This window comes from Oncorhynchus keta, chromosome 10 (assembly GCF_023373465.1).
Source record: "Oncorhynchus keta strain PuntledgeMale-10-30-2019 chromosome 10, Oket_V2, whole genome shotgun sequence".
NCBI lineage: Eukaryota > Metazoa > Chordata > Actinopteri > Salmoniformes > Salmonidae > Oncorhynchus > Oncorhynchus keta.
Window position 1 is genome coordinate 30,857,909 of NC_068430.1, and position 102,500 is coordinate 30,960,408.

Genomic DNA, 102,500 nt, shown 5'->3' on the forward strand with positions numbered 1-102,500 from the left:
CATTATGTTGTGAATTCAAAATAGATTAAATACATTTTTTTCTCACCCATCTTCACACAATTCCCCATAATGATAAACTGAAAACATGTTTTTAGAAATGTTTGCAAATGTATATTAAAAAATAAATAAACATAACATAACAATACTTATTTACATAAGTATTCACACCCCTAAGTCAATACTTTGTAGAAGCACCTTTTGTGGTGATTACAGCTGTGAGCCTTTCTGGGTAAGTCTCTAAGAGCTTTCCACACCTGGATTGTACAATATTTGCCCATTATTCTTTTAGAAATTATTCAAGCTCTGTCAAGTTGATTGTTGATCATTGTTAGACACCCATTTTCAGGCTGATTTAAGTCAAAACTGTAACTCGGCCACTCAGGAATATTCAATGTCGTATTAGTAAGCAACTTCAGTGTAGATTTGTGTTTTAGATGATTTAATTGTATTTTATTTTTTATGTTATAAGTCAGATAAGAATAAATTCTTATTTACAATGACAGCCTAGCCTGGCTAAACCCGGACGACGCTGGGCCAATTGTGCACCGCCCTATGGGACTCCCAATCACGGCCGGTTGTGATACAGCTTGGAATCAAACCAGGGTCTGTAGTGATGCCTCTAGCACTGAGATGCAGTGCCTTAGACCGCTGTACCATTGAACTGCTGAAAGGGGAATTCGTCTCCCAGTGTGTGTTGGAAAGCTGACTGAACCAGGCCTTCCTCATCTTCCACATTTTGCCTGTGATTATAGCTGTATTTCCTTTATCTTTATCCTAAAGAATTCCCTAGTCCTTGCCAATGACAAGCATACCCATAACATGATGCAGCCACCACCATGCTTGAAAATATGAAGAGTGGTACAGTGATACTCAGTAATGTGTTGTGTTGGATTTGCACCAAAGATAAGGCTTTTTATTCAGGACAAAAAGTTCATTTTTTTGTAGGATTACTTAAGTGCCTTATTTCAAACAGGATGTATCCTCAGTCTTTCTCATATCACAGCCATTACATTCTATAACTGTTTAAAATCATCATTGGCCTCATGGTGAAATCCCTGAGCAGTTTCCTTCCTAGGAAGGACGCCTGTATCTTTGTAGTGACTGGGTGTATTGATACACCACCCAAAGCCTATTTAATAACTTCACCATGCTCAAAGGCATATTCATCATCTATTGTTTTTCTACCAATCTGTGGCCTTCTATGCGAGGCATTGAAAACCTCCCTGGTAAATGTGGTTAAATCTGTGCTTGAAAATTCAATTCTCTATTGAGGGACCTTACAAATAATTGTATTGTTTATTTAATTTAACCTTTATTTGACTGTTTGGGGTAAAGAGATGGGATAGTTATTCAAAAATCATATTATTATTTAACAAGAAATGAGTCCATGCAACTTATTATGCGATTTGTTAAGCACATTTTTTCTCCTGAACTTATTTAGGCCATAACAAAGTCCTTGCATACTTTTTGACTCAAGACATTTCAACTTTACTTGTTTAATTAATTTCAAAAATCGAAAAAATAACACTCTACTTTGACATTATGGGGTTTTGTGTATAGATCAGTGACACAAAATCTCAATATAATCAATTTTAAATTCAGGCTGTAACACAACAAAATGTGAAGATGTAAAGGGGTGTGAATACTTTCTGAAGGCACTGTACAGTGTGTGTGTGTGTGTGTGTGTGTGTGTGTGTGTGTGTGTGTGTGTGTGTGTGTGTGTGTGTGTGTGTGTGTGTGTGTGTGTGTGTGTGTGTGTGTGTTTCCCATTTGTCGGCACCATTACTGTGTGTATTCACACAGACACGGAGGACAGAGGCTTGTTAGAGTGTGTAAACAGCTTTCCTTCCAACTTCCAGAGAAATCAGGACAAATTACACAATCGTACACACACACTTGTACACACACACACACACTTGTACACACACACACATACACACCTGCACAACAGATATCAGAGACTTGGAACCAATGTGTGTGTGTGTGTGTGTGTGTGTGTGTGTGTGTGTGTGTGTGTGTGTGTGTGTGTGTGTGTGTGTGTGTGTGTGTGTGTGTGTGTGTGTGTGTGTGTGTGTGTGTGTGTGTGTGTGTGTGTGTGTGTGTGTGTGTGTGTGTGTGTGTAAAGCATCTGTTTACAGTATGTGTGTATGTGTCTGTGTGTAGCAGGTGTGTTTGTTGCACTTGTTAGTTGTTTTTGGCTGGACCAACTCTTCTGCACACATGTTGTCAATATGTGTTTATTTCCATTCCCCCCATATATTTCTCTCTCTCTTTCTCTTCTACCTCTCTCTTTACCCCCTCTCTCTTTCTCTCTCTCTTTCTCTTCTACCTCTCTCTTTACCCCCTCTCTCTTTCTCTCTCTCTCTTTCTCTTCTACCTCTCTTTACCCCCTCTCTCTTTCTCTCTCTCTTTCTCTTCTACCTCTCTCTTTACCCCCTCTCTTTCTCTTCTACCTCTCTTTACCCCCTCTCTCTTTCTCTCTCTCTTTCTCTTCTACCTCTCTTTACCCCCTGTCTCTTTCTCTCTCTCTTTCTCTTCTACCTCTCTTTACCCCCTCTCTCTTTCTCTCTCTCTTTCTCTTCTACCTCTCTCTTTACCCCCTCTCTCTTTCTCTCTCTCTTTCTCTTCTACCTCTCTTTACCCCCTCTCTCTTTCTCTTTCTCTTTCTCTTTCTCTTCTACCTCTCTCTTTACCCCCTCTCTCTTTCTCTCTCTCTTTCTCTTCTACCTCTCTTTACCCCCTCTCTCTTTCTCTCTCTCTTTCTCTTCTACCTCTCTCTTTACCCCCTCTCTCTTTCTCTCTCTAGGAGTCCTACTCTGGTGAAGAATATGATTTCAGGCCTGGGTTTCGGTTCTCTAAACGCCAGCTACCAGGTTAGTGTATATACACACACACACACACACACACATGCACACACACACACGCGTACACTAGTTCGCAGGTGAGGGTTGTCACAGTGACACGTGTGCGATAGCCAGTCACGATCAAGGGCACTAATATCAATTTCCTCCTATAATTAGTGCATTCCCTAACGACACACACCTGCCCTTAACACTCTCACACGTACAGACACACACCTCCCCACACCTCCCCACACGTATACACACACACACATTCTACTCCAGCCGACTTTGACTCAGATGATTTATAGCATCAAGTATTTGTCAATTAAGGTCACTGAATAAAATTAGTGCCTGTCCTAGAAAATCAATTTCAGTGCCACTCCTATCACACACACACACACACACACACACACACACACACACACACACACACACACACACACACACACACACACACACACACACACACACACACACACACACACACACACACACACTCTCTCTCTCTCTCTCTCTCTGGGAGAACCAACCAGCAGACCTCTCTCTACCCCCATACCACCACCCCGACTCAAACCAACCAGCACATCTCTCTCTACCCCCCTAACCCACCCGGACTCCACATACACACACATACCAACAAGCCTGCACATACTGTACCATTAAACCCTTGAGCAGTGAAGTGTAGAGTTCAGGAGCCCCCTAGTGGTTGTAAGGGGTTAACCTGAAAGTGTCACCCTGCCTTGTTCTATTCTTCAGCATTACTCAGTATCAGCAAGACCTCAACAGGACTCACCAGTCTAAGCATCTCTATTGCCTCATAAATCTATGAGTCCTTCATACTAACAAAGTGTATTTGTGGATCCATAAGTACTTGAAGTCTATTAGGATGTGTGTGAGTGTCTTTTAAATGATGTACCATTGTAAACAATGGTTATTGTAATGTAAACCTGTGTGTTTCTGTGTGTTAGGCGGCCCTTGCAGAGAGCAGTCTGACTCTGTTGAACAGCCAGGGCCTGGTTAACCCCTCCTCTGCCGCCAGCCTCAGCATGCTACACGGGATGGGTCACAATGATGTCAGCTCCACTGTGGAACAGGTCAACAGCAACGGTAGCTGCAGCCCTACACTCAGCCCACAGCAGTATGGGTAAGACACACACTCTCCTCACACACACTCACAAACTCTCTTTCTCTCCCTCTCTAATACGTCTCTCTCTCTCTCTCTCTCTCTCTCTCTCTCTCTCTCGCTGTCTTTCTCTCTCTCTCGCTGTCTCTCTCTCTCTCACACTGTCTCTCACCCTCTCTAACCCATCCCTCTGTCTCTCAGACACCAGGTCCATGTGAAGGAGGAGCCCACTGAGGTTGAGGAGGACAGACGCTCCGTGTCGCTCATGGCAACTATCACTCATGGCAACATGGCATTGCCTAGCGATCGGGATGACCGAGATTTGGAGGATGAGCTTCCAACCGACGAGCTGGAGTAGGATTGGAAGAGCTGAACCAGTGGGCGGGACTTTGAGGTTTAATCCCGCCCCCTCCATTGGAGGGAAGAGAAATTATGACACATAAAAAAGAAGATATAGAGAGTTTAAAAAAGTATGATTTCTTTTAAAGCAAGAAACCAACAATGAGAAACTTCAAACAGGGTTAGACCTCCGTTATGTATCGATGCAAAAATAACACTCTGGAGCATTGCTTTATCCCCACACGTTTTCACCCACCTCACCACCCCCCCTCCTCCCCCACCCTATGAGCAGCGTATTGCCAGAGAGATAGCTCTCAGTGGTGATATGGAGGTTCCCCCTTCTCCTCTGTCCTCCTCTCCCTGCTGATTGTGACAGATGTTCTGCCCGCCCTACAGTCCTTTAGTGCTGGTAGTTTGATGTTCACACCACTTAAATATACATACAGGTGTGTGTGAGGGAGAGTGTAGACACACACACACACCAGATCATGTATATATATTTTGGAACAGTCACCAGGATGTGTATACTTCTCCTACGATCCTGTCAGTCGCTTTTTATTTTCTTCTGTTAACTGAGAGAGAAGGAAAGACAGTTGTAATTTTCTCAAAGATTAACCCACATCTGCTCACACATCAGAAACCAAGCGTACAAGCCAGTCAGTGATCCATAGGTGAGACTGAGACTGGATGGCAGGACTCTGCCCTAAGCCCACTCTCTACCCATTCTCTGCCCAAGCCAGACAAGACTCTCTCTCCTCCTTAAGCCAAACACAGAAAGAAGAAATCCCCCATCCCCACAAAACAGATTTCAGGAAGAGGACCCTTTGTTGCATTACTCCTTCTTCATGCGTGATAGAGTGATGGGCCCAGGCCACCGAGAGAGAGAGAGAAAGAGAGGTAGGAGAGAGGGAGGGAGGGAGGGAGCATCCACACAGCGATACCTGAATAAAATGGTTGAGGATTATGGAATACGAAAAATGTTACCCAAAAAGTGGTATCGTTTTCACATCTTTTTTTATTTGATGGTTTCCTTGTTTCCTTTTTAGGGTCAATATTTCCATGGTGATATAATTCTGTTTCAAAGTGTATTTTGTCGTTTTTTGTTTTTATTGACTCTGCTGGTTCACACCATTCTATACTAGTATTGTCAGGAAAGAAAGTGTTGTTCCAAAAATACCCATACCCAACCCACCCTACGCTGAATACCTTTCTGTGTGTCTGGGTGTGCCCGTTTAGATGGCAGGAGATTGAGAATAGCACTTAGGATCTGGGGCCTCAGCTCCTGAGAACACTCACTCATTATCCCCACAATTTGTCATACATTTTTATTATTCCTTTTCAACTCATTCCTTTTTATTTTATCTTCTCGTAGTTAGTTGAGAAACATCAGCTGTGATACAAAGCAATGCTTTAAAAAATATATTATTACGGTCAGAGAATACCTCATCCCACCAAGGTTCCATCTGGAACTGTGTCCAAAATGTTAAAGAAATAAGGGGAATTCTTTCTGCGGGACACCAAAATGTGGCAACTCAGTTTCAGTTCAAAGTTCTATTGTTACCATAGTTACTGTATAGAAGCTATCTGCAATTCACTGTGTGAGTTGGACTAAAAGAATAGCACGTGCGATTACAGATCTTTTGTTTTCAGTGAGCATAAAAGCATTACCTTCTCTGCAGTGCCATACCAAATTTAAACATGTTATTTTCATGTATTTTCTGCTTTCTTCCCATTTTATTTTTGTTACAGGTAACCAAAGAAATGTGTAGAAAACCAAAAACCCTGTAGTTTATTTTTCCCCTTTTTGAGTTTTACCTCTAAAGAACTGGCCAAAAGACAACCAACACCTGAAATCTAAGTTATCATCGTATTATCGTAACTCCTGCGTTGAATTTGTTCATGACAGTACTGACCATTCCAAAAACCAAAGTATAAAATGCAAAATAGAATTTGGTGATGTTAAAAGCTTTTTACATACGTGTTAACTGGTGCGAATGACGACTCACGTTAGGTATGCTATGGTAGAAGGCCAAAAACAGTATTAACAAACAGCCTCTTGCAGTTCCTTCGATAAAGAAAGAAAGCGCTTAGGATTTAAATGTGTATCTCTCCATGCTCAGGCTACCTGTGTTTCAAACACAACCCTAAGAGAGGCTCTGCTGTGGGCAGGCCTAAGATGGGCTTTACAGTTAAAGATGGCAAATCATTATCTTACCCTCATAAGGCACTTGAACACAACATTTATATCCCTTTATGTGACACTAGAAGCCAGCAAAAAACTAACTGTGGGCTGTTGTCAGTTGTCCATTAACCGGGATACCGGGCCCAAAAAATACATTGTTATTGCACTGCAATAATGCATGTTTGGATTAATTTCCTCAACCAAAACAATGCTTTCATTGTGAAACTCAACACTATAAATTCAAACAACCCTTCGTGCTATGCAGCAGAATGTTATCTTCTTGACCCGGGTACCAGTTAGACTGAATAACGGACGGTTTAGCGGTGAACGGTTTAGCGGTGAACGGTTTAGCGGTGAACGGTTTAGCGGGGAACGGTTTAGCGGGGAACGGTTTAGCGGTGAACGGTTTAGCGGGGAACGGTTTAGCGGTGAACGGTTTAGCGGTGAACGGTTTAGCGGTGAACGGTTTAGCGGTGAACGGTTTAGCGGTGAACGGTTTAGCGGGGAACGGTTTAGCGGTGAACGGTTTAGCGGTGAACGGTTTAGCGGTGAACGGTTTAGCGGTGAACGGTTTAGCGGTGAACGGTTTAGCGGTGAACGGTTTAGCGGTGAACGGTTTAGCGGTGAACGGTTTAGCGGTGAACGGTTTAGCGGTGAACGGTTTAGCGGTGAACGGTTTAGAGGTGAACGGTTTAGAGGTGAACGGTTTAGCGGTGAACGGTTTAGCGGTGAACGGTTTAGCGGTGAACGGTTTAGCGGTGAACGGTTTAGCGGTGAACGGTTTAGAGGTGAACGGTTTAGCGGTGAACGGTTTAGAGGTGAACGGTTTAGCGGTGAACGGTTTAGCGGTGAACGGTTTAGAGGTGAACGGTTTAGAGGTGAACGGTTTAGCGGGGAACGGTTTAGCGGGGAACGGTTTAGCGGGGAACGGTTTAGCGGGGAACGGTTTAGCGGGAACGGTTTAGCGGGGAACGGTTTAGAGGTGAACGGTTTAGCGGGGAACGGTTTAGAGGTGAACGGTTTAGCGGGGAACGGTTTAGCGGGAACGGTTTAGCGGGAACGGTTTAGCGGGGAACGGTTTAGCGGGGAACGGTTTAGCGGGGAATGGTTTAGAGGTGAACGGTTTAGAGGTGAACGGTTTAGAGGTGAACGGTTTAGCGGGGAATGGTTTAGCGGGGAACGGTTTAGCGGGGAATGGTTTAGCCGTGAACTGTTTACTAACTGTACCTTCTGTGCTGCTCACCTACAGTATACTCTAGCAGACACAACAGTTTAACAAATACCAAAAAGGACAAGTGTTATTATAATACATAGGAACAATGATAATTGTTCACTCCTATATTGTCTTCATGCTCTCACATTGCTATAGAAACACATTCATATCCCCAGTCTCAGATGTGCTGTGAGTAGTTGTGATAAAGACAGTTTGAAGCTGGCTGTCATCCCAAACATCACATCAATGGACAGGGAGGGAGGGCTATTCAGAACAGACATACCATTATGACTACTTGTGATATTTACAGCAAAGAGGGAACAACTAACAAACGACAAAAGCATGCATATGTAAAAGGAACACGCCAAGGGACATGCAACTTATGTATTTTTTTCTAAAACAACATTCGGGGAAGAGTTTTGTCAAATCAACTCTTCACTTCAGACCATTTGCTTTCTTTTTTAAATAGAGGAGTCTTTGTATTAACTTCCTGTGTAAAACAGCACTGTCTCCTGTCTAAGTAGGGTTATGATGCTTCACGTCATCAGACTGATTTATAACAAACAAAGTGGGAGAGGGACACCTTGAAACGAGAGTAAAAACCAAAAATAACACTACCTCCTTTTCAAAATGGTTCACACAATAAAAGCAAATGGTAGACTGGAGACCCTAAATATTTCAGTTTTTTTCCCATTCTTCCTCAATAATAATAGTGAAATATACCAAAACACAGCTTACTGTTACGACACATTTTGTGGGTCTGAAAAAGCTTGTCTGGCTATCTGGACTCCAAATTCACGAGCGTGAGCGCAAAAACAAAGAGACGTTTCAACAACGTTGCATCCCGTTAAAGATGACTACCTCTCCTAAAACCACAGAGAACCGGTGCGTTCTCCTAAGAGTTAAGAGTGAAGTGGTTTAAAAGGTCTACTCTCAGCTGGGTATTATTGGCTGTCTCTGTGCTTTCATTAGCATATGGCTCCGTGAACAGCCTCTTAATTGGGTGCTCTAATTGTATGCACGCATATTGATGAGCAGGCTTTGCCAGCAGCCAATGATAGTCCGGTCGTTAGTGGCGATTCAATGGGGCAGGAAGCTGATTGTCAGGAGGGAGGGGGGGGCAGAATATATCAGTGCCCGGCACCCGCCAGCGGGCCACACACACACTAGTGCCCGCCACACGCCAGCGGCCTGCACTTCACATTAATGCAGAAAACGGCTGTAAGATGGCAGCGATAAAAGACACACTCTCTTACAGTCTGTAGTCAGTGTTCAGTCCAAAGGGCCCTGAGTACCAGTCAGAGCTGGGAATATAATCCCTGTGACATGGAGCTGTCCCCTCATGGTGAATAGTGGCCGCTGACACTAGGAGCCGGGCCCCTGGTGGCCCCTGTGTTTCAGACAGCTGAGGAGAGGCTCTGAGTAACTAAAGATACTATCCAAAGACAAACACAGAGCTTACTGTACACTGTACACCCTCAATCGCCACTCGCTGGGAGAAGGGCAATAATAACACACGCTTACAAAGGAATTTATCATTACTACTATTATTATTGTTATGATCCAAACTCTCATGAATGAGGAACTGCTGCATTCAGTAAATATAAATGATCTTTGAATTATTGTGCTTTAAGGTACACCTGTAAACCACGCTGTTTTATAAAGATGTAGATTGACATTCTTTGATGGTGTTGACAGATCGCCATAGACGGTTCTGTTCCTTCTCCAGCTTTGCTGTTATGATGTATTATTGTATATTAACGCTTGGCTTAGCTCTCGAGGGCATTCTTTCCCATTATGTCTTTTTGATTTTCTGTTGTGTTCATTTTCTGCACCTGTTTAGCTATTGTAAAGCTTCCAGCTCTGATTCCTATACTGTATTGCTAATGCTGAAGTGTATGTATTTTATCATATTAAGTGCTGCAGGTATCTGGGTTTAATAGTTTTTGTTTTGTCCTTTTTTTCAGTTTTCTTCATAAAAACGTCTGGGACGATGATTTTTTAAGTGTATTATCTCTAAAAAATTAAATAACTAAAGTTAGATAAGTGGTTTAGGTAACACCTGTTTGTATATTTATCTTAGCTAGGTCTATTTTGATACTTTTGTCTCTGTACTGCATTTATGCATTTTTAAGGAAAGAAAAAGAAAAACTTACTGAAAACAATGTAAAAAGTTGACTTCATTATGTATTGATGATACCTCAGAAGGACTTTTCTCTAAGACAGGACCAAAACCTCAGAAAAAAAAGAGAAAAATAATTGAAGAAAATATGTTGCTTTTGAAGATGAAGCAGTGTTGAGGTGACGCTTTTGGTCCTTAAGGTGCCAATATGTGTCCTCTGATCCCTGACCCCAGTCATTCCTGATGACCTTTAAGCCTCACAGCTGTCAATCACTCCACAGGGCAATTGGGCGTGGCCCTGAGTCACACACCTGGTGACGTTTGTCCAATCAGAATTTTTGTTTTCTTGCATTCCCAAACACAACGACACAAACACAAACACACCCACATTCTAATGGCTTTCAGAAATCCAGTTCATCTTCAGTCATGCATCGAAGGTTTTGTGAGTGGCCGTGGCACATCAGCTAACAGACTACGACAACCGTACGACAACCGTAACCAAACCAACCCTAGGCAATGCTCTAGAGCAATACCAAGGTGAATGTCCTGTATTAGCAACGTAATATACCACAAGCTACTTCCCATACCTCGAACCATTCTACGCTATCACCATCACTATCATCTCTCAGACAAGCACTCTTCCTATTGGATCATTAGTGACTCCGGGGACCTACATGGGCCCGCCCCCGCTCTATGATTGGACAGCTCTGAGGTGTCATGTCGAGGAGAAGAGGTCTTAAAGGGGTGTTGCCCGATGGTATTATTAACTTCACGGCGCAGAAAAATGGAACTACCACTTCAGCTGTCCTCTGGTTGTATCTTAGGAATGTGTGTACATTTTCAGCAGTGACTCTCTGTAACGTTACTTAGTTTCACTTTACCTGTTTACCTCTTATCTTTTTATTTCATTCTGTTTGTTTACTTTGTAAGTGTGACCCAGGCGAAGGGGTATAGTAGGAGCAGGCGGTGGTTTTTCAGACGGTCTAAAAGAGGTTTTAAAAAAGGCAACTGCCACCGAGACCTTTGCCCTTTCCCCTTTGCCCTTTCCCCCTTCCCTGGGTGGCCATGTAATGCCAGTCACTGCCCTTTTCCTCATGCTGTATAAAACACACACATATATCTGTGTATTTGTAACCTGAATCTTATTGTGTCTGTCCATGCAGACAATAAAACAGCTGTACAGTAGGTCTAGTTGCATGTAATCTGTACTAATTATTGACAATGGCATTATAAAATGCAATAAAATACTTATTACACTGTCTGACTGTGTCAGCGTGATGTTCTTTATCTGGCTAGGTGGAAGGAGACTGCCCTTATGCGCACGCACGCACACACACACACACACACACACACACACACACACACACACACACACACACACACACACACACACACACACACACACACACACACACACACACACACACACACACACACACACACACACACACACACACACACACACACACACACACATACAGATTCATCCTAGAGCTAAAGGGATGGTGCCATAGTTCAAGCAAGTGCCTACCTCATACTGTACAGCTGCCTATACCATAGCTGCCTACCTCATACTGTACAGCTGCCTACACCATAGCTGCCTACCTCATACTGTACAGCTGCCTACACCATAGCTGCCTACCTCATACTGTACAGCTGCCTACACCATAGCTGCCTACCTCATACTGTACAGCTGCCTACACCATAGCTACATACACCATAGCTGCCTACACCATAGCTGCCTACACCATAGCTGCCTACACCATAGCTGCCTACACCATAGCTACATACACCATAGCTGCCTACCTCATACTGTACAGCTGCCTACACCATGGCTGCCTACACCATAGCTGCCTACCTCATACTGTACAGCTGCCGACACCATAGCTACATACACAATAGCTGCCTACACCATAGCTGCATACACCATAGCTGCCTACACCATAGCTGCCTACACCATAGCTGCCTACACCATAGCTGCCTACACCATAGCTGCCTACACCATAGCTGCCTACACCATAGCTGCCTACACCATAGCTGCCTACACCATAGCTGCCTACACCATAGCTGCCTACACCATAGCTGCCTACACCATAGCTGCCTACACCATAGCTGCCTACACCATAGCTGCCTACACCATAGCTGCCTACACCATAGCTGCATACACCATAGCTGCCTACATCATAGCTGCCTACACCATAGCTGCCTACACCATAGCTGCATACACCATAGCTGCATACACCATAGCTGCCTACACCATAGCTACCTACACCATAGCTGCCTACACCATAGCTGCCTACATCATAGCTGCATACACCATAGCTGCCTACACCATAGCTGCCTACACCATAGCTGCCTACACCATAGCTGCCTACACCATAGCTGCCTACACCATAGCTGCCTACACCATAGCTACATACACCATAGCTGCCTACACCATAGCTGTATCCACTACTCTCTCTACTCCTGCACTTCTCTTTCTCCCCAGCTCATCAACGTTTCACACTGACAGAGTTTTAGAAAGAGTCCCATTGTGTGTATAAGAGAGAGAGAGAGAAGAAGAGAGGGAGAGGAGGGAAATGTGCTCTGAATTAGAGTGGCAAGCAGGGCGAGGCCTCAGAACAAACACTGGCTCTGGCAAGGAGCACACACACACAATACACACACACACAATACACACACACCAACACAGCACATACTGTAGGTGGACTCACTCATCACCCCATCGTTATTGAGGCAAAAGGACAGAGTGTGAGCGCAGGGCTCAGTTAGTGTGTGTTGTTTGTGTCATGGGAACCATCTGGACCAGTAGAGGTATGGAGTCTGTCTGCTGAGAGACATTCCATCCTCTACCAGTCTCGCATTTAGCTGATGACATTTAACAAATCATATTCACCACTTTGACTGCATGACGTAGTGCTCACCTTGTTTCCCCTCAGTTGTAGTGCTCATTTATCAGTTGTTTGTGTCTACATGCTCTAATATCACAGTGGTAACAGTGAGGAAGTCCTCAGCCTTCTCTCACCTGACCCTTATCCAGTTTTGTGTTTCTGCCCTAATGGTCAAGGTTAGGGTTTGGGAAGGGTAAGCTGATACTAGTTCTCCCTTGAGTGAGTCGGTCAGCAGCTACTGCTGTGATACAATGTGTGGCCACCAGGAGGGGTAAACAAACCAGACAACAGAAGCAACTTCTTCTAAACATGCAGCCTGAAGGACACTGGGCCTGTTCACATACTATTGACATGATTCCTTCCTTTCTTCCTTCCTAGTAGACACACAGCCTGAAGAACACTGGGCCTGTTCACATACTGTTGACATGATTCCTTCCTTTCTTCCTTCCTAGTAGACACACAGCCTGAAGGACACTGGGCCTGTTCACGTACTGTTGACATGATTCCTTCCTATCTTCCTTCCTAGTAGACACACAGCCTGAAGGACACTGGGCCTGTTCACGTACTGTTGACATGATTCCTTCCTATCTTCCTTCCTAGTAGACACACAGCCTGAAGGACACTGGGCCTGTTCACATACTACATTCTTCCTTCACTCTTCCCTTCCTTCCTTCCTTGACCGCTGATCAATTAATCACTGATCTGGTCATCACTGATCTGACCAGGTTGGATTGGTGAAAGCCATTGGGTGTAGGTCTTTTATTCTCCTATCAATGGATCCTTTAACCGTACACAGTCAAGATATGATTGAGAGATAATATAAAATCAACTTTATTGTTCCTGGGGGAAAATTGAGATGGACACGTAAGACTATGATCTTTAACACATACAGTAGAACATTTAGATCAAAATCAAATCAAATGTATTTATATAGCCCTTCGTACATCAGCTGATATCTCAAAGTGCTGTACAGAAACCCAGCCTAAAACCCCAAACAGCAAGCAATGCAGGTGTAGAAGCACGGTGGCTAGGAAAAACTCCCTAGAAAGGCCAAAACCTAGGAAGAAACCTAGAGAGGAACCAGGCTATGTGGGGTGGCCAGTACTCTTCTGGCTGTGCCGGGTGGAGATTATAATAGAACATGGCCAAGATGTTCAAATGTCAGCACCTCAGTACATGTTTTAAAGTATGATCTTTAAAACATACATAGTAACAGGTACCTTTTAATCACAATGTTTCATTGTGGATCCAAATATGCTGTGATAGTCAGAAGCAACTCACACCACAGATACATTCAGACCCAATTTCTGTGCGCGTGTGCGTGTGTGTGTGCGTATGCGTGTGTATGTGTGTTAGTCAGAACTCCCTCACCCCTGACAGACTCAGACAGCCACTGGGTGGAGGTGTGTTATTCCAGCCCAGCTAAGAGAGATCAGGTTCCTTTCGTTTCCCTACCTCTCCCCCCTTCTCTTAACCCTCTCTCCTTCCCTACCTCTCTCCCCCTTCTCTTAACCCTCTCTCCCCCTTCTCTTAACACTCCCTTCTCTTAACCCTCTCTCCTTCCCTACCTCTCTCCCCCTTCTCTTAACCCTCTCTCCCCTTTCTCTTAACCCTCTCTTCTCTTAACCCTCTCTCCCCCTTCTCTTAACCCTCTCTCCCCCTTCTCTTAACCCTCTCTTCTCTTAACCCTCTCTCCATCCTTCATTCTCCACCTCTTTCATCCACTACGTTTCCCCATCGACCCCATCTCCCTCTCCTCAGGGTTTGAAACATGCCCTTAAGCTTATCTGTAAACCTCGGCGGGCCACTGTGGATCTGTTGCCACAGGGATGTTTTTTATACTGTTCTATGTTTTTGGAAAGTTTAAACTTGATTTAATCTGGTGCTTTTTGTGAACTGTTCTGTTAGTCACAAGGGAGGAAATATGTTCTTGGCGCTTAAATCCCAGTAACGTTTGGTTTGGGAGAAACCCTGTCGTATGCATACTAAAGACGCACAAACATACCCTGTAGTATGCATACTAAAGACGCACAAACATACCCTGTCGTATGCATACTAAAGACGCACAAACATACCCTGTCGTATGCATACTAAAGACGCACAAACATACCCTGTCGTATGCATACTAAAGACGCACAAACATACCCTGTCGTATGCATACTAAAGACGCACAAACATACCCTGTCGTATGCATACTAAAGACGCACAAACATACCCTGTCGTATGCATACTAAAGACGCACAAACATACCCTGTCGTATGCATACTAAAGACGCACAAACATACCCTGTCGTATGCATACTAAAGACGCACAAACATACCCTGTCGTATGCATACTAAAGACGCACAAACATACCCTGTCGTATGCATACTAAAGACGCACAAACATACCCTGTCGTATGCATACTAAATAGAAACTCTGTACGGTACACAAGGTTAGCCAAGGCGCAGGGCAACACACAGACATCTCATTCTTGGTTCACTATTGTTTGGCGCAGACGTGTAACTAATTTATATTAAAGTATTTCTTATTATTATCTGGAGAGAAGTACTGTACAAGCCAAACCTCTTTAGGGGTGGAGTTTATGTGTCTGTGTGCATTCTATTGGCTTGTGAATTTATGTGCTTATGTAACAGGTGTGTATGTGAACACATATTTATGCATTCATGCTGGTTCGCATGTGTGTGTGCGTGGTACGTGCGTATGAGTGTGTGTGAAGGTGTGTGTGTTAGAGGAAGAGGATAAAGCCTCTCCGGCAGGGCCTTGGCTAGCTATTAGCTGTAGCTCTGAGAGGAACACTGAAACACTGAGTGCAGCTCATACTGTACAGAGACCTCTCGCTGCCTGTGTGTGTGTGTGTGTGTGTGTGTGTGTGTGTGTGTGTGTGTGTGTGTGTGTGTGTGTGTGTGTGTGTGTGTGTGTGTGTGTGTGTGTGTGTGTGTGTGTGTGTGTGTGTGTGTGTGTGTGTGTGTGTGTGCGTGCGTGCGTGCGTGTGTGTGTGTGTGCGTGAGTGCGTGTGAGTGCGTGCGTGAGTGCGTGTGAGTGCGTGTGTGTGTGTGAGTGCGTGTGAGTGCGTGCGTGAGTGCGTGTGAGTGCGTGCGTGAGTGCGTGTGAGTGCGTGCGTGCGTGCGTGCATGCGAGCGTGCGCGCGTGGAGGCTGTTTTTGCCCTCCTGTACGTTGACTCACTCTAAACAAAACATGACAGCTATTTTGGTTACTTTCAGTTTGGTTGGGTTAAATTAAGAGAAGAGGCCTACTGTGCTCTCACTCTGTGGTCAGGACAAAATGTGTGACATACACACAAACATACCAATAAAGTATGCTAATGGAATAATGGCTTTAAATATACTCATGTTGAATACAATTGGTATTAAGATAATCTAAAAAGCATTTTTGTGCTATCAAAATGTCACCCTATGTCACTTAAATGTCACCTTATGTCACCTAAATGTCACCCTGTCACCTAAATGTCACCCTATATCACCTGTCACCTTATGTCACCTAAATGTCACCCTATATCACCTGTCACCTTATGTCACCTAAATGTCACCCTATATCACCTGTCACCCATGTCACTTAAATGTCACCCTATATCACTTTAATGTCACCCATGTCACTTAAATGTCACCCTATATCACTTTAATGTCCCCTATATCACCTGTCCCCTTATGTCACATAAATGTCACCCTATATCACCCTATGTCACCTAAATGTCACCCTATGTCACCTAAATGTCACCCATGTCACTTAAATGTCACCCTATATCAATTTAATGTCACCCTATGTCACCCTGTGTCACCTAAATGTCACCCTATGTCACCTAAATGTCACCCTATATCACCTGTCACCTTATGTCACCTAAATGTCACCCTATATCACCTGTCACCTTATGTCACCTAAATGTCACCCTATATCACCTGTCACCTTATGTCACCTAAATGTCACCCATGTCACTTAAATGTCACCCTATATCACTTTAATGTCACCCTATATCACCTGTCCCCTTATGTCACCTAAATGTCACCCTATATCACCCTATGTCACCTAAATGTCACCCTGTGTCAGCTAAATGTCACCCCATGTCACCTAAATGTCACCTAAATGTCACCCCATGTCACCTAAATGTCACCCCATGTCACTTAAATGTCACCTAAATGTCACCTAAATGTCACCTAAATGTCACCTAAATGTCACCCTGTGTCAGCTAAATGTCACCCTATATCAACTAAATGTCACCCTGTGTCAGCTAAATGTCACCCTATATCACCTAAATGTCACATAAATGTCACCCTATGTCACCTAAATGTCACCCTATGTCACCCTGTGTCACCTAAATGTCACCCTATATCACCTGTCACCTTATGTCACCTAAATGTCACCCTATATCACCTGTCACCTTATGTCACCTAAATGTCACCCTATATCACCTGTCACCTTATGTCACCTAAATGTCACCCTATATCACCTGTCACCTTATGTCACCTAAATGTCACCCATGTCACTTAAATGTCACCCTATATCACTTTAATGTCACCCTATATCACCTGTCCCCTTATGTCACCTAAATGTCACCCCATGTCACCTAAATGTCACCTAAATGTCACCCCATGTCACCTAAATGTCACCTAAATGTCACCCTGTGTCAGCTAAATGTCACCCCATGTCACCTAAATGTCACCTAAATGTCACCCCATGTCACCTAAATGTCACCCCATGTCACTTAAATGTCACCTAAATGTCACCTAAATGTCACCCTATGTCACCTAAATGTCACCTAAATGTCACCCCATGTCACCTAAATGTCACCCCATGTCACCTAAATGTCACCTAAATGTCACCTAAATGTCACCCTGTGTCAGCTAAATGTCACCCTATATCAACTAAATGTCACCCTGTGTCAGCTAAATGTCACCTAAATGTCACCCCATGTCACCTAAATGTCACCCCATGTCACCTAAATGTCACCTAAATGTCACCCTGTGTCAGCTAAATGTCACCCTATATCACCTAAATGTCACCCTGTGTCAGCTAAATGTCTCCCTATATCACCTAAATGTCACATAAATGTCACCCTATGTCACCTAAATGTCACCCTATGTCACCCTGTGTCACCTAAATGTCACCCTATATCACCTGTCACCTTATGTCACCTAAATGTCACCCTATATCACCTGTCACCTTATGTCACCTAAATGTCACCCTATATCACCTGTCACCTTATGTCACCTAAATGTCACCCTATATCACCTGTCACCTTATGTCACCTAAATGTCACCCATGTCACTTAAATGTCACCCTATATCACTTTAATGTCACCCTATATCACCTGTCCCCTTATGTCACCTAAATGTCACCCCATGTCACCTAAATGTCACCTAAATGTCACCCCATGTCACCTAAATGTCACCCCATGTCACTTAAATGTCACCTAAATGTCACCTAAATGTCACCTAAATGTCACCCCATGTCACCTAAATGTCACCCCATGTCACCTAAATGTCACCTAAATGTCACCCTGTGTCAGCTAAATGTCCCCCTATATCACCTAAATGTCACCTAAATGTCACCCTATGTCACCCTGTGTCAGCTAAATGTCACCCTATGTCACCTAAATGTCACCCTATGTCACCTAAATGTCACCCTATGTCACCTAAATGTCACCCTATGTCACCTAAATGTCACCCTATATCACCTGTCCCCTTATGTCACCTAAATGTCACCCTATATCACCTTATGTCACCTAAATGTCACCCCATGTCACCTAAATGTCACCTAAATGTCACCCCATGTCACCTAAATGTCACCTAAATGTCACCTAAATGTCACCCTGTGTCAGCTAAATGTCACCCCATGTCACCTAAATGTCACCTAAATGTCACCCCATGTCATCTAAATGTCACCCCATGTCACCTAAATGTCACCTAAATGTCACCCTGTGTCACCTAAATGTCACCCTGTGTCAGCTAAATGTCACCCTATATCACCTAAATGTCACCCTGTGTCAGTTAAATGTCACCCTATATCACCTAAATGTCACATAAATGTCACCCTATGTCACCTAAATGTCACCCTATGTCACCCTGTGTCACCTAAATTTCACCCTATGTCACCTAAATGTCACCCTATGTCACCTAAATGTCACCCTATGTCACCTAAATGTCACCCTGTGTCACCTAAATGTCACCCTATGTCACCTAAATGTCACCTAAATGTCACCCTATGTCACATAAATGTCACCCTATGTCACCTAAATGTCACCCTATGTCACCTAAATGTCACCCTGTGTCAGCTAAATGTCACACTATGTCAGCTAAATGTCACACTATGTCACCTCGTTCGCAGCTAGTTGTAATAAATGCCCCTCCCAGGTCCATGCTGTAGCAACCACCCAAACTGTAACTGGAAGTGCAGTCATCTTCAGTATAATAAGGCCTGTGATGAGAGGAGAGCTCCAGTTTGCAGGCTCCTAAGGGCTCACTAAGAGAGTGAGGGCCTCAGCCGCAGAACAAAAGCATCTTTGTGAGTGATTGGAACCACATTTTCACCCTCTCTCCTCTCCTCTCTTTCTCCCACTCTCCTCTCCCCAGTGACGCCAGACTATTCAAACCCATTGAAAACAATCAGCGTCAAAAGTTTTAAATAATACTCCCCAAAACTTCCCTGCAGATATCTGTAGCGGCGGTCAAAGTCTCGCATACACACACAATATATCCCGAACTCGTTTAGCTCTACCGAATTCTCACTTTTAACCTGACCTCCTCTTTCTAATTCTTGCACAGTCACTCTCTTTCTTTCTCCCTCTCTTGTCCCTTTCCCTTCCTTCCCTCCCTGTCCTCTCCTTCCATAATACACCCTTCCCTCGACTCCATCTGTATCTTGCCCTCTCCCTGCCTGCTGGAGGTCAATGTGTTGTATTGTGTACGTTGTGTTGCATCTTCCTGTGTTATCTGTAGTGCTGAAAAATAAATCTGCAGGCTTCCATCCCAAATATATGGGAAAGTGTTCCACAGGGTAGTACAGTACAGTATATAAGCTGCATGGACATGCGGCTAGTCCAACATTTGAGCATACTGCCAAGAGTCCAGACCCTATCTAGGCTAACCTGGTATAATATATTAACAAGTAGTCTGATGCTATATCTGTTTAGCTGCACGCCCAGTAGCAGCTCCCTGTGCTGTGTTTTATGTTTCATCCACTGGAAAGTGATTTGATCAGAGAAGGCAGAGGTGGGGAATTTTTCGGGCCAGTGACATCTTTCGCTGGATGCCAGATGATGAGCTGGCGTATTGAGCTGCAAATTGCAACACATCATGTCTCAGGAGTAAGGCAGGAAAATGTCCCATGCGATCTGACCAGGAAAAGGTCTGGGACCAGGAGTTTGACCTGGTCAGAGTCATGGTGTCAGGAAAAACTCCTGGCCCCAATCATGTGGTGCAGACCAGAGAGGAGTGTGATAATAGAGTTCAACACACCCTATTGTGGGCCAGTAACCAGACAGTGTGGACCCAACTGATGTTTGGCAGCTCTCAAACATTGTCTTGTTACTATAGTAAAGGCTTGTGTTGGAACAGTTGAGTATGCACTGAGTATCTCTCTTGTTACTATGCTAATGTAGTTCTTTAACCCAAAACTAAAGTATTGCGTAATTGGTCAGCTGCTCAATTATGTTTATGTATTCTGTCCACGAGAGATACACAGTGCTTACTCAACTGTTCCAACACAAGCCTTTACTACAGTAACAGGAGAGATACTCAGTGCATACTCAACTGTTCCAACACAAGCCTTTACTATAGTAACAAGAGAGATACACAGTGCTTACTCAACTGTTCCAACACAAGCCTTTACTATAGTAACAAGAGAGATACTCAGTGCATACTCAACTGTTCCAACACAAGCCTTTACTATAGTAACAAGAGAGATACACAGTGCTTACTCAACTGTTCCAACACAAGCCTTTACTATAGTAACAAGAGAGATACTCAGTGCATACTCAACTGTTCCAACACAAGCCTTTACTATAGTAACAAGAGAGATACTCAGTGCTTACTCAACTGTTCCAACACAAGCCTTTACTATAGTAACAAGAGAGATACTCAGTGCTTACTCAACTGTTCCAACACAAGCCTTTACTATAGTAACAAGAGAGATACTCAGTGCATACTCAACTGTTCCAACACAAGCCTTTACTATAGTAACAAGAGAGATACTCAGTGCTTACTCAACTGTTCCAACACAAGCCTTTACTATAGTAACAAGAGAGATACTCAGTGCATACTCAACTGTTCCAACACAAGCCTTTACTATAGTAACAAGAGAGATACTCAGTGCTTACTCAACTGTTCCAACACAAGCCTTTACTATAGTAACAAGAGAGATACACAGTGCTTACTCAACTGTTCCAACACAAGCCTTTACTATAGTAACAAGAGAGATACACAGTGCTTACTCAACTGTTCCAACACAAGCCTTTACTATAGTAACAAGAGAGATACTCAGTGCTTACTCAACTGTTCCAACACAAGCCTTTACTATAGTAACAAGAGAGATACTCAGTGCATACTCAACTGTTCCAACACAAGCCTTGTAGTAGGTGCCAGGCGAACCAGTTTGAGTGTGTCAAGAACTGCAACGCTGCTGGGTTTTTCACAATCAACAGTTTCCCGTGTGTATCTAGAATTGTGCACCACCCAAAGGACAGCCACCCAACTTGACACAACTGTGGACAACATTGGAGTCAACATTGGCCAGCATCCCTGTGGAACACTTTCAACACCTTGTAGAGTCCATGTCCTGACGAATTGAGGCTGTTCTCAGGGCAAAAGGGGTGCAACTCAACATTAGGAAAGTGTTCTTAATGTTTTGTACAATCAGTGTATATTGATCTGTAGTATAGTAATGTTTTGTGCATGGAAAAGCACAGTGCATAAGGGAATTACCAAAACACCTTAATATAGGGGAGGCACATGCAAACAGATGAGGAAATGTAGCTAGGATGGAGAAAATACGGAGTAAAAGCTGCAAAAGGACAAATGTAGTCCAGGGGAAACTGCCCTGTGCCCCCCCAAAAACCACGCTTCACCCCACCAACAATCATTTCCAACTGTCCCTTATCAAAAGTCCCATCAGGTAGCCTGATATCAGATGTGTCTATGTAAACAGGATTATTAGGGAAATCATTCCTCTTGCAAAGCATGTACATTTCTTAAACGAATTGAGTGTATGTAATCAGCCCTCAGTATGCACATTCAGGGATCTCTCTGTTTTCTTCCTGCTAAGGCTGCTTTGTATTCAGCTGCTTCAAATGGGTGAATTGTGTCAACGAATATAATTTGACTGCTTTACTGATGAAATTACAATTGTTCTTAACAGCTGTGCGGTAGCCACAACCTCTTCATAAGAGATATGATAGGCTACAGTTGGCCCAGGCCTAGTGTCAGGATTCAGTGTCAGGAGTGATTTATTTGTGAGACAAATTGAATATGATTGGGCATGTGTGTGTTGTTGAACCTCAGGCACCTCTCTCTGAAAAATGCAGTCTGTTTTGTTTGAATGCATCATTTGATTAACCGCACCGATTTACCTCGTGGCCTCGCCAGTCCTCCACACGTCAATCACACCAAGGACTCTCATCAGTCTCGCTACCAGGCCAGGTGCCTCATTTATCAAAGGTGCGTGAGCACAAAAAAGACTTGCATGGGGCAGTTTTCCCCCGTATTTATCCATTTTGAACTTGACGGAAAAGTGAGCGTATCTTCATGCAAATGTCAAACCATGCTTGTAAACAACTTTTAGAAGGTTGATCAACTGTTTGTTTGGGATAAATGGGAGATGCACGGTTATTAGCCTATAATAATGGTAGGCTAATAAAAACATTCAAACATAGGCCTAATAATAAAACAGACGCATTTGCCGTTGGTAAGGAGATAGAAGCATGTTACCTGATATGCTTATTTGACTTTGATTCATCAGAATCATATTGCAGGACATGTCTCTCCTTCTCTGACATAACAGGTTTAAGTTATTACCACTAAACAACAAAGAGTAGAAATAGTAGGATATCTCCCTCTATTCAATTTTATGGTAACAAAAACTAATTTGCTGTATGGCAAATTCGTTCACATTTCTGAAGAGGTGTGGGCAGAATGTGATCATCCTTTGCAGTGACTTTCAAACCAAAAAATGCATGATGCCTATAGCGAGAGTCAAACACTGGCCTTGCATTCTGCTAGACTAATAATCTATTCGAACCATTTAAAAGGATAAATGCATCAGCCCACACTTCTTTGCAAACTACGAATTGTTGTTCAATATTTTAGTACATGGCTGTGTTTATTTCTCCTCTTCGGTATAGGCTCTAAGATTAAATATTTCCTGCTCCCGCTGCAACCTGGTCTCAGAGCATTTTGTATTATTCTGTAAGTAAATCTGCATACCACATTGAGTATGATATGTATTAATGAGTGGATGTCAATCATTCATTTCTTATGATATGTTTAGTATAGTATCTTACAAATGGCAATTTGTGCAATGTGCTACAAATGACAATTTGTGCAATAGCTTATGTTACACATTTGTAAAATGTACAATAGGCTGTTTTATGCATTTGCTAAATGTATGTTATGATACGAATTTGTGACGAACACTATCATTAGCTAGCTGCTTAACGCGAGCAAGGCTAGAGGTTAGGGTTAGAGTTACACTGGGCAAAAAGGGGATATATTAGGGGATATCTTTACATTACACTTTTTTATATTCTAGAGAATACAGACCATGTCCAATACATATTTTGAGTCTTGTGGATCTGCACCATATCCTGACAAATTCTGATCCCAGATCCAGTGTGTTCCAGACATGTATTATACTGGGATTAGACTACTCCGAATATCACACATTGTCACGCCCTGACCTTAGTTATCTTTGTTTTCTTTATTATTTTGGTTAGGTCAGGGTGGGACAAGGGTGGTTGGTTTAGTTTTTGTATTGTCTAGGTGTTTTGTCCTGTCTAGGGTTTTTTGTATATCTATGGGGATTTTAGTATGTCTAGGTATATGTACAGTGCCTTGCGAAAGTATTCGGCCCCCTTGAACTGCGACCTTTTGCCACATTTCAGGCTTCAAACATAAAGATATAAAACTGTATTTTTTGTGAAGAATTAACAACAAGTGGGACACAATCATGAAGTGGAACGACATTTATTGGATATTTAAAACTTTTTTAACAAATCAAAAACTGAAAAAATGGGCGTGCAGTCCAGTGCAGTCCAATGTCGCAGTCCAGAGCGTCCGGCGACAGTACTCAGTCCAGAGCGTCCGGCGACAGTAACCAGTCCGGAGGGTCCGGCGACAGTAACCAGTCCAGAGCGTCCGGCGACAGTACCCAGTCCAGAGGGTCTGGCGACAGTAACCAGTCCAGAGCGTCCGGCGACAGTACGCAGTCCAGAGGGTCCGGCGACAGTAACCAGTCCAGAGCGTCCGGCGACAGTACCCAGTCCGGAGGGTCCGGCGACAGTACCCAGTCCGGAACCTCCAACGAAGGGCCACAGTCCGGAACCTCCAGCGACGGTCCTGGGTCTCCAGCGACGGTCCTGGGTCTCCAGCGATGGTCCTGGGTCTCCAGCGACGGTCCTGGGTCTCCAGCGATGGTTCTGGGTATCCAGCGACGGTCCTGGGTCTCCAGCGACGGTCCTGGGTCTCCAGCGACGGTCCTGGGTCTCCAGCGACGGTCCTGGGTCTCCAGCGATGGTCCTGGGTCTCCAGCGACGGTCCTGGGTCTCCAGCGATGGTTCTGGGTATCCAGCGACGGTCCTGGGTCTCCAGCGACGGTCCTGGGTCTCCAGCGACGGTCCTGGGTCTCCAGCGACGGTCCTGGGTCTCCAGCGACGGTCCTGGGTCTCCAGCGACGGTCCTGGGTCTCCAGCGACGGTCCTGGGTCTCCAGCGACGGTCCTGGGTCTCCAGCGACGGTCCTGGGTCTCCAGCGACGGTCCTGGGTCTCCAGCGACGGTCCTGGGTCTCCAGCGACGGTCCTGGGTCTCCAGCGACGGTCCTGGGTCTCCAGCGATTTTCCTTTTGTGTTTTGTGGGTTATTGTCTATGTGTAGTTGCATGTCAGCACTCGTGTTACAGCTTCACGTTCGTTTTGTTATTTTGTTAGTTTGTTTAGTGTTCTAAAGAATGAAGAATGTATTCATATCACGCTGCGCCTTGGTCTCCTCGTTATGATGAACGTGACACACATGGACATTTCCTATGGCCAGACATGGACTCATTCAATACAATGAGATATGTGACATCCTATTCTGTCTCTTCATGTTGACAAATATCAGTGCACCGTCGCTGAAATGTGTATTTGTCACATGCGCCGAATACAACAGGTGTAGTAGACCTTACAGTGAAATGCTTACTTACAAGCTCTTAACCAACAATGCAGTTAAATAAATAAAAGTAACAAATAGTTAAAGAGCAGCAGTAAAATAACAGTAGCGAGGCTATTTACAGGAGGTACCGGTACAATGTGCGGGGGAAGCGGTTAGTCGAGGTAATTGAGGTAATATGCACATGTAGGTAAAATTATTAAAGTGACTATGCATAGATAATAACAGAGAGTAGCAGCAGCGTAAAAGAGGGGTGGCAACGAAAATATTATGAGTAGCCATTTGATTCGATGTTCAGGAGTCTTATGGCTTGGGGGTAGAAGCTGTTTAAAAGCCTCTTGGACCTAGACTTGGCGATCCGGTACCGCTTGATCAATTACCGCTTGACAATTTTTGAGCCTTCCTCTGACACTGCCTGGTATAGAGGTCCTGAATGGCAGGAAGCTTGGCCACCGTGATAGTTTGTTGGTGATGTGGACACCAAGGAACTTGAAACTCTCAACCTGCTCCACTACAGCCCAGTCGATGAGAATGGGGGAGTGCTTGGTCCTCATTTTACTGTAGTCCACAATAATCTCCTTTGTCTTGATCACATTGAGGGAGAGGTTGTTTTCCTGGCACCACACAGCCAGGTCTCTGACCTCCTCCCTGTAGGCTGTCTCGTCCTTACCACCTGGGGGTGGCCCATTAGGAAGTGGGTGGGGGGCACAAATGAGTATGTAAAAGGTGTGTGGTCGAACTGACAACTGGAGAAGCAAAGCAGTGAGAAGCTGTTCCAGAAAATACTTTAAAGAAGTTAATGCAAAGGTAAGGAGCTAATTTAAGATGTTTTATTTATTGTAGTAACTCGCTTGTCTTTTCAGTTCGCTGCAGCTAGCGACAGTACTCTTACTGACAGTTGTGGCTACTTTGTGTGATGTATTGCTGTCTCTACCTTCTTGCCCTTTGTGCTGTTGTCTGTGCCCAATAATGTTTGTACCATGTTTTGTGCTGCCACCATGCTGTGTTGTCATGTGTTGCAGCCTTGCTATGTTGTTGTCTTAGGTCTCTCTTTATGTAGTGTTGTCTCTCCTGTTGTGATGTGTGTTTTGTCATATACACTGCTCAAAAAAATAAAGGGAACACTTAAACAACACAATGTAACTCCAAGTCAATCACACTTCTGTGAAATCAAACTGTCCACTTAGGAAGCAACACTGATTGACAATAAATTTCACATGCTGTTGTGCAAATGGAATAGACAACAGGTGGAAATTATAGGCAATTAGCAAGACACCCCCAATAAAGGAGTGGTTCTGCAGGTGATAACCACAGACCACTTCTCAGTTCCTATGCTTCCTGGCTGATGTTTTGGTCACTTTTGAATGCTGGCGGTGCTTTCACTCTAGTGGTAGCATGAGACGGAGTCTACTACCCACACAAGTGGCTCAGGTAGTGCAGCTCATCCAGGATGGCACATCAATGCGAGCTGTGGCAAGAAGGTTTGCTGTGTCTGTCAGCGTAGTGTCCAGAGCATGGAGGCACTACCAGGAGACAGGCCAGTACATCAGGAGACGTGGAGGAGGCCGTAGGAGGGCAACAACCCAGCAGCAGGACCGCTACCTCCGCCTTTGTGCTAGGAGGAGCAGGAGGAGCACTGCCATAGCCCTGCAAAATGACCTCCAGTAGGCCGCAAATGTGCATATGTCTGCTCAAACAGTCAGAACCACCCTCCAAGAGGGTGGTATGAGGGCCCGACGTCCACAGGTGGGGGTTGTGCTTACAGCCCAACACCGTGCAGGATGTTTTTCATTTGCCGGAGAACACCAAGATTGGCAAATTCGCCACTGGTGCCCTGTGCTCTTCACAGATGAAAGCAGGTTCACACTGAGCACATGTGACAGACGTGACAGTCTAGAGACGCCGTGGAGAACGTTCTGCTGCCTGCAACATCCTCCAGCATGACCGGTTTGGTGGTGGGTCAGTCATGGTGTGGGGTGGCATTTCTTTGGGGGGCCGCACAGCCCTCCATGTGCTCGCCAGAGGTAGCCTGACTGCCATTAGGTACCGTGATGAGATCCTCAGACCCCTTGTGAGACCATATGTTGGTGTGGTTGGCCCTGGGTTCCTCCTAATGCAAGACAATGCTAGACCTCATGTGGCTGGAGTGTGTCAGCAGTTCCTGCAAGAGTAAGGCATTGATGCTTTGGACTGGCCCGCCCGTTCCCCAGACCTGAATCCAATTGAGCACATCTGGGACATCATGTCTCGCTCCATCCACCAACGCCACGTTGCACCACAGACTGTCCAGGAGTTGGCGGATGCTTTAGTCCAGGTCTGGGAGGAGATCCCTCAGGAGACCATCCGCCACCTCATCAGGAGCATGCCCAGGCATTGTAGGGAGGTCATACAGGCACGTGGAGGCCACACACACTACTGAGCACTAATGACTCATTAATGTAAGCTAGCTAGCTAGCTAACAATCAACTTGGCGAGCTAGTTCCAGTTAGTTTTCTCATCATGAATGAAGCAGGTAGAGTATCTACCTTGTGGTTTGATTAAGTTACATGACATTATTTTCTTGCAATATCAACACAATTTTGATTGGTGATTTATGCATTCACGGTTTGGAGTGGATCACAGACCAACACTGCCACTACGTCGGGTCTGGACTGTGAGTGACTGCTGCTGATGACCCAATCTGCATTCATCGTCCATAACAAACAGGGTAATTGAGGGTGTGCAACTTTGGTTTTCTGTTAAATAAATAAATAAAAGTGCAAAAAATGGCCTATGTTTGCATCTTTACAGAAAACATGCATTGTGATTGGAGCTCTGGATTTGCAACACCTCATGTTTTAAACAGAAATAGCAGAGATGTGCTTAAGAAACAGTAGCAGTGGGTTTTCTGAGGTCCGGATTGGATGCATGTAGAAACTGGTCCATTAAGGAGAATATCCTAACTTTGTATTTGAAATTAAGGACATGCATATCTGGAACATGTCTACTCCTTCCAGTAGCAAGAAAAAGTATGTGAACCCTTTGGTATTAATTGGTTTTCCGCATAAGTTGGTCATACAATTTGATCTTCATCTAAGTCACAACAATAGACAAACACAGTCTGCTTAAACTAATAACACACAAACAATTATATGTTTTCATGTCTTTATTGAACACAACGTGTAAACATTCACAGTGCAGGGTGGGAAAAGTATGTGAACCTCTGGATTTAATAACTGGTTGACCCTCTTTTGGCAGCAATAACTTCAACCAAATGTTTTCTGTTGTTGCGGATCAGACCTGCACAATGATCAGGAGGAATTTTGGACCATTCCTCTTTACAAAACTGTTTCAGTTCAACAATATTCTTGGGATGTCTGGTGTGAACTGTTCTTTTGAGGTATTGCCACAGCATCTCAATCAGGACAGTTGGGAGGAGGTTTTGAGGTTGGTGTGCTGTGCTGTGCCTTTTTTTCTCCACACGTATGTTCCTTTCAAACATCTCAACTATAGTTTAATCTGTCCACAGAATATTTAGCCAGTAGCTCTGTGCAACATCCAGGTGCTCTTTTGCAAACTTCAGACATGCTGCAAAGTTTTTTTTGGACAGCAGTGGCTTCTTCCGTGGTGTCCTCCCATGAACACCATTCTTGTTTAGTGGTTTACGTACCGTAGACTCGTCACCAGAGTTGTTAGCATGTTCCAGAGATTTCTGTGAGTATTTAGCTGACACTCCAGGATTCTTCTTAACCTCATTAAGCATTCTGCACTGTGCTCTTGCAGTCATCTCTGCAGGACAGCCACTCCTAGGGAGAGTAGCAACAGTGCTGAACTTTTTTGTCTTATTTGTCTTACCGTCGACTGATGAACATCAAGGCTTTTAGAGATACTTTTGTAACCCATTCCAACTTTATGCAAGTCAACAATTTTTAATCTTAGGTCTTCTGAGATCTCTTTTGTTCGAGCCATGGTTCTCATCAGGCAATGCTTCTTGTGAATAGCAAACTCTAATTGTGAGTGTTTTAAAGGGCAAGGCAGCTCTAAAGAACCTCTATCTCGTCTCATTCATTGGACTCCAGGTTAGCTGACTCCAACTAGCTTTTAGAGAAGTCATTAGCCTAGGGGTTCACATACGTTTTCCAACCTACACTGTGAATGTTTAAATGAAGTATTCAATATAGACAAGAACATACAATCATTTGTGTGTTATTAGTTTAAGCACACTATGTTTGTCTATTGTTGTGACTTGAAGATCAGATCAAATATTCGGACCAATTTATGCAGAAATCCAGGTAATTCCAAAGGGTTCACATACAGTCATTTTTCTTGCCACTGTATATGTAGTAAAATGTCAGATATCCGGAAATATAAAGCAAAAGATATCCCCTGATATTGAACCTTTTCACCCAGTATTAAGGTTAGGAGTTAGGTTAGGGTTAGGAGTTAGGGTTAAGGTTAGGAGTTAGGTTAAAGGGTTAAGATTAGGGGAAGGGTTTGCTAACATGCATAGTTGTAAAGTAGCTAAAAAGTAGTAAGTATTTGAAAATGAGCTAATTAGCTAAAGTTGTCTGCATCTGTTTTATTATTAGTGTAATGTTTTAATGTTTATATTAGACACTATAATAATCCCCCTGCACCAAACGCCTCCATTTCCCTATAAGAGCAATATCTGCTTGCAATACAATTGATCAACCGATAGAAGCTGTGCTAAGGCATGGTCTGTGCTGTGCTTGGAGATGCATACACTTTCCTCAGAGTTCATAACTGATAAATAACAGCATTTGCGGGGAAATAGCGCACGCTATTTAGAGTATGTTTGGTGCGCACGCACATTTAATAAACGTGACCCCTGCGCGGGCGCGAGGATGGCTGGAATGAATGAGAATGGCCTTTTCATCTGAACGAGGCTGGCTTTTTCAACTGTTGATGCGTGGCAATCACATTTGTGGTTAGCCTAGGCTATGCACAATTAATTGTTTGTGTAGCCTACCTAAACGCACTTTGAACATGAACCATTTGTTAACATGAGAGGATCTGACACAAATACTATTCCTATAAAAATGATTAAAAAAAAGAATGATTTATGATTATTATTAGACCTATTATTAGGCTTGTTTTATACATAATATAGGCTACTGTTTTATGCATAGGCGAGTCCAACAATTTCAACATTTTATCATTTATAATTATTGCTTTAATACTAGGCCTAGCTATATTATGGTGATAATAAACCTTGTTATCATAATCCTAATTATCACTTCGAGGTATGCGTCGATATAATATAACTCATCTGAGATCCCATGTTAGTCAATCCGTGGCTCTAGTTTAGGGGTAATTCTAAATTCGTGCCTGGAGGAAGGACGGTAATCAGTGTTGACTGTCGTTTATTTTCTAACAGACTGGAGCTTTCCCCAGACAAGCGTTTGAGGGGAGAGAGAGAAGGGACAGGCAGGAGGAGTGCGTGAAGTACGGGCAAGTCTGATGACATCCAAAGTTTCAACGCTGAATCATCTACAGCAGCAGACAACTCGTGAGTTTGGAAAGTTATAAAATCATTTTTTTGTAAAACTTTGTAAAGAGAGGATTGTAGCCTATGTCAAACCTCTGTAAGGGCTGGGAAAGTTGAACCCGAGACAAAGACTGTTCTGGAGACTGCCCGTAGAGCTCGAACCCACATTCACACTGACAGTCGGAGGAACTGGACAGACGGAGATAGAGTCCCCGAGGGGGGTTGGAAGGAGAGGAAAAACTTTTCGAAAAAATCCTAACAGTCCACTTCCTAATCAAGACATGTCCTAACATTACGCATGAAGGAGTTTATGGAGACGAGAAGAAGAGTTGTGGTGACAACGAGAGGGGAAAGTTAGAGGAGAGTAGAGCAGAAGAGTGAAGAACACGGGAAAGTCAGACAGGAGAATCTCGTCTACCTGGGAAAGGGGTCAGAGAATGAATTAGCGAACAACGAGTTCCCTGTGTCGCAGCCAACAGTAAGGTAAGTGGTTTTGAGGAGTTCTACCCATGTTGTTGTCTAACTTGTCGCATTTTGCTTCAATATAAATCGGGTTTGAACAGGACCACAGGGTTGAGTCGGCTGGCTCGGGGTATGCGTGCATGGACTTGTCAGGAGAAAGAAATCCGTCAGGCATGTAATGCAATGTAAATATAATGAGAACTATATGGACACTTCTCACCTGCAACCGATTTTTAATTTCAGAATTGGTTCAGGTTAGGTTCAGGGTTGAACCAGTACCTCTTCTCCTCAAGCCCAGGTCAGGGTTAAGGTTAGGTTCAGGGTTGAACCAGTACCTCTTCTCCTTAAGCCCAGGTCAGGGTTCAGGTTAGGTTCAGGGTTGAACCAGTACCTCTTCTCCTTAAGCCCTGGTCAGGGTTCAGGTTAGGTTCAGGGTTGAACCAGTACCTCTTCTCCTTAAGCCCAGGTCAGGGTTAAGGTTAGGATCAGGGTTGAACCAGTACCTCTTCTCCTTAAGCCCAGGTCAGGGTTAAGGTTAGGATCAGGGTTGAACCAGTACCTCTTCTCCTTAAGCCCAGGTCAGGGTTCAGGTTAGGTTCAGGGTTGAACCAGTACCTCTTCTCCTTAAGCCCAGGTCAGGGTTCAGGTTAGGTTCAGGGTTGAACCAGTACCTCTTCTCCTCAAGCCCAGGTCAGGGTTCAGGTTAGGTTCAGGGTTGAACCAGTACCTCTTCTCCTCAAGCCCAGGTCAGGGTTAAGGTTAGGTTCAGGGTTGAACCAGTACCTCTTCTCCTCAAGCCCAGGTCAGGGTTAAGGTTAGGATCAGATGCCTTTAATTGTGATCAAGGATCAACACAGCAGTTTAGTTGAGGACTTTGCCAACTTCATAAAGTTTTCTAACATCCTTAAATGTAAAATAAAAGTAATTCAAAGTTTGATACCATTTTCATTTTATTAGCAGATCATCTTTGTATAGAGATGGCACATATTTCAGACAGGATATTCTGACACATATTTTGACATACTATGCTACTGTAAGTGTTTAGTGTAGGCTACAGCCCGTTTAGATGACTAAAAGGGCCAAAAGTGTAGAAGCCCGTTGAATTAAAGGTTAGCCAGTTATCTCGACCAGGGCAAAATAAATTCTAGCCCAGAAGGTTCTAGAATGCGTCCAGACAGTCATGAGAAGGAAGAAGTGGAGATGGGTTTTCTGAAATAAAATGAATCTCCCATGTGAGTGCAATACATGAAATATGAACATGTCAATGGCTGGCTGGTTGTGCTCCATACCGAGCTGTGACAGAGGCCTTGCAGTCTGTGTTGCTTGAGGAGCATAAGCACGCCAGAGCACAGCTGTACCACAGAGATGGTCACGCACATGCAGCTGAGCTGGTGCTCTCTAATCCCCCAATGCTGGCCAACTCCTGCATACTCTGTTAGGATTCTGGAACTTTCCTGAAACATTCGGAGGAAAGGGTCAATACACAGTGTATGGTAGTTTGATTTTATGATCCTTTTTCTGTTTCCATGCTGGAGTGCTCTGCTGATTGGGGTTCTAAGCATGGTCAATTCTCTCTCTCTCTCTCTCTCTCTCTCTCTCTCTCCCACTCTCTCTCGTGTTGTCTGACAGGGTTCTCTGTGTATCTCCATGTCTCTGTCAGGCTTGACACCTGTTCCCCCCACCCCCTAGTGTGCCACACCCATGGATGAGGAGAGGAGCTCCCCTGTCAGCTCACCTGAGCCCCCTGATGATAGGGACCCACATCCCCCCGCTCTGCACCCCAACCCCTCCACGGACATCCCAGCCTCCACCCCTATTCCAACCTCCACACACACCACAGGTGAGTGAACTGTTGTGGCATTGACAGTACTGAAGGTTTAGGGCATGTGTCAAACTCATTCCACATAGGGCCCAGTGTCTGCAGGTTTTGGCTCCACCCTTGTACTTGATGAATTAAGGTCACTAATTAGTAATAAGCTCCCCTCAGCTGGTTGCCTAGGTCTTAACAGAAAGGAAAACCAAAAACCGGCAGACACTCGGCCCTCCCTGGAATGAGTTTGACATCCCTGGTTTAGGGGAATGTCATGATGCTAAGCTACGCTGCTTTATCAAGTGCCATCCTGTATGTAAGGAAAGGACAGAAAGGAAGGAGGCCCTATTCAAAAACTATAAACATGTATCCTTCCTCTCCATCCCATCCTTGGAGTCTGAAAGAGGGGGAGAAGAGCTGTGTGTGTAGTGGGTTGGAACATGCCTGTCTCGGTGAACGGGAGAAGTGATTACCATCAACAGTGATTGTCTGGATGCTTTTGGAGTGTGTTTGTGTATGAGCTTAACTAAGATAGGGAGCAGAGCAGTGTGCACATGTGTATGTATGCTTGTGCATGTGTGTGTACGTGCATACATTCATTCATGTGTGAGAGAGAGACTGTACACACATGGAGTATTGAAAGGGACCAGTATGTCTGTACAGTATGTCTGTATTGTGTGTGTGTGTTAAACAAGTCCTGAACGATGTGTGTGTTCTCCCAGTGGAGTAGACATAGTGAAAGTCTGTACAGTAGATCATAATGAAGACCAGATCTGTCTCTGTACTCTCTTCCTACCAGGACACCTAACTCAGCTCACTGTCAAAGCAACAGTATGAAGTACAGTAGGGATACTGTGTGTGTGCAGTGTAACAAAGAGCCTGAAGGAATGGCGACCTTTGGTGCTTGTAGGGACAGCTCAGGGCTTCATGCCCTCTTCCATCCCTCTTTTCGGTTTCCTGTTGAGGTTTGGCGTTGGGCAACAAAGAGCCAACATAAAGCCTGATTGGTCATAGTGAGATTTATTTGTGGAGAGATTTATTGATGGGGGCACATATTGTACTTTTACTTTCTTCTCCAATACTTTGTTTTTGCATTATTTAAACCAAATTGAACATGTTTCATTATTTATTTGAGGCTAAATTGATTTTATTGATGTATTATATTAAGTTAAAATAAGTGTTCATTCAGTATTGTTGTAATTGTCATTATTACAAATAAAATAAAAATATCGTCCGATTAATCGATATCGGCTTTTTTGGTCATCCAGTAATCGGTATCGGCGTTGAAAAATCATAATCGGTCGACCTCTGAACTGTACTGCAGTTGACCTGCAGTTATTCTGCACTGTAACTGCAGTTACACTGCATAATTACTGCAGTAAAAAAATATTATATTTTGGACACAGTATTTTCAGCATACTGCAGTTATACTGCACTCTCACTTCAATCAAAGTCATGTACAGTGCATTCAGACCCATTGACTTTTTCCACATTTTGTTACGTTAAAGCCTTATTCTAAAATTGATTAAATTGTTTTTTCCTGCCCAACTTTTTATACATTTTGGAAATGTATAAAAAATAAAAATGGAAATATAATATAATAATAATAATATATGCCATTTAGCAGACGCTTTTATCCAAAGCGACTTACAGTCATGTGTGCATACATTCTACGTATGGGTGGTCCCGGGAATCGAACCCACTACCCTGGCGTTACAAGCGCCATGCTCTACCAACTGTGCTACAGAAGGACCACATTTACATAAGTATTCAGACCTTTTACTCAGTACTTTGTTGAAGCACCTTTGGAAGAGATTACAGCCTTGAGTCTTCTTGGGTATGACGCTACAAGCTTGGCACACCTGTATTTGGGGAGTTTCTCCCATTCTTCTCTGCAGATCCTCTCAAGCTCAGTCAGGTTAGAAGGGGAGCGTCGCTGCACAGTATATTTTCATGTCTCTCCCAGAGATGTTCAGTTGGGTTCAAGTCCGGGCTCTGGCTGGGCCACTCAAGGACATTCAGAGACTTGTCCCGAAGCCACTCCTGCGTTGTGTTGGCTGTGCACTTAGGGTCGTTGTCTTGTTGGAAGGTGAACCTTCACCTCAGTATGAGGTCCTGAGCGCTCTGTAGCAGGTTTTCATCAAGGATCTCTCTGTACTTTGCTCTGTTCATCTTTCCCTCGATCCCGACTAGTCTTCCAGTCCCTGCCGCTGAAAAGCATCCCCACAGCATGATGCTGCCACCACCATGCTTCACTGTAGGGATGGTGCCAGGTTTCCTCCACACTTGGCATTCAGGCCAAAGTGTTCAATCTTGGTTTCATCAGACCAGACAATCTTGTTTCTCAGGGTCTGAGAGTCTTTAGGTGCCTTCTGGCAAACTCCAAGTGCGCTGTCGGGTGCCTTTTACTGAGGAGTGGCTTCCGTCTGGCCACTCTACCATAAAGGCCTGCTAGGTGGAGTGCTGCAGAGATGGTTGTCCTTCTGGAAGGTTCTCCCATCTCCACAGAGGAACTCTGGAGCTCTGTCAGAGTGACCATCAGGTTTTTGTTCACCTCCCTGACCAAGGCCCTTCTCCCCAGATTTCTCAGTTTGGCTGGGCGGCCAGCTCTAGGAAGAGTCTTGGTGGTTCCAAACATCTTCCATTTAAGAATGATGGAGGCCACTGTTTTCTTGGGGACCTTCAATGCTGAATACATTTTTTGGTACCCTTCCCCAGATCTATGCCTTGACACAATCCTGTCTTGGACAATGCCTTCGACCTCAGCTCAATTTCGAGTCTCATAGCAAAGGGTCTGAATACTTATGTAAATGAGGTATTTCTGTTGTAAATTTTTAATACATTTGCAAAAATGTCTAAAAACCTGTTTTTGCTTTGTCATTATGGGGCATTTGGTGTAGATTAATGAGGGAAAAAAATTATTTAATCACTTTTAGGCTGTAATGTAACAACATGTGGAAAAAGGAAAGGGGTCTGAATAGTTTCCGAATGCTCTGTATACCCCCCTCAACACACACAGACCTTTGAGGCTAACCATCATACATGTAAGTAGGACATCAGATAATGAGTCATAATTTTTAAGGTAATACAGTTGTTGTTTTTAGTTTCAGTCTTCACAGATGTTGTCCCAACATGCAGGTCTCCCTAACCACTAGCTCCAGGTAAAAGGTACCTTTAACCACCTAAGAAGGGATGTAAAGGGGGTGAGTTGATTTGGGAGGATGGATATGAGTTTAAGTCGGTGAAGAAAAGGAAGGGATGGGAGGGCGGAATGAGGAATGGAATGAGAACTGGCTTCACTTCCATAGACGGCAACAAGGACTTGCTTTCATCACTTACCAGCTCCCCACACCCCACCAGCTCCCCACACCCCACCCCCACCTCTAACTTCACCCTCCCAGAATCCCAGACCAGCACTGCATCCCGTGTGTATCAGACGAGGAGAATACACACACACACACACACACAGGGCCCATTGATTTCTTCTAGCTGGGCTGGCACCACAGGGATGTGTGTTTGTGTGTGGAGAGTGGTCCTGACTTATTTGGTCTATTTGTGCTGTGCTCTGCCCAGAAAATCTGCTACCACCCTGGTTCCATATGGCAATGTAACGGTCTATTCTTTCTTTCTACGGCATCTGCCTCGAGGACTGACAGCACAGGTGCCCTGTAGAGTCTACTGCAGGGTTGCTGATTCAAGGCTTGCTGTCCAGGCGTTGCCCTCTATCACTACATACTCTCTCTCTCTCTCTCTGTCTCTCACTCTCTCACTCGGCTGTAAAGATGCAATCAGTGAGCTTGTTTACATGGGAGTATTTCTACCATCTAAATACCAACAAGTTTATCCCTTCTCCCTCTTCCCCCTCGTGTTAGAGGCTGTGTGTGTTAGTGTGTGTTTTCTCTTAATGTTTGTTAGAGGCTGTGTGTGTAATTTGCTTTCTCTCACTGACGGAAATAAACGTGGTGCAGTTTGAGGCATTTGTACGACATAGTTGAACTATGAAAAAGCATGAGAGTTTGTTTTCCCAACCTCTCCAACTCTGACACACACTTGGCCCTCGCTGAGCTGGCCTAGTGTAGCTTCTCCTCTGCAGAGTGCAGGAAAGCAGCGATGCAGAGCTTGTGTTGCTGCTCAACCATAACGGGTCCTTGGAGTGTAGAGAATCTACTGAAGGCACAGAGCAACCCTGAGGTGGTGTGTCTAACGGTTGCATAGGAAATGTGGTTATAATGGAGACCTTTGAACCCTCGTTAGCAAAGATTCTCTGTTGATTCCGTTTACCGAACAGAGATGCGTGGTCTCTCAAACGTGTTTGTGTGTGTTTCTACACATCAAAGAGAACCTGACCTGTCATGACCTCTGTGTGTGTTTAGATGCATGCCACAAAAGAGACGCTAACTAAACACTAGCTTGAATTTTTCCCAGAAGAAGAATCTCTGAGACAAAGTAACACAATTAAATTCCTCTTAGGCCTGTTAAACAGCAGACAGTTTCAGTCTTTAATGAGCTTACACTGCTTCATTCTCTCTAAGCAACAATAATCTGGCTTTCTGGACTCTATCCAGCACTCCCCTCAGAAAGCGCTTTTCTCTCAAGTGTGTCTTTGAGTCCTGGCTGGGTTTCAGGGCAGATTAGGCTATGCTGTGTGTGCGTGTGTGCGTGTGTGTGTGTGTGTGCGTGTGTGTGTGCGGGTGGGTTCATTGAGGAGATGCCACAGAGGACGTGAGTGTATCTCCATGACTAATTGTTTTCCTTTTTTGTCTTATTAATTTCTTAATTACAACACACACACATGCACACACACTCTCTTAAGGATCCCTGAGGAATTATTGTGGGAATTGGTCTGTATTGTTTGACAGGGTGTGGGGTTGCATTTGTGTGTGTTTGGTTTTACTGTCCTTGTGGGGACCAGAAGTCCTCATGAGGACAGTATAACAAGGACAAGTCAGACAAGTAGGAACATTTAGCCTATTATTATACGTTTACGGGTTTTGGTTTAGGGTTACAATTACAGTTAGAATTAGGGTTAGGGTTACAATTACAGTTAGAATTAGGGTTAGGGTTACAATTACAGTTAGAATTAGGGTTAGGGTTACAATTACAGTTAGAATTAGGGTTAGGGTTACAATTACAGTTAGAATTAGGGTTAGGGTTACAATTACAGTTAGGGGTAGGGTTAGGGTTACAATTACAGTTAGAATTAGGTTTAGGGTTACAATTACAGTTAGAATTAGGGTTAGGGTTACAATTACAGTTAGAATTAGGGTTACAATTACAGTTAGAATTAGGGTTACAATTACAGTTAGAATTAGGGTTAGGGTTACAATTACAGTTAGAATTAGGGTTACAATTACAGTTAGAATTAGGGTTACAATTACAGTTAGAATTAGGGTTACAATTACAGTTAGAATTAGGGTTACAATTACAGTTAGAATTAGGGTTACAATTACAGTTAGAATTAGGGTTACAATTACAGTTAGAATTAGGGTTACAATTACAGTTAGAATTAGGGTTAGGGTTACAATTACAGTTAGAATTAGGGTTAGGGTTCAGTGAAATACGGAACAGTTCCGTATTTTATCTAACGGGTGGCATCCCTGAGTCTAAATATTGATATTACATTGTACAACCTTCAATGTTATGTCATAATAACGACAATTCTGGCAAATTAATTATGGTCTTTGTTAGGAATAAATGGACTTCACACAGTTCGCAACGAGCCAGGCGGCCCAAACTGCTGCATATACCCTGACTGCTTGCATGGAACGCAAGAGAAGTGACACAATTTTCCTAATTATAAGAAATTCATGTTAGCAGGTCATATTAATTAAATATGCAGGTTTAAAAATATATACTTGTGTATTGATTTTGAAGAAAGGCATTGATGTTTATGGTTAGGTGCAACGACAGTGCTAAATCACCCGTTTTGGTGAAGTAGCCTGTGATTCGATGAGAAAATAACCGCATCGATTATATGCAACGCTAGATAACTACATATGCACACTAGATAACTACACATGGTTGATGATATTACTAGTTTAACTAGTGATTATGTGAATATTGATTATCTTATAAAAAACAAGTTTAATGCTAGCTAGCAACTTACCTTGGCTTCTTGCTGCCCTCGTGTAACAGGTAGTCAGCCTGCCATGCAGGCTCCTCATGGAGTGCAATGTAAGGCAGGTGGTTAGAGCGTTGGCCTAGTAACTGGAAGGTTGCAAAAACGAATCCCCGAGCTGACAAGGTAAATCTGCCGTTCTGCCCCTGAACAAGGCAGTTAACCCACCGTTCCTAGGCCGTCATTGAAAGTAAGAATGTGTTCTTAACGGACTTGTCTAGTTAAATAAAGGTGTAAAAAATAATAATAATATTTATTTTTTAAATTGGCCAAATCGGTGTCCAAAAAATACCGATTGTTATGAAAACTTGAAATCGGCCCGAATTAATCGGCCATTCCGATTAATCGGTTGACCTCTACTATGGATGGCTGCTCGCTCTGGGACAGAGATACAGGTGTTTGGATAATGGTCCGTGCTCACTCACTCCCTGGGCTTGAATGATGACGGGACTTGTCTTGGGCACTGACTCCAGGAAACTGGCAGATGTGAATGGCCTAAAAATCTCTGTAAGGGAGAATAATCCATTGAGAGAGTGAATGAATGGACATATGTCAGATGGCAGCCATCTAGTGCACTACTTTTGACCAGATAGGGCTCCACTTGGTGGTATGGTCAATGCTAGTGCACTACTGTGTATACAGAACAAGGTGTATTTTGAAACCTAGCCAGTGTGATGTTATGTTTCTGCCTGATCAAAGACACAGAGGTAGATCCCTACAAAGTCGGGTTGTGGAATCTTTCTTTACTCTATAAGCATCTCTGCTTCTCTAGAGACTCTGCTTCTGTCAGTCACGAACACAAACAAACACACACACACACACACACAGCAGAGTTTTTCTCAGTGTAGAGCTGCTTCAGAGGGGCATTAGTAAAGGCTGTATGACAGAGACAGGGACAGAGGATTTAGGGAGTTTCAAAGACTCCACGTAAATCCTCTGTCTCTTTTCTCTTTCTGCTACCACACTCCATCCCCTCCACACTCCATCCCCTCCACACTCCATCCCCTCCACACTCCATCCCCTCCACACTCCATCCCCTCCACACTCCACTCACTCACTCACTCACTCACTCACTCACTCACTCACTCACTCACTCACTCACTCACTCACCACTCATATGCCAGGCTCCAATCCCAGTCTCTTTCATGCTCTGTTTTCTGTCTTCCAGTTAATAAAGAACACTCAGATAACAGGAGAGAGAGAGAGAGATAGAGGGAGGAAAATAGAGTGTAAGAGTTGTGAGGAGAGGAAGGCTGGGGCTAAGATGGCCGCTGAAAGAGTTTAGCTAACTCTAGACTTTAGAGCTGGGTGCCATGTTGCTGCCACTAAGGATTCCCCTTTACCCCTCTCTCTCCCTGCTAATGAAAAAATACAGCTTAACAGTCTCCAGTCTCTTTCTATTTAAGGGTTGGTTGACAACGTCACAAATGATGTGCGCGCATCGATGGGACCGGAAGCCGTGTGTTGTATTGTTCTGAACAGTCTGTTAACTAGCAACAATGACAAGAAGCTACCATGTGGGGAATCGTAGGTTGCTCGTTTCAGCTAGTTTTATCTTGTTGTTGTTTTGAGGTGTTTTTACTGATTTAATTTCAATACTAATATGGTGAAAATTCGCTAGCTAGCTAATTGTAATGGGTGAGTACTGGCGGCAGGGAAGTCAGGTACAGGAGAGCAAAAACTGTGTTCCAACGGAGCAGTTTAATAATAAAAGCCACCGTAAAATAGAACAAATAAACAATGGGTAACAAAACCTGTCACACACCAGCATACGTGCACATGCACTTACAATAAACAATGGGTAACAAAACCTGTCACACACCAGCATACGTGCACAAACACTTACAATAAACAATGGTTAACAAAACCTGTCACACACCAGCATACGTGCACATGCACTTACAATAAACAATGGGTAACAAAACCTGTCACACACCAGCATACGTGCACATGCACTTACAATAAACAATGGGTAACAAAACCTGTCACACACCAGCATACGTGCACATGCACTTACAATAAACAATGGGTAACAAAACCTGTCACACACCAGCATACGTGCACATGCACTTACAATAAACAATGGGTAACAAAACCTGTCACACACCAGCATACGTGCACATGCACTTACAATAAACAATGGGTAACAAAACCTGTCACACACCAGCATACGTGCACATGCACTTACAATAAACAATGGGTAACAAAACCTGTCACACACCAGCATACGTGCACATGCACTTACAATAAACAATGGGTAACAAAACCTGTCACACACCAGCATACGTGCACATGCACTTACAATAAACAATGGGTAACAAAACCTGTCACACACCAGCATACGTGCACATGCACTTACAATAAACAATGGGTAACAAAACCTGTCACACACCAGCATACGTGCACATGCACTTACAATAAACAATGGGTAACAAAACCTGTCACACACCAGCATACGTGCACATGCACTTACAATAAACAATGGGCAACAAAACCTGTCACACACCAGCATACGTGCACATGCACTTACAATAAACAATGGATAACAAAACCTGTCACACACCAGCATACGTGCACATGCACTTACAATAAACAATGGGTAACAAAACCTGTCACACACCAGCATACGTGCACATGCACTTACAATAAACAATGGGTAACAAAACCTGTCACACACCAGCATACGTGCACATGCACTTACAATAAACAATGGGTAACAAAACCTGTCACACACCAGCATACGTGCACATGCACTTACAATAAACAATGGGTAACAAAACCTGTCACACACCAGCATACGTGCACATGCACTTACAATAAACAATGGGTAACGAAACCTGTCACACACCAGCATACGTGCACATGCACTTACAATAAACAATGGATAACAAAACCTGTCACACACCAGCATACGTGCACATGCACTTACAATAAACAATGGGTAACAAAACCTGTCACACACCAGCATACGTGCACATGCACTTACAATAAACAATGGGTAACAAAACCTGTCACACACCAGCATACGTGCACATGCACTTACAATAAACAATGGGTAACAAAACCTGTCACACACCAGCATACGTGCACATGCACTTACAATAAACAATGGGTAACAAAACCTGTCACACACCAGCATACGTGCACATGCACTTACAATAAACAATGGGTAACAAAACCTGTCACACACCAGCATACGTGCACATGCACTTACAATAAACAATGGGTAACAAATGGGTAACAAAACCTGTCACACACCAGCATACGTGCACATGCACTTACACTGAACAATGGGTAACAAAACCTGTCACACACCAGCATACGTGCACATGCACTTACAATAAACAATTCCGGACAAGGACTTGGGGGGGAACAGATGGTTAAATACACAACATGTAATGATGGAACTGAAACCAGGTGTGTGGGAAGACAAGACAAATGGAAAATGAAAAGTAAATCGATGATGGCTAGAAGCCCGGCGACGCCGACCGCCGAACGCCGCCCGAACAAGGAGAGGCATTGACTTCGGCCGAAGTCGTAACACTAATCAACAACTGTAACAATGTATTTGAGAGAGAACAAATGCTCATTGTGCATGTTTATTTATGGTTTCAATAAACATTTGGAGACAAAATATAGTTTACAGGGGGCCTCCTGAGTGGCGCAGCAGTCTAAGGTACTGCATCGCGGTGGGCCAGGCGCCTGTAAGCTGACTTCAGTCACTGTCTGGACAGTATTTCCTACGACACATTGGTGCGGCTGGCTTCCGGGTTAAGCGAGCAGTGTGTCAAGAAGCAGTGCGGCTTGACAGGGTTGTGTTTCGTAGGACACATGGCTGTCGACCTTTGCCTCTCCCGAGTCCATAGAGGAGTTGCAGTGATGGGACAAGACTGTAACTACCAATTAGATATCATCTTTTTTTTTTATATTTTTTTTTTTAAAGATGTATAGTTTACATGTTGTCAACACTCTCAGCCAATCTTATCGGCAGACTCAATAGCCTTGGTTTCTCAAATGACTGCCTCGCCTGGTTTACCAACTACTTCGCAGACAGAGTTCAGTGTGTCAAATCGGAGGGCCTGTTGTCCGGACCTCTGGCAGTCTCTATGGGGATCTCAGGGTTCAATTCTCGGGCCGACTCTTTTCTCTGTATATATCACTGATGTTGCTCCTGCTGCGGGTGATTCCCTGATCCACCTCTATGCAGACGACACCATTCTGTATACATCTGGTCCTTCTTTGCACACTGTGTTAACTAACCTCCAGATGAGCTTCAATGCTATACAACTCTCCTTCCGTGGCCTCCAACTGTTCTTAAACGCTAGTAAAACCAAATGCATGCTTTTCAACCATTCGCTGCCCACACCTGCCCGCCCAACTAGCATCAGTACTCTGGACGGATCTGACCTGGAATATGTGGACAACTATAAATACCTAGGTGTCTGGCTAGACTGTAAACTCTTCTTCCAGATTCATATTAAACATATCCAATCCAAAATCAAATCTAGAATCGGCTTTCTATTTCGCAACAAAGCCTCCTTCACTCACGCCGCCAAACCAACCCTAGTAAAACTGACTATCCTACCGATCCTCGATTTCGGCGACGCCATCTACAAAATAGCTCCAATACTCTACTCAGCAAATTGGATGTTGTCTATCACAATGCCATACGTTTTGTTACCAAAGCGCCTTATACCACCCACCACTGCGACCTGTATGCTCTAGTCGGCTGGCATCGCTACATATTCGTCGCCAGACCCACTGGCTCCAGATCATCTATAAGTCTATGATAAGTAAAGCTCAGCCTTATCTCAGCTCACTGGTCACGATAAAAACAGCCACCCATAGCACGCGCTCCAGCAAGGATATCTCACTGGTCATCCCCAAAGCCAACACCTACTTTGGCCACCTTTCCTTCCAGTTCTCTGCTGCCAGTGACTGGAACGAATTACATAAATCTCTGAAGCTGGAGACTTATATTCCCCTCAGTAACTTTAAACATCAGCTATCTGAGCAGCTAACCGATTGTTGCAGCTGTACATAGTCCATATGTAAATAGCCCACCCAATCTACCTACCTCATCCCCATATTGTTTTTATTTACTTTTCTGCTCTTTTGCACACCAGTATCTCTACTTGCACATCATCATCTGCTCATCTATCACTCCAGTGTTAATCTATCTGCTTAATTGTAATTACTTTGCTCCTATGATCTATTTATTGCCTTACCTCCTCATGCCATTTGCACACACTGTATATAGATGTTCTTTTTTTGTATTGTGTTATTGACTGTACACTTGTTTATTCCATGTGTAACTCTGTGTTCAAATAAAATAAAATAAAATGTATTTATATACCCCTTCGTACATCAGCTGATATCTCAAAGTGCTGTACAGAAACCCAGCCTAAAACCCCAAACAGCAAGCAATGCAGGTGTAGAAGCACAGTGGCTAGGAAAAACTCCCTAGAAAGGCCAAAACCCAGGAGAGGAACCAGGCTATGTGGGGTGGCCAGTCCTCTTCTAGCTGTGCCGGGTGGAGATTATAACAGAACCTGGCCAAGATGTTCAAATGTTCATAAATGACCAGCATGGTCCAATAATAATAAGGCAGAACAGTTGAAACTGGAGTAGCAGCACGGCCAGGTGGCCTGGGGACAGCAAGGAGTCATCATGTCAGGTAGTCCTGAGGCATGGTCCTAGGGCTCAGGTCCTCCGAGAGAGAGAAAGAAAGAGAGAATTAGAGAGAGCACACTTAAATTCACACAGGACACCGGATAGGACAGGAGAAGTACTCCAGATATAACAAACTGACCCTAGCCCCCCGACACAAACTATTGCAGCATAAATACTGGAGGTTGAGACAGGAGGGGTCAGGAGACACTGTGGCCCCATCTGAGGACAACCCCAGACAGGGCCAAACAGGAAGGATATAACCCCACCAACTTTGCCAAAGCACAGCCCCCGCACCACTAGAGGGATATCTTCAACTACCAACTTACCATCCTGAGACAAGGCTGTTGTTGTTTCTGTCGCACTGCTTTGCTTTATCTTGGCCAGGTCGCAGTTGTAAATGCGAACTTTTTCTCAACTAGCCTAACCGGTTAAATAAAGGTGAAATAAAAAAATAAATAAATAGACCCCTCATGGAGTCAGAGCAACAACCTACCCATTGATACATCAGTATAGACCCCTCATGGAGTCAGAGCAACAACCTACCCATTGATACATCAGGATAGACCCCTCATGGAGTCAGAGCAACAACCTACCCACTGATACATCAGTATAGACCCCTCATGGAGTCAGAGCAACAACCTACCCACTGATACATCAGGATAGACCCCTCATGGAGTCAGAGCAACAACCTACCCACTGATACATCAGGATAGACCCCTCATGGAGTCAGAGCAACAACCTACCCACTGATACATCAGGATAGACCCCTCATGGAGTCAGAGCAACAACCTACCCACTGATACATCAGGATAGACCCCTCATGGAGTCAGAGCAACAACCTACCCACTGATACATCAGGATAGACCCCTCATGGAGTCAGAGCAACAACCTACCCATTGATACATCAGGATAGACCCCTCATGGAGTCAGAGCAACAACCTACCCACTGATACATCAGTATAGACCCCTCATGGAGTCAGAGCAACAACCTACCCACTGATACATCAGTATAGACCCCTCATGGAGTCAGAGCAACAACCTACCCACTGATACATCAGGATAGACCCCTCATGGAGTCAGAGCAACAACCTACCCACTGATACATCAGGATAGACCCCTCATGGAGTCAGAGTAATAGAGTCTCTCTCTTCTTTGGCCAAATTTGACACGTTACAGAGTTTGCTAGCTCATGTTTATATCATCCACATGGTCCAGCTTTACTGTGATAGGGTGATATTCCTGTGTATTGCCGCTCTTGTGTGTAGTTTATAACACAGTTTTGGGGAGGGGAGCTTTAAGCTTCAGACGACACAGCAGGAACTTCTTTAAAAATGTTTTTTTATTTTTTTAAGGCTGATATTTTATGCCGTTATTCAATATCATTACATTTGAAAATGGTGATGACAAAATTTCCCAGAGACAATCTAACTACATAAGTTTCTAAGTGTATTCGCCACGTGCACAGGACACAACTGACACAAGTCAGTATTCGACATCCATCCATGTCTGAGGATGTCGGGAGATGACGTGGAAACTGGCCACTGGGCAACAGTGAGCGCTGTTACCTTCAAGTAGGTTTCAGTTTTGCTAGGGCATTGCGGACGATGATGGCAGATTGCAAGTTATTTTCGTTTGAAGCCTATCCCAATCCTTAACCCTTACCTTAACCATCCGGAGTGTATTCCTAACCTTAAGAATTTGGAGTTAATGCCTAAACTTAACTTTAAATACTTGTTTGGAACAACTTATAAAATGTGACTTTTGAGAAACATGGCTGGACGTCTCATTGTGACGTGAGGCTGTGAGAGCTGGGTGAAATCAAGATGCCATAGACCTACTCACAATACAGGTGAATGCATATTCAATAGGAGTGTGTGCATGCATTGAGTTATTGAGCTTGTCTTGGCTGATTTCAGTGGAATCTATGGTGCTACAGATGACAAACAATCACACAGTTTACCTTCATTTTGGGACTTATATTAGACTATTATATTTGCCTCAACAACATTTGCATAGAAGTAGCCTGATCTCTTTTTCATAAAGTGTGCTGTCTCTTTAAGACTGTCTCAGACCAGTCACTCTCAAGACACTCCTCCTCTCTTACATGCAACAATTTGTCAACTAAGAGAATACGAGTCATTTAACCCAGTGAACATTTTTGGAGACAATCGGCTTGCTATGTGTTGCTATGTGTTATAACAAATAAAGTAGTTGAGCTGACCTTAGCCTCAAATTTTCTAGCTAGCTGGCGGCCAGTATGTTGTTTTGTAATGTCCTGTAGCCTATATATGGACATCAGGGGTTGGAAGCAAAATCATTTTCAATAGTTTAGTTCTGAACAGAACCACAATCTTTTTTGTTTCGTTCCACTGTTCCGACCAGCAAAATAAAGTTCTGAACGGGTTTGAACCCCAAAAAAGTACAGCTTTATATTGTTATTTTCTATTTTTTAACCTATGAAGTCAACTATTTTGTAAAACATTTTTAGCTAATTGAATTACTTCACCAATCAGTGTGGATAGAGCAGGCAAGCTAGTTGTTTACATGTGTGATGGACAAACAAGTGTAGCCTATGGCGCAAGATGCAACTGAAATTGTACAAGTGTGGAGAGAGCGAGAGAGGGTTGAGGAGGCTTGAATCACTGGGCATCTAGTTATCACATGCATTATATTAATTAGTTACACAGAATTATACCTAGGAGGATTGGCCAATATGGACGAACTTTGAATGTCCTTTTGAGCAGCTAGCTAACCAGCTTGTGTGTGTGCAGAGTGGTAGCAAAATGTAAAATACATCTTACCTTTTTGTAGTTAATAAATCCTACGTGATAACTAGGCCTATAGTAGCCCTAACTAGCATTGAAAAGGTTCATCCATTCTTCTCTGTGCTTAAACACACACAGGTAAAGATTTCCAGCTTGCAGGCAGACACTGGAATAAGTTTCAGTGAGGGCTTTGCATAGGCGCTTTACTGCATTTTGTTGTGGGACTAGAAAAAAATGTCTGTTACATAAAGGAACATTACTAACCGGTTCCCATAAAAATAACGGTTCTTTTCCAGAACAGTATGGATCACTGGTCCTTTAAAAATATTCTACTTTTCGGTTCTGTTCCTCGAACCGTTCCTTGAACACTTTCAAAATGTATACATGCCGTGTGTCATCAATCAAGTGTCCTTAAGCTAAAATATATCCAGCATGAGTGGTTAGCTAACAAGATGCAGTCCAGCCAGATGTTCCTCACCAGTTTGCAACATTTTACACAAGGGGCTAGTGTGCTCATACTACGTAGGGGACATCGGCTGCATCGATAGTCAAGGAAAGGCTAATATCGGTAACAAATATTGGCCCAACCGATTATCGGTCATTCTCTAATTTGCTCACCTGCATCCAATCTTCATTAACCACAAATCCGCCTCACTCTTGATGAATCAACCACCCTCATAGTATTTAAACGGCATCCATCTTCACTCCTTTGTACATCTACATAACAAACAGTCCAAACTGGAAGTTTGTGCTGCTCCAATGACCCATCACCACCCCATCCTCCTCCCCATCGAGTCAAAAATAATATCCCGATATGTATCTGTGTTGAATTTTCCCACATTACTAATGCACGCACACGCGAACACACACACAAACACACACACGCACACACAGACACACACCAACATGTGTGTGTATACACAGCTAGCTCCAGCATTGCTTGATTACTTTGGTCTGATTTGAATTAGAGATTCATCATTCTCAGATCTCGGAAATCACTTCACGGTTTGGGGGTTTGGCATGAGTGCCAGCATAGAATTGGCTCTAGTCACATTTGATATTGGGTTCAGATTTGTTTTGGTCCAATGGTGGTGGCTTACTAAGGGCAGACAAGGGCTTGGAGGCACAACCCATTTGTTTTGGTGTTTAACCCTCATGTCTACGAGAAACCATAAGAACTGGTACAGGATAGATAAAAAGAACGATAGAATTATTGATAGAATGCTGATATACTGAACAAAAATATAAATGCAACAATTTCAATGATTTTACTGACTTACAGTTCATATAAGGAAATCAGTCAATTGGAATAGAATCATTAGGCCCTAATCTATGGATTTCACATGACTGGGCAGGGGTTTTTGAGAATGTAGTTTTTCCCCACAAAAGGGCTTTATTACAGACAGAAATACTCCTCAGTTTCATCAGCTGTCCGGGTGGCTGGTCTCAGACAGTCTCTCAGGTAAAGAAGCCGGATGTGGAGGTCCTGGGCTACCATGGTTACATGTGGTCTGTGGTTGTGATGCTGGTTGGGCATACTATCAAATTCTCTAAAATGACGTTGGTTACGGCTTATGGTAGAGACATTAGCATTCAATTATCTGGCAATAGCTCTGGTGGACATTCCTGCACTCAGCATGCCAATTGCACGCTCCCTCACAACTTGAGACATCTGTGGCATTGTGTTGTGACAAAACTGCATATTTTTATTGCCTCCAGGACAAGGTGCACCTGTGTAATGATCATGCTGTTTAATCAGCTTTTTGATATGCCACAATTGTCAGATTATCTTGGCAAAGGAGAAAGGCTCACTAACAGGGATATAAACAAATGTGTGCACAAAATTTTAGCAAAATAATATTCTTGTGCCTCCAGAAAATTTCTGGGATCTTTTATTACAGCTCTTGAACTATGGGACCAACACTTTACATGTTGTGTTCATATTTCTGTTCAGTATAGATAGAAATAATGATACAACAATAGAGTGAACAATAGATGCCACTGAATTTCAGACACACATACTTCAGAACCACACACACAGAGAACAGTCAGTGTATTGACGGCGGCTCCCCTGGCTAGTGCTTTAATATCTGGTTCAGGCTCTGATTGACTATAATGGAAGCAGCATGGGGGCCGCTGCCTTTGAAATGTCTTCCACATGCGGAGGAGGGACACAGGGAGTGTGTGTCTCTGTATATGGGGCAGTGTGTGAGCGGGGGAGAGACGGGGTGTAGAGGAAGCATTTCCCCTCTTCTATGATCCTGCTCACATCCAGGTCAACACTCGCAGTGAGAACACAAACACTTTTCCTATTTATCCTAGCATGTTGTTTTGCTGGCTTTGATATTAATAATAATGATGATGATTAGTTTCTCTGTGTAAACATGTTTACTTCTACCATGTTGTTTGAGATGTCTCAAAAGTCAAATATGGATTTTAGTTGAGAGTATTGGATTTTGCTCACTAAAATATAAAGGAAAGAGGAAATAACAGTGCAGGCATTCTCACCTTGAAAATGGCTGCTGTGTTGTAGTTCATGTGTACTGTTTGTAAGGACACTGTCAGATGTGTGCGTACTGGTAGCGAAGTCAGGTGCAGGAGAGCAGAGATTTGTGAACAGGCACACACTTTATTTAGGCAAAAGTGCAAAACAGTCACAAGAATTATGTTTAACAATAAACATCTTCGTGAAAAATAACACGGAAAAAACAAGCCGGTCTGGTCAACAATACACACATAACACAAACAATCTCACACAATGACATGATGGGGAACAGAGGAATAAATACATGTAGATTGATTGGGGAATGAAAACCAGGTGTGCAGGGAACAAGACAAAACAAATGGATACATGAAAAATGGAGCGGCGATGGCTAGAAAGCCGGTGACGCCGAACGCCGCCCGAACAAGGAGAGGAGCCGACTAAAAAACCGGTGACGCCTTCGGCGGAAGTAGTGACAGACACAGCTTCCCAGAAACCTTTTTTAGCAAAGTTAACACCCAACGAGAGTGTGGTAATACATTTGATTTTGCAACAACACAGTTAAAGAATATACTGCAAAATGTGGTTACGGACAACGGAACCAATCTTTTCCGTAAAAGCAGACGTTTACAGTAGTTTTAAAGATGGCTTTTAAAGTTCTCCCAACAGAGAGCTGTTAAAAAAGTAGAAAATATGAGCGAGTAAGGCACCTTGGGTTTTTATAAACCACAGAGAAACAACATGGCGTCTGTAGTAGAGACATAGCACCTGCGGTAGAGCGCGGCGCCTGGTGTAGAGACGCGGCGCCTGCGGTAGAGACTCGGCGCCTGCGGTAGAGCGCGGCGCCTGGTGTAGAGACGCGGCGCCTGCGGTAGAGACTCGGCGCCTGCGGTAGAGGCGCGGCGCCTGCGGTAGAGGCGCGGCGCCTGCGGTAGAGGCGCGGCGTCTGCTCAGAACTCTCTCCTGGACCTTCTGGCTCCTCTACAAACAAACACTCTGAAAAGCTGTTTGAACAGGATCTGTCTCACTCTATAATGTAGTCTAATGTGTTTCCCCTTCCCTGTGTGTTTCTGATGAGAGTAGGAGTCTTATGGTCCAGATGGGAGGAAGAGTAGCGAGAGAGAAAGAAAGAGAAGAGGGGGTCATGAAGTGTGTGGCTTGAAGTTGTGTATCTTATTTGAGAACTAAATGTATGGGGATGATAAATAGTGAGTAGAGGTGCAGTAGATCAGAACTGCTGCTGTGGTCACTGTTAGCAGGCAGCGGCTGACTGCTTAGGGGAGTCCATGTATACCTACTTCACCACGATGGGAGGGAGTGAGGGAAGGATGATGAAAGATAGGGGAAAGAGTGGTAAAATCGAGGGGAAGGAGTTGAGGACAGAAGAGTGAGAGACTGAAAAGCAGGAGGGAGGAAGAGACAGGATAGAGAAGAGAAGAGAGAGTAGAGTAAATAAACGGGGCTGGGGTGGTTGAGGCCTTCCGCAGGAGATTGTGTGTGTGTGTGTGTGTGTGTGTGTGTGTGTGTGTGTGTGGGATGGCAGATCAAACCCAGCTGGCTCCCATTTGCCCAGGAATGAGTCTGCACCTCTCAGAGGCCCACAACCTGTGTGTGTTGCCCTGCATAATTACAGCTTCATTATGGACCGCCTGGCTCCAGCAGGCGCATATAAAACATGTATACTCACATACATTTAATGCACTATATACATATGTACTCACTTACATTTAATGCACTATATACATATGTCCTCACATACATTTAATGCACTATATACATATGTCCTCACATACATTTAATGCACTATATACATATGTACTCACAGACATTTAATGCACTATATACATATGTACTCACATACATTTAATGCACTATATACATATGTCCTCACATACATTTAATGCACTATATACATATGTCCTCACATACATTTAATGCACTATATACATATGTACTCACATACATTTAATGCACTATATACATATGTCCTCACATACATTTAATGCACTATATACATATGTCCTCACATACATTTAATGCACTATATACATATGTACTCACATACATTTAATGCACTATATACATATGTCCTCACATACATTTAATGCACTATATACATATGTACTCACATACATTTAACATTTAATGCATACATTTAATATATACATATGTCCTCACATACATTTAATGCACTATATACATATGTCCTCACATACATTTAATGCATATTATATGCACATAAATTTAATGCACTATATATGTCCTCACATACATTTAATGCACTATATACATATGTACTCACATAAATTTAATGCACTATATACATATGTCCTCACATACATTTAATGCACTATATACATATGTCCTCACATACATTTAATGCACGATATACATATGTCCTCACTTACATTTAATGCACTATATACATATGTCCTCACATACATTTAATGCACTATATACATATGTCCTCACATACATTTAATGCACTATATACATATGTACTCACAGACATTTAATGTTACTTACCCTACATTATTCATCTCATATGCATACGTATATACTGTACTCTATATCATCGACTGCATCCTTATGTAATACATGTATCACTAGCCACTTTAACTATGCCACTTTGTTTACTTTGTCTACATACTCATCTCATATGTATATACTGTACTCGATACCATCTACTGTATGCTGCTCTGTACCATCAATCATTCATATATACTTATGTACATATTCTTTATCCCCTTACACTGTGTATAAGACAGTAGTTTTGGAATTGTTAGTTAGATTACTTGTTGGTTATTACTGCATTGTCGGAACTAGAAGCACAAGCATTTCGCTACACTCGCATTAACATCTGCTAACCATGTGTATGTGACAAATAACATTTGATTTGATTTTGATTTGATTTTCACTATATACATATGTCCTCACATACATTTAATGCACTATATACATATGTCCTCACATACATTTAATGCACTATATACATATGTCCTCACATACATTTAATGCACTACATACATATGTCCTCACATACATTTAATGCACTATATACATATGTCCTCACATACATTTAATGCACGATATACATAGGTCCTCACATACATTTAATGCACTATATACATATGTCCTCAGATACATTTAATGCACTATATACATAGGTCCTCACATACATTTAATGCACTATATACATATGTCCTCAGATACATTTAATCCACTATATACATAGGTCCTCACATACATTTAATGCACTATATACATATGTCCTCAGATACATTTAATGCACTATATACATAGGTCCTCACATACATTTAATGCACTATATACATATGTCCTCACATACATTTAATGCACGATATACATATGTCCTCACATACATTTAATGCACTATATACATATGTCCTCAGATACATTTAATGCACTATATACATATGTCCTCACATACATTTAATGCATTTAATGTCCTCACATACATTTATGCACATATGTCCTCACATACATTTAATGCACGATATACATATGTCCTCACATACATTTAATGCACGATATACATATGTCCTCACATACATTTAATGCACTATATACATATGTCCTCAGATACATTTAATGCACTATATACATATGTCCTCACATACATTTAATGCACTAAATCAAATCAAATCAAATCAAATCAAATTTATTTATATAGCCCTTCGTACATCAGCTGATATCTCAAAGTGCTGTACAGAAACCCAGCCTAAAACCCCAAACAGCAAACAATGCAGGTGTAAAAGCACAGTGGCTAGGAAAAACTCCCTAGAAAGGCCAAAACCTAGGAAGAAACCTAGAGAGGAACCGGGCTATGTGGGGTGGCCAGTCCTCTTCTGGCTGTGCCGGGTAGAGATTATAACAGAACATGACCAAGATGTTCAAATGTTCATAAATGACCAGCATGGTCGAATAATAATAAGGCAGAACAGTTGAAACTGGAGCAGCAGCACAGTCAGGTGGACTGGGGACAGCAAGGAGCCTTCATGTCAGGTATACATATGTACTCACATACATTTAATGCACTATATACATATGTCCTCACATACATTTAATGCACTACATACATATGTCCTCACAAACACAATGCAGGTGTCAATGCAGGTTTCACATACACCCCTAAACAGTCAAAAGGGGTTGGATTTTACTGTCTCCAGATGCACACACACACACACACACACACACACACACACACACACACACACACACACACACACACACACACACACACACACACACACACACACACACACACATCACACATACACTCCCTCACACAATGATGTTCTCACTCACTCACTCTCTCTTTGAGGGAGAGGAGTAATTATACAGTCTGTCCCATCCAGTGAACAGCTTGAAGGTTGGAAATGGCTAGCAGTAGACGTTCAATGGCAGAAGGGATATGTCCTGTTAGTGGAATCTACAGTATGAAACAGAGTGTGTGTGTGTTCTCGGTCCATGTGTATGAGTATTATATGTGGTAGTCCTTGATTACATTGGCACCTCTATCAATGACAGAACAAAGCAGCTACAGTGATAAAATATTGATGTTTCAGCTGTTCTCAGCAACATATCTGGAGGAAGAGGAGACATTAAATAACTTCAGAAGAATTCAAGTAGAACAGTTTATAGCCCTTTTAAGTAGCCTTCATAAAGGCTTTGTGAATGTGTATTGCCTTTGTCCTAGTCTCTCTTCTCTCTCTCTTCTCGCTCTGTTACCTCCAGATGAATGTGTGTCCTGTCCCAGTCTCTCTTCTCTCTCTGTTACCTCCAGATGAATGTGTCTCCTGTCCCAGTCTCTCTTCTCTCTCTGTTACCTCCAGATGAATGTGTCTCCTGTCCCAGTCTCTCTTCTCTCTCTGTTACCTCCAGATGAATGCGTGTCCTGTCCCAGTCTCTCTTCTCTCTCTGTTACCTCCAGATGAATGTGTCTCCTGTCCCAGTCTCTCTTCTCTCTCTGTTACCTCCAGATGAATGTGTGTCCTGTCCCAGTCTCTCTTCTCTCTCTGTTACCTCCAGATGAATGTGTGTCCTGTCCCAGTCTCTCTTCTCTCTCTGTTACCTCCAGATGAATGTGTGTGTCCTGTCCCAGTCTCTCTTCTCTCTCTGTTACCTCCAGATGAATGTGTGTTCTGTCCCAGTCTCTCTTCTCTCTCTGTTACCTCCAGATGAATGTGTGTCCTGTCCCAGTCTCTCTTCTTTCTCTCTTCTCTCTCTGTTACCTCCAGATGAATGTGTGTCCTGTCCCAGTCTCTCTTCTCTCTCTCTTCTCGCTCTGTTACCTCCAGATGAATGTGTGTCCTGTCCCAGTCTCTCTTCTCTCTCTGTTACCTCCAGATGAATGTGTCTCCTGTCCCAGTCTCTCTTCTCTCTCTGTTACCTCCAGATGAATGTGTGTCCTGTCCCAGTCTCTCTTCTCTCTCTGTTACCTCCAGATGAATGTGTCTCCTGTCCCAGTCTCTCTTCTCTCTCTGTTACCTCCAGATGAATGTGTGTCCTGTCCCAGTCTCTCTTCTCTCTCTGTTACCTCCAGATGAATGTGTCTCCTGTCCCAGTCTCTCTTCTCTCTCTCTTCTCGCTCTGTTACCTCCAGATGAATGTGTGTCCTGTCCCAGTCTCTCTTCTCTCTCTGTTACCTCCAGATGAATGTGTCTCCTGTCCCAGTCTCTCTTCTCTCTCTGTTACCTCCAGATGAATGTGTGTCCTGTCCCAGTCTCTCTTCTCTCTCTGTTACCTCCAGATGAATGTGTGTCCTGTCCCAGTCTCTCTTCTCACTCTCTGTTACCTCCAGATGAATGTGTCTCCTGTCCCAGTCTCTCTTCTCTCTTCTCGCTCTGTTACCTCCAGATGAATGTGTGTCCTGTCCCGGTCTCTCTTCTCTCTCTGTTACCTCCAGATGAATGTGTGTCCTGTCCCAGTCTCTCTTCTCTCTCTGTTACCTCCAGATGAATGTGTGTCCTGTCCCAGTCTCTCTTCTCTCTCTGTTACCTCCAGATGAATGTGTGTCCTGTCCCAGTCTCTCTTCTTTCTCTCTTCTCTCTCTGTTACCTCCAGATGAATGTGTGTCCTGTCCCAGTCTCTCTTCTCTCTCTCTTCTCTCTCTGTTACCTCCAGATGAATGTGTGTCCTGTCCCAGTCTCTCTTCTCTCTCTGTTACCTCCAGATGAATGTGTGTCCTGTCCCAGTCTCTCTTCTCTCTCTGTTACCTCCAGATGAATGTGTGTTCTGTCCCAGTCTCTCTTCTCTCTCTGTTACCTCCAGATGAATGTGTGTCCTGTCCCAGTCTCTCTCTCTTTTCTCTCTGTTACCTCCAGATGAATGTGTGTCCTGTCCCAGTCTCTCTCTCTTTTCTCTCTGTTACCTCCAGATGAATGTGTGTTCTGTCCCAGTCTCTCTTCTCTCTCTGTTACCTCCAGATGAATGTGTGTCCTGTCCCAGTCTCTCTTCTCTCTCTCTTCTCGCTCTGTTACCTCCAGATGAATGTGTGTCCTGTCCCAGTCTCTCTTCTCTCTCTGTTACCTCCAGATGAATGTGTGTCCTGTCCCAGTCTCTCTTCTCGCTCTCTGTTACCTCCAGATGAATGTGTCTCCTGTCCCAGTCTCTCTTCTCTCTTCTCGCTCTGTTACCTCCAGATGAATGTGTCCTGTCCCAGTCTCTCTTCTCTCTCTGTTACCTCCAGATGAATGTGTGTCCTGTCCCAGTCTCTCTTCTCTCTCTGTTACCTCCAGATGAATGTGTGTCCTGTCCCAGTCTCTCTTCTCTCTCTGTTACCTCCAGATGAATGTGTGTCCTGTCCCAGTCTCTCTTCTCTCTCTGTTACCTCCAGATGAATGTGTGTCCTGTCCCAGTCTCTCTTCTCTCTCTGTTACCTCCAGATGAATGTGTGTTCTGTCCCAGTCTCTCTTCTCTCTCTGTTACCTCCAGATGAATGTGTGTCCTGTCCCAGTCTCTCTTCTCTCTCTCTTCTCGCTCTGTTACCTCCAGATGAATGTGTGTCCTGTCCCAGTCTCTCTTCTCTCTCTGTTACCTCCAGATGAATGTGTGTCCTGTCCCAGTCTCTCTTCTCTCTCTGTTACCTCCAGATGAATGTGTGTTCTGTCCCAGTCTCTCTTCTCTCTCTGTTACCTCCAGATGAATGTGTGTCCTGTCCCAGTCTCTCTTCTCTCTCTGTTACCTCCAGATGAATGTGTGTCCTGTCCCAGTCTCTCTCTCTTTTCTCTCTGTTACCTCCAGATGAATGTGTGTCCTGTCCCAGTCTCTCTTCTCTCTCTGTTACCTCCAGATGAATGTGTGTCCTGTCCCAGTCTTTCTCTTCTCTCTCTGTTACCTCCAGATGAATGTGTGTCCTGTCCCAGTCTCTCTCTCTTTTCTCTCTGTTACCTCCAGATGAATGTGTGTCCTGTCCCAGTCTCTCTTCTCTCTCTGTTACCTCCAGATGAATGTGTGTCCTGTCCCAGTCTCTCTCTTCTCTCTCTGTTACCTCCAGATGAATGTGTGTCCTGTCCCAGTCTCTCTTCTCTCTCTGTTACCTCCAGATGAATGTGTGTCCTGTCCCAGTCTCTCTTCTCTCTCTGTTACCTCCAGATGAATGTGTGTCCTGTCCCAGTCTCTCTTCTCTCTCTGTTACCTCCAGATGAATGTGTGTCCTGTCCCAGTCTCTCTTCTCTCTCTGTTACCTCCAGATAAATGCGTGTCCTGTCCCAGTCTCTCTTCTCTCTCTGTTACCTCCAGATGAATGTGTGTCCTGTCCCAGTCTCTCTTCTCTCTCTCTCTTCTCTCTCTGTTACCTCCAGATGAATGTGTGTCCTGTCCCAGTCTCTCTTCTCTCTCTGTTACCTCCAGATGAATGTGTGTCCTGTCCCAGTCTCTCTTCTCTCTCTGTTACCTCCAGATGAATGTGTGTCCTGTCCCAGTCTCTCTTCTCTCTCTGTTACCTCCAGATGAATGTGTGTCCTGTCCCAGTCTCTCTTCTCTCTCTGTTACCTCCAGATGAACGTGTGTCCTGTCCCAGTCTCTCTTCTCTCTCTCTTCTCGCTCTGTTACCTCCAGATGAATGTGTGTCCTGTCCCAGTCTCTCTTCTCTCTCTGTTACCTCCAGATGAATGTGTGTCCTGTCCCAGTCTCTCTTCTCTCTCTGTTACCTCCAGATGAATGTGTGTCCTGTCCCAGTCTCTCTTCTCTCTCTCTTCTCTCTCTGTTACCTCCAGATGAATGTGTGTCCTGTCCCAGTCTCTCTTCTCTCTCTCTTCTCGCTCTGTTACCTCCAGATGAATGTGTGTCCTGTCCCAGTCTCTCTTCTCTCTCTGTTACCTCCAGATGAATGTGTGTCCTGTCCCAGTCTCTCTTCTCTCTCTGTTACCTCCAGATGAATGTGTGTCCTGTCCCAGTCTCTCTTCTCTCTCTGTTACCTCCAGATGAATGTGTGTCCTGTCCCAGTCTCTCTTCTCTCTCTGTTACCTCCAGATGAATGTGTGTCCTGTCCCAGTCTTTCTCTTCTCTCTCTGTTACCTCCAGATGAATGTGTGTCCTGTCCCAGTCTCTCTCTCTTTTCTCTCTGTTACCTCCAGATGAATGTGTGTCCTGTCCCAGTCTCTCTTCTCTCTCTGTTACCTCCAGATGAATGTGTGTCCTGTCCCAGTCTCTCTCTTCTCTCTCTGTTACCTCCAGATGAATGTGTGTCCTGTCCCAGTCTCTCTTCTCTCTCTGTTACCTCCAGATAAATGCGTGTCCTGTCCCAGTCTCTCTTCTCTCTCTGTTACCTCCAGATGAATGTGTGTCCTGTCCCAGTCTCTCTTCTCTCTCTCTCTTCTCTCTCTGTTACCTCCAGATGAATGTGTGTCCTGTCCCAGTCTCTCTTCTCTCTCTCTCTTCTCTCTCTGTTACCTCCAGATGAATGCGTGTCCTGTCCCAGTCTCTCTTCTCTCTCTGTTACCTCCAGATTAATGTGTGTCCTGTCCCAGTCTCTCTTCTTTCTCTCTTCTCTCTCTGTTACCTCCAGATGAATGTGTGTCCTGTCCCAGTCTCTCTTCTCTCTCTGTTACCTCCAGATGAATGTGTGTCCTGTCCCAGTCTCTCTTCTCTCTCTGTTACCTCCAGATGAACGTGTGTCCTGTCCCAGTCTCTCTTCTCTCTCTCTTCTCGCTCTGTTACCTCCAGATGAATGTGTGTCCTGTCCCAGTCTCTCTTCTCTCTCTGTTACCTCCAGATGAATGTGTGTTCTGTCCCAGTCTCTCTTCTCTCTCTGTTACCTCCAGATGAATGTGTGTCCTGTCCCAGTCTCTCTTCTCTCTCTCTTCTCTCTCTGTTACCTCCAGATGAATGTGTGTCCTGTCCCAGTCTCTCTTCTCTCTCTCTTCTCTCTCTGTTACCTCCAGATGAATGTGTGTCCTGTCCCAGTCTCTCTTCTCTCTCTGTTACCTCCAGATGAATGTGTGTCCTGTCCCAGTCTTTCTCTCTTCTCTCTCTGTTACCTCCAGATGAATGCGTGTCCTGTCCCAGTCTCTCTCTTCTCTCTCTGTTACCTCCAGATGAATGTGTGTCCTGTCCAATGTTTCCTCAAAAAAATGTTAATCACTGAGCAATTTTCAGGTCTGCTGAGCTTCAGTGTAACTTCCGGCACGTGTTTACTGCTGTACCTGTTTAAATTAGTTTAACAGTAGTTTAACAGTCGTCTCAAAATACAGCACTGTCCCTTTAAGAGAAAAAAAGCTCTTTACTTGACTTGATTTTCATAATGTCTAGAAATGTACACTTTTGTAATCTTGTAGGAAGTAATCACTCCCTTATTGCTGACTACAAACTATCTATAACTGGGCTAATAACTCTTAACTAGCAAAGGATATGAACAAAATGTGCACACATGGTTGAATTAAGCTCTGGCTTTGATCTCAAAACAAGTGTAGTTGAGTGTTAACAGGGCAACGTTGCCTCTTAACAAACAGGGAAACGGTGATAGTGTAAACTAACAGGGAAACGTTGATCAAATTAAATATAGCCCTTCGTACATCAGCTGATATCTCAAAGTGCTGTACAGAAACCCAGCCTAAAACCCCAAACAGCAAGCAATGCAGGTGTAGAAGCACGGTGGCTAGGAAAAACTCCCTAGAAAGGCCAAAACCTAGGAAGAAACCTAGAGAGGAACCAGGTTTTGAGGGGTGGCCAGTACTCTTCTGGCTGTGCTGGGTGGAGATTATAACAGAACATGGCCAAGATGTTCAAATGTTCATAAATGACCAGAATGGTCAAATAATAATATTCAACTACTGTGTTGAGGGCGCAGCAAGTCAGCACCTCTGGGGACAGCAAGGAGCCATCATGCCAGGTAATCCTGAGGCATGGTGCTAGGGCTCAGGTCCTCCGAGAGAGAGAAATAAAGAGAGAGAGAATTAGAGAGAGCATACTTAAATTCACACAGGACACCGGATAAGACAAGAGAAGTACTCCAGATATAACAAACTGATGCAGATTTAAAGAGGAGTCCGTAATTTGCTTTCTAATGATCATGATCTTTTCCTCAAAGAAGTTCATGAATTTATTACTGCTGAAGTGAAAGCCATCCTCAGCCAATGCTGCTTTTTAGTTAGCTTTGCGACAGTATAAAACGTAAATTCCGGATTGTTCTTATTTTCCTTAATTAAGTTGGAAAAATAGGATGATTGAGCAGTGGAGAGGACTCTTTGATACTGCACGGTACTGTCTTTCCAAGCTAGTCGGAAGACTTCCAGTTTGGTGGGGCGCCATTTCCGTTCCAATTTTCTGGAAGCTTGCTTCAGAGCTCAGGTATTTTCTGTATACCAGGGAGCTAGTTTCTTATGAGAAATGTTGGCTCCGAAAGCCTTTTGGAATGGGTCTGTGGACTTTTCCATGTGAATATTAAAGTCACCAAACTCAATGAGGAACGGTGTATATGGTCCAGGAGGCCTGTAAACAGTAGCGATAAAAAGTGATTGGATAGGCTGCATAGATTTCATGACGAGAAGCTCAAGAGACGAAAACGCAATTTTTTTGTAAATTGAAATTTGCTATCGTAAATGTCAGCAACACCTCCGCCTTTGCGAGATGCACGGGGGAAATGGTCACTAGTGTAACCAGGAGGTGAGGCCTTGTTTAACACAGTAAATTCATCAGGCTTAAGCCATGTTTCAGTCAGGCCAATCGCATCAACATTATGATCAGTGATTAGTTCATTGACTATACAGTGCCTTGCGAAAGTATTCGGCCCCCTTGAACTTTGCGACCTTTTGCCACATTTCAGGCTTCAAACATAAAGATATAAAACTGTATTTTTTCGTGAAGAATCAACAACAAGTGGGACACAATCATGAAGTGGAACGACATTTATTGGATATTTCAAACTTTTTTAACAAATCAAAACACTCCCCTTGCCCTAACGATGACTTCTGAAGCTGGGCTTGCAGCACAGCTATCCTCGCCGTAAGGCGATCGTTCTCCTGTATACTATACAGCGTGTACAGAGTACAGGGACTGCAATTAGAAGGCATCATGTTAATGTTACTACTTAGCTTCGGCTGGTGGAGGTACTGACGAACCACTTCCAGATAAAGCATCATGTTAATGTTACTACTTAGCTTCGGCTGGTGGAGGTCCTGACGGATCACGTCCAGATAAAGCATCATGTTAATGTTACTACTTAGCTTCGGCTGGTGGAGGTACTGACGAACCACGTCCAGATAAAGCATCATGTTAATGTTACTACTTAGCTTCGGCTGGTGGAGGTCCTGACGGATCACGTCCAGATAAAGCGTCCGGAGTAAAAAAGTTGAATGAAAAAAAGTTGAGAGGGAAAAACCAAAAATGTAAACTGTAATTAAAAAGTAAAAACCGTAAAGTTGTCAGGTAGCAAAGTAAGGTTGGCAACAAAACACACAAGACCCACAGCAACATATAAACAAGTCTGCAAGTTGTGACCGGAAATTACGTATGATAGTGTTAACTAACGGGGAAACGGTGATAGTGTTAACTAACGGGGAAACGGTGATAGTGTTAACTAACGGGGAAACGTTGATAGTGTTAACTAACGGGGAAACGGTGATAGTGTTAACTAACGGGGAAACGGTGATAGTGTTAACTAACGGGAAACGGTGATAGTGTTAACTAACGGGAAACGGTGATAGTGTTAACTAACGGGGGAAACGGTGATAGTGTTAACTAACGGGGAAACGTTGATAGTGTTAACTAACGGGAAACGGTGATAGTGTTAACTAACGGGGAAACGGTGAACGGGGTGATAGTGTTAACTAACGGGAAGCGGTGATAGTGTTAACTAACGGGAAACGTTGATAGTGTTAACTAACGGGGAAACGGTGATAGTGTTAACTAACGGGGAAACGGTGATAGTGTTAACTAACGGGGAAACGGTGATAGTGTTAACTAACGGGGAAAACTGCATAAAGTTGAGTGAAGTTCAATCTTGTGCTTCTCTGCGCGTCATTTCTTCAGTGTGGCAGTCTGAGGGGAGCTGTGCGCCCACGCAGCTTAGAGGGAACATTGGTCCTGTCCCTCTGTCTGTCTCTCCTCTCTCTCTGTTACTTCCAGATTTGGACAGGAGCATGGAGCCCCTCATCGAGAGGCCAAAGGTTAAACCAGAGGGGTTGCTAGGAGACTCGGAGAACGGCAACAACAACAGTCTCTCACAGCCGGACCTGACGACACCAAGCAAGAGCATTACCTGTGAGTTACACACACACACACCTACATACACAAGCATACGCACACACACACACACACGTCTGTCTGCACATATGTACACGCTCTCTCACGCACACACATACAAATACATACATGGCTTTGAATGTTTGGGCTCCAGCCCCGGTGTTGTGAGTCACACCGTCTGGACCCTGAATGAACACACACAGCCCTAAGAAATAGGTTAGATACACACTCTCTCATGCCTCTGAATTGAATTGTCAACAGAGGGATTTAAAAATTAAAAATAAATATTTAGCCATTTATTTGTAATTTTTAAATAGGCATGTGAAACAAATTCTTATTTACAATGATGCGCCCACTGGGGAGCAGTGGGCAGAACAACCTTGTCAGCTCAGGGATTCGATCCAGCAACCTTTCGGTTACTGGTCCAACGCTCTAACCACTAGGATACCTGCCTGTTAGTTTCCAAATTGCTAAAGCACACGTGTCTACATGCATAACGCCACATGCTGCAGCCAAATGAAACACCTCTCCTCCATTTGACTATTTCCTCTCTGTTTGGTGGTAACTGTGATTGCTGGGAGTCGCTATGACTACTGTACCTAGGTGACTCTGACAGTGTAGTTTTTGGACGTGTCCGTCTCTCCCCCGTATTCTCTTGGGCATCTTTGTGAAGTATGAACCATAGTTTATGTAGTAATATAGACCTGGGCTTACAGTGTATCGTCAGACCTGATTAGAGGGGTCACAGTTCAAGGCCTGGTCCTGGCTAGAAACACTGGTTTGTTTCGTTGATGGGTCACAAGAAGTCCAAACGGTAAAGGTGGTTCACAGAGCTGAACAAATGTCCTTCACTGACCCCCGAACACCATATGGTCCCCCAATACAGTTCTGCATTCACTTCCTGCTGGGAAAGCAGCCCTGGCATCAATAACATACAGATACTGTACACAAATATAGTGATACACACATACCTTCCTGTCTCCCCCAAAACCCCTATCCACACACACATCATCCCACTGTAGTCCGGCCAGGGGTCCTCTGCTCCAAGCAACGTGAGCTACTTCCTGATAGTTACTGAGCTTCCACAAAGTAACTCCAGGAGCTGTAATGATGGTGTGTTTAAGAGGCTCTGTCAGAGAGAGAGAGAGAGAGAGAGAGAGATTGGGTAATACTAGGACAGTATTTAGGGTTATGGGCGAATTGGACCGGGTAATGTTGAAATACTTATGAGACAGGTTTCTGTGGGATTTTTGTGTGTGCGTGTGCGTATTAGTCTGGGTCTGTATTCAACATTCTTCTCTTACTTTATGTCCCTCATAAAACCAGCTCCATACACTGTGCTGCAAGAGTTACTAGACTACGGACAAAATGTACAAGCCCCATCTCACACCTTCCTCCATCCCCCTGTACCTCTTTACCCCCTATACCTCATTACCCCCTGTACCTCATTACCCCCTATACCTCTATCCCCCTGTACCTCATTACCCCCTATACCTCCATCCCCCTGTACCTCATTACCCCCTGTACCTCATTACCCCCTATACCTCCATCCCCCTGTACCTCATTACCCCCTATACCTCCATCCCCCTGTACCTCATTACCCCCTATACCTCTATCCCCCTGTACCTCTTTACCCCCTATACCCCCATCCTCCTGTACCTCATTACCCCCTATACCTCCATCCCCCTGTACCTCATTACCCCCTATACCTCTATCCCCCTGTACCTCATTACCCCTATACCCCCATCCCCCTGTACCTCATTACCCCTATACCCCCATCCCCCTGTGCCTCATTACCCCCTATACCTCTATCCCCCTGTACCTCATTACCCCCTATACCTCTATCCCCCTGTACCTCCCTCCATCCCCCTATACCTCTATCCCCTGTACCTCCTCTATCCCCCTGTACCTCCCTCCATCCCCTATACCTCTATCCCCTGTACCTCCCTCCATCCCCCTATACCTCCCTCCATCCCCCTATACCTTCCTCTATCCCCCCTATACCTCCCTCTATCCATCTCACACCTTCCTCTATCCATCTCACACCTCCCTCTATCCCCCCTATACCTACCTCCATCCCCCTATACCCCTATCCCCCTGTACCTCCCTCTATCCATCTCACACCTTCCTCTATCCCCCCTATACCTACCTCTATCCATCTCACACCTACCTCTATCCATCTCACACCTTCCTCTATCCATCTCACACCTTCCTCTATCCCCCCTATACCAACCTCCATCCCCCTATACCTCCCTCTATCCATCTCACACCTTCCTCTATCCCCCCTATACCAACCTCCATCCCCCTATACCTCCCTCTATCCATCTCACACCTTCCTCTATCCCCCCTATACCAACCTCCATCCCCCTATACCTCCCTCTATCCATCTCACACCTTCCTCTATCCCCCCTATACCAACCTCCATCCCCCTATACCTCCCTCTATCCATCTCACACCTTCCTCTATCCCCCCTATACCAACCTCCATCCCCCTATACCTCCCTCTATCCATCTCACACCTCCCTCTATCCCCCTGTACCTCCCTCTATCCATCTCACACCTTCCTCTATCCCCCCTATACCTCCCTCTATCCATCTCACACCTTCCTCTATCCATCTCACACCTTCCTCTATCCATCTCACACCTTCCTCTATCCCCTATACCAACCTCTATCCCCCTGTACCTCGTTACCCCCTATACCTCCATCCCCCTGTACCTCATTACCCCTATACCTCTATCCCCCTGTACCTCCCTCCATCCCCTATACCTCTATCCCCTGTACCTCCCTCCATCCCCCTATACCTCCCCATCCCCTGTACCTCCCTCCATCCCCTATACCTCTATCCCCCTGTACCTCCCTCCATCCATCCACACCTCCCTCTATCCCCCTGTACCTCCCTCCATCCCCCTATACCTTCCTCTATCCCCCTTATACCTCCCTCTATCCATCTCACACCTTCCTCTATCCATCTCACACCTTCCTCTATCCATCTCACACCTTCCTTTATCCCCCTATACCAACCTCCATCCCCCTATACCTCCCTCTATCCATCTCACACCTCCCTCTATCCCCCTGTACCTCCCTCTATCCATCTCACCTTCCTCTATCCCCCTATACCTACCTCTATCCATCTCACACCTACCTCTATCCATCTCACACCTTCCTCTATCCATCTCACACCTTCCTCTATCCCCCCTATACCAACCTCTATCCCCCTGTACCTCGTTATCCCCTATACCTCCATCCCCCTCACACCTCATTACCCCCTATACCTCTATCCCCCTGTACCTCCCTCCATCCCCCTATACCTCTATCCCCCTGTACCTCCCTCCATCCCCCTATACCTCCATCCCCCTGTACCTCCCTCCATCCCCCTATACCTCTATCCCCCTGTACCTCCCTCCATCCCCCTATACCTCCCTCTATCCCCCTGTACCTCCCTCCATCCCCCTATACCTTCCTCTATCCCCCTTATACCTCCCTCTATCCATCTCACACCTTCCTCTATCCATCTCACACCTTCCTCTATCCATCTCACACCTCCCTCTATCCCCCCTATACCTACCTCCATCCCCCTATACCTCTATCCCCCTGTACCTCCCTCTATCCATGTCACACCTTCCTCTATCCCCCCTATACCTACCTCTATCCATCTCACACCTACCTCTATCCATCTCACACCTTCCTCTATCCCCCTATACCTCCCTCTATCCATCTGACACCTTCCTCTATCCCCCCTATACCAACCTCCATCCCCCTATACCTCCCTCTATCCATCTCACACCTCCCTCTATCCCCCTGTACCTCCCTCCATCCCCCTATACCTCCCTCTATCCATCTCACACCTTCCTCTATCCCCCCTATACCTGCCTCTATCCATCTCACACCTTCCTCTATCCATCTCACACCTTCTTCTATCCATCTCACACCTCCCTCTATCCCCCCTATACCTACCTCCACCCCCCTATACCTCTATCCCCCTGTACCTCCCTCTATCCATCTCACACCTCCCTCTATCCCCCCTATACCTACCTCTATCCATCTCACACCTTCCTCTATCCCTCTCACACCTTCCTCTATCCATCTCACACCTTCTTCTATCCATCTCACACCTCCCTCTATCCCCCCTATACCTACCTCCACCCCCCTATACCTCTATCCCCCTGTACCTCCCTCTATCCATCTCACACCTCCCTCTATCCCCCCTATACCTACCTCCATCCCCCTATACCTCTATCCCCTGTACCTCCCTCTATCCATCTCACACCTTCCTCTATCCATCTCACACCTTCCTCTATCCCCTATACCTACCTCTATCCATCTCACACCTTCCTCTATCCATCTCACACCTTCCTCTATCCATCTCACACCTTCCTCTATCCCCCTATACCAACCTCCATCCCCTATACCTCCCTCTATCCATCTCACACCTTCCTCTATCCCCCTATACCAACCTCCATCCCCCTGTACCTCATTACCCCCTGTGCCTCACACCCCTATACCTCCATCCCCTGTACCTCCATTACACCCTATCCCCCCTCCATCCTCCATACCTCATTACCCCCCTATACCTCTATCCCCTGTACCTCTACCCCCTATACCCCCATCCTCCTGTACCTCCCTCTATCCATTACCCCTATATCCTCCATCCACCTGTACCTCATTATCCCCTATACCTCCCTATCCCCTATGCCTCATTACCCCCTTCCCCCATCCCCCTGTATCATTACCCCCTATCCCCCCCCATCCCCTGTGCCTCATTACCCCTATACCTCTATCCCCCTGTACCTCATTACCCCCTATACCTCTATCCCCTGTACCTCCCTCCATCCCCCTATACCTCTATCCCCTGTACCTCCCTCTATCCCCCTGTACCTCCCTCTATCCCCTATACCTCCTATCCCCCATACCTCTGTACTTATCCCTCCATCCCCTATACCTCCTCCATCCCCTATACCTTCCTCTATCCCCTATACCTCCTCTATCCATCTCACACCTTCTTCTATCCATCTCATCACATCTCCCTCTATCCCCCTATACCTACCTCCACCCCCTATACCTCTATCCCCTGTACCTCCCTCTATCCATCTCACACCTTCCCCCCTCTATCCCCCTATACCTATCCCCCTCTATCCATCTCACACCTTCCTCTATCCATCTCACACCTTCCTCTATCCATCTCACACCTTCCTCTATCCCCCTATACCAACCTCCATCCCCCTATACCTCCCTCTATCCATCTCACACCTTCCTCTATCCCCCTATACCAACCTCCTATCCCCTATACCTTCTTCTATCCATCTCACACCTTCCTCTATCCCCCTATACCAACCTCCATCCCCTATATACCTACCTCCCTCTATCCATCTCACACCTCCTCTATCCCCCTATACCAACCTCCATCCCCCTATACCTCCCTCTATCCATCTCACCTTCCTTTATCCCCTATACCAACCTCCATCCCCCTATACCTCCCTCTATCCATCTCACACCTCCCTCTATCCCCCTGTACCTCCTCCTCTATCCATCTCACACCTTCCTCTATCCCCCTATACCTACCTCTATCCATCTCACACCTACCTCTATCCATCTCACACCTTCCTATCCATCTCACACCTTCCTCTATCCCCCTATACCAACCTCTATCCCCCTGTACCTCGTCTATCCCCTATACCTCCATCCCCTGTACCTCATCCATCCCCCTATACCTCTATCCCCTGTACCTCCCTCCATCCCCTATACCTCTATCCCCCTGTACCTCCCTCCATCCCCTATACCTCCATCCCCTGTACCTCCCTCCATCCCCTACACCTCTATCCCCTATACCTCCCTCCATCCCCTATACCTCCTCTATCCCCTGTACCTCCCTCCATCCCCTATACCTTCCTCTATCCCCTTATACCTCCTCTATCCATCTCACACCTTCCTCTATCCATCTCACACCTTCCTCTATCCATCTCACACCTCCCTCTATCCCCCTATGCCTACCTCCATCCCCTATACCTCTATCCCCTGTACCTCCCTCTATCCATGTCACACCTTCCTCTATCCCCCTATACCTACCTCTATCCATCTCACACCTACCTCTATCCATCTCACACCTTCCCTATCCCCTATACCTCCTCTCTATCCATCTCACACCTCCCTCTATCCCCCTATACCACCCTCCATCCCCCTATACCTCCCTCTATCCATCTCACACCTCCTCTATCCCCCTGTACCTCCCTCCATCCCCCTATACCCCTCTATCCATCTCACACCTTCCTCTATCCCCCTATACCTGCCTCTATCCATCTCACACCTTCCTCTATCCATCTCACACCTTCTTCTATCCATCTCACACCTCCCTCTATCCCCCTATACCTACCTCCACCCCCTATACCTCTATCCCCTGTACCTCCTCTATCCATCTCACACCTCCTCTATCCCCCTATTCCTACCTCCATCCCCTATACCTCTATCCCCTGTACCTCCCTCTATCCATCTCACACCTTCCTCTATCCATCTCACACCTTCCTCTATCCATCTCACACCTTCTTCTATCCATCTCACACCTCCTCTATCCCCCTATACCTACCTCCACCCCCTATACCTCTATCCCCCTGTACCTCCCTCTATCCATCTCACACCTCCCTCTATCCCCCTATACCTACCTCCATCCCCCTATACCTCTATCCATCTCACACCTCCTCTATCCATCTCACACCTTCCTCTATCCATCTCACACCTTCCTCTATCCCCGTATATCCCCCTACCTCTATCCATCTCACACCTACCTCTATCCATCTCACACCTTCCTCTATCCATCTCACACCTTCCTCTATCCCCCCTATCCCAACCTCCATCCCCCTATACCTTCCTCTATCCATCTCACACCTTCCTCTATCCCCCCTATACCAACCTCCATCCCCCTATACCTCCCTCTATCCATCTCACACCTCCCTCTATCCCCCCTATACCTACCTCCTTCCCCCTATACCTACCTCCTTCCCCCTGTACCTCCCTCTATCCATCTCACACCTCCCTCTATCCATCTCACACCTCCCTCTATCCATCTACACCTACCTCCTTCCCCCTATACCTACCTCCTTCCCCCTGTACCTCCCTCTATCCATCTCACACCTCCCTCTATCTCCCCTATACCTACCTCCTTCCCCCTATACCTACCTCCATCCCCCTATACCTCCATCCCCCTATACCTCCATCCCCCTGTACCTCCCTCCATCCCCCTATACCTCCCTCTATCCATCTCACACCTTCCTCTATCCCCCTATACTTCCCTCTATCCATCTCACACCTTCCTCTATCCATCTCACACCTTCCTCTATCCCCCCTATACCTCCCTCTATCCATCTCACACCTTCCTCTATCCCCCTATACCTCCCTCTATCCATCTCACACCTTCCTCTATCCATCTCACACCTTCCTCTATCCCCCCTATACCTACCTCTATCCATCTCACACCTTCCTCTATCCATCTCACACCTCCCTCTATCCCCCCTATGCCTACCTCCTTCCCCCTGTACCTACCTTCTTCCCCCTGTACCTCCCTCTATCCATCTCACACCTTCCTCTATCCCCCCTATACCTACCTCTATCCTCCCCCCTATACCTACCTCCATCCCCCTATACCTCCTCGATCCATCTCACACCTTCCTCTATCCCCCTATACCTCCCTCGATCCATCTCACACCTTCCTCTATCCCCCTATACCTACCTCTATCCATCTCACACCTTCCTCTATCCATCTCACACCTTCCTCTATCCCCCTATACCTCCTCTATCCATCTCACACCTTCCTCTATCCCCCTATACCTACCTCTATCCATCTCACACCTTCCTCTATCCATCTCACAACTTCCTCTATCCCCCTATACCTCCCTCTATCCATCTCACACCTTCCTCTATCCCCCCTCTGTACCTCCTCTATCCATCTCACACCTTCCTCTATCCCCCTATACCTACCTCTATCCATCTCACACCTTCCTCTCCATCCCTCCCTATACCTCCCTCTATCCATCTCACCTTCCTCTATCCCCCTGTACCTCCCTCTATCCATCCTACCTTCCTCTATCCCCCTATACCTCCCTCTATCCTCCCCTATACCTCCATCCCCCTATACCTCCCTCGATCCATCTCACACCTTCCTCTATCCCCCTATACCTACCTCTATCCATCTCACACCTTCCTCTATCCATCTCACACCTCCCTCTATCCCCCCTATACCTACCTCCTTCCCCTTATACCTCCCTCCTTGCATCCCCCTATTCCTCCCTCCATCCCCTATTCCTCCCTCCTTGCATCCCCCTATTCCTCCCTCCTTGCATCCCCCTATACCTCCCTCCTTGCATCCCCCTATTCCTCCCTCCTTGCATCCCCCTATACCTCCCTCCTTGAATCCCCCTATTCCTCCTTGCATCCCCCTATTCCTCCCTCCTTACATCCCCCTATACCTCCCTCCTTCCATCCCCCTATACCTCCCTACTTGCATCCCCCTATACCTCCCTCCTTGCATCCCCCTGTACCTCCCTCAATCCATCCTCTACACCTCCTTTCAAACCCTCCTCCCACTCTGGTGTACATATCAAGGATCAGCTTTCCCTTCCCCAAGCCTAACCTTAACCATTAGGGGAAGAAATCAAAACAGACCTTAGATCAGCATCTATAAGCAATGTCATCTCTGTTACGCCTGCTTTTCTCTGCTGATGCAGATGGCTGGTGAGTCAGTCTGGGGGCTCGTATTATGTGAGTGTGTGTGTGTGTGTGTGTGTGTGTGTGTGTGTGTGTGTGTGTGTGTGTGTGTGTGTTTGTGTGTGTGTGTGTGTGTGTGTGTGTGTGTGTGTGTGTGTGTGTGTGCGTGCGTGCGTGCGTGCGTGCGTGTGTGCGTGTGTGCGTGCGTGCGTGCGTAAATTGAACACTATTGTATCATCAGCAACGCTGTGAATAACTTTCTAGATCATCTTACTCTGCTACAACCACAGCCATAAAGAGATGGAGAGTTTGTCCTGTCTACTGATTATATCAAATATGAACCTGTGGCTCTTGATGCTACTAGTTGACTAGATGTCTGTGTGTATGTGCCGTGATCTCATCATGTAAATGATGCGTGTGTGGAGGAAAACAGAAGCGAGATTGCATTCTGCAACCCAGATGCTCTGTCTCACAGTGATGACATCATGGCTGTAGCATGTGTCTGGCGCTGGGCCTCTGACAAGCTGTCTGAGACTAAAGTGCAGAGAGAGCCGTTAACGGGTGTGTGTTAATGTGGCGCATGTGTGCACAAGTGCATAAGTGCATGCACGAGTGTGTGCACAGGTTTGTGTGTGCTGTGCCTGCATGTGTGTGTGTATGCTGTTCTCTTCAGTAGTTGAGTGGTGTGTTTCTGTGTCTCTAGCACATTGATTCAGTAAAGCATCAGTCAAGCTCTTACGTCAGTGTGAGTGGCCTGTCACAGTCCTATACACCCTGCCAGTAAGTAGCATGGGAGGGGTGAAAAGCTGTCTGACTCATGACTGACCTCTCCTTTGGGGGTACTCTTGTATGTTTTGAACTGTTTTCATCCAAACCTCAGGTCTGCTCTCCTGCTACTCTAAACACCATCACCACCACCTCTCTGTCAGACCCTCACTCACATTCCCTCACTCCCTCACTCCCTCACTCACTCCCTTTGTCTGGTGCCACAGTGGAACACAGAGAGTTAAGGACCCACAGGGATTCATCAGTCCTCATGACTCATTTGTACAACTTCAGTCAGAAAATGCTCCATACAGACAAGTTAATAACAGCTGAAATGGAGCAATATTTAGTTAACGTTTTAGTTGTAAGGCGTACAATCACACACACACAACAGTACAGTGGAAAGGCTGAGTTGACAGCTTGGTGAGGTCAGTATGATGATGGGCTCATTAAAGGGGATGTGGACCAGGTTAGAGTGTCGCTGGTGTAAAATGTAACAGGATCGTGACACAGTGCCTTTAATTACACACCAGTCTGAGATTGATCTGTCCTCATCCTCCTCTTCCTCCTCCTTCACACACGCACACAGTAGTCTGTGATTAATCTCTCCTTTTCCTCATCCTCCTCTTGCTTCTCTCTCTCTCTCACACACACACACACACACACACACACACACACACACACACACACACACACACACACACACACACACACACACACACACAGGAAAGTGTGTCTGTCTTACCTTTCACCTTTTCCACCTTTCTTCTCTCCTCCTTCCCTCTCTCCTCTTTCCCTCTCTCCTCTTTCCCTCTCTCCTCTTTCCCTCTCCTCTCCCTCTCTCCTCTCTCCTCCTTCCCTCTCTCCTCTTTCCCTCTGCTCTCTCCTCCTTCCCTCTCTGCTCTCTCCTCCTTCCCTCTCTCCTCTCTCCTCCTTCCCTCTCTCCTCCTTCCCTCTCTCCTTTCTCCTCTCTCCTCCTTCCCTCTCTCCTCTCTCCTCCTTCCCTCTCTCCTCTCTCCTCCTTCCTCCTTCCCTCTCTCCTCTCTCCTCCTTCCCTCTCTCCTCTCTCCTCCTTCCCTCTCTCCTCCTTCCCTCTCTCCTTTCTCCTCTCTCCTCCTTCCCCTCTCTCCTCTCTCCTCCTTCCCTCTCCTCTCTCCTCTCTCCTCCTTCCCTCTCTCTCTCTCCTCCTTCCCCTCTCCTCCTTCCTCTCTCCTCTCTCCTCCTTCCCCTCTCCTCTCTCCTCCTTCCCTCTCTCCTCCTTCCCTCTCTCCTCCTTCCCTCTCTCTTCTTTCCCTCTCTCCTCTTTCCCTCTCCCCTCCTTCCCTCTGTTCTCTCCTCCTTCCCTCTCTCCTCTCTCCTCCTTCCCTCTCTCCTCTCTCCTCCTTCCCTCTCTCCTCTCTCCTCCTTCCCTCTCTCCTCTTTCCCTCTCTCCTCCTTCCCTCTCTCCTCTTTCCCTCTCTCCTCTTTCCCTCTCTCCTCCTTCCCTCTGCTCTCTCATCTTTCCCTCTGCTCTCTCCTCCTTCCCTCTCTCCTCTCTCCTCCTTCCCTCTCTCCTCTCTCCTCTCTCCTCTTTCCCTCTGCTCTCTCCTCCTTCCCTCTCCTCTCTCCTCCTTCCCTCTCTCCTCCTTCCCTCCTTCCCTCTCTCCTCTTTCCCACTGCTCTCTCCTCTTTCCCTCTGCTCTCTCCTCCTTCCCTCTCTGCTCTCTCCTCCTTCCCTCTCTGCTCTCTCCTCCTTCCCTCTCTCCTCTTTCCCTCTCTCCTCTCTCCTCCTTCCCTCTGCTCTCTCTGCTCTCTCCTCATTCCCTCTGCTCTCTCCTCATTCCCTCTGCTCTCTCCTCATTCCCTCTGCTCTCTCCTCTTTCCCTCTGCTCTCTCCTCCTTCCCTCTCTGCTCTCTCCTCCTTCCCTCTCTGCTCTCTCCTCCTTCCCTCTCTGCTCTCTCCTCCTTCCCTCTCTGCTCTCTCCTCCTTCCCTCTCTCCTCTCTCCTCCTTCCCTCTCTCCTCCTTCCCTCTCTCCTCCTTCCCTCTCTCCTCCTTCCCTCTCTCCTCCTTCCCTCTCTGCCCTCTCCTCCTTCCCTCTCTCCTCCTTCCCTCTCTCCTCTCTCCTCCTTCCCTCTCTCCTCTCTCCATATTTTCACCCCATTCTCCCAGTTAAGTAGGGCGTTTATCCTCTCTCAGCCCCCATTGCCCACTCTGTATAGGGAAATAAGCCACACTTCCATTGGAATACCACTCTTTAGAAATACCACACTCTGCTCTTCTGAGATTAGAGGCCCCATCCCTGTAGAGATTGTTATTGAAATGAGCTGAAGCAGCCAGGGGCTTATGAGGTCAGTGTTTTTGAGGGGTCACACATTTGAACACCCCCCACCTCCCAGTCCTCATCAAGTCCCATTGGTGGTGAATGAGTTAAATGAGGTGACAGTGGAAGGACAAGGTGACAGTACTTACCATGTAAAGCACTTAGTTGTGATTAGCTGTGATCTGTAGTAACAGTTCTGGGCGTCACTCAGGTGTTTCTGTTCTATATGTGGGGAGGGAAAACAGGTTCCCAACATGTCCCTCACAGCTCTGACCGAGTTCAGCTGGCCTGGCATCAACAGCACTCTGTTTACTGTCTACTGGTCAGACTGCTGAGTCACTGGAGGAGAGAGGGAGGAAAAGGGGGGAAAGAGGTAGGTAGGAGGAGGGAGGTTGGAAAGGTGGAGACGTGCAGTGATCAGTAGTATTCATAGCCTCAAGTCTAGAATGGTGGGAGGGAGGTGACTGAAGGGGAGGTGGTGGGAGGGAGGTGACTGAAGGGGAGGTGGTGGGAGGGAGATGACTGAAGGGGGTGGTGGGAGGGAGGTGACTGAAGGGGGGTGGTGGGAGGGAGGTGACTGAAGGGGGGGTGGTGGGATTTGGAGGGGGGGGGGGGGTTGGCAGTTTGGAGGGTAATGGGAGGTGAGTGAATGGAGGGATTTGGGGAGAGGGGGAGGGGAGGGGAGGTAGAGGTGAGCATTCAGCCGACTGTGATTCACCCTCTCTCAAGCCAGACATACCACACCCCCATCGCTGCAGGCAACAGGCTGGGCCTACACTGGGCCTCTCTTCCTCTCCCAGTCTCACCCTGTCTCTCTCTCTAAAATCAATTCAAATGACTTTATTGGCATGGGAAACATGTTAACATTGCCAAAGCAAGTGAAATAGATAATAAACAAAAGTGAAATAAACAATCAAAATGAACACTCTCTCTGTCTCTCGCTCTGTTTCTCTCACACACTGTTTTGTACATATTCTTCCATCCTCCGGCCCAGGCTACACTATTGACTCACCCTCCTTCCTGCTCTGTGTTTCTCCCCTCTTCTCCTTCACTTTGTGGTGTGGCAATTTCATCATGCTGAGCCCACAGTCATTTGTCTTTTTATTTGTTCTTACTCTGAACTATGTGCTGCTGAATCATTGTGTTTGTGTGGCACGCCCTTACATCACTCCTGACCCAAAATAGACAAGACAGCCAAAGCTTAGGGGTGTATTTCCGCAGAACGGATCTTTCTCTCACACACTGTCGTCTGTTTCTCTATCTCACAAACACATACACACACACACTCTCTATCGCAGGGTGTGTTGCACAAAGAGCTGTTTCTCTCTCTCTCTGTGTGTGTGTGTGTGTGTGTGTGTGTGTGTGTGTGTGTGTGTGTGTGTGTGTGTGTGTGTGTGTGTGTGTGTGTGTGTGTGTGTGTGTGTGTGTGTGTGTGTGTGTGTGTGTGTGTGTGCCAGCCTTGTTGTTTGTCCTTAGGCTTTATATGGAGACAGTCATGTCTCTTCTGAAACCTAGTCTGTCTGTCTGGCTGCTAGATGCCCAAGAGACCCGCCTGTTTTACTGCCCACACACACACACCCCCACCGACACCCACACACAGGGGAGAGGGGGGAATGAACTCTCATACCACTCTAAATAATATCCAGACACCATTTGAACTCTCTCTCTGTCCAGTTAGAAGGAAGTTCCATTTCCAGCAATCCTTTTTTAAAGACTCCAATGGCATTCAGTAAACAAACAATATTCCTGCTGATGTTGTCTTTACCAACCAGAGGAATGTACTGGAAACCAGACATGGATGGCATTTCACTGTGCTACTTAGAGAATGACTAGCAGAGAGATGTGGGGTAAAGGCATCGCTCTGTGTGGTTTCACTAAAACTGACTATGATTAGAGTTGGTGGCTGCAATTATGTCTCTCTGTGTGTCTGTGTGTCTGTGTGTGTGTGTGTGCGTGTCTGTGTGTGTGTGCGTGTACATGTCTTCTAGTGAAGTGAAAAGCTGAGACATGGTTTTTAGGGAAGATTCTCTCTCTCTGGGGTCCAGGGTTTGGATGGGTCTGACTGTTCCTCCTTACCGATCATTTGGAGAACAATGGTGGCCACACCTCTACTCACCATCCCTCGCTCTCTCTTCTCCTCCTCTAGACAGAACCAAACCGTTATGCTGTAATGTACTACACAGCATTGTACTGTACTACACAGCATTGTACTGTACTACACAGCATTGTACTGTACTACACAGCATTGTACTGTATCTTTAAAATGTGCGAATGGTTAAAGTGAAAGACCGGGGGATAGCGAGGGGGAGAGACCAAGAGCGAGGGGGAGAGACCAAGAGCGAGGGGGAGAGACCAAGAGCGAGGGGGAGAGACCAAGAGCGAGGGGGAGAGACCAAGAGCGAGGGGGAGAGACCAAGAGCGAGGGGGAGAGACCAAGAGCGAGGGGGAGAGACCAAGAGCGAAGGGGGTGAGACCAAGAGCGAGGGGGAGAGACCAAGAGCGAGGGGGTGAGACCAAGAGCGAGGGGGAGAGACCAAGAGCGAGGGGGAGAGACCAAGAGCGAGGGGGAGAGACCAAGAGCGAGGGGGGAGAGACCAAGAGCGAGGGGGGAGAGACCAAGAGCGAGGGGGAGAGACCAAGAGCGAGGGGGGAGAGACCAAGAGCGAGGGGGAGAGACCAAGAGCGAGGGGGAGAGACCAAGAGCGAGGGGGGAGAGACCAAGAGCGAGGGGGGAGAGACCAAGAGCGAGGGGGAGAGACCAAGAGCGAGGGGGAGAGACCAAGAGCGAGGGGGAGGGGGAGAGACCAGAGAGAGGAGAAGGGAGAGAGGGGGAGAGAGAGAGGAGAAGAGGGAGAGAGTGGGGTAGAGAGAAGGAGCGAGGGAAAGAGAGTGGGGGAGAGAGAAGGAGAGCGAGAGTGGGGGAGAGAAGGAGGAAAAAGGAGAAAGGAGACATAACAGCAGAGCAGCAGGTATTGACTTATGACATACTTCAGAAGACGCAATATTTTTTCCCCGCACACACACACACACACACACACACACACACACACACACACACACACACACACACACACACACACACACACACACTACCCCGTGGGTTGCCAGACATCTGGAATGGGGTTAGAAAACGCTGAATGAAAGAATCTTTAAATCACACTCGATTGGTTGTGTGACCCCGGCCATGGGCCAATCAAAACAGCCCTAGCAGGGTTATCTGTCTCTGAATGATTGTCTAATGGACGGTTTTACTGCCCGCTAGGCCTCACTGCATCTCAGCCCCCGGTGTGTGTGTGTCTGTGTGTGTGTTTCTCTCTGGACGTCCTGCAGTGGTTTTCTACCCTGTGAAGTCACACCTCTCTCCATCTGTGTGTTCAGGTCAAGAAAATATTTAGGGCCTCGAAAGGATGGTATTAAATATTATCATAATATATCATATATTTTTCAAGGTGTTTGTTTTGACAGAGGTGGTGTGCTTTCACACCTCAGGAAATGAGTATTGGTGGCACTGCTCAGAGTAAAATATACGAAGAGGTGCACGTTGGACAGCCAAGATCAACCCTGGTCTGAGTTAAAGGAGGAACAGTAGAGGGTTTGTAGGCTGTAAACACACCAGGGTTGTGTGTGTGTGTGTGTGTGTGTGTGTGTGTGTGTGTGTGTGTGTGTGTGTGTGTGTGTGTGTGTGTGTGTGTGTGTGTGTGTGTGTGTGTGTGTGTGTGTGTGTGTGTGTGTGTGTGTGTGTAGCCTACATTTGAGACTGTGAGGAGAGAGAACCAGGCCATTTCTGCCCCTCTGTCCACATAAATCAAAACCCTAAAACTAACAACCATATATGCATCACAGTCATGAGTGACATATGAATGCAGGGTGCACCTAGCAATGTGCAGCTGCCAGTGGGAGACCATGAAGTACCAATTGTCCTTGGCGAATGATTTGAATAGATTCTTAATGTTCTTTGAATTTGACCTGGCCAAACTGAAGGCCTATTTCCTATGGGGATTCTCTGTAATGATGTTGTGTCCAAGTCACGTTTCTCCCACCAACTTGTTCTTGTTTATTCATGTCAGTGAGAGGAGAGGAGAGGAGATTAGCGTAGAGTGTCTGTCTGTGGGTTGTCGTGTAAGCATCTAGACGAGCCGGGTCAGAAGTCATCATAATACACTTGGCCCTTCCCAGGAGCCATTGGGGTCTGCTGTATCAATGGCTACGTTTCCCATGTGTCCCGCTATTACAACGAAAGCAACTATTGTAAATGTTTTTATTTTCTTTCTTTGTTCCTGTCCTCAGGTCAGCCCCAGGCTCGATCCACCCACATCCAACCCTGCCTAACACAGCCAACCAGCCAGCCACGAGCCGGAGCCAAGCTTCACACACACGGCCCCAACTGCACGCACGCCCCTCACACCAACGGAGTGAGGAACGGAGGCCCCTGTGATCGGCCTGCCCCTGGCTCCCTCCCTAAAGCAGCCTCTTCCTCCTCCTCGTCGGGGATGAAGAACTCCAAGAAGCTCCAGTCCAACCCCTCCATCACCTCTCAGAGCAGCAAGAGGAGCAAGAGTTCCTCCAAGAGCAACAGCTCCCAGATACCTACAGAGGTACAGGAAGGTGAGTTGCTACCTGATCTAGTCTATCTCACTGTATCCTGCACTTCCTCCCTCCTCCTATGTCTCATCTCCTATTATTCTCCATCCCGTCTCCCCCATCCTCTCCCAAACAGTATGCATTCCCAACCAACTTAGCAGGCCAAATAAAGATGAATAACTCCCCGTCTCTCCCTCAGACTGTTGTGTTCACTGTATCCTGGCCTGTCTGTTCTGTGAGTTCCTGACTCTGTGTAACATCGTGTTGGACTGTGCCACCTGTGGTTCGTGTGCGGGGGACGACTCGGCGTGCTTCTGCTGCTGCTGCGCCTCGGAGGAGTGCGGCGACTGTGAGCTGCCATGTGACATGGACTGTGGGATCATCGACGCGTGCTGCGAGTCTGCAGACTGCCTGGAGATCTGTATGGAGTGCTGTGGCCTCTGTTTCTCCTCCTGAGCCTCCCAAACTGCAGTGGGTGATATCTCTCTGTCTCACACAGACAAAGCCCAGGCTCAGTAGACAGGGTAGTGGAGGGGCAGGGTCATTGGCCAATATTGAGGACATATTGAGAGTTGCCATTGGTCCATCTAAGGACAGATCATTGGCTTTGACCAAGGTCAAGTGCTGGCATTGGTCAATGTTGTGGACAATCCATTGGAATTGACCAATCAAAAGATATGGACTACTCTTTGGCTTGTCCTGCTCACCTCTCTTCTGTGTTGCCTGTTAGTTTAAGGACAATTATGGATATCTCCCATTGCTATGCAGATGTGTATACACCATGCTAGCTGTGCTCCAGCGATGGTTCTGAACGGCTTCTCTCTCTGGACTTCCTTTGGACCCTCAGTGATCTGTCTCAGTGAGCTGTCTCTTCTTACAGCAGAACCCCCTGTCTCCAGAGGCTCAGCAGCACAATGAATGGATCTCTCCATGCATGAAAATGACCTCGCAGGCAAATGAGAAAATGGCTCCATTTAACAGGATTTCAGTGTTTCTGTAGATAAGACAGCAGAGTAATAGGAAAATGGTCGCTCAGATCGGAGCACAACCCTAGTTTGTCCTTGGCAAGGTTAAAGGCTTCCAGTTTTAGTGCTAACCGTTTTTCTCAGCGTGCACGGTCCTGTGTGGAGGGTGTGTCTACTGTAGATGACTAGGACTGGGAGTAGGGGGCTTGGCTACAAACTAATGGAAACGCGCCAACACTAACTACGTTTCCATCCAAAGTTTATGCGAGTGAAGTCATACCGTATTAACGAAAATCAGGATAGTTGTGAAGATTTGTAAAAAAAATAATACAAAAATGCCGACAGGGTGGGATCTTTTTGTGGCGGTAAAATGTATTATGCGAGAAATGGTGAAGTGATGATCGACGCTTGACTGCCATTTGACAAGTACAAATATTCTCCCTCTTATCCATAATAACCGTATCATGTCGATGAGCCTACCTGCACGGTATCTGAGAGCTGGTGGCTGGAGCTCATCTGCCAAGACCAGAGTTATTTAACACAGCAGTTTTTGTGACTAAACTATTGGACTTGAAAATGCAATGGAAACACTTTAGATTTACTTTAGATGTTAGATTTGGATTTATATTTGGTACATGAAAACTGGAGCGGAAAAGTACATTTTGTGTCACTGCTTTATCAGGCACTGATTTATATGCGCATATTTTCTTTATGCGAATTCTAGAATATTTGCATGAACATCTGTCTCTAATTGGATGGAAACCTAGCTACTGCTACAAACATTTTGTTCCAGAGCCAGCATTAGCACACCTGATTCAGCTAATCAAGATTTTATGGTTAGTTGATGAGTTGAATAGTGCTGGGCTGAAACCAAAGTCTGCAGTGTTTGTAGGGGCGTTGTTGACCGACCAAACAATCGACACATCCTCCATCTGACTCAAACATGTGAAAGGAGAGCTCGTCTTTCATCTTTCTGTAACTGTCGATATGTCTGGCTGTAAACGGATTACAGATGGTTACGAACTGATAGACTGGAAGAGATCATTCAAACTCTCAATGCTTTTACCTGATCTGCTCATTCTCTTGTACTGTACAGTATGTGAACGGAAGGCCTCTGATTTACTCCAGGCCTGGATTGTCTCTCCTTGCAACAAAAATTCTATTAATCCATCTTATTTTGTGTAGATTTTAGTTCAGATATTTGCATTTCTCTTCCAATGTGAAATCACATTTCTATGTTATCAGTTCCAACGTCTCTCGCTGCAAAGCAGTCGTTCTTCAAAATGTCATTTCATTTAGAATATCTGCGGATATTATGCTAAATATGATCCATATGCTAGCATTTTGAATGGTAAGTATATTAGTTTTATCATAATAGAATAGATCCTGCACACTCCAACACATACCCTTTTCTGCCCAGCAACTCATGAGATATAATGTATTTTTCTACTAAGATTATGTTTGTATATTTTATACCCAGTGGGTCCTGATTGCCCTCCGAAAAAACTGTGTTGTTCCTCTTATGACTTTGGGGTCTATTCAATCTGAAACTCTGAAGCGCTACAGATTCAGCTCTATGCATTTTAAGGTAATTTCTGATTTGTCCACATTTGCAGCGTTTACCGTGAATGTAGTCAATCATGCTGTAGAGCTGAACTTCCGCGATGCAGATTGAATAGGGCCCTTTGTCTCTCAGAAACACCAAAGCAAATCAAAGAGTTTGCTGTTGCTGAATCTTTATATCCTATATTCTGTGGAAGGTTTTAAACTTGGTTGTAGGCTATGGTAATCAAACTAGCCAATTGCTTGATTCCAAAGGCTACAGACTTTACAGATAGATAATCTGTATTGTATTACTGGGTGTAACTAGTAATGAAAGACATGCCTTATTGGGAATACTAGGAATCTCTGATGAAAGAGCTAACTGCACATCTACATGGAGATTAAGGTAAGATTGAAAAGATGTATTAAAGTTTTATTCCGGATTACAAATGATGTAGAGAGAGGTGTCATATTGTACATCCAAGTCATTGTTGAGTAAAGTCCTGGAAATATGCCTAGTCTTAACAATGTAGACTGTTTTTAATGGAAAATAAAACTGGAAATCAGAAGTGTGAATTTGAGAGATACAGGTGAAGTCGGTAGTTTACATTCACTTATGTTGGAATCATTAAAACTTGTTTCTTCAACCACTCCACAAATTTCTTGTTAACAAACTATAGTTTTGGCAAGTCGGTTAGGACATCTACTTTGTGCATGACACAAGTAATTTTTCCAACAATTGGTTACAGACAGATTATTTCACTTATAATTCACTGTATCACAATTCCAGTGGGTCAGAAGTTTACTGTTCCTTTAAACAGCTCGGGAAATTCCAGAAAATGATGTCATGGTTTTAGAAGCTTCTGGTAGGCTAATTAACATAATTTGTGTCAATTGGAGGTGTACCTGTGGATGTATGTCAAGGCCTATCTTCAAACTCAGTGCCTCTTTGCTTAACATCATGGGAAAATCAAAAGAAATCAGCCAAGATCTCAGAAAAAGGTTCATCCTTGGGAGCAATTTCCAAAGGCCTGAAGGTACCACGTTCATCTGTACAAACAATAGTACGCAAGTACAAACACCATGGGACCACGCAGCCATCATACCGCTCAGGAAGGAGATTCTGTCTCCTAGAGATTAATGTACTTTGGTGCAAAATGTGCAAATCAATCCCAGAACAACAGCAAAGGACCTTGTGAGGATGCTGGAGGAAACGGGTACAAAAGTATCTATATTCACAGTAAAACGAGTCCTATATCGACATAACCTGAAAGGCCGCTCAGCAAGGAATAGGCCACTGCTCCAAAACCGGCAGAAAAAAGCCAGACTATGGTTTGCAACTGCACATGGGGACAAAGATTGTACTTTTTGGAGAAATGTCCTCTGGTCTGATGAAACATAAATAGAACTGTTTGGCCATAATGACCATCGTTAATGTTTGGAGGAAAAAGGGGGAGGCTTGCAAGCAGAAGAACAGCATCCCAACCGTGAAGCATGGGGGTGGCAGCATCATGTTGTGGCAGTGCTTTGCTGCAGGACGGACTGGTGCACTTCACAAAATAGATGGCATTATGAGGAAGTTTTACTTTATGTGGATATATTGAAGCAACATCAAGACATCCGTCAGGAAGTTAAAGCTTGGTCGCAAATGGGTCTTCCAAATGGACAAAGACCCCAAGCATACTTCCAAAGTTGTGGCAAAATGGTTTAAGGACAACAAAGTCAAGGTATTGGAGTGGCCATCAATCCTATAGAATATTTGTGGGCAGAACTGAAAAAGCATGTGCCAGCAAGGAGGCCTACAAACCTGACTCGGTTACACCAGCTCTGTCAGGAGGAATGGGCTAAAATTCACCCAACTTATTGTGGGAAGCTTGTGGAAGGCTACCGGAGACGTTTGACCCGAGTTAAACCATTTAAAGGCAATACACTCAATTAGTTTTTGGTAGCATGTACTTCTGACCCACTGGGAATGTGATGAAAGAAATAAAAGCTGAAATAAATCATTCGCTCTGCTATTATTCTGATATTTCACATTCTTAAAATAAAGTGGTGATCCTAACTGATCTAAAACGGGGATTTTTTTTACTAGGATTAAATGTCAGGAATTGTGAAAAACTGAGTTTAAATGTATTTGGCTAAGGTGTATGTAAACTTCCAACGTCAACTGTATACGTATAGGAAGCCGTAATAATGTTTGTTGTTTTGGATGCACTCTGGATCAAACAGGAACTGTATCTAATGTAGTCAAATTGTGGTGTTAAGTCTTAAATAGTTAGGATAGAACTGGAACATAATGAACTTGATACTGCCCGAGTGAACAGTGACATTTTTGCATTCCCTGACAGTGCAAGGTTCCGCTCCACTACAATCTCTCTCTGAGTTTTTCCTTTTTCATGTCTTGTCTCGTGAAATGGGCCGTGAGACATCTCATGGGTGTCAAGATGAAACCTTAGCTTGCTCTGGTGAAAGTAGTTGATACAAGCATTATGTCCAATACGTGTTTAGTGTTTACCCAGGACCATGTGTAATAAAATGACCGTGTTAGAAGTGAAATGGTGTCTATATTTTTGTCATTTGTCAAGTGTAACAGATTGCACCATAGAAATGTAAAAGTAATTTCTGATTGAGCCGACATACGCAGCTTTTACCATGAATACAGTCTCCATTTAACACTGGAATATTGCCTTTAAGATTAAATCATGTTGTATTGAGTAACACTTTATTTAGATAGGCCCAAAATAGAGTATCTGCAGTCATGGCCAAAAGTTTTGAGAATGACACAATTATTAATTTCCACAAAGTTTGCTGCTTCAGTGTCTTTAGATATTATTGTCAGATGTTACTATGGAATACTGAAGGATAATTGCAAGCATTTCATAAGTGTGAAAGGCTTTTAGTGACAATTACATGAAAGAAGAGTCAATATTTGCAGTGTTGACCCTTCTTTTTCAAGACCTCTGCAATCTGCCCTGGCATGCTGTCAATTAACTTCTGGGCCACATCCTGACTGATGGCAGCCCATTCTTGCATAATCAATGCTTGGAGTTTGTCAGAATGTCTGGGTTTTTGATTGTCCACCCACCTCTTGAGGATTGACCACAAGTTCTCAATGGAATTAAGGACTGGGGAGTTTCCTGGCCATGGACCCAAAATATCAATGTTTTGTTCCCCCGGCCACTTAGTTATTACTTTTGCCTTATGGCAAGGTGCTCCATCATGCTGGAAAAGGCATTGTTCGTCACCAAGCTGTTCTCGGAGGATGTGTTGGTACCATTCTTTATTCACAACAATTGAACCACTCTTCTTGAAGTTCTTGATGATCCGATAAACGGTTGATTTAGGTGCAATCTTACTGGCAGCAATATCCTTGCATGTAAAGCCCTTTTTGTGCAAAGAAATGATGACAGCACGCGTTTCCTTGCAGGTAACCATGGTTGACAGAGGAAAAACAATGATTCCAAGCACCACCCTCCTTTTGAAGCTTCCAGTCTGTTATTCAAACTCAATCAGCATGACAGAGTGATCACCAGCCTTGTCCTCATCAACACTCACACCTGTGTTAACTAGAGAATCACTGACATGATGTCAGCTGGTCCTTTTGTGGCAGGGCTGAAATACATGGCAAAGAGGGACTTTAATTAATTGCAATTCATCTGATCACTCTTCATAACATTCTGGAGTATATGCAAATTGCCATCATACAAACTGAGGCAGCAGACTTTGTGAAAATTAATGTTAGTGTCATTCTCAAAACTTTTGTCCACGACTGTACAGTCCTGAAGGGAGTTAATGGCACCCTTGATGAAGATGAGCAAAAAAAACATCTTTCTTTTTTTAATGATTACTTCATCTTGTTTTCCCCACAACCATGTCTTTGCACTGTTCTGTTCACCTCCCTCCTCCCCCTTCCTTGTCTTTGCACTGTTCTGTTCACCTCCCTCCTCCCCCTTGTCTTTGTTGAGAAAACAGATCAACAACTGGGCTCATGTAGAACAGACCACAGTCGTTGAGGAGGAATGCCTGTTTGGGCCAATGCATCAATATGTGGAGAAACGCTGGGACATTTTTCTGTTAGAAAGTGAGAGGGGATCTCACTCTGTTCTCCTCTTTTTAATCCCATCTCTCATGCTTCTCTCTCCACCTCTAACCCCCTCTATATACTATACCCACATAGATACTCACAGATGTGAACAGACGAGTCGTGTGTGTGCATGCGTGTGTGTGTGTATGTGTACAGTATGTGTTGGCTGTGAGGTCAATACCCCAGCCTGTCCATCCCACTGTCCCTGTGTAGAGGTCAGAGATAACTGGGCCAGTGTTTGAGTGTCTAGCCTCAGGGCCACAAGCAGCACTGGATGCCAGCCCTGCAGGTCTCACAGAGAAACCATTCATACTGGGCCTCAGATGGGGAGGAGAGAAAGAGAGAGAACATCTCGACATCTGCAACTGTTTTGGAGGAAGCCATTTCCCTTTCTTAGTACATACACACATACAGTTGCAGTCACACACACGCATACACACAGTCTTTCTCACATACACATACAGTCACACACATCATAAATGACACACACACACCTCTAGAGATGTTCCATGCACACAGCAGGCGCAGGGGACAAGTGGCTATTGAATATTAACCATGAAATTACAGCGGCTGCATTCTAATAGAGGTGAGAGGGTCACAGGCTGTGATGAAAATCAGAAATGAATACCCCTGACATGAAGAGCGACTCGCCTTTGGCTTCTGTAAATTCATCTCTCCCTTTTTCTCCAGGAGTCAGGGAGACGAGGAGGATCTACTCTGTTTTATTAATGTGCGGGTCAATGGAATGCAACGATGGCCAGAGAGTGCATACATACAATATACGGCACTGTGGTGATGCTGTGCTTTGGAGATGAACACAGCCCCTAATTTTCATCTTGATGTTCATGTAGAGGGCCTTTATGGCAATGTAATCAGGTTAGGGTGTGTCGTGGAATGGTTTGATGTATTGAAATCTATGCTCTTCATCAAACAGCTTTTTGAGCTAGTGGTTGAAGTGGGACAGTCTTGAGTGGTGCGGAGAGCTCCCTAGAACCCGAAACTTTTCTAGAATACTGACTCTATAAAAATAGTCAAATTAAATTGAGTACTGTCACCTTTTTAATTTCACTTCAAGCACTGTTAAAGCTGTTATTAAACTTCTACTTTCGATAAATGCCTTGACATTTCATCTGACTCTTAAAGTGCTTTTTTTGTTCTCAAAATTGTGGGTAGATGCTGCTGTTCATCGGACTGAATATTCTCTACAAAAATTGGCTCTCTGTCTGAGGCAGATACTATTAGTGCTTTAAGCTTGTATCCAAACCATACCAGTATTATAGAACACACATGCCAGTGGTGGTTCGTGCCGTTCAAGATTAGGGAGGCCGATTATTATTCTTTTTCATGAGCATGGCCTTTCTATTAAATTCACCCGACTCAATTTAACATCGATAGGTTTAGGCTACTACATGATACTCTAATTTTCCCTTTACCCATCATGAGGTTGCTACAACCTACCCTACAAATGAAATTATATAACGTAGTTTTTAACAGGTCGAATGACAAATTGGAGTAATCAAGGTGACACTGACACATTCAATAGCACTTTGCACACTACTGCCTGCATCTTGCTGATCTGGGGTGTAATCATTAGTCCAAACAGTTGCACATTTTTTAATTTGCAACAAAAACTAGTTTCTATTGGACAAACTAAGATAGCTCCCTATTTCGTTCGTTTTGCTTCCTTTTTAAGAAATATTTTCAAACAGAATCGGCGGAATGAATACACCCCTGATCATCGCACACACAGTTCACCTTCATAGCAGCCACAGCATCATAACTTGGCTTGTTGTATAATTCCTTCTCGCATCTACGTGCTCTCCTCTTCTCACTTTTCCCCTTCGCGTGTGGACTTCAGTGCACAACACAATAGCTGTCTGTGACCAGGCACAAAAACCTCTCCAAGCCAAACCTTCATACCATGACCGCTAACCAATATATACAGCCTACACCGTTGTCACCATATTGACGTTATAGTGACGAAACTAGAACTTAGAATGTGTAAGTAAACTACATATCTATGGGTACAATCACACAGGACAGTGTACAGCAAGCAGTTTAGCAGTTACACTGGCAGGCCCCTGTGGCAATAAATTAATAAAACTAGATGCTTACCTTGACTTGGAAGAGTTGCAGTGTTGGATAGCCTTAGCCCAAATCAAAATCAAATGTTATTTGTCACATACACATGGTTAGCAGATGTTAATGCGAGTGTAGCGAAATGCTACACTACCTAACGTAAATAGTGTTCCTCTCTGCTTGAGTCAGGTTGTTGAGTAGGCTAAATAAGCTGCATTAGCTGGCTCTCTGGCTCTCTCTTTCTCTCTCGCTGCTTCTCCTTCCTTACATGTTGTTGTTGTTAAACTGTTCAACTACTCACCACATTCTATACACTGCAGTGCTAGCTAGCTGTAGCTTATTCTTTCAGTACTAGATTAACTCTGATCCTTTGTTTGGATGGACAACATGTCAGTTCATGCTGCAAGAGCTCGGATAGTTTGGAGGACATCCTCCGGAAGTTGCCATAATTACTGTGTAAGTCTATGGAAGTGGGTGAGAACCACGAGCCTCCTAGGTTTCGTATTGAAGTCAATGTACCCAGAGGAGGATGGAAAATAGCTGTCCTCTGGCTACTCCATGGTGCTACGCTAGAGGGCGTTGTTGAGCCTACGGTAGACCTTCATTGCAAAAGTGTGTTTTAATCAGATATTTGGTGGGGTGAATATATTTAGTATAGTTTTATCTAAAAAGGATAAGGTTAAATGTTTAACTTTTGAATTTTTCTGAAATTCTCTGAGTAGGATGGTCCTCCCCTGAGAAACCTTCACTGGCACACACACACACACACACACACACACACACACACACACACACACACACACACACACACACACACACACACACAGCAAGAGGGAGATGGAGAGAGCAAGAAAGCGATTATAGGATGGTGTATAAGTAGACATTTAAGATAAGACAAAGCATGTGTGTGGACTGAGAACAAACAGATGGTTGTTTGATGTAAACAACAGGACCATGACTGCTGTGGACCCATGTGTCCTCAGCTCTGCATCTGCCTAGTCATCCTCACAGGCTGCATACACACAGAAACCATTCAAACAGTCCAAAGTCATTCACCAATATGCTTTCAAAGCCACTGGGCTCATATGTCAATTCAACGTCTATTACACGTTGTTTCAACGTCATTTAGTTAAAATGACATGGAAACAATATTGATTCAACCAGTGTGTGCCTAGTGGGATGGCTCAACCTCTGATAAACTAGGTGACATTTAGAGACCCCCTTTCTGTTTTAAAAGTGTCTTCATTATTGTGCCATTATTTCAAAGTACATTTTAAGGTATTGGTATTATATTGTACAGTAATCTCAACTCTAAAGTTAGCTTCGTGTCCACACCCCGGCTCAACACAAACCCTAGCCATAACCCTAACCCTAATACATTTAAATTTAAGTCATTTAGCAGACGCTCTTATCCAGAGCGACTTACAAATTCATTAGGATTTGTTAAAAATACAACACTGAGCAATTCCAAGGCCTAACCTCCTATGTTCTCCAGTCATGTGCTGCAGTGATAGTGTTGCATTGTCACACCTCAGAACTGCAATTAAAAACTGGGCTGGAATCTATCTGTTCGTTTATCAATAGATTGATTATGTGACAGTTCGTCTCACTCCAGGAACATTAGGATAGCTAGATTAATCTCACTGTCAGACGTCTATAAGGAAGATGTATGATGATTACACACCACAGAACAGAGAGGGAATAACAGTGGAGGTGCAATGAGGTAATCACACAGAAATACAATTAATAGAGCTGACATTCCCATCCAAACCAATGTTACGTGGTGTGTACACTGCCAGCCATCTTTGCTGTAATGCTTTAAAATGATGGCTCACAATGCTTTGTCCTTCTCAGTGTTACAAATACACAAGTGGCTAATTCTATTGTTCCACTATATTAGATGGACCATGAACAACACAAATGTGTCTGTCCCCGGTAGAACACTTTTTGGTTCCAAGTAGAACTCTTTTGAGTTCCATGTAGAACCCTTTGTGGAAAGGGTTCTACCTGGAATCAAGATTTCTTAAAAGGGTTCTACTATAGGGACAGCCAAATGACTGTTTTAGGTTCTAGATAGCACCTTTCATTTGTTCTAATTATTACACTTCTATGCATAACCACCTCCACCACTGGTATATGATGGTGTGGGGCCCGCTTGATGATGTAAAATAAGGCTCCCATATGCCAGATATAAGCTGCCTTTGCAAGCTGCCTTCTATCCTAAACTTGGTCTCTTTCCCCTCCTAGCTCTGCTCCACCCACTCACTAGGGCCTATGCTGCTTCCGTGAGACCCGAGCAGAAACAAACGGCTGACTCATGCCAATTTCTTTTCTCCCTGCTACAGTAGAGAACAGGCCGAGGACGGGAGCCTGCTGGGTTGTGGTCTCCTCAGTAGTCTTACTGGCACACAAAACAGTAACTGGATACACAGACATTTTTGTGCCGACTCCAAGCTTGTCTTCTTGCCATAATTTTGTATTAGTTAAACATGGATACATGTTGTAAAACAGTGCAGTGCATTGTTAGAGAGGAGAACATATAATGAATATACTGTGCAATGAGCATATTCTACAGTATAATGAACGATGGTGATGTCGATTTTGACAGTTATTTACATGTTATTCATTCATTGGGGCGGCAGGGTAGCTTGGTGGTTAGAGCGTTGGACTAGAAACCGAACGGTTGCAAGTTCGAATCCCTGAGCTGACAAGGTAAAAATCTGTCGTTCTGCCCCTGAACGAGGCAGTTAACCCACTGTTCCTAGGCCGTCATTGAAAATAAGAATTGTTCTTAACTGACTTGCCTAGTTAAATAGAAATTGCACCCACACTGCACACTGCTCACTGCTCACGAGCGTCTGCGAAGCCAGGCGCAAAATAGAACTTGATTCTATTTGTGACGCTCAATGCTCTACAAGTCCTGCCTCTCCCATTTCCTCATTGGTTTTTAGTGTTGGGACGCGGTGTCGCCCCCACAATAGTATGGCATTGGTTGAAGCTCAATGTTAAATTCAAATCTCCCTACAACATGTTACACAATTCAATATCATTACATATTAGCAGAATCTTTATTAATACAACTAACCGAAAAGACAGGCTAAGAATGGACAGAGAGAGATAGGTCTATGTGCTCATCTTATAATATCTAGCCAATGCCAAATCAGTGGAACTTGTTTGCAACAATTGGCAAATAATTAAATCTGAGATGTCATTAGGAATCTGAGCATGGTACTTTCAAAAGTTAGGCCTACCTTTCCACCCCAGACAGTAGACCTACCTTTCCCTCCAGAAAGTAGACCTACCTTTCTACCCCAGACAGGAGGCCTACCTTTCTACCCCAGACAGGAGGCCTACCTTTCTACCCCAGACAGGAGGCCTACCTTTCTACCCCAGGCAGGAGGCCTACCTTTCTACCCCAGACAGGAGGCATACCTTTCTACCCCAGACAGGAGGCATACCTTTCTACCCCAGACAGGAGGCATACCTTTCTACCCCAGACAGGAGGCATACCTTTCTACCCCTTTCTACCCCAGACAGGAGACCTACCTTTCTACCCCAGACAGGAGGCCTACCCCAGACAGGAGACCTACCTTTCTACCCCAGACAGTAGACCTACCTTTCTACCCCAGACAGGAGGCATACCTTTCTACCCCAGACAGGAGGCATACCTTTCTACCCCAGACAGGAGGCATACCTTTCTACCCCAGACAGGAGGCATACCTTTCTACCCCAGACAGGAGGCATACCTTTCTACCCCAGACAGGAAGCATACCTTTCTACCCCAGACAGGAGGCATACCTTTCTACCCCAGACAGACCTACCTTTCTACCCCAGACAGGAGGCATACCTTTCTACCCCAGACAGGAGGCATACCTTTCTACCCCAGACAGGAGGCATACCTTTCTACCCCAGACAGGAGGCATACCTTTCTACCCCAGACAGGAGGCATACCTTTCTACCCCAGACAGGAGGCATACCTTTCTACCCCAGACAGGAGGCATACCTTTCTACCCCAGACAGGAGGCATACCTTTCTACCCCAGACAGGAGGCATACCTTTCTACCCCAGACAGGAGGCATACCTTTCTACCCCAGACAGGAGGCATACCTTTCTACCCCAGACAGGAGGCATACCTTTCTACCCCAGACGGTAGACCTACCTTTCTACCCCAGACGGTAGACCTACCTTTCCACCCCAGACGGCAGACCTACCTTTCCACCCCAGCAGACCTACCCCTAGACCTTTCTACCCCAGACAGGAGGCATACCTTTCTACCCCAGACAGGAGGCACCTACCTTTCTACCCCAGACAGGTAGGCATAGACCTTTCCACCCCAGACAGACCCCAGACAGAGGCATAGACCTACCTTTCTACCCCAGACAGGAGTAGCTATACCCCAGACTTTTTCCACCCCCAGACCCCAGACAGTAGACCTACCTTTCTACCCCAGACACAGTAGGACCTACCTTTCTACCCCAGACAGTAGACCTACCTTTCTACCCCAGACAGTAGACCTACCTTTCTACCCCAGACAGACCTACCTTTCTACCCCAGACAGTAGACCTACCTTTCTACCCCAGACAGTAGACCTACCTTTCTACCCCAGACAGGTAGACCTACCTTTCTACCCCAGACAGGTAGACCTACCTTTTTCTTTACCCCAGACAGACAGTAGACCTACCTTCTACCCCCAGACAGACAGAGACCTACCTTTCTACCCCAGACAGTAGACCTACCTTTCTACCCCAGACAGGAGACCTACCTTTCTACCCCAGACAGTAGACCTACCTTTCTACCCCAGACAGTTCTACCCCAGACAGTAGACCTACCTTTCTACCCCAGACAGTAGACCTACCTTTCTACCCCCAGACAGACAGTAGGACATACCTTTCTACCCCAGACAGTAGACCTACCTTTCTACCCCAGACAGTAGACCTACCTTTCTACCCCAGACAGACAGTAGGCAGTAGACCTACCTTTCTACCCCAGACAGGAGTAGACCTACCTTTCTTTACCCCAGACAGAGGCATACCTACCTTCTACCCCAGACAGTTCTTTACCCCCAGACAGGAGACCTACCTTTCTACCCCAGACACCTACCTTTCTACCCCAGACAGTAGACCTACCTTTCTACCCCAGACAGTAGACCTACCTTTCTACCCCAGACAGTAGACCTACCTTTCTACCCCAGACAGTAGACCTACCTTTCTACCCCCAGACAGACAGTAGACCTACCTTTCTACCCCAGACAGTAGACCTACCTTTCTACCCCAGACAGTAGACCTACCTTTCTACCCCAGACAGGAGACCTACCCTTTCTACCCCAGACAGGTAGGCATACCTTTCTACCCCAGACAGGAGACCTACCTTTTTCTACCCCAGACAGACAGTAGACCTACCTTTCTACCCCAGACATACCTTTCTACCCCAGACAGTAGACCTACCTTTCTACCCCAGACAGTAGACCTACCTTTCTACCCCAGACAGTAGACCTACCTTTCTACCCCAGACAGGAGGCATACCTTTCTACCCCAGACAGTAGACCACCTTTACCTTTCTACCCCAGACAGTAGACCTACCTTTCTACCCCAGACAGTAGACCTACCTTTCTACCCCAGACAGTAGACCCCCTACCTTTCTACCCCAGACAGGAGGCCTACCTTTCTACCCCAGACAGTAGGCCTACCTTTCTACCCCAGACAGTAGACCTACCTTTCTACCCCAGACAGTAGACCTACCTTTCTACCCCAGACAGTAGACCTACCTTTCTACCCCAGACAGTAGGCTACCCCAGACAGTAGCTACCTACCCCAGACAGTAGACCTACCTCTTAGACCTACCTTTCTACCCCAGACAGTAGACCTACCTTTCTACCCCAGACAGTAGGCAGACAGTAGACCTTTCTACCCCAGACAGGAGACCTACCTTTCTACCCCAGACAGTAGACCTACCTTTCTACCCCAGACAGTAGACCTACCTTTCTACCCCAGACAGTAGACCTACCTCTCCACCCCAGACAGTAGACCTACCTTTCTACCCCAGACAGACAGTAGACCTACCTTTCTACCCCAGACAGTAGACCTACCTTTCTACCCCAGACAGCAGACCTACCTTTCTACCCCAGACAGTAGACATACCTTTCTACCCCAGACAGGAGGCATACCTTTCTACCCCAGACAGGAGGCATACCTTTCTACCCCAGACAGGAGGCATACCTTTCCACCCCAGACAGTAGACCTACCTTTCCACCCCAGACAGTAGACCTACCTTTCCACCCCAGACAGTAGACCTACCTTTCCACCCCAGACAGTAGACCTACCTTTCCACCCCAGACAGTAGACCTACCTTTCCACCCCAGACAGTAGACCTACCTTTCCACCCCAGACAGTAGACCTACCTTTCCACCCCAGACAGTAGACCTACCTTTCCACCCCAGACAGTAGACCTACCTTTCCACCCCAGACAGTAGACCTACCCTACCAGTAGACCTACCCACCCCAGACAGTAGACCTACCTTTCTACCCCAGACAGTAGACCTACCTTTACCCACCCCAGACAGTAGACCTACCTTTTTCCCCCCAGACAGTAGACCTACCTTTCTACCCCAGACAGTAGACCTACCTTTTTCTACCTTTCTACCCCAGACAGTAGACCTACCTTTCTACCCCAGACAGTAGACCTACCTTTCTACCCCAGACAGTAGACCTACCTTTCTACCCCAGACAGTAGACAGACAGTACCTTTCTACCCCAGACAGTAGACCTACCTTTCTACCCCAGACAGTAGACCTACCTTTCCACCCCAGACAGTAGACCTACCTTTCCACCCCAGACAGTAGACCTACCTTTCCACCCCAGACAGTAGACCTACCTTTCCACCCCAGAGACAGACAGTAGGCCTACCTTTCCACCCCAGACAGACCTACCTTCACCCCAGACCTACCTTTCCACCCCAGACAGTAGACCTACCCCTTTCCACCCCAGACAGTAGACCTACCTTTCCACCCCAGACAGTAGACCTACCTTTCCACCCCAGACAGTAGACCTACCTTTCCACCCCAGACAGTAGACCTACCTTTCTACCCCAGACCTACCTTTCTACCCCAGACAGTAGACAGTAGACCTACCTTTCCACCCCAGACAGACAGTAGACCTACCTTTCTACCCCAGACAGTAGACCTACCTTTCCACCCCAGACAGTAGACCTACCTTTCCACCCCAGACAGTAGACCTACCTTTCCACCCCAGACAGTAGACCTACCTTTCCACCCCAGACAGTAGTAGACCTACCTTTCCACCCCAGACAGTAGACCTACCTTTCCACCCCAGACAGTAGACCTACCTTTCCACCCCAGACAGTAGACCTACCTTTCCACCCCAGACAGTAGACCTACCCCAGACAGTTCCACCCCAGACAGTAGACCTACCTTTCTACCCCAGACAGTAGACCCTACCCCAGACAGTAGACCTTCCACCCCAGACAGGAATAGACCTACCTTTCTACCCCAGACAGTAGACCTACCTTTCCACCCCAGACAGTAGACCTACCTTTCCACCCCAGACAGTAGACCTACCTTTCCTACCTTTCCACCCCAGACCTTTCCACCCCAGACAGTAGACCTACCTTTCCACCCCAGACAGTAGACCTAGACCTTTCCACCCCAGACAGTAGACCTACCTTTCCACCCCAGACAGTAGACCTACCTTTCCACCCCAGACAGTAGACCTACCTTTCCACCCCAGACAGTAGACCTACCTTCTTTAGACCACCACCCCAGACAGTAGACCTACCTTTCCACCCCAGACAGTAGACCTACCTTTCCACCCCAGACAGTAGACCTACCTTTCCACCCCAGACGGTAGACCTACCTTTCCACCCCAGACGGTAGACCTACCTTTCCACCCCAGACAGTAGACCTACCTCCACCCCAGACAGACCTACCTTTCCACCCCAGACAGTAGACCTACCTTTCCACCCCAGACAGTAGACCTACCTTTCCACCCCAGACAGTAGACCTACCTTTCTACCCCAGACAGTAGACCTACCTTTTACCCCAGACAGTAGACCTACCTTTCTACCCCAGACAGTAGACCTTTCCACCCCAGACAGAGACCTACCTTTCTACCCCAGACAGTACAGACAGTAGACCTACCTTTCTACCCCAGACAGTAGACCTAGTAGACCTAGACCTTTCTACCCCAGAGAGTAGACCTACCTTTCTACCCCAGACAGTAGACCTACCTTTCTACCCCAGACAGGAGGCATACCTTTCTACCCCAGACAGGAGGCATACCTTTCTACCCCAGACAGGAGGCATACCTTTCTACCCCAGACAGTAGACCTACCTTTCTACCCCAGACAGTAGACCTACCTTTCTACCCCAGACAGTAGACCTACCTTTCTACCCCAGACAGTAGACCTACCTTTCTACCCCAAACGGAATAGACTTACCTTTCCCCCTTTCCCCCCAGAGAGTAGACCTACCTTTCTACCCCAGACAGTAGACCTACCTTTCCACCCCAGACAGTAGACCTACCTTTCCACCCCAGACAGTAGACCTACCTTTCCACCCCAGACAGTAGACCTACCTTTCCACCCCAGACAGTAGACCTACCTTTCCACCCCAGACAGTAGACCTACCTTTCTATCCCAGACTGTAGGCCTACCTTTCTACCCCAGACAGAGGAGGCCTGTTTCCCTAAAAGCTGTCTGGGTTTAAACATCTTCTATTGTACAGAAAGTGAATAGCTTAATCAATTGATAGTGACAGAATTAGATGACTTCATAAGCAAAGTCAATTGTTGGTCTCCTCGGCTATAGAAGGTTGTAGCTCAGCTTCTGAATGTCAAAGAAACTAAACAATGATATCCCATATGCACTTTTCTTTAATGAAAAGTCTATGGCAGGTCTACTTATACTACATTCATTTGAGTCCTGGTTTTAACGTAGCCTACCTCAGTGTCAGTGAAAGGCTGTTATTTAAAGAGTGTTATGGTGGCTAGATTTGGTCGACAATTTGCCTACTTGAATTTGCCTACTTTCAGCACCATAAGCTGCCCATTTCTGATTGATTGTGCCACGACTGCTGCTTCAAGTTTCAGCACCACAATGGAAGTTACTCAAATCTGGCTTATTGTGAAATCAATAACTTTGATATATACATCATGGGCAAGAAACATTTCGTTTTTATTCAAATGAATTATAGTAGTAGCAAGCTATCAAAGTTGACCTCCGTTCCTCCTCATCTTCATGCTCTACTTTCTCAAACTGAACAGGCTATAGGCTAGTCCACGCTCAACATATTGCATCTTTTAGACTAGGCTTAATAAAATAAAAACACCTAAAGAATTCTTTGACTCTCCTCCTGAACTACCACTTTAGGCCTACGCAGCACAGAATTGGTTAGGCAGTGTAAAATAAGAGCAGAGCAGGCCGGGGCTCAGGGTTGGAGCAGGCCGGGGCTCAGGGTTGGAGCAGGCCGGGGCTCAGGGTTGGAGCAGGCCGGGGCTCAGGGTTGGAGCAGGCCGGGGCTCAGGGTTGGAGCAGGCCGGGGCTCAGGGTTGGAGCAGGCCGGGGCTCAGGGTTGGAGCAGGCCGGGGCTCAGGGTTGGAGCAGGCCGGGGCTCAGGGTTGGAGCAGGCCGGGGCTCAGGGTTGGAGCAGTCCGGGGCTCAGGGTTGGAATATCCATTGCAGACTAGTTTTATTTACAGTGCCTTCGGAAAGTATTCAGACCCCTTGACTTTCCACATTTTGTTGTGGTACAGCCTTATTCTACAATTGATTCAATCTACACACAATACCCATAATGACAAAGCAAAAACAGGTTTTTAGACACTTAGTACTTTGTTGAAGCACCTTTGGCGGCAATTACAGCATTGAGTCTTCTTGAATATGACGCTGCAAGCTTGGCACACCTGTATTTGGGGAGTTTCTCCCATTCTTCTCTGCAGATCCTCTCAAGCTCTGTCAGGATGGATGGGGAGTGTTGCTGCACAGCTATTTTCAGATCTCTCCAGAGATGTTCCAGTCCGGGCTTCGGCTGGACCACTCAATGACATTCAGAGACTTGTCCCAAAGCCATTGTCTTGGCTGTGTGCTTAGGATCGTTGTCACCCCAGTCGAGGTCCTGAGCGTTCTGGAGCAGGTTTTCATCAATGATCTCTCTGAACTTTGCGCCATTCATCTTTGCCTTGAGCCTGACTAGTCTCACAGTCCCTGCCTCTGAACAACATCCCCACAGCATGATGCTGCCACCACCATGCTTCACCTTAAGGATGGTGCCAGGTTTCCTCCAGAAGTGACGCTTGGCATTCAGGCCAAAGAGTTCAATCTAGGTTTCATAGGTGCCTTTTGCAAACTCCATGCGGACTGTCATGTGGCTTTTACTGAGGAGTGGCTTCCGTCTGGCCACTCTACCACTCTAGGCCTGATTGGTAGTGCTGCAGAGATGGTTGTCCTTCTGGAAGGTTCTCCCATTTCCACAGAGGAACTCTGGAGCTCTGTCAAAGTCAAGGGGTCTGAATACGTTCCGAAGGCACTGTTCACCATCCCAGCAGCTATCGTAGATTTATAACTATTAATAATATAGCTAATACTGTATATCGCCTATATACGGTAGTAACTAATTCTGAAACACTGAGAAATAGACATTTCATCAATTAGAAATTACATGACCTGACACTGGACTAAGAAAAAAATACTGAACCCTCCCCTTAAATGAAATTGAAAAAGCATGACCCTCCCCCATTCTCCTCCAGGTACCCATTCTGAAAATTTGGATCCATCCCTTACAGGACTGATGACTCTCAGGCTATGTGATGCAGACCGAGAACACAGGCTGAGCAATCATCAATATTGTAGTAATGACAAAGCGAGGATGTGGATGAAATTGTTTAAAGAATATATCACAGAATGCATCCATGTTTTTTTCTGTTTATCATTCAATGCCTGTTGTTGTAAATGTTTACATAAACAGATTCAATTACATGATAATCAAACAGTGGAATGGAAAATAAATTATTACAATGTACAGAAAGCCCACAGTCTACTTCTGCGCTCAGGTTCCTATAACACATTGACTTCTGAGGGTTCCCAATGTTACAATATGTTTGAGGGGGCCACATCGACATTTTAATTGTTACGGGAGTCCTCATAAGCACCACTGAAATTCGAACCATGTCTGTGCTCTAGCAAGCCACCATTTCCTCCTCTTGGCTATAACCTATATTACAGTATACACATTCTGTTACAGTAACACTGGTGTTATTGTTTCTGAGAATACACGCTAACTAGTAAGTTTGTGCTACATACACATCAACAGTGGAATATCTGGATGAAGTAGGATAATACTAAGTAAATAACAAGGAACATACATGTACTTCTACTGTATACATTGTAAGATGTTTATTGATAGCCAATGCATTTGGTATAAAGTATGAGTTGACCAAGTCACATCCTAACCTGCTCATCAAAACAATGTTTAAGAAGTTGGGCTATTCTATTAGTAGCTAGCTATATTGCTCTAAAATAATTGGCCCACATTCTAGATAGTGTCCATCACTGATAAAGGTAATAGTTGCATTCCTTGGATCCCTACAAAAAGATTTAGGGCCAAAAAGCTTTAGAGTTATATTGGTTGTGACCCCACTTTCCAAGGGTGCCTCCGGTGGAGTTGGGATAGGCAAAAAAACACATTTCACACCTCACATACGTAAAGGTTATCACTTGTACATGCAGTGAAACAGGATAAATAAGCACCCCCTAAGGTTACAATAGCACTTCCAATAGCAGACTTGGTTGCTCCCAAAAAATATCTGGATTTGCATGTGAAAATGGTGTGTAACGCACCTTATGCAGAAAATCACCTTCCAGTGTAAAACACATTGAAATTAAAAACAAATGCCCACTTTTTGAGTAGGCCTGAAGAAAGGCTACTTCACCCATGCTCTACCAAGGGTTCCCAGCACACGGCTTTGACCTACTACAGTAGCTATGTTGTTCTGTACTTCAAACAATGTGTATGCAGATTGCTTCTCAAACAGCCTAACTGTGACCGACTGGCTCGATTTAGTCTTATGTAGCAAAATTTGAAATTGTGTTTTTTTTACACTGGGCAAAAGTATACTCAGAGCTAGAAAATGGTATCTCATACACTACAGTTGAGGAACAATGAGAAAGTAATTCTGCTTTGAAAGTTGAGAAACTTGTGAGAAAATGGCCCTTGAATATTTTGGTACACCTTGTGAAGAGCGCTTCTTTGTCTACACCCATTCAGCAGCTTCCACACCCTCTAAATCCTTAGCCCCACCCATCTCTTTAAGGATTCACATGTACTGAACCACCAAAGATTTCAAGACTAAAGGCTGTGTTATACTACGGGTGTGTCATACATTTCATCTTGAGTGCCAGAGTGTGCTCAGAGTGAGCTCTGGGTGTTCGGAAACTCAGAGCATTGTCAGATTGTCCGTTCGTAAATTCAGAATGTTCAGAGCACACACTGGACGCTCTGGCCGAGGAGTAGGGTTGATCTGAGCGTTTTGACCTAACAGCAGTCAAGCGCCCAAGCTAACTAGCTAACGTTGGCTAGCTTGCTAGCTACTTCCAGACACAAATGAGAGCTGGTTAGGCTCTTTTTATGTTGTGCTGTTGGCAACAATTTAATGACACTTTTTTTGCCAATGTTTACTGACACTGGCCATATTCAACGGGTGTTGAGTGTTTTTAAATATGTCTGCACTCTGGCACACAGATAGCTAGACCAGCTAAGTATATCGACAGTTGTCGCAGTGGAAACAACTGACAAAAAGAAGCTTCTCCCTGTCTGTCATGGATGCCATGGTTGCCCTCAGTTTGAAGATGTAATCCGGAGACAGGTGTTTTATACAACAGCCTTCTTTCTGTGTGTTCTCTTTTTGACTCTGCCTACATATTTGCAATCAAATGGCAGAATTTGCCATCTCCTTAGCTATCATTCTCTAATTCCACTGATTTTAGAACTCGGTCCTCCAGAAAGTGGAGAGCAACACTTATGTAGTTCTATTATGTGATATATTTCAAAAAGGTCACATTAGAAATGATTACGTACACATACTGACCAGCTCATGATATAGACAGAAGCGTTCTACATGGCAGACCAATCTGAACTCAATCTCTCAGCATGTCCAGCCCACTCATTAGCTCAGACAATCATGGCTAGCGGGAATGTTGCTCTCTTTTTCTCTGGCTAAGCCAACTATGCTTGTAATTAAACAATTTTATTTGTATTTACAGTTGGCATACACATTTGTTATTAAGGCACATGAAAGTTTGCATGTTCTAGAAGGACTTTCTGCCAAAATAGAAATTTTGTCTCTTCTGTGAAGTAATGACGTGCAACAGACGCATAGTTTCCTGAAACGAGTCACAATTCATCAGAGGAATAATATAATATACAGTTTCTTGCTATTAAAATAAAAAATACATATAGTGACGGTTTGGGGGCTAAGATCTTTGTAAGGCAGGGTTTACACATACAAACACACGACCAGTCCAAGTGAAGGGTTAACCTGATAGTAATAAACCAGTTTTCGGTAGCATTCGTGTTATACAAAACTCAAAAACAAACAAAGTAAACACTTCGTCACCAGTGGAAGGTCCTCCAATCTTGTCTTTGAGGGTTAAATCCTTGTTGAAATCATAAGTTCCTTTCTTTAAAAACCTCCTCTACCATATGCTTTGTCTTCTTCAATCACCTGCTGGGGTCAAAGAAAGAAAACCCAGGCTGCGGTTAAGCAGAGGCACTGATTGGTTTTACCGGCTGCAGTTTGGCTCTGATAACAACTGGAGACAGGTGTGGCTGTTCTGTTGCAGTCTAGAAGTTTCCCCTGAGCTGTCCCTCTGGAGAATACTTCACATTGCTGTCCATGGACCTGGCAGCCAAAAATATAAGAAACCTCGCAGGCACATTTTGATTTTATTTTTTATTTCACCTTAATTTAATCAGGTAGGCAAGTTGAGAACAAGTTCACATTTACAATTGCGACCTGGCCAAGATAAAGCAAAGCAGTTCGATACATACAACGACACAGTTACACATGGAGTAAAACAAACATACAGTCAATAATACAGTATAAACAAGTCTATATACGATGTGAGCAAATGAGGTGAGATAAGGGAGGTAAAGGCAAAAAAGGCCATGGTGGCAAAGTAAATACAATACAGCAAGTAAAATACTGGAATGGTAGATTTTCAGTGGAAGAAAGTGCAAAGTAGAAATATAAATAATGGGGTGCAAAGGAGCAAAATAAATAGATACATACAGTAGAGGAAGAGGTAGTTGTTTAACATAACTACATAACGTCCATCCACCACACAACCCATGAAACCGCTACAATATACACACACACACTTTACGAACACCTTAATATTGAACACCTTTTTCCCTCAGAACTCAATTCGTCAGGGCATGGATTCCCAATCTGGACTACATACCATCATGGCCACCTAATCTTACAGCTTACAACTGGCTCATTCATCCCCCCTCCTCTCCCTTGTAACTATTCTCCAGACCGTTGCTGTAAATGACAATGTATTCTCAGTCAATTTACCTGGTAAAATAAAAAAAATGAACTCTACAAGGTGTCAAAAGCGTTCCACAGGGATGCTGTCCCATGTTGACTCCAATGCTTCCCACAGTTGTGTCAAGTTGGCTGAATGTCCTTTGGGTGGTAGAGCATTCTTGATACACACAGGACACTGTGGAGTGTGAAAAACCCAGCAGAATTGCAGTTCATGTCACAAACCGGTGGGCCTGGCACCTACTACTGAACCACATTCAAAGGCACTTATATATTTTGTCTTGCTAATTCATCCTCTGTACGACACACACAAACTATCCATGTCTTAATTGTCAAGGCTTAAAAATGG

At 45.1% G+C, this 102,500-nt stretch overlaps 2 protein-coding genes and 2 long non-coding RNA genes across 16 annotated transcripts in view; 2 read left to right on the plus strand and 2 right to left on the minus strand.

Annotated features, from left to right (window-relative positions):
* The window catches only part of LOC118373815 (forkhead box protein P4-like), a 181,568-nt gene extending 177,007 nt beyond the window's left edge, over window positions 1–4,561 (plus strand). For all 10 annotated transcript variants that reach the window (XM_052526847.1, XM_052526844.1, XM_052526848.1 and 7 more), the window contains 3 exons: window positions 2,807–2,873; window positions 3,812–3,987; window positions 4,168–4,561. In XM_052526847.1, the coding sequence (XP_052382807.1) occupies window positions 2,807–2,873; window positions 3,812–3,987; window positions 4,168–4,324 (400 nt within the window). In that variant the 3' untranslated portion in view covers window positions 4,325–4,561. The remainder of the gene's footprint in view (window positions 1–2,806; window positions 2,874–3,811; window positions 3,988–4,167) is intronic.
* A 25,888-nt stretch (window positions 4,562–30,449) lies between these two features.
* LOC118373814 (myoD family inhibitor-like) lies at window positions 30,450–83,989 on the plus strand. 3 transcript variants are annotated; one of them, XM_035760063.2, is made up of 5 exons: window positions 30,450–31,056; window positions 32,665–32,875; window positions 62,472–62,606; window positions 78,633–78,950; window positions 79,126–83,989. In XM_035760063.2, exons 2-5 carry the CDS (start codon window positions 32,737–32,739, stop codon window positions 79,380–79,382), a joined length of 849 nt encoding a protein of 282 aa, XP_035615956.2. In that variant the 5' UTR covers window positions 30,450–31,056; window positions 32,665–32,736; the 3' UTR covers window positions 79,383–83,989. The 3 variants fall into 3 exon arrangements, with proteins under 3 accessions (XP_035615956.2, XP_035615955.2, XP_035615954.2); XM_035760062.2 differs by having other exon boundaries at window positions 32,696–32,875; XM_035760061.2 differs by having other exon boundaries at window positions 30,453–31,056; window positions 32,725–32,875.
* LOC127932190 (uncharacterized) lies at window positions 40,683–51,696 on the minus strand. The gene is made up of 3 exons (XR_008144481.1): window positions 41,858–51,696; window positions 41,516–41,743; window positions 40,683–40,774 (listed from the first exon to the last, which is right to left on the minus strand). It is a non-coding gene; the product is annotated as an uncharacterized LOC127932190 (long non-coding RNA).
* Window positions 54,145–59,060, minus strand: LOC127932189 (uncharacterized). Of its 2 annotated transcripts, XR_008144479.1 has the most exons (8): window positions 57,346–59,060; window positions 57,091–57,243; window positions 56,786–57,041; window positions 55,965–56,224; window positions 55,553–55,757; window positions 55,297–55,394; window positions 55,030–55,078; window positions 54,145–54,978 (listed from the first exon to the last, which is right to left on the minus strand). It is a non-coding gene; the product is annotated as an uncharacterized LOC127932189 (long non-coding RNA). The 2 variants fall into 2 exon arrangements; XR_008144480.1 differs by lacking the exons at window positions 54,145–54,978; window positions 55,297–55,394; window positions 55,553–55,757 and having other exon boundaries at window positions 55,016–55,138; window positions 55,905–56,224.
* Window positions 83,990–102,500: the final 18,511 nt, after the last annotated feature.

Excerpts from the sequence above, each read along its gene's own strand:
- LOC118373814 (XM_035760063.2), top strand. The coding sequence starts at position 32,737 with ATGGATGAGGAGAGGAGCTCCCCTGTCAGCTCACCTGAGCCCCCTGAT. Across the intron at positions 32,876-62,471 it reads AACCTCCACACACACCACAG|ATTTGGACAGGAGCATGGAG; the intron begins GTGAGTGAACTG and ends TGTTACTTCCAG. Across the intron at positions 78,951-79,125 it reads ACCTACAGAGGTACAGGAAG|ACTGTTGTGTTCACTGTATC; the intron begins GTGAGTTGCTAC and ends TCTCTCCCTCAG.